At 35.7% G+C, this 144,179-nt stretch overlaps 3 protein-coding genes and 2 pseudogenes across 3 annotated transcripts; 4 read left to right on the forward strand and 1 right to left on the reverse strand.

The window, feature by feature from the left end:
- The first annotated feature begins 23,714 nt into the window (after positions 1-23,714).
- LOC101720466 (histone-lysine N-methyltransferase EZH1 pseudogene) lies at positions 23,715-28,362 on the forward strand (annotated as a pseudogene).
- On the reverse strand, positions 26,653-113,215 carry LOC147830481 (uncharacterized). Its single transcript, XM_087207732.1, has 9 exons — positions 113,186-113,215; positions 110,717-111,271; positions 105,649-105,845; positions 99,032-99,117; positions 96,394-96,589; positions 36,816-36,906; positions 32,183-32,236; positions 30,205-30,347; positions 26,653-26,789 (listed from the first exon to the last, which is right to left on the reverse strand). The coding sequence occupies exons 1-3, from the start codon at positions 113,213-113,215 to the stop codon at positions 105,750-105,752; spliced, it is 681 nt and encodes a 226-aa protein (XP_087063858.1). The 3' UTR covers positions 26,653-26,789; positions 30,205-30,347; positions 32,183-32,236; positions 36,816-36,906; positions 96,394-96,589; positions 99,032-99,117; positions 105,649-105,749.
- LOC101707631 (chromosome-associated kinesin KIF4A-like) lies at positions 42,694-47,065 on the forward strand. The gene is given in 5 exon segments (XM_013069568.3): positions 42,694-42,969; positions 42,971-43,169; positions 43,172-44,442; positions 44,445-45,216; positions 45,219-47,065. Coding segments are annotated over 5 exon segments (3,690 nt in total). The 5' UTR covers positions 42,694-42,723; the 3' UTR covers positions 46,421-47,065.
- Positions 67,944-69,902, forward strand: LOC101720821 (septin-8 pseudogene; annotated as a pseudogene).
- On the forward strand, positions 97,336-104,913 carry LOC101720116 (uncharacterized protein C2orf78). Its single transcript, XM_087216025.1, has 3 exons — positions 97,336-97,742; positions 101,208-101,399; positions 102,867-104,913. Exons 1-3 carry the CDS (start codon positions 97,736-97,738, stop codon positions 104,732-104,734), a joined length of 2,067 nt encoding a protein of 688 aa, XP_087072151.1. The 5' UTR covers positions 97,336-97,735; the 3' UTR covers positions 104,735-104,913.
- Positions 113,216-144,179: the final 30,964 nt, after the last annotated feature.

Raw genomic sequence — 144,179 nt, forward strand, 5'->3', positions numbered from 1 at the left:
TGACACCTGCTTGAATAGTGCTTGGGATAATCTGTACATAAACTAATGTGCTCCCCAAGTGCCTTTCAGGGTAAACGACTAAGTGGTTAATATTTATAATTAATTCATACTGTAATATAATGTACCCTATGCTGCCAATAATATAAATAATTTTAGTAAACTTCTGTTGATTGACAATGGGTTGCAGCAGTAGGGACAAAAAGGAATTTACCGAAAAGGAGCATTAAGAAGTGTAGCCACGAAGATAAAAACAGAGAAGTGTAACTAGGTTAAGCAAAGGCTACTTAAATATGGGTGATTTTGATATTAGGTATACTGAGAAGAAAAACTGTTTCTTCAATAAAGATAGAATGATTTATGAGACAAGATTGCTAGGGAATTAAAAGATGTTGGAATTCAAAAAAAGAAAAAAGAATGATTTGCCTTAATGAGCAGTATCATTTAGTTTATTAAGTAGACTATTGTTACATGAAATAATACTGGGAATGAAATATAAAATATTATATCTCCCAACCTGTTAACTGTAGGATATGCCGCGTTCTTGTTCTCTAGAACAATTCCTGGGAATAATGAAGGCTAAGAGCAGGAATGTATCTATTGATAGGAAAGCTCCTGAGGGCCAGGAGGGGACCTGAGTGGGTAGCCAAGGACCCCACTTTACAGAGTTTTATACACTGAAACCCACGTGGGTGCGACGTGGGCCACAGCCATGAACATCCAATCAGGTTACAAGTACAGTCACTTAGGGAATGGTGGTCCACTTGGGAAGCGAGTCACATAGCAAGCGTGGATGGAAAAAACAAAGATTCTCCTAGGAAGCGGTGGGTCCAGAGGTCTCTGGGACCCACGGGGTGGTTGATGTCTATCTAGACTTCATTGGGCCCAGTGTTTGTTCTTTGAGGAACTATGCAGGCCCTTGTCTTCATCTTCAGGCCTGGTTTTCAGCCGATGTGTCTCCGGTGGAGCTGTGGTGTGTTTCACCTTTGTCCTGACCCTCTGGAGGACCTAGCCCTATCTGACTGCCTATAATATTTCTATCTAGCTCACCTATCTATAATACTATGAAACATGAATTTTTATGGCTAGGTGGTGCCAGTGTATATGGGCAAAGAGGTCTAATTTTTCTATTGTTGTGGAGTCTAGGATGACAATAATACCACGTGTTATTTTCCTGTGTCTGCAGTCTTTTCTTGACCCTTTTTCAAAATACAAGGTGAGAGTAATGCTAACCAGAACAGAAATAAATAGGCACACTGTTTTGGACAGACTTTGTCCCAGTGTATGAGATGTCAGGGTGCAGTGAGACTGAAAAAAAGAGCCAGCATAATGCAATCTACTAGGGACTTTATGACAGAGGCACGGTCCCCCATGGCAACCAGGCCAAGTGGATGCCCAAGTCGTGGGTAAGAAGGACAGAGGTTTAGGCATTGGCCAAGACAAAAGTACTTCATGTGAGCCAGAATGTACCTAGTTTACCTCAAGCTAACATCAAAAGCTTTAGGAAAATTCCTGGAGCTGATGTGCCAGGGCCCAGCAGTAAAATTCTATGTACCACTCTGCTGGGAGAATTGAGTTTTGATATGCTGAGAAACTGCAAAGAAAACCAACCAGAGTTATTTAGAGGCAGTCATGGTGGATATTACTCAAAACTCCTGCAGTAAGGTCAAGCTGAACCCAAAATCATAGAACGACATACCTGATTTTTAGTTAAACCCTTCCTCAAGTATTTCAACGAAAATTGAAACTGAACATATTTCATAAGATGAATTGGTAATGCCATGTCCGTGTCCTAAAATGTATGTGAAGTGGCTGTTATCATACAAGACAATGTTAAAAGATGGTTTTGGAAACTCTATACATTTAATATAAAGTTTTACAAGTCATCTTCAATTAGGAATGTTTATTATTAATTCCCCTCTGTTATCTTATGGATGGTTACAGAATATATTGCTTTCTGTATTTATCGGGCAGTTGACACAAAAATCGGGTATAGTGAAGTGTTTAGCATTATATATGGGAAGGGTTTGGGCATCCAGTGATAGCAAATAATTGAATCAAGAGTAGTTCCTTGATTTTTTTTCTTAAGAGTTAAATTTTCTCTCACCACTGAAACCTATTATGTCCTTCTGTTTCTACCCACTGAAAAAGAATCATTTTTATACTTGCTTGCTAAGTTCTTTTTCTAACTTTGCAAGCCTCAGGGAAACTTAATTAAAAGTGTTGGCTGTTACAAAATGATTTCTGCTTATTTAACTTTGTGAGTTCCTCAGCATTTCAAACATACAAGAATGTAGTGAAAAAACAATTCTGTGGTTTGTTTTAGCTTTCATTCATTCCTCCTTTACTGTCAAGCACTTTAAAAATCACGCTTATTCTAAGTTATTTTCTTCTATATTCCTAAACTTGGAACAGGTAGAACTGTAAAGCTGAATATTCTATGTAATGCTCAATATTTTATATAAATTTGCTTTCATAAAATGATTTATAATTGATTTCTGCTGCCTCAGTGATCTAGACATGACCTTACATTTTGAAAGCAGTAGAAAATCAGTCTTGCCTTCATTTGTAGGAAATGTATACCATACCCATAATGGAACAGTTGTAGTACTTTAATGAGATAATTATATATTAAATAATGATGCAGATAAATTAGATAAATGGGCCTAAAAGACTTACCAAGAAATACATCTGTAGCCAGATGTGGTGGTGCACACTTGTAATCCAGAACTTGGGAAGCTGAGGCAGGAGGATCACCACGAGTTCAAGGCCAGCCTGGGGTACATAGTGAGCTCAAGACCAGCCTGAAGTACATAGTGAGATCCTATCTCAAAAAATAAAAATAATAAATAAATAAAGACAAAGCAAAGGAATACAACTGTTATACAGAGCTGAAGTTGTTAACTTTAAAAAATAACATCCCAACTATTTACTAAATATTGCTGTGTTTGAAGAATTGCATGGAGGCCTTCCTTAACTCAGATTTACTCTTCACGTTCTCCTAATTCTGTAGAGTTGAGTTCACACAGGAGGAATTTTGGCACTACCCACTCTAGGTAATTTTTTAAAAGTCACATTGTTAAGAATTGACAAGACTTAGCCTTGACACTCAGAGTGTCTGCACTCGGGAGAAGCAGAAGTGGTTACATGATCAGTGTTCTCACATGTTACTGTGCATCAGCACAAGGGGGAGCTTTCAGGTCGGTCTGTCATTCAAGATTTAGGACTCCAGTGATTTCCCAGTTGCTGACATTGTTGCTCTATGGACAATGCTTTAGAACCCAATGGATACCAGAGACCATTTCAATTTGTATTATTACCATGAGCCATAAACAAACATCATCTATATAAGAGAAAAGGAGATATTAAGAGCTTAAAAACAAGTAAACATTAAGAATAGCTTCTATTAAAATATATATTATTCCAGGGGATAGTTTCTAGTTATTTGAAAGGTTTTTATAAACACAAGAACTCTTCTTTAAACTTGTGTAAAATATTGCTGCTCAATTTAGAACAAATCTTGTTCTGACATTTCCTGTATTATTAATTTGTGTGCAGTATGATTATGTCAGGACATCACTGGGTAATTATAATGATACGTATAGCTTTAAGTACTAATCTTGGAACCTTGGAAAATGGAATCAAGATTTTGTTAAGTCAGTCTGTCTTCTCAGATAAATGATAGTCTTTGCTTCAAACTTTTCCAAGCCCTTATACATGCACTGTCTTTGTTTATTGGTCTGAATATATTTACTCTTTTGCAATGCATAAATTAAATTTTGGTAGCTGATTATTGAAAATACAGGGGTTTTTTGTCTTTTTGACCCAAATCCTCATACCTACCTAGATCCATCCAGTTGTCACTTCCTTAAAAAATTACTTGGTGAAAATCTCCCAAACCTTGAAAATCTCAAAGTAAATGTTCAGTGTAAGATAAAAATTATGATTGGTGTGTTACAGTGGTATACTGTTTTTTTTCTTATTTCAGTGAAAACAGTGGAATCATGGAACAGAAACAGCTAGGTGGACATTGATTAGAGCACAGGCATTTATTTGGTATCCATAGCTAACAGAATGCCACTAACAATGGAGGAAACCTGTCTTCACTAGCACACTGTCATGGAGAGATTAATACTGTAATTTTTTCAGTGGACTAATGTGAAATTCACTAGAGGTGAGATAGTCCAACTATACCAAAATCCTTTAAGGTTTACCTTTGAGTTAATTCAAGGATTACCTTCAGTTCAGAGCCATAATCAAACAACACACAAATGTCCTCAGATGTTTTTATTTTCAAAGCTGAACTTAATGCTAAGTAGATGCTTGAGTTGGGGAATTTATTTACCATTCTCGACCAACTTCAAAGAGAAACTTTCAGGAGATTAAGCAACATATGGAATCTAGGCAAGCTGCTTAGTTCACTCACTTGGCCACTTTTAAGGCTGTCCATTTTCAAATTGGCTCTCATCTGCGGTACATGCTGTCTAATCAATCTGACCTATCTGCCAGAGATAGATAGATAGATAGATAGTGACAGAAACAGTCAGTTTAAAGTACCAATACAGATGTATGTGTAATTTTTATAAAATGGAATTCACAAATTCTATGTCCACACATCACTGAATTATTTTAACAGCTAATGCTGTCCTAATAAGTAGATTGTACTAAAATATATAATTATCATTGATTGAAGAGATATTTAGTGATATTATCAAAAGTATTTAATGGACTATATATTAGCTATTGATTCCTTAATTGACTAAATTTGTCTAGCAAAATCATCGAGTGACACTGATTCCAGAAAGAGTGCTGCTAAAGGAGAAAGCGCCAAGGCCCTCTTAGACATAACACTGTGTAGTACACTACGAAGAAAGAACCGAAACCCAGATGTCTCTACCTCTGCGAGCAAATAATGGCACTGAAATACAAAAAGCTTGAGGTCAGTATTTCTCCATAAAATTTCCAAAAACTAAAATCCCAGATAGAGATATCCTAAACTACATACATTATTTGTTTTTCAGTAAATAACTTAAATATCTGGATTCTGTATCTGCAGTGTTTAATATGAAAATACGGAGTTGACATAATTAGATATTTTTCTGTATCTTTGAACTTCATACATAGTGTCTAATTAAGCATGATGAATTAAAATGTATTTCTTACTTTCAAGTTGAGTTAGTATTTAGGTAGTTGTTGTTTAGTCTTTACAATTTGGAGGTATAGGCCACTAAAAACTTAATTCTGCGAATTGCTTTTTGTTAATTAGGATTTTGCCACTATTTTTGTTTTAAATTTGTGGTGTGTATACTCTGTATTCTGTGTGACAAGGTATCTTTTTAATTTGATGCCGTATTTTATATTAAGATAAATATTTTCAGAATGTGTGAGAAAAAACAATAATGGCACTATCCCTTCAGGGAACAGACAGGGCTGGAAGCAAATCATACAGAGTGACTGTGTCAACCATGGTATTGAACAGACACCTCAGGCACATTTTTCATTTCATTAACTTGTTTTTCAACACCATAAGATATGCTAAAGTAATTTATTTATTATAGTGTGGGAAAGTGCTTTTCAGTATTTTTTGTAATTAGAGAGTACATTTATATCTAATGAAACATATTTCTTGAAAAAAATATAATAATGCTTATCATAACTTATGATTAGAAACAAAAGAACAAATAAGGGATCCTATACAAATAAAGGCTAGTATGTCATTCACCTCTGGTGTTTAGTGACAAAGGTTATCATTGATTATTGTATTTTTAAATACAATACAATTTCAAAATATCGTCTCTTTTTCAGTACAAATAGACTGCACATTTACGACTGCCATTTGTTACACAATTTTACTTTATTGTTAATTTTTTAAAAAAATGTTAGCAAGATTTACCTTTCAATTTATTTTATGGACATAATTTTTGAGTGAATTTAACTAGAAATCTATCAAATACATACTTTTGGCACAACAAATTAAGAAAGGCCAGAGTAAATGTTATTTATTATCCTTTATAATCTTATTTTCCACTTAATTAGGACAGCTTCATTCAGGAACAGTGATATGACATTAATCTTGTTTCCTGAATATAGATGAAATATGAGCTTAATAAAACTTTTGTAGCCTATCATCTTTAATTCAAACAAAATTTCTTGCTCTTTACAGCTTTAGTTTTCCTTACCAGCATGATAATGTCAGTTATCATTTGTTTCCATAAAGAAATTTGAAGAGATAAGAATTTTTTCTTTTAATGTAAAACTGTCTAAAAAATATCATCTATTTTCTGGCTTATCTAGAAAGCTTCTCAAGAAGTGTTCCGTATGAGAGTATTAAAGGTATTATGTATGAAGGGCTGGGAATGTAGCTCAGTGGCACATGCCTGCCTACCAAGCACAAGGTCCTGAGTTCAATCCCTGGTATCAAAAAAAAAAAAAAAAAGGAAGAAGAAGAAAGCAGAAAGGTATTCTTTATGCATATGAAGAAGGGCATTGAGAAATTATTTCAATTTTTGTGGGCAAGAAGATATACAATAAAGAAGTATGTTACTTTGGACTTGACTTTTAAAATGATTTTATTAAATTGATTTTTTCTAAATTATTTAGCCATCTTCATATTTTTACAGCTACTCAGTCTGCCATGTATGGATTATCTCCTCACAGATAGATATTGGGTATACAGCTTTAATTCTATTTCCTCAAATATTATTTCTCAGAATAAAATGATTAAATGGATTCAGGGAGAGATAATGATGATTAATTTCATTTTTTCAAAGCACAAAATACTTTTTCAAAAGGAATATTTTGAAAAAATTTAGGATGAATTAGACATTTCTATTTTAAATTAATAATCAGAAATCCAAATCATTTTTTAATGATAATTTCTCTGTTTCTTCTTATCTACCAACCTTTAAGGACCCTTCACAATCTTTTAAATAAAACTTTAGTTTATCTCTGTGTCCACTGATTGCTTTTAGTGTATTTATTGCTAGCAAGTCACTTTTCTTCAGATTTCCCAGAGGAAAATTTACTATTCTTTTCTGCCTAAGAAACATAGACAAGATGATCGAGGCATATTCTTATTCTAAATAAAAATATTGTGTTATTTTTATACTGGATATCATAAAACTATCCTCATATATAAGTTAGGCAAAACATAAATATATACAATAGATATTCAAATGTTATGCTCTGAGAATTAGTGATTTGAGTTTTTTTCATTTATTTATTGTCATTGGCTTTTTTTTAGAAATATCTATCTAGTTCTATTATACATTTTTAAATCAGGCTATGTGTTTATATTATTATTATATTATTATTGTATTTTGAGTTTTTAATATATTATTTATATTAACTCCTTATGAAATGTATAATTTGCAAATGTTTTCTACTGTTAAAAAGATTTTTCCTTCACTGTGTTATTTCTCATCTTGACAGAAGCTTTTTAGTTGCCATAATCCCTCTTGTCTACTAAAACCCCATCACTTCTTAAAATTATAATTATTCCTCAACTATAATATTTATCTCTTGCAAAATACAATTATAGAGAAATTTTACATAATATTAAGAGTTTTCAAATTGAGCTAATTTATGACACTAACTTATCAAACTCAAAAGAAACAGAAGGCCTATTTGCTAATTTACACAGAAGGATATTTTACCTCATCTGTTAAAATAATGGTTATATTTAGAAATTAAACTTGCAAACATTTAATTTGAAACTCAAGAAAATATTAAAAATTCAGCCTATTTTTTAATCGGCCAGAAAATGTTCTTTAATTGTTTTAACTTTTTTGTTTGTTTAGTGTTCAAAATTGCCAGAATGATTGCCAGGGTAGGTGTTTAATTATTCTTTAAGAACAAAAATAATAAAGAAGCAAAAAAAATAAGGGAATATAAAAAATGCATCCTCAGTGAAAAAAATTTCCTTATCAAGTTAACTGACAAATCCTTTCAGTTATTTGAAAAAAATCATTTATACTCAAAATTTTTAGTGAACCTTTTTCACAGAATATTTTTTCTGTTCATAGCTATAAATTCCCTTTTCTGAAGACAAAAGAGTAGCTTTGAATCCAAATGAATGACCTCTGCCATGGTCCTAGCCTCATAAAAAAATGTCAAGTATTCTACAAAGAGATACATGGTTATTATACAACTGGAAGTAAGAATTCTTGCACATAATTAATCTTGCTATGTAATCAGCTAAACCCTGAGAAAATGAACAATTACTTCATGTGAAAGACCAGAGAAAAGGAGAAAAGTGATACACAAGTATCACTTAATTTCAGAACGAAAATGAATGAGAAGCAGACTGATTAGCAAGGGCCATCAAGGTGACATGTTTATTACAGTGCTGAGTCTCCAGATGTCAAATAATTGGCTTTAGTGCATGCACTTATTGAAAGAAAGACTAACAAGTGGACTTAAAGCTACATAATTGATTTGATGTTTCCTATACCTCTGATGTGGAAGATAAAGTTCAAAAGAAGCATATAAAAATCGTTAGTAGAGGAAAACATGAAGACGATTATGCAGACAACTTATTCACTCCAGAGTTATTAACTGATAATGTTCTAATTGTTAGGGACTACAGCAGAACTGGAGAGATAAATTCCAGAGATTTTTCTTCCATTCAGAATGAGACAAACATATCATGAAGAATTACAACCTAAAATTATAAATGTCATAATGAGAAAATGACTAAAAGCTTTTAAGTTAGAGTAGGTGATGTTAGTATTTGGACGAAATTTTTAAGAAAATTCTCAATGATGACAGAAGACTGTGTAGGTCCCGTTTTCTAAAGTTTGGATGTCATTTTCCTAACATAACAAGAGGCTCTCAACAGTAATCCACAGGATTAGTTTCTGTAAAACCTGATGTTGAGGAAGTGAAGGATCTGCGGGAAGATGGAAGGATTTCTGAGAGTGACACTGACCCTGAGGGGAGGGGAAAAGGTTCTGTCAAGGAATGCTACAGGCAAGACAGGCAGCCAGACAAGATTCAGTGAAGGATGCATGGACCAGCAGCTGCACAAACAAAGTCCTCCTTAGACTGGTGGGATTTTCTGGCCCAGAAAAAAAAGACATTCATACCTCTCTGAAGAATGTCTTTGTTTAGTTTAAAGGTACAATTAATGGTGCTTGCAGAAGTAAGCCTGCTACATATCCCGAGTTCCTATGGGCCCACTTCTAAGTCAAACTTTCCTGCTTGTCATCCCATAAATTGACCTCAATTTGGCTGAGACATAGTCTTTTCTGTGTATAAAACCCTTAGAAAAGAGTCCCTTTGGCAATCCAACTCCAAGTTGTTTTTGCTTTACAATAAGTGCTGTTATCTGCTTTCCCTCTACAATAAATACCTTTGCTCAGTCTTCTTTTCATTTTCTACCTTGTAATTTTTTCTGGGTTGAGAGAAGAATCTCCCTGCTGTACAGTAACATGGATATATATGAAAAATAATTGAAATTAAGGTTTTAAAAATATTGCTGCATTTCCATGTCCATCGCAGCATTATTCACAATAGCCCGGGTATTGGATCAGTGCAAATATCCATAGATGACTGAATGAGTAAGCAGTCCGTAGTTAGTGCGGAGTTGTTCAATGGTCATAAAGTTTCCACCGTTGTGGATTAATAGATTTTAGAGATTTGTATAATATAGGATCTATTGTTAACAATATGGTATTGTGCACTTCAAATTTGTTAAGAAAGTAGATCTTGTACTAAGTAATCTTACCACAGAAAAATAATAAAACAGCTAAACAGAAAAACACATAAGGAAACTTTGGGAGATAACAGATATATCTATTATCTTGGTCATGGTGATGGTATCATTGATGTTGTATATGTCCAAATTCATCAAATTTTGTACAAAATGAATATGTGCAATTATTTGTATGTCAATTATACTTTTATAAAGATGTTATAAAATATCTAGGTGTTACCACTGCAATTCAATTTCTGAGTTTGTTTCTTTCCTTTCAATTTGTGAGGCGCTGGGCATCAACCTAGGGCCTCATGCATGCTAAGCAATCTCTCTACCTCTGAGCTACAGTGTTAACAACATTTCTAGGGTTTCTATTAATTGTCAGAAGGGATGAAAAGAATAATAATTTCCTCTATATTCTTCAACAGGTGCTCCACTTTCACTATCAGCAATTTATGTGAAGATGAACAATATAAATGTCAAAAATGAGAGGTAACAACCATTAAGATAAACTAAAATGACAGTAATTTGCATGTTGATAATTCTGAAAGCTCCAACGTTTTCCCCCAAAAGTCTAATGAAAGAGTTAAAATTTTGTTTTGAGAATTATAAATATGTTGTACATTATAATTTTGTGTCTCAATATTCGCAGGGAGGAAATGATCAACATATCTGTGGTAGCCAATGTCTTTCAAAACAAATCTTTGTACCAAAGACAAATGCTTTTCATTGATCCTTCTGTGAGTCTTCCTCTTATCATCCATTTAAGGAGACTGGCTCTGTAGAAAATGCCACCTTTCTCCCTGAGTGGCTTCAATTCTAACTTTATCAACAATGCCCTTGTGCAGTTGATGTGGTTTCTTAAATGTCCTGACTATTTCAAGTTAATAGTATTTAACTTCTTTTCACACTACAGAAAATTAGATTTCTAAAGCCTTACCTAAACCTTAGTGGAATAATTTACACAGTTTAAGGCAGACAATTATTTTTTACGTGCATTTAAGTTTCCTGTTATCTATGAATCCATAATACACAAAATGAAATGTTCCTTGATCTTGTCATAGTCTATCTATAATAATATTTCAGACTGAGAAAAAAAAATGATTAAGGATAATCAAATAAGACTCAAAGTGGCAAGTGCTCTCCCACTGAGCTATACTTCATCTTTTACTTTTATTTCAGTGGTTAAATGTGTAAATAAAATATTTCATCTTATTCATTTTTATTATTTGGTTTTGTGGTAAAAATCCTGACAAATTCTTCAGTAATAGGTTTTTGAAAAACTTGTAATACTCAGCATTTTTCATACACATTTATATCACAAAATCTTGTTTCTATTTTCACTTGATTTGTCACAGAAATGTTTAGATAAATATTACTAGATATGTTGCATTACATGAGACATGTTGCCTTACATAAAAAGTGTAATCCAATGTGTATTCAAAAAGATATTTCATTTCTATTTAATAAGAATTTAAGAAATGTATTATATGAAAAATATTACAAAAATATAAAGTATTCTTAGAGAGTCAGTGTATTAATTCAATACAAAAATTCCTTTTAATAATGCATTTGTTTCATACATACATTAATAATTTTAAGTTATTTTTGTTTCAGGTGGGTATAAGAGCTATATTTATGTCTTTATTCTTAATCACTTTCAGTACCCCCACCAATCGTTATCACTTTATATTGTAGCAGCATCAACTCTCACATTCTACAATCAGCCATGATAAATAGTTTCTTTAAGGCATATTAAGAGCATGCAGTAATTTCCCATTATTGCGGTAACCTACTTCCTTTAGAATTTACATCTGAGGTGGATTTATAATGAGACCAGTAAATTAGGTCATTTTTAAATGGAGAAAAAGGAAATGAGAAATCTGTTTCAATACATCTTAGCTAATCTCACTTTATTTCCATGAAACAAAACTCTCAAATATACAAAATATGCTAGATTAAAGATGTCAATTATCTTCCCCCAGATTTTTCCCTCCCTCTCTTTTTACCTCAGGTGCAATTTTCAATGAATTCATAGCCACAGTCTGTTGGGTAAAATAAAAACAATCATCTCAAAAGTCCATTCATAAGCGAGGTCTTAGGACTGAAATCATTCAGGTAATGCATTCCAAAGAGAATGAACCTAGAAAAGTGAACACTAATGAGTGCAAAATTAATTCCTTCTATTAAAAACAAATACACTGCAGGAACACTTAATAACATGAATGCTGGATAAAAGTATTTCCCAATTCACTTAAATCTCAACAAGATATGCTGAGGCTATGATAGTGTTTATTAAATTACCTTTGAAACTGTTATGCAAATCTGTATTAGACCTGAATACAATATGCAAATTCTGAAACATATCTACATGAAACATCTGTAATACTCTAATAAAACTGAATTGAACTTTTGTTTGGTCACTGGTAGGCAAGAATGCTGCACTGTGTAAAAATCCATTTGAAGGGTTAATTAATCAAATTCTTTACGTATGAATAAAAGCTTCTTAAACACAGAAACCTACATATGCATAAGCTATTTCCTTTCATTTCAAATTCTATTTAAGCAAATCAACAGTTTAAACTATAGGTAATATGTCCATTCTAACATGATTCCACTGACATTCTAAATAGAACAGTTTCCAACTTAAATCTATATATTCATTCATTTGAACACACACACACACACACACACCAGCCTTCATATGATTTAATACTTGAATTTTCAATGGCCTTTGAATTTTATAGTCATTCCTGACAAAGTCCATGAAGATGAAGAGTAGATTTTGACCAATTAAATATAGACCAATTAAATACAGACCTCTGAAAAGCTGTTTGGTTCTCCTTGTTTTCAGATTCACATGTTATTCTTAGTCCTGTGTCCTCTGTCAGTTTAGTTTTAAGTATCTGTCACTGAGGTCATCAGAGATGATCTGTTCATCCCATGGTGTTTTAGGTTATTACCGTTACCAGAATGAGAGTTTAGTCCAAGGAGCAAGGGAGAAAATGTTACATTTCTCCATTAATTATTCAAAACCTTTGAAAATTCTTACAGACTGAAATTTATTTGTATCTTTTATTATATTTTAGTAAGTTTAGTTTCACTGTGTGTCTATATAGAGAGAGGATATATGATGAGATAGACATAATAAAATTGCTATTATAGGGAAGTGTAGTAAAATATCCATCATCTCATACAGTTACTTTTCTTGTCGGAACAAGACCAACAATAGTCCACTTGTTTAATAAAAGTAGTAGATATGTAGGATGGACTAGTCTGAGATCTACTCCAAACACAAAGACTTAGTAACAGTGTATTGCATTTGGGAAACAAACAGGAAACTGTCTGCTAACCCAGGTCTTTGTGTTGTCTGAATCAGTCAGCTTTTTATCATTATAACAAAATACCTGAGATAATAAACTTATAAGGATTGAAAAGTATTTTTACCTCACAGTTTTAGAGCTTTTAGTCCTTGGTCATCTGGTATTCCTGCTCCGAGCCTGTGGTAAAGAAGCACATAATGGTGAGGGAAAAAGGTAGCAAAACTGCTATGGTGGTTAGGTTGATATCAGCTTAATTGGCTTGGAGACCCACCTGAGCAACCCGTGCAGCACACTAGTATGTCCGGGTGGGTTTAGAGGTGTGGGTTGGATCCTGAATCTGGCCCCCTTGCTCCTTCCTCTCTGGCACTTTCCATCTGCTCTGCTCCCAGCTGCCATAAAGTAATCAGTTTTGTTCCACCACACCCTTCCACCATGATGTTTCCACCTTGGAGCCAGCCAAGAAAGAACTGAATTCCCTTAAAATTTGAGCCAAATTAAATGTCTCCTCTGTAAAGTTTTGCAGATCAGGTGTTTTGACCAACAATAGGAAACCTGACTAATACAACTCCTCACTTTATAGCCCTGATACAAAATAAAATAGCAGGAGAGAGAGAGAGAGAGAGAGAGAGAGAGAGAGAGAGAGAGAGAGAGAGTCAGAGAGTCAGACAGAGACAGAGACAGAGACAGAGAGAGAGACAGAGAGAGAGAGAGGCAGAGAAACTGACTCAATCCCTTTCAAATTTCAAGTGCATGATGCTAAAGACATAAGACCTCCCACTAGGATGTACCCCTTAAAATTTCCATCAGCTCCCAACAGTCCCACACTGAGGACCATGGTCTTTGACAAATGGGCCATACCATTGGGGAACATTCAACAATAAAATTTAACATGGTATTTACCTTTATCATTGTAAATAGTAAAAAATGATAACGATATTTTGTATACTTCATACATATAAAATAGCATCAACAGTGAGAAATGTGAGAGAGAAGTAAAGGAATTAAAAGCTTTAGTATTTGATGTTGTCCATGAGATAGTATATTTCAAGACTGATCAACAGCAATTCAATAGTCATACTATATTCACCAAAACAATGACTAGAAATAATAAAAATTTATGGCTAAATTTGAGAAATGATAGAATATGTATATGAATATACATATGTGTGTGTGCATTAATATTTGCATGTATATTATATGGATACATTCTGACATATTTATAAACACATATATATGAATTTGTTCAATGTATATATATTATACATTCAATTATATATGTAATATAATTCACTAGAAATAAGTCAGAAAAGCACCATAAATGGAATGATTATTTTGATTAAAGACATTTTCACAATGTTTAAAAACATTTACTATCAATCCAATATAACATAAAAAAAGAAGTGATAACTATTTCAGAGATAGATATGTTTGATCTAATTTAAATATTATACAATGAATATAGGTATTGAAACACCACATGATATCCTCTTAATATGTATTTTTCAAACTTTTAATGCATCAGCTAATATAAATTTCATATATACATGAATTTTATATACATTGTATACATACATATATATTATATATGAATGATATCCAACAAAGTTTGATGATGTGTACAGGGCTTAGAGCCCAAAATTATTTACCATCAAGCTGTTGCCAAATTACACATTTTACCAGAATCACAGAGGGTTCTGAAACCATAAGAAGTGTCATATTTGAGGCAGATAAGACAACCAATGTCAAATATGTGTTGGCTGTAGTTGAAGGTTTCTGAGGGAATAAATAACAAACACTTTCTCTCTCCTACAGTATTTTTTTGAGCTTCCGATTGGCAGAACTCCACTGGCAAATAGTCCACAGAGGTTGTTATGACTCAGATCTAAGATGTCCTGTAAAAGCATCATGTGTTCAGAAGTGGAGCTTTGGGAGTGTGACTGGATAATTCAGGCATTAGAATGTCAGTGGATTAATCCATTGGTGATTCATAGTAGAATATGTAGTTATGAGGTGTGGCCTGCTTAGAGGAAGTTGATCATTGGAGTTGTGACCTGGAAGGGGTTATCCTTGTACCTGGCTTCTCCCTTCCCTTTCTGCTTCCTCGGTATCATTGGTTGGGTTGCTTTCCTCTACCACGTCCTTCTGCTATTCTGTCTGCCTTGGAGACACCAAACATGGTCTTAACTTATGAACTCTGTTTCCATTAAACCTTTCTTCTTTTAGTTATGGGTGTTAAGTATTTTGTTACAGTGATAGGAAAGTGACTAATAAAGATGGCTACATCATGAGTCACAAAGAGAAAAGATGAAAGATGGAGAACTGATCTAGAGAATTACATGGGAAATACAAAGCATGTACTCTTCCTTTACACCCAAGAATGTATTTTAACATTGATAATGTTGATTTTCATATTCACACCCATTTACTTTTTTCAGTGCTTTTGTTGTATTTTTCCATGCAATAGATCAGTGAAGAAAAGTGAGGAAGGACTGCTTTACTCCAAGTCCTATATTTAACCTGTAAATATATTCTTTCATTATATTGCATTGCAGTCACTGGATTGACAAATATAGGACTACGTTTAGACAGGAAAATTCCTAGTTAGATATCAAAACAAATTTCAATCATTCTTATTTAAAGATATATTGGGGTGGGGGATTCTAAGAATTTCTAAAAATTGGGCAGGGAATGTAGCTCAGTGGGGCTGTGCCTGCCTGACAAGTGCAAGGTCCTGAGTTCAATCCCCGGTACACCACCACCCCATATAAAAAAAAAAAGAATTTCTAAAACTATAAAAGATGGAGTTCTCCGGTAAACAATGCTAGAGAAGTCAGTTTATTTATTCATGTGTACTCATCACCTGTTCCTGTTCCTTGCACACATTAAGCTTTAAATATCTCATTAATCTAGCTGGATGTCTTTGTATGCTTAGGGGAGTCACATTTGACTAGGCAAGACTTTCTTTGTCTAGTAGATAAGTGTGATAAAAATGATCTATTAAGCCAGATGTGGTGCTGCATGCCTGCAATCCTAGCACTTGGAAGGCTGAAGCAGAAAAACTGCTGTGAGTTTGAGGCCAACCTGTGCCACATAATTAGTTCAAGACTGGCCTGGACAACAAGGTGAGATTCTGTCTCAAAAAACTAAAAAAAAAAAAAAAAAAAAAAAAAAAAAGCTAAACAAACAAAAAGACTCAGTAAGGTTGTGTTAAGAATAATGTAATATTGTGCTCGCTTCAGCAGCACATATACTAAGAATAATGTAATGTCAAAATTTATAATACTGTCACATTTTTGCTCACACAGATCAAATATCAGTGCTTTTATATGATTTAACTTAAAGACTTTGTCACTCTCTTTTTTGAATTCTAATGTGAATAACTTAAGGACTATAAAAATTAATAGGGCTTTTTTCATGATTCCAGAGTTCAAATAAACTCACATAATAGGATTTTAGAAACTAAAAAACAGACCTTATATTTTCTTTTTCACTTTTCTTCATAAAACCTATTGGTCATTAACACTAAATGAATGTTATGCATGTGTTAACCCAATGCTGAGATATCAGTTGATTTTTTCTCATGATACAGGAAATTGAACTTGTAGGAGAATGTTTTCCTTACAAATCAATAGGGTATTTTTCAGGTGAGTAGGAAAAAATCACAGCATCTAAATATTTTCCTCTTAATGTCCTGCAAGAAAATCTTGCTCAATATGTTCATTAACCATCTTCTTTCTCATAATTTTAGAACTTCTAGTGGAGTAAATTTCAATTGATTAGAATTTTACTTATTATAATATAATTGCATTATTGTCATATTTTCCTGAGAGTACAATTTAATTGATATTTAGTAGTTTTTGAACTATTCAGCTGTAAATTTAAAGTAATATTTTAATTTAGTCTCATGGAAAAATATACACATCAATCACGAATAGATCAATGCATTAAGCTTTGAGATGGTGTTCTTATTTTCTAAATGTTTTCAGTAGTCTTTTTCATACTATTGACCTGCTACAAATGAGCAAAGGGCTATGAGGGCAATATATACAGCAATTAATTTTTTTTGTTGTTGTTAAAGCAAGAATGTTATCTGGTAATGTTTTCAAAAGTTTACTCTCTGGAGAAAAGAAGATTGTTTCATTCTTGCTATTGGGAAAATATTTTATTAAGGTACTTTTAATAACATTGCTTCTATGTTGTAGAATTAGAAGAACCTAAAAGACTTTGTAAAACTTTTTTCAATATTAGTCATAAAAAACATGTATATTGGAAAACTATGGACCTACCATAAGGCAGACAGGTTCTGCTACTTGCTATTTTGTAAATTAACTTTTATTAAAATACAGCCATATCCATTTATTTGGATAATATTACCAATTCTACTTTCACACTACAGTGGCAGAGTTGAGTACTCGTGACATACAAATGTGATATGGACTACAAAGCTTAAAATATTTGTATTTGAGCATGAAAATAGTTGCCAAAACCCTTCTGGAATTTAAGGGTTGCACAAAGAAAGGAGGAAAGATTGGAATGTTGACATTTCTACACCCATCTTAGGAGCTCTCATTCATACCTAGGTCACAGTCAGAATTCTGGTTCTAATGTTGAGCAGTAAAATTATTATTACTGACCCACAAAAGCCCTGACGAAGTGACAACTATGTTGTAATTGATGTGAATCCTATTGGTAAAAAGAATTATCAAATAATGATTTATTAAGAATAACAATGTGCCATGTGTATAGCAAGTTTACTAGTAGTTTATTCTCAGTCTCCTATTTGAGTACATGCATGAAATATAAATATGTAGATGAAAAACAAAACAGAGAGCCCTAGTGCTAATATATTCATTGCTTTGTTGGAGAGATGGAAAAATAAATATTACAAAATGTGATTAATACCAAATAAATGCAATTACAAAGAGTTATATAAGGTCATAAAAGGACAATGCAACTCAGTTTATAATGAAGTCTTAGATATCTTTCATTCTTTCTTGATTTGTAAGTTTTATATAATTACTTCATGAAAAGCTGTTAGTGGGCCCTTATATTAGAAAGAACTCTTATATCTGTGTGTGGTCAAATTCCTAGTATCATGTTCTCCTTATCCAACTTTGACTTTTGGGGAATGTAAAGGGTAATTTTTACATGTCAAGTTGACTAGGTCATGACCAGATAGCTGCTTAAAGCTTATTACAATGCATTCTTTTAGGGCTTTGGGGATGAGATTGGCATTTAAATCAACAGACCAAATAAAACAGATTGTCCTACAAAATAAGAATGAGGCTTATTTAATCAATTGAAGGTTTCCATAGAACAAAAACTGACCCTGTTCTAAGTAACAGAGAATTCTCCTTCCTGATGGCTTCCAAAGGGCAACATCAGCATTTCCTGATATAGAAGCTTGGAACTGACCCATAGGTTCTTGTTATTTCTAAAGATGTTCCAAGCTTTTGAATTTGAATTGAGACATTCATGCTGTTGTATTTAAACTTGATAGCCTTTATAATGGTGAGTCAATATTTTACAATAAATGTATTCCATATACGTGTGTGTGTGTGTGTGTGTGTGTGTGTGTGTGCAGATTCCCATATATATCTAGACAGGTACATAGATACATAAATAGAAATCTTACTGTTTCTGTTGCTCTGGAGAACCCTGACTCATAGAGACAATTATAAATTACATATTTTAAAAAAAATACTTGAGTATGATCACAAAATAGAGTAAATATCTATATTAAAAATTATGACAGTAAAAGACACATAGCCAATAAGCACTCCCAAAATAATCCCTCTCACTTCAAACTCACTTATCCCATCATTCTTGCTTCTTTCTGAAACAGTTCTGGAAGTCCTTTTAGATGAGTGTCCATAGCTGCACTGTTGTGGCTGCCTCAAAGACCTGACTCTATTTAAAATTTTTAACTTTCATGATCATTTTGACTTTGGGGAGGAACCAGAAGTCATGTGGTGCCAAAGCCAGTGAATAAGGTGGGTGAGGACAAGTTCAAAGGTTTTCACAAGGCTGCCTTTCTGTTGGATGACACAGAGCAGCACAATTCACTGAGTTTTTGATCAGACTTCATAAGGAACCTCATGAAAGAGGACTTGCAGAAAGGACTGTGAAGATGGCAACAACAATGGCATCAGTGTGTTTGAAGTGACAGGCAATATTTTGAGGGGGATTAATGGCAAAGTAGCTTTACTACAATAAATGGTTTTTATTTAAAAATATCCCATTATTTGATCAGCCCTCATATTTGTTCTTACTAATAATGTATGTCATAAATTATTATGAATATTGTGAGGAAAAGAAGAGATAATTAAGAGTAAATTTGATTTTGAAAAGCTTACTCTTATAAGAGAAATCTACATTAGTAATACAGAGATAATATTGTTTTGCATTGTAACCAATGTAAAACACAAATAGAAAAAACAATGGTCTTGTTGTTATTGATTTGTTCCATTAGTATTAAAGAATTTGTGAAGGAATTGAGTATTTTCTTTAAGAATACTTAGAAAGAACACTTTAACTTTTTGAAAAACTTACGTCATTCAGGTCCATATCAGCCATGTAAATATTATTTAATATTCCACATTTGAAAATATCATTTTATAACTGATCATATTCATAGAAAAGAAGTGAGAGAGGGAAGTGATAGTTAAAGCAATTCATTGTAATAAATTCCTCATGGCAATAAAAATTCATATCCTATACTACTCAGGGCAGATGTTTACTCAGGAAAAATTCCAAAATATTCATATTTCTTTTTGAACATGTAAAGACAAGATAGAAAAATGTAAGAATATGGACATATAGTATTTATAGAGGATTCCACTTCTGGGCAATTCATATAGGATTTTATTATAAATATTAAAACTTGAAATCCATTCAATATGAAAAATAACAAATAGAGTGCTATATTTTGCAGTCTTTGGCTTGCTTTAAGAATTTATAACTTTGGATAACTTATATCTCTAAGTTCATCAAATTCACTTGTTTAATTTTTTAGTATTAGATGAAAAACTTGATTTCTTCTCATGTTATGCTCTTTTCCACACCCATGACATTAAATAATCTAAACTTTCTGGGCTCTAGGTTCTCATTTGTACAATAAAGGGAGGTAGATTAGTTTACCTCTAGATCTTCATCCAATTCTAAAAATCTGCTGCTTTAATTTAGAATATTCATGTCTAATTTGTTCACCTTTTCCCTGCATTAATCAAATTTTTCATATGATGATCAAATCTTGTCATCCTTTTGAACTTAATGGAAATGGATTGTATGTATGTATGCTACTCATTCAGTATAGAGTGGTCTAAATTGAAAATGTCTCTGAAAACACTATGTGCTTTATTTCTTAATACTGCTTTAAGTAGTCAAACTTTAAAATTTATACTCTGTTGGTCTCTTATGTGCACATTAGTATAAAGCAAGAGGAAATTATTGCTATAGATATTATTTTGGCCCTACCTACACATAAGTAGTCACTTTTTAGTTGTAAATGTACTATAAATCATTTACCCAATTGTAGTCTTCTATATCCCATTCTTCTTCAGTTATCTTTATACTTAGTTCTTTCCAACTTTATAATTTCAAAAAGAAACTGTATATTTTTATCTTGAAGTTCTGCCAGAATCAGAAGCAAAAAAAAAAATACTAGCATAAATGAAAAAAAAATAATCTATGGTATTAGACTTCACATTTATTTTTATACTTATATACTGTATGTGCCATTTGATCATGGTGGATTTCTATTTTTGGTCATTGCTGAACTTCATTCGTGTAATGTGCTACCCACCAGATTAGCCCAATAATTATTCATTGAATAAATAAAGGAATGTGTGCCTTCAATGACAAGGGTCAATAAGGAATAACCAGAATTGAAATGGCACACATACTCTATCCAAACAAGATATTTTTACATGATTTATACATATCAACCAAAATGTAATTCATGATTCCACTGTGAAACTTTTTTGAGAATGAGTTCATATAATGGAGGGAATGATGGTCAAGGTATCTGCAAACTTGTTTCCGGATTAACATTCTGATCTACCAGAGTGCATATTTATGAAGAATGACTTAGGAAACGCATGTGGTGGAATTCTCATCGTTTATATTATCTCTAGTTAAGTACTTGTAAAGATATTTTCATATTTTCTCAATTATTATTTTTATTTTTGAAACATTGGAAACATTAAACAATTCTAAGTGCATTTGTTTTTGTTTGACTTCAATGTGAACACCTGTGTCTGCTTCTCCTTGTAATATGAAAAAGAAATATTCAGGGGAACTAAGCATGATGTGGGCTTTTAGCAAGATAAAAATAAATCAAGTACTAGAGACACAAACTTGAATACCATATGGTACCTCACATTTGAATAAGGCAAAGTATGAAGAAAGAGCATAATAAAGGATGGATGGAAGGAGACAAGGGGATGGGTCGCTTGAAGATGGGGCAGGGTCCAGAGCCAAGGGGGAAAGGTGAGGGGGAGGAAAGGAAATAAGTAAAATAAAGATATGCCATGGACACGAACTTAATAACAAGGCAGCCTTGTGAAAACCTTAGAACTTGTCCTCACCCACCTTATTCACTGGCTTTGGCACCATGTGACTTCTGCTTCTTCCCCAAAGTCAAAATTATCATGAAAGTTAAAATTTTTGAGGAGTCAGGACATTGAGGCAGCCACAACAGTGCAGCTAAGGACACTCATGGAAGAGAACTTCTACATAGTACTCATGAAAGAGGACTTCCTGTGCTGCCATGTTCAGGAACCTAATAACAATAAATGTAAAGATTATGAAACATAAAAATGGGATAAGATTAATAATATCAGTAAGAATGAAAATGGGGAAAGTGGAATTAAAGGAGGTTGGAGGAAGGAGAGAGGGAAAGGGATTGAATAAAGAAACAAATTGTATTGTACACTGCATGTACTGCAAAAATGCACTAGTAAAAGAAGAAAAAAATTAATTATACAATAAAGTGTTACTATATTAATATGTACACATATTCATTAAATTAGAACAACATTTAATTTGGCACTCTTGTCATTGTTTAAGAAATTACATGAACACAAGTACAAATTCCGGAAAATAATGACTAAAACCATAAAAGTAAATTCTGAATCTGCAACTCATATAGTAGTCTACAAAATACTCAGAATATTTACCAATAAGACAAAAGTAATAAGACTTGACCAACTAGATTAGTGAAAAATCAAATCAGAATGTAAGAAAATGTACATCATTTACTAAGATTATTCAATATATTATAGCTTTAATAAGAAGAATCTCATCTTTTAAATTAAAAATTATCATGCACAGATTATGATATTCAAATCACAAATAATGGTGGGCTTTCTCTTCTCCTATTCTAGATTTACATGTACATACACCTTTTCTCAGGTTAGGCAAGGAGAATTTCTGGCCACTGGAGATGGAATAGGGAATGGTAGGAACTTTTCACTTGCTGGGAAAATTAGTGAGCTTCCATTGACTGCTTATACTTATAGCAAACATGAAATTATTGGTCATTGTCTCCCAAGACATGCTTAGAGCTTCCTCAGAGAGGAGAGTGCTCTCTCTACAAAGCTCTCATCCTTCCCTCCATTCTCTGTGGCAACATCGAGTGTTGGTTCCTGTGTACTCTCCACCTAAGGCCTGCAGCTTTCTATTTGACTCCACTGACTCACTAGTAGGAATCTCTTTTTAAATGACCCATGATCAGCACTTTTACCGAGTTATAGGGAAAATGAAACTCATTCCCATGGCAGCTCTTCTATCCTCTCTCAGTAACGTGGAGGTCCCTTTAACCAGCTTTAGGTATTAGGCTTCTGTATTATAAAACGTCAATTTCCTTCTTCCCTACATGGCATAGAGTCCATGGCAAGTTTTCTAAGAAAACTTTTGATGATCCTTTCACTTCACATACTTTGGGTGAAAAGAAAATATCCCTTTGCTTTATCTTCCATAGTTCTGAAGAAATATTCACCTATAAGATGTATAAACCAGTGTCTATTATATTTTTAAAGCATATGCCAAGATACGGACTCCAAGGACAATACAAAAAGGGAAAGGAAAACTGGAAAGAGGTTTAGAATACTCTGGAAGATTTGAATTATTAGGTGAAGTGAAACCAATAAAATTCATACCATTTTTTAATACTATAAAATTAAACCTATAGTTGGGCTTGGTGGTGCATACCTGTAACACTAGAACTCTAGAAGACTGAGACAGGAGGATTACAAGTTAGACCCTAGCATGGGCAATTTACCAACTTAGTGAAGTTCTGTCTTAAAATCTATAAAAATAATTAAATAAAGTGTTGGGCAGACAGACCTCTGTGTGTGAAAGCCCAGGGTTCATTTTGCAGTAAAATCAATCAACGCATCAAAACGACACCCTATTCATTACGTTGTTGACTTGGATAGAAGTATGTTAGAAAAACCTATGACTTTTGGAATCTGTTCCAAATAATTTTTAATAAACCAATAATGTTTAAAAAGTAAGTTAAATTATTGTTGAAAGTCACAAGTATCAATTTGCTGGAGAGTGACCTTAAAAACTTTCATGTGAATTTGGATATATTTCAAGGTGAACAGGAACAATGCCTGTGACTTCAAGCAGTAAGTATGAAGTAGACTGGCATAGGTAATACACATAATGGTCTCTCAGGTTAGGAAACTGTTAGCCAAATGGAAGATACAACTAAAACTGACCCAAACTCTAAAGAAATGCATCACAGTAATTACAAGAAAGTAAAATATATTGTCATTTTCGGTTTTGGTAGACAAAGCACTTTTATTAAGAACGTTTTTTCATTTCTCCCCTAAGACATCTTTAATTTTCAGCCTGCTAGAAGGCACTCACCCTTCATGTTAGAAATTTGGTTGTGACAGTTCAAGGCATAAATATGAGATAAAACAGGAGGCAAAGGTGGAAAAGTCTCTGTTTTGGGGAGTAAGTTAATTTGTAGAAAGATTTTACGAACCTTCTATCATTCCTTACAGTCCATCAATATGTCATTGCCACATCCATCAACACTAAGGGAAATGGGATTTACCTCTGAAGCAGGTCTCTGGGAAACACTTTTATATAAAGGGGAAATGAAACTGAAACTCTTTCAGAAAGGAAGAGGCGTGATGGTGGATGGATTGACAACTTACACTGCATGCTAAGGCTCCGACTAATCAAATCCTTGGCTCTTTTCTGAAAAATCTTATGATTAAAATGCCTATTGAAATACGTCTTCCTGTTTCTGTATCTCTTCTCCTTGAAGTTTTCTATATTTTTAAATTTTCTTGAGAAAATCTTTATATAAATTATGGCAGAGCTCGGCGTGGGGCAGGGCCCCGGCGCGCTTGTGCCCTAGCGGCGGGCCGCGGCGGCCGGGATGGAGGGAGACTGAACCATGTCCTCCCGTTCCCTGAAGAACCAAGGCGCATCCTTAAATCCAGCACCCCTTTTATTCTACAAGGGAGAGTATATCAAAACGGATATTCCGAATCCCCCCACCTCCAAATGTATCACTTACTGGAAAAGAAAAGTGAAGTCTCAATATATGCGGCTTCGCCAGCTCAGACGGCTGCAGGCGAACATGGGTGCAAAGGCTCTGTATGTGGCAAATTTTGCAAAAGTTCAAAAAACCCAAATCCTCAGTGAAGAATGGAAGCAACGCCGTGTCCAGCCCGTGCAGTCGATGAAGCCTGTGAGCGGGCACCCTTTCCTCAAAAAGTGCACCATCAAGAGCCTCTTCCCGGGCTTCGCCAGCCAGCACATGCTAATGTGCTCCCTGAACACCGTGGCGCTGGTGCCCATCACGTACTCCTGGTCGCCGCTGCAGCAGAACTTCATGGTGGAAGATGAGACAGTTCTGTGCAATATTCCCTACATGGGGGATGAAGTGAAGGAAGAAGATGAGACGTTCATAGAGGAGCTGATCAACAACTATGACGGCAAAGTCCACGGCGAGGAAGACATGATCCCCGGCTCGGTCCTCATCAGCGACGCCGTCTTCCTGGAGCTGGTGGATTCCCTGAATCGGAACTCAGATGAGGCGGAGGAAGGCCACAACGACGCCGCCAACGGAAAGCAGGGTGACGGCCAGGAAGACCTGCCAGTGACCCGGAAGAGAAAGCGCCATGCTGTGGAGGCCAACAGAAAGAGTTTCCAGAAACAGTTCCCCAGTGACATGATCTTCAGTGCCATCGCCTCAATGTTCCCCGAGAGCGGTGTCCGGGATGACATGAAGGAGAGGAAACCGGAGCTGACGGGAGATGTCGGACCCCAATGCCCTCCCCTCGCAGTGCACACCCAACATCGACGGCCCCAACGCCAAGTCCGTGCAGCCCGAACAGTCCCTGCAGTCCTTCCACGCGCTCTTCTGCAGCCGCTGCTTCAAGTACGACTGCTTCCTGCACCCTTTTCATACCACCCCCAACGTGTATAAACGGAAGAACAAAGAAATCAAGATCGAACCAGAACCCTGTGGCTCCGACTGCTTCCTTCAGCTGGAGGGCGCCAAGGAGTATGCCGGGCTGCACAACCCCCGCTCCAAATGCTCTGGGCGGAGGAGGCGACGGCACCATGTGGTCAGCGCTTCCTGCCCCAACACCTCCACCTCCACTGTGGCTGAGACGAAAGAATGGGACAGAGACAGGGACACGGGCAACCACTGGGCCTCCAGTTCTTCAGAGGCCAACTCCCGCTGCCAGACCCCCACCAAGCAGAAGACCAGCCCTGCCCCGCCCCACTTCTGCGTTATGGAGGCCCCGTCTGAGCCCGTGGAGTGGACCGGGGCCGAGGAGTCCCTGTTCCGCGTCTTCCACGGCACCTACTTCAACAACTTCTGCTCCATCGCCTGGCTGCTGGGCACCAAGACGTGCAAGCAGGTCTTCCAGTTTGCAGTCAAAGAATCGCTTACCTTGAAGCTGTGCACCGATGCGCTCATGAACCCCTCCCAGAAAAGGAGGAGGAAACACAGATTATGGGCCACACACTGCAGGAAAATCCAGCTGAAGAAAGACAACAGTGCCACGCAAGTGTACAACTACCAGCCCTGCGACCACCCGGACCGGCCCTGCGACAGCACCTGCCCCTGCATCATGACCCAGAATTTCTGTGAGAAGTTCTGCCAGTGCAACCCGGACTGCCAGAACCGCTTCCCCTGCTGCTGCTGTAAGACCCAGTGCAACACCAAGCAGTGTCCCTGCTACCTGGTGGTGCTCGAGTGTGACCCTGACCTGTGCCTCACCTGCGGGGCCTCAGAGCACTGGGACTGCAAGGTGGTGTCCTGCAAGAACTGCAGCATCTAGTGCGGCCTTAAGAAGCACCTGCTGCTGGCCCCCTCAGACGCTGGCTGGGGCACCTTCATCAAGGAGTCGGTGCAGAAGAACGAGTTCATCTCCGAGTACTGCAGCGAGCTCATCTCCCAGGATGACGCCGGCCAGCGAGGGAAGGTCTGTGACAAATACACGTCCAGCTTCCTCTTCAACCTCAACAACGATTTCGTGGTGGATGCTGCCCAGAAAGGGAATAAAATCCGATTTGCAAACCATTCGGTGAACCCCAGCTGTTACGCCAAAGTGCTCATGGTGAACGGAGACCACCGCATCGGAATCTTCGCCAAGAGGGCCATCCAGGCTGGCGAAGAGCTCTTCTTTGACTACAGCCCCGAGGCCTCAGCAGCAGCCACCACGAGTGAATTCACGCACTTTACAGTCCTGTGGCTTGTGACCTCTTCCTTAATAAAGCGTCGGTGCCACCTGGAAAAAAAAATAAATTATGGCAGAAAATGTAGTACGTAGTTCGTAATTTTTCTTCGAAAATGATTTTTGGTTGGATAAAGCTTAAAAAACAAAAGTAATCAGTGCATACAACTATTTTCTTGGATGTCTCAGTTCTATATCCTTTAGGCATTTATAAATTGAATATTTGGGGGGTTTTATATCTTGAAGTAATAACCTCAGTATAACTGTATTTGGAGACGAGCCATTCAAGGAGGTACAGTGAAATTCCTTCAAAAGGGGAGGGCTATGGTCACATAAGATTATACAAGAAACACCAAAGGGCTCCTTCTCTCCATCTCTACCTCTCTGTGTGCTGCTCTCTTACCCCACCACCACCACCTCAAGAATAGAAGGAGAAAAGCCCATGCAAGGACCTGATAACTGGGGCTCCACCTGCAGTCATGGGGCAGCCCTTACCAGAAGCTGACTGCACTGATATCACCGTCTTGGACGCCCAGCCACCACAGCTGGGAGAAAACAAATCCTGGTGTTTGAGCAAGGCAGTCTATGACATTTTTTGCTTGGCAGTCCAGAGGAGCTTAATACAGGATTCTTTCCCAACCATCTAAGATTTAATAACATCAATCCATTTCTGTTTGTAACATCTGCTCTAGGTAGGGCACCTGCTTCATTCTGCTCTGATACCTTAAAAATATTTTTTTCTTTCTAGTCATTACATCAATATCTTTTAAGGTGATTTTTATATTGTTTTCTTTACTAAGTATCTCAAAAGTGATTTGTATTGTTCAGATCTTGATTTAAACAAACCATTGTATAAAATGACATTTTTGAGACAATAACATTTTTGAATGCTAATTTAATAGTTGGTAATATTAAGTATTTAAGTGTAATAATGCCTTAATTGAAAAATGGAAGTACATTTCTAAGTACTTACATGTAGATAATATGATACAATTTGCTTTAAACTCATCCTATGTAAGGTAAGACAGTAGAATTGGAGAATAAAAATTAAAACTAGATGTAGTTAATTGTAAAAGTTGAGCATTGGACATATACAGTTTATTATTCTATTTTCTATACTTTTTTGTGCATTTGAAAATTTACATAATTCAATTTTTATGTTTTTTGCATATATTTAACTTTATATATGTGTACCCAATGAAAATATGACATGCATGTAGAAATACAAAGTCTAATATCTTCTTACTTTCTCCACTGCTAGTATTTTTTATCTCTGTTTTCTACCAACTGATCTCTCACCCAATTTCTTCCCTTGCCCCTCTAGGACTTCTTTTCAACACATGAGTTAGAATGATGATTTTAGAATAGAAAGTCCAATCTTCCTCTTCAATTGAAAACCTTTTTCATTATGTTCACAGTAAAATAGTGCATTGTACATGATGATCTGTGTGGTCTAATCCCAGCCCTTTATCGCTTTTAACTCTCTGCCTTTCCTCTACTCCAGCTATGTCAGGCTCCTTGCTGTGTCTGGCATATACCTATGCTATTAACTCTTCTTGGATCACATTTCTGAGATATCTCTCTGGATTCTTCCTTCCTGCATTTCTGCTGTGGCTTCTATATTTAAAACTCAACCTTATAAATGTATTGTTTTCATTGACCCTTCCCTCATTTTATCTTTTGACTTAATAATATTATAATACATCACAATAATATGAGTTCAGAAAGAGTGATCAGAATTTGACAACTTATTTCTTTACAGCCTCTGTCTCGAATTAGAAGATAGGAATGACTGGACCCTTTTAGAAAAAGATAGCCAACTTTTTCTCAGGAATCCAGTGGTCTCTGAATATCCTTTGAGGATGCTACTCGTTAGGAGATCTGGAAATTCCTGGACTCTCAGCAGCTGTCCTGGGTGTACTGGAGATTTCACGGTAGAAATGGAGGGATTATACATTACCACAGAGTGTTGGGTCGATGCTAGTGGTCATGGTGTTAAATATTAACAATACTACCTGTTGTTCTTTCATATAAAATTATTCATCTTTGATAATAAGTAGTAAGGAAAACCCACTAAATTTCTAATCAATCTTCCTTATTTCCCTTAAATTCTTTTATTGGTACATTTTAGGCATACATTTACATTCATCATTGGGTGCTTGTACCTGTACATGATGCATCTTGGTTCTTATTTTTTCCCCATTACCTGTAAACCCTTTGCCCCCTCCACCCTTCCCTATTTACAAAGACTTTGTTTACACTGTTTCCTTTTCTCATGATTTTTCCTTTCCCTTCTTTCCTTTCCCCTTCCCTTTCCACTTCCCCTATCACTTTGGACCTTTTCTTCCTATTTCAAATTATTAATTATTTGTTATAATCATTTTAATCCTTATTTATACTTTCAGTTTCTCACACTAGAGAAACTATTCGGTATTTACACCTGTGTCCTATTTATTTCACTTAAGAGTATGGCCTCAATATGCATCAATTTAGTTATATATGTCTCTAGTTTGTAGTTCTTTATGGCTGAGTAGTACTCCATTTTATAAAAAAACCACATCAAATCAATTTTAATGCTGGAGGAGACAACTGCCACTCAGCGATGTAAAACTGCAGCTCTGTTATGTCTAAAGGGCGGTGACACCTGCAGAATTCTTGATTTCCAGGACACATGATAAATAGATTCAAATCACTCATTATATTATGATGCTGTAACCCTAAATGATACCTGACTTAATATCATATACTCTGCTCATTATAGAAGGGAAAGATTTATTATACTTAATATGTTCTGAGTACAAAAAAAATGTTCTGAGTATTTTCTTTATTTTTTTCTAGTAATATCAATATTATTGTGATTCATATTATTTTCACTTTATTATTAATATTTTCCTTAATTTTAAGCATTCACAAGGTATCTCAAATTCTGTATAATTTTGAACAATTTCTATTTCACAGTACTTTTTATTCTTTTTGGTCTTTATTTTCACTTTCAGTTTCTCACACCAGAGAAACAACATGATATTTACTCATGTGTTCAATTTATTTCATTTAAGAGTATGTTCTCAAGGTGCATTCATTTACCTAGAAATGTTTCAAATTTATCCTTTTTTATGGCTGAATAGTACTCCAGTGTGTAAAAAACCCATATCTTTTTTATCCATTTATCAGTTGAATTTGGGTTTATTTTTGTTTATTGTTTATCTTCCTTGTCTGTAACATGACTATGAAAACAGAGATTTTCTATTTTGTTCACTGTTCTGTCCTAGAAATTTAATACTGTGCCTCTCACACTAAAATCTTAACAAATATTTCTGGCTATTCATTGAGATTCTGGAATTTATTCTGTACTTGTCAGCTCTAAAACTCACCTTGCCATTCTTGTGATACTGCTTTCTTATACACTTTTTTCTCTGTAAAGACCAAAAAGTCACATTCAAAATGAAAATGGAATTCTAACCGAGACTACCTTTGAAATTTAGTCCATTATGTTCTTCATGTGAAGGATTTCAGTCTTTCAAAGTCTCAGTGGTGCAACCACAGTTTATGTCTTATCCCATGATTCATTCACTGTTATGTGGTAAACAGTGGTGCAAAGTTTGAAAAGAGAACCTGCAAAGAGGGCACAGTGTATTAATTCATGAGCTTTGAGTATTTTCTTAAAGTATGTTTTGCTATTGTGCAAAAGCTAGAAATTATGGATTCAAATTGTGTTCTAGAAATGAAATTCTATCAACTAAATTGTGTTCCTTCAGAAGTGAAACAAATACAAATAGCTTATGTAAGATATTCAGTTACTCTTAACAGATGTACAAATATCTCCTTGTTTCATGTGATCAATGTTTGCACACACATTATGTTGCACTTGGAATAATAAAGTAGGACCAATTTTAAGAGTTTTGCTTCTGGAAGACGTAGAAAACCAGAGCAGCGAGTGTTCAGAAACAGACCTTTTAAATTCAGATGAAGATTAAATAAAAATGTCTTAACTGCATGAATGTCTTGACATTCCTTTGAGAACTCAATATTGTAGTTTTGGAATCAACATGAATGCAAGACTCCTAAAACCTGAGACCTCATTTTACTTCCATTTCCCTGTGAACCTGTAAAAGCCCCTAATCGCTACACTTCAGATTTTTCATCTGTTTCAAAAGCAGAAATAAACTTCCCTCTGTCTTTTGCTGTACTAAAGTCTGGTTATTAAAACCTTGAGAAAGGAAATAAATAAAATTTCTCAGGCAAACATTAGGATTTAAATTTACAAAGTATTCAAAGTTTAAGACTTGTAACTCTTTACCGCATGCCACCATTAAGTGTGTTGTGCATCCACATAAATTTAGCAAGAGTGCTTGAACTTGAACTACTGCCTTCCTTGGGAGCAGACAGAAGGAAAGTATCTTTTCATGAAAGTATCCTTGAATTATCTGGGTTTCTATAAAAATGTTTTTGGTTTCTTCAATAGTTTATACTTTAATTTATGGAGCCCATAAGCCATCTGTCTTTGATTCACATTGAGATTTGTACAGTCTCAAAAATTTCTTCTCTGGTTTTAGTGAAAGGGGTGAAATAAAACTTGCTTTTACATTGATGCTTGGAATAGAAAGCTTTTTCCACTGCATATGAAATCACCAGAATTTTTTTTCCTCACAAGCTTGCAGTTACAGCCTATACTCTGAGATCATTAGATAACAACAGGTGTAGGACTGGTGCATCTGAGAAAACCAAAATGAAATTTGGTGTCTTGCTTCACCTCTTTAATTACTCTGCAAGCCTGAGAAAACATTGAAGGAAATAAAACAACTTAATAGAAAATTCATCCTCACTTCATTAATTCTACAATCTTAAGCCCATCTGTTTTTAATGTTCTGCTTCTTACTGCTCTTGGAGAAATCCCTCTTGTGCTGCTACGCCAGTACAGTTCTTCGGCTGTTTTTCTTCCTCTTCCTTCTCCTTCAACTTCATTTGTTTAATTTTTCAGGGGTCTCTCTCATATGAAAATTTTTTTAATTTTCAGTTTCAGTTAACTGCAACTCTGTCTTTTGGTTCAAAATAAACAAGATGTTGAATCTTTTATTTATTTCTTCCCATTGATGGCTTCTTGTTCTCAACCAATTGAGTGAGGCACAAAGGAAAGACATCTCCGCCATTCATGTGAGGTTTATTTGTAAAACAGAAGTCTCAGAGAGATAGTGACATGGTACCTTTAGCCATTCAGGATTCATAAATACTGCAGCATTCCTTGATGTTGTTTGTGTCTAGAATTGCTCCCTATCTGGAGTTGAGTGTCTTTCTCTAGAGTTAAGAAGAATATATATCTGGGGCTAGAGATAGTGCTATGTTTGAATTTATTCATTGAATCCTTGACAAAACAGAAAAGCTTTTCCTCTGCCCATGGCTACAATTTTGACTCAGCTGAGGATGAGCAGAATGTTGATGGCATAACCAACCTCTTCAGTGTGTCTGTCAGGCGGATATGACCTCTTCCCCTTTTGCAGCATTACCTAGAAAACAGATGTAAAATTATTTATGAAATACACCTTCAAGAATGATAAAAAAGAATCTTTCCCACATGAAGTTTTTATTTGACATACTCTAAGAAACTTTATGTTAATAGATACAAATTTGAGTTAGTAATTTTCCAACAATTAATTGTTGTTTTTCTTGTTTTAATTCGTTTATAGTTTATTATGGTAAAATTTAAACACATACAGGTAATAGTTATTGTTGAAATCTTTTTATCTAATAAATGTTTAATAGCCAATTTGTTCAAATTATAATCCATAGTCTACCTGCTGTATTTCCTTAAAATGTCTCATTATTTTCAGTTCATGTTCTTGGTAAATATATTATGAATTGTTACACAGTAAGCAACTATCAACCAACGAAGTATCAACTGTTTTAATTCCTCATCTAAAATTTTTGTTTGTTTGTTTGTTTGAGACAGGGTCTTGCTATGTAGTTCATTCTGGCTTTGAACTCACTGTGTAGCCCAGATTGGCCTTGAACTCACGGCAATCCTCCTGCTGGCGCCTCTCAGTCCTAATCTAAAAGTTAACACTGTTCTGGCTTCTAGCATAACAGATAAGTTTGGCACATATATAATAATTTCTAAAAATGTATATTTTAAGGAGATAATTTCTGGGTAATAGTATACATATATGTTAAACATTAATATTTATTGCCAAAAAATTTGCCAAAATGATTGTGACAAATTGTACAGATAACAGCAATGTATAAAAAACTCAATTTTTCTATAAGATTGCTACTACTTACATTTTTATGACTTAACATTTTTTGTTGTTCTTATGGGTATATAATGGTATATCACTGTGGAAAACTTACATTTCTGTGATGATTAATGTAGTTAGCCAGTTGGATATACTTTTTGCCTGCTCAAGTCTTTTGTACATTTATTTCTGTGAAGATTTTGTTAGTTGCATGTATTACAACACTTTTTCCACTCTGAGTTTGTCTTTTCATACTTACAAGATTTATTTAATATGTGTTTAAATTATATTGTAAAAGACAATATTTATATAGCTAAATATATTCTCATTATAAAGAAATAATTACTACGGCAAGCAATTACTTAACATTCAAATATTTACTTTTTGAGGTGTTGAGGTAAGGTAAAATCTACCCTCCTAGGACATTTCCAGTGTACAATGCATTGCCAATCTTGTTTTCTTTTTCTGTACACTGACATTGTTTACATAGAAATAATGCTGTGTCTTTCTATTCTCTGTTAATTCTTCTTTTATTCTTTCAATCTCTCTCCCTTCTTCTTGCATCTTTTAAAAGAATCGTCTATACTTCCTATTCTATTATTTTGTTGTGCTACTGATTGACCAGTAATTAAGACTTCATATGATTTGACTGATTGTTGATTAGTTAACACTATACTTAGGTGATCTTTCTCTTTATACTGTTGAAATTTTACCATTAACTCCTATTTTCTTTACTTATTGTATCAATCATTTATCTGTGTTTTAAATAAATTGATCTATGGTCATCAAGTACCTGCTCACTTTCTGTATTAAAAATGATTAATAAATATAGAAATGAACTTGATGCATCATTTAAATCACAAACACACATACATCAATAATCCAAGTGGATGAGTAATTACAATAGAAACTAGAGTATATATTCAGGAAGTAATGGAAAGTTTTATAATATAAATACTGCCCCTGGTTAATCTCCAGCTGTTTAAACCATACATAGATTGTTCCAAAAAATTGCCCAAGGCTTCTTTATAGTCATTTTGTTATATTTGGGACCTAATGCAGATTTATGTTTTAAACTATTGCTTATAAATGATGATCTCCTTTATCTGTTCCCAATGCAATTAACACTAATTCAGATCCTTTTATCTATTTTAAAAATAAATAAGTACAGAAAAATTTCTAGATGTAAAATAAACATACAATAATGCAAATCAAAACCACATGTACAGTTACATTTTCTAGCAAGTGCTTTGGAATAAAAGAATGTTTCTATTAGCAAGAAGAAATAATTCAGAAAATACCAACGAAGAAGCAGAGTCAGGAAATAAATTAGAGAACGTCAAGAATTTTTTCTTTGGGAAAGGAAAATATACAGTATTTTGTGACAATATATAAATTCCTTCAGTGAAATTTACTCTTTTCTGTTAGTTTACATGAGATTAGGTTGCTTCCAAATAAAGGCTGTTAATTAATATAGAAATAAGGCTCTTTTATCTTTTAAATTGTGTATCATTGAAAATATTTTTTAGTATTATTTGGATTTTTTTTGACACAGGGAATAGTTAAATTGTGAAATTGTACAGGCTAGCTTTAAGTTTATTTTCCATCCTTCTACCTCAGTTTCCTGAGTAAATAGGATTAAAGCTTTTTATAATTTGATTTACTTCTTTATCTAATCATGATTATGATAACTCTATGGTCAAATCAAAATTCAGACAAAGTGGTTAAATTCTCTTTACTGAAAATAAAGGAAGAGGCTCCACCAACTCCTTTTCTTATTGCATATACTTTAGAAAACAATTAACTATCACAGGTGATCTACTAAGTTAATTTAGAAGAAACTATATGAGGTAAGATGGAAAAGACAAATCCTCCTCTTCTGTTGGATGGCACTTGAAGTGGTATTCACTGAATTTTTTATTACAACTCATAAAGACACTAAAGAGGATTTCTAGAACTGATTCATAGAGTCACAGAAATGATGGGATAATCATGTTGGAAGAGAGGGGAAATGGTTTCAAGAAAATTAATGGTAATGCATATTTTACTGTGATAATTTGCAAGATTTAAATATTTACCCTGTCAAGTAAAACCTTGGGTTCCGAGTAACTTGTTCTGTGAGTGGTCTGCAAGATGAGCAAACATTTCTAATATAAATGAATGATGTCTTTCAATATGAGTACTAAGTGACACTAAAGGTCACATGACACAACTAAGCCAATAGTTCTCTCTCTCTCTCTTTCGGTCTCTCGCTCTCTCTCTCTCATTGTGGGATTGTGGATGATTGTCTTACAACAGCAAGAGATTATGGAAGAGATCTCATTTGCAGAGGAGGAGAAAAAATGCGGAAGAATCACTTCAAAAGAGATTAGGGAGATGTGTAAAATGTGGGAAACTGCAAAATTTTATAGAAAAGAACCACATGAATAAGGCTGTAACAGTGCAAGTGATGAATGTGTTTAAGGACAATAATGTTACATTTCCACAAAATGCTCAAAAGGAGGCCAAAACAAGTGTAACTGTAAAGGTTCCTTGTTAATGTTGCATGAAAAGAAAAAGATTCCATTGAGCCAATAGTAGTGGTTTCATTAGTGATAGTGAAAATCATCCTACACAATAACCCTCCTGTCTCTTGTCTCCCTTACACCAACTGCAAAGGTTTTCAAAGGTACGTGAAAGTTAATTTATTTATTTCTCTGGGCCAGGGATTTAGCTCAGCAACACTGTGCCTGCCTCACAAGTGCAAGGTCCTGAGTTTGATCCCCGGTACCAGAAGAGTAATAATAACAATTTATTTTTTTCTCTTTGTATTTTGTATTTTCATTAATATTTTGTTTTATATTGCAGTTTTATAATCATTTTAGTCATTTTGTTTTATAATAATTTTTTATGAGTAGTCTGTGTTGTGGAATGAATCATCTGAGTTTCCTTTATTTCTTTTGAGAAACTCTCTTTGAAATACAAGTGCTTTGGGTTACAAGCAAGTTTCCAAAATGAATTATATTCCCAAACCAAGGTTTTACTTTATTTTGATCATAATGAGGCAAATGATGCTTTCAAGTCTTCACATGTTATGCTTGTATCTAGATGTCCCCCCAAAGCCTCAAGCAGTCATAAGTTTTGGAGCTGGTTGAATCTAGAATGTGTCATGCTGGGATTAAGGCCATGATGATGGGACTGATTAATGGTACGATGCTAGGAGTAAGGTTGCCCCGCCCTGGGTATGAGTACTACCCACCCTAAATGCAGACAATGATACAAGAAAATAAAACAATTTTGTCTTCCAGTAAGAATTCTGGATAGAATGATCAATGTAGTTAGCCAGTTGGATATACTTTTTGCCTGCTGGCAAAATAGATAGAATATAAGGGTCACAAACTGAGTTGAATAAGAACAGAATCAAATTCAGTGGTTAGGTTCAATGTTGACTGTATGTGGATATTTGATTCAGTTCTAGTCTAGTTTGGTTTGCAACCAGAATCACAGAAAGAACTGAGGTGCCACAGGTACTCATTGTGCTACTGAGGTACCGCTGTATTTATAAATAAGTACATGTATATATCTTAAAAGTTCAGAGCTACAATATTAGTCTTTGTTTTCCTTTACTTGTGCTAGGCAATCAACAAGTGTTAATGAAAAGTCTAGTAGTTATGTTTCTAAAAATATAGTGAATTATTAATTGGGGCATTAAAGTTCATTGATGTTATGTAAATTGGTTTATATTTCACTCATATTATATCCATGAATGTGAGATTTAAACAAGGCTAATATATGTGGACTAAAGCTGATGTCAACTTAAGTAACTATATGTTCCAGGACAAAGTAAGTCATGTTTACTTAGTCTTCAAAATACCTGAGAAGCAGGGAATGGTAGCACATGTCTACACCTCCACCCATTCAGGATGCTGAGCCAGGAAGGGTCCCAAATTCAAGTATGGGGCACCCTATCTCAAAAAACAAACAAACAAAAAATAAAATGTGATTTACAAATCGGTTAACATCACATAATCATTATACTGCAAGCATGTATTAATAAAAATTTAAGAAAATAAAAATTAAAAGATAAAGTGAATTTTTAAAATCTAGAAATTTTTAGCAATATATTTTTATGAGCCATAAAAACATTTCACAGTTTTCCTCATTCCCATAATTACGGTTCACTTTTCAGTGTGGTAAAGGCTGGAAGTTATCTTTACTTTGACCAAAGTTTTTATCTTTGGCAAGAAAAGGTTATCACGTGTATTTCATGGCGTTCTTGAACTAGTATAATAGCTTAGTTTAGTTACTACATGTAGGCAGCTAGAGAAGCCTATAAGTTCTGACAAAAGAGTTAAGCAAGAAAAATAAAATAACCCACCCAGATTAATTTGAGCATCTAAGCCAAGTTTAGAGATGTAAAGATCAACATAAGAACTAGGGAAAAAAATGTTGGGCTAGAATAGAGGGATAAAGACTCTTCCCTCCATGAGAAAGAGTCTTATCCAGGGCCTAAGAGCTCCTTTTTACCTAGACACAGACTTCAGGAGACCATGAAACACAGCCGGTTTCCTTTTGAACTCTTTTGAAGCCAGCCCTCTGTGCTCTACTTATTTATATAAGGCTGAGGTAAACAAAGCATGACAGAACTGGTACTTATAACCCCCGTGGTGGGAAACTCACCGAGAACTTTTTCTTATTATTTTTAATGAACATTCTCCCAAATACCTCCTTTTGTCTTCAAATATAGTCTTTAATTTGGGGAGACAAAAAATTCAGGTTTATACAAAATTAACTGTTGAACCACACACAGAATTTTGAAGATGTCAGTGAAACTGACAGTTGTTAATTGAACACACATCATTTCTGCCTTATTTGTTCTCAGAAAATATATTTTAATCAGATCTGAGGATTACAGCATCACATATTTGCTTCAAATTTAATTATGCAATATATGTAAGCATGCATAGGTCTATAAATATAAATTTCCCAAGGACCTCAGGCAGTAGTTAGAATTATTTTTACCTAGAGCAAAGGAAATGGCCAATCATAATGGCCAATTATTTCAAAATAAAATATTTCATTAAAAAGCCTATAATGTCTCTAAAACATAGCTACTTTTCTACAGAACATGTGTATTACACTTTTAAAATTTTTCATCATGAACTACCCTGGAACTTTAGTACTTAAGCTCGAAAAACAATAATCACAGAGAATCTTTCAAGTCAAAGCAAGCTATCTTCCCAGACTTCTGTAAAACTAAGAGTTGGTGTTTTAGTTACCACTTTTGGATTTAGTTTATTTTCAGTGCTAGTGAGAAAAGTCCTAGGGCAAAACTAATTAGAAAGATATTATAAAAAGTGCTAAAATACCTTTAAGCAACTTGACAATTGTTTGAAATGCTAATCTCACTTTCTTCTGCAACCTGGAATTTATTCTTATGAATTTCTACTTCCGGGTATATAACAGAACTATCTGCAAATACAGAAATATGAAACTAAAATGGTCAAACTATGAGAGTATATTTGTCCTCTGTTCTTTGCATCATTTTTTCTAGGTAGTGGGAAAAAGTTAGATTTTTACCTATCCCTATAAAAATGGCATTTTAACATGTTAATAGACTCCACATAACAGTGAAGTTAATCCATTCTATTTTTACAATATCTCTCTGTAAAAAATCTCAAAGAAACAGTGGAATCTCACAGAGGTCACTGATGTTTTTGTGAGGAGACTATGTCTTTATCAGAAACTTTGATATTGATTCATAATAAGAAGTTTTAAGTCTCCAAAGATCTGGAGTGATACTGACCAATTTATGAATAGGAAAGTGAGGAATATAGTTTTATTATATTATCTAGTTGAGGAATTCCTTTAAAATATTGTTTACTAGAAATACATTCTCTATAAATACTTAAAAATTATTAAAATTTGTTTCAAGTTTCCAGCTCTTATATTTTAAAATTTCAGACAAAGAGAAAAATAACTTTAATAACATTTTGGGAGACGGAGTAGATGATTCCACAACTTTGGGGTAGGTCTAACTTGGTCTTGAGTTTCATTTCAATAATTTTATTAAATAACACAGACAGCTAAGTGAGATAGAAATTAATAGGTGGCCAAAGAAAGATCAGACCCTTGAGGGAGTCAGTGTAGATGATGAGACACACTGAAGAGAGCCAGGCCTCGAGATGGAGATTGAATAGCCAGGTCTGCAGCCCCTCTAGTGATAAAGAGCAGCTTGAAATTGTACTGTGATTAGCACCACATGATCCAGTGAGCTCAGACAGGCATCAGATGCAGAAGTGGGCAACCAAAGTATCTGGACTCATACTCCCCTTTCCAGTATTACTTTTCTTCTTTCCATGTACCCTTGCTATGTGATTTTTTTCCTATTGGATCAATATTAGCTAAGCAGCTGTACTTGTAATGCTATATGTTGATGGTAGTTTGACCCTTATTGTGATTTTGCTGTATAAAATACTCTTTGACAAAGAGCTTCAGTGGCCACCCAGTCAGGATCCTTCCTGGAAATCCAGGAGCTCTCATTATTATTATTTCTAAGAAAACTCTCCCAACTTCCCCCTTTCATTCTCGTCTTCATTCCTTGATGTTGTGAGATCACAAACTCAGTACACCTGACATCTAACAGGATGGGAATTATTTTTCCCATACCAATTCTATGTTAATATACTTTTGGAATTTTCCTCAAAACTAATTTAAAATCTTGCCACATTTCCATACATTTCACTTACAAAGGACAGGGTGCCCGGATTGGTGTAGACTGTTCATTAGTTTCATTTATGGCACAGCAGCAACATGAGCTTTGTGTTTATTTTGGCTCTCCTAGTTTCCATGTGCCTTCTCTCAAGTCTCACTGGTACAAAGCCAAAACATACTCAAGTAGACAAGGGTGTCACAAGTAGGAATCCGTGGGTTTAGGAAACTCTCTTATAAAAGGGCAGCTGGTAACCCTGTGTATCTTCCCTTCTGAAAAGAAACAATAGTTTTACCCTAAATTTTAAACAAATCTTCAGAAAAAGGAGAGAAAAGTTCTTTGCTATTGCTATTCTTCCATATTGCCAGGGAGAGATTTTATCCATCTGGAAGTTAAATAAATTTGAAGATATTACCTATACATTTCTATACATGAAGAAATGTGAGATTTATGGAGAATTACATATATCTCAAAATGAGATGATCTGGGATAGCCTTCACAGAAGAAAGAAAAGCTAAAAGTTGTAATTTGAATAAAAATATTCAAGAAGATGAAGGGTACATACACTTCATAAAACAACAGAATGGAAATAGCAGTTTTGATGTAAGTGAACTATACATGCATTGCATTGGCAGATTAGACAGCGTTTCAGGCCATACCAGACACTACATGGGATTTAATGTTGACATAAGTAGATCCTTTTGCATGCTTTACATAATGGCAAATTTAGGTTTTATTTTATAGAATATAACATTACTGGAGTATGACTAATAAAAACAAGCTGAAAGCCAATTTTACCATTGTTTTGCAAACGTTAAACATTACATAAAACATAAGCCCCTCACACTATACCTTCTCAGTTATAGTCTCATCTTTATTTTTCTCTACTATTCTCCAAGAATCAAACTTTCTATTTCCTTTTATTTCACTAAACTTTTATACTCCAGGAATTCTTTGTTAAAGAGAAAGCTATAATTTTCATATTTTACCTACCCCAAAGAGACCTTTTCCCCAGCTGGTTCATTTTTCCACTAGTTAGTTAGGTCAACAACGAATGTCTGTCTTATCATTAGGGAGAACAAGTAGGGACTACACTCATCTAGATTTCCAGTTCTACTCTCAAGTCGTTAATATTGATATTCTTATAGAATTCCTTTCTCATTCAAACTTGTCCATTTTAACTGTTCTCATGTGTAAAATTTTTATATATTAATGAAAGACTCTGATATATGTAATAACTATGCTTTGCTTTTCAAGTCATAGCATTCAACACACCTCTTGTTGATTCTATTGCTTTTCATACCCTTATAAAAACTTCTTCTGCATGGAGAATTCATTTTTTGACCTAAATCTGAAAATAGTCTGAGTCACTTATACTTTATTTCAGCTAATTAAAAACTAACCTGTATTATCCTATATGTAATATCACTAGATATTGTTTCCTCTGTAAGTTAATCTGTATCGACAAAAGCTTTGTAAACAACCTCCAACTGCACATAGCATTTGACCCTCCATAAACCACCACTTACTCAACACCTTGATTTTCTCTCAACAGAAAGTGTCCTACTTGGCTTTAATTTATTCTCTATGGACCAAATTCAAAGTACATAAAGTTAATTTTGATTATATAAATATTCCTAATTCTTATCTCCTCGTGTTTTGTCAAACAAGCTGAGAAAAGTACAGCTATGAATTTATCAACTGCATTATTCCTTTCTTTTTTGAGACAGCATCTTGCTGTGTAGTTCACAGTGGTCTTCAAGTCATTATAGAGCCCAGACTCACCTGAAACTCACAGTGATCCTCCTCAGCCTCCCAAGTACTGGGATTACAGCCGTCAAGGATGGTTTTGTCTTTCTCATGTTTATGCCCAGTTTTTAAGTATTAAAGAAAATCATACAAGCAATTATATAAGTAACACTTGAATTCATGTTGGCAAACCTCATTTAGGAGATAATCAATAATTAAAATAATCATTGGGCCAGGGATTTAGCTCAGTGGTTCCAACACCTGCCTCGCAAGCGCAAGGTCCCAAGTTCGATCCCTGGTACCAAAAAAAAAATAATAATAATTAAAATAATCATTGATAATTTAAAATCTCCATGGGATACTATCTCCAAGGGCTTTTAACTAAGTGTAGAAAATATCTTTGTGATTTAGCAAATAACCTTTAATCCATTTAGTACATGCAAATTTCGATAAGAAGGATTATTGCTTATGAAAATCACAGCTCAATACAGCAATAAATTTTGAATTTTCTGAATACTTCTAGAGATAATAAGAGTCAACATTAATAACAATCCTAGGACAATTTGGAAGGTGCATGTTTAAAAGCCAAAAACGGACATCTTACATATTGCTGGTAATACAATTTTTCATATTTCAGATGGTTTTATCCTATACCTGAATGTTTCTGGGGGAGAAAATTTCAGCAATTAGCATTTATTCTTTAATCCAAAATGTACTAATTTTTGATACATTTTTCTTTGAAGTATAATTTTCAAGTTTTGAGGGTTTCCTTAGATCCAGTTTTATAATCAAATCTTGTAGTTTTCAGCCTGAATTTACTTAATATAGCTGTAAATAACATGATTAAGATTACTGTCATAGCAGAAATGTGTGCATTTTTTCTTTTATGGAATATATAGTATCAGAGAGAAAGATATATGATGAAAATGTTCTCTGATAGCCCTGAATTAAAATCAATTGTATTATTTAATAAATTCAAAAATACTGAAGCAATTTTAAAACATCTAAAAAACCTCCTGACACTACCATCCTTTCTTACTTCTCAGATGTTATCTTGTAAGCACATCATACTGAAAACTAGAAATTCCTCATCACACAAGCATGATACCAAACACCAGGGTTGTTCTCCCTTCCCTAAAATATCATCTTGGGGGGGTGGGTAAAGTGTGCCCCGCCCACAGGCTGTCTGCACTCTGATTGGCTGCCGTCTTGGGACCTATTTGAGAGTTGGCAGTTGAAGCTCACTCACTTTGGGACTGGACAGCAAGAGAACAGACTGGGGGAAGGGACGTTTAGTTTGAGAGGGTGTTGAAGTAGGATCATGAAGGAAGAGGTGAAGAGAATTCCTGTAAAAGTGGCACTATGTTGTTGCCCTCTGGTCTCCAAAGAGATCAGTGAGGGCTGCCACATGTGCCTTTCCTTCATGCCAGGGGAGCCTCAGGTGCTGGTTGGTAATGACAAATCCTTTACCTACGATTTTGTGTTTGACTCCTCCACTGAGCAGGAAGAGGTCTTCAATACAGCAGTAGCACCACTCATCAAAGGCGTGTTTAAAGGATACAATGCCAACTGTTCTGGCCTATGGGCAGACTGGCTCTGGGAAAACGTACTCAATGGGAGGTGTGTACACTGCAGAGCAAGAGAATGAACCAAGAGTTGGGGTTATCCCTAGGGTAATACAACTGCTCTTCAAAGAAGTTGATAAAAAGAGCGACTTTGAATTTACTCTGAAAGTATCTTACTTGGAGATTTACAATGAAGAAATTTTAATCTTCTGTGTGTATCTCAAGAGAAAGCCTCTCACATAAACATCGAGGAAGATCCCAAGGAAGGCATAAAGATTACAGGCCCCACTGAGAAGCCTGTCTTAATTGCCTTGGACACTGTTTCCTGTTTGGAGCAGAGCAACAACTGCAGGACTGTCGCCTCCACGGCTATGAACTCCCAGTCCTCCCGATCTCATGCCATCTTCACAATCTCCATAGAGCAAAGAAAGAAAAATGACAAGAATAGCAGCTTTCACTCCAAGCTGCATCTTGTAGACCTTGCTGGATCAGAAAGACAGAAGAAAACCAAAGCTGAAGAGGATCATCTGAAAGAGGGTATTAATATTAACCGAGGCCTCCTATGCTTGGGAAATGTAATCCGTGCTCTTGGAGATGACAAAAAGGGAGGTTTTGTGCCCTACAGAGATTCCAAATTGACTCGACTGTTTCAAGATTCTCTAGGAGGGAATAGTCATACAGTCATGATAGCCTGTGTAAGTCCGGCTGATTCCAATCTAGAGGAAACATTAAATACCCTTCGCTATGCTGACAGAGCAAGAAAAATCAAGAACAAAGCTGTTATTAACATTGATCCCCAGACAGCTGAACTTAATCAGCTTAAGCAACAGGTACAACAGCTGCAGATTTTGTTGCTGGAAGCCCGTGCAGGTACCCCGCCTGGATCTGTAAATGTGGGACCATTAGAGAATCTACAATCCCTGATAGAGAGGAATCAGTCCCTGGAAGAGGAGAATGAAAAATTAAGTCATGGTCTGAATCAGGCAATTGGTCAGACAGTGCAGATGTTGGAAAGGATCATTTTGACAGAGCAAGAGAATGAAAAACTGAACATGAAATTAGAAGAGCTCAGGAAGCATGCAGCCTGTAAACTGGATCTTCAAAAGCTACTGGAGAAATTGGAAGACCAGGAATTAAAAGCAAATGTAGAGGTAATTCGTAACCTGCAACAAGTGATTATCCAGCTATCGCATGAAACTGTACCTTGCATGGCTGCAGCCATTGGTTCTGCAGTAGAAACAGAAGCTCAAGTGCAAACCAGTCCAGAGACCAGCATGTCTGCTGATGCTTTCACCGCCCAACATGCTCTGCGGCAAGCTCAGATGTCAAAGCAGCTGACTGAGCTGAACAAAGCCCTAGCATTGAAAGAGGCCTTGGCCAGGAAGATGACTCAGAATGACAGCCAACTACAGCCCATCCAGTTCCTGTACCAGGAAAACATAAGAAACCTAGAATTGGAAGTCATCAATCTGCAAAAAAAAAAAAAGAAGACTTGATTCTTGAACTTCAGACAGCAAAGAAGGATATCAACCAGGCCAAACTGAGTGAGCGCCGTCGAAAACGTCTCCAAGAGCTAGAGAGTCAGATAGCTGATTTGAAGAAGAAACTACATGAAAAGTCTAAGCTTCTGAAGCTGAAGGAATCCTCAGAGCATACTGTGACCAAATTGAACCAGGAGATAGGGATGATGAAGCACCAGCGGGTACAGTTAATGCATCAGATGAAGGAGGATGCTGAGAAGTTTAGACAGTGGAAGCAACAAAAAGACAAAGAAGTAATCCAGTTAAAAGAACAGGACCATAAAAGGCAATATGAGCTGCTCAAACTTGAAAGAAACTTCCAGAAGCAGTCCAGTGTGCTCAGGCGTAAAACTGAGGAGGCAGCAACAGCCAACAAGCGTCTCAAGGATGCTCTCCAAAAGCAACAGGAGGTGGCAGATAAGTGAAAAGAGACTCAGAGCCGTGGAACGGAAAGCACTACAGCTCGAGTGAGGAATTGGCTTGGAAATGAAATTGAGGTTCTGGTTAGTATTGAGGAAGCCAAGTGTCATGTGAATGACCTCCTTGAAGACAGAAAGATGCTGGCTCAGGATCTGGCTCAACTTAAAGCCAAAAAGGAGTCTGAGGAGAATCCACCTCCTAAACTTCAGAGGCGCACGTTTTCACTTGCGGAAATGCCTGCTCGCATTTCAGAGTCAGAGGATTCTATCACAAAGCAGATTGAAAGACTAGAGACTGAAATCAAACTCAGGGTGCTCAGATTGCTGACTTCCAGCAGAAGCTCCTGGATGCAGAGAGTGAAGACAGGCCAAAAAAATGCTGGGAGAATATTGCTACAATTCTGGAAGCCAAGTGTGCCCTGAAATACTTAATTGGAGAGCTAGTCTCCTCCAAAATACAGGTCAGCAAGCTTGAAAGCAGCCTGAAACAGAGTGAGGCCAGCTGTGCTGACATGCAGAAGATGCTGTATGAGGAACGAAGTCATTTTGGTGAGATGAAGACAGAGCTGCAGGCTGAACTGGTCAGAGTGGAGCAACAGCACCAAGAGAAGGTGCTGTACCTTCTCAGCCAGCTGCAGCAAAGCCAAGTAGCAGAGAAGAAGCTGGAGGAGTCGGTCAGTGGGAAAGAACAACAGCTGCTGCACACGCTGAAGTATCAGAATGAGGAGATTAAGAAGATGCAAGAAGTATGCGAGCAAAATCAGCAGCTTCTCCAGGAGAATGAAAAAGTCAAGCAGAAATTGAACCTCCTCCAGGCAGCCAACAGGCAGAAACTTCGTCTTGCTGAGGGTATCCCTCTCTCTCCAGACTCTTCCTTTGAATATGTCCCACCTAAGCCAAAACCTTCTCGTGTTAAAGTAAAATTCCTGGAGCAAAGCATGGACATAAAGGATCTAAAATATCATTCCGACCATTCTGTGAGTGAGGATGATGATGGCCACGGAGATGATGGGGACGATGAGGAATGGAAGCCATCAAAATTAATTAAAGTGTCCAGAAAGAACACCCAAGGATGTTCCTGCAAGGGCTGGTGTCAGAACAAACAGTGCAGGTACAGGAAGCAGAAGTTGGATTGCGGTGTGGCCTGCAGTTGCAACTCCACAAAGTGTCGGAACCGCCAGCCAGGCCAGGATAGTTTGGGCACTGTTGAGTGGACTCAGGATTCTGACAGCTCCTTCAAACTGGAAGACCCCACAGAAGTGACCCCAGGATTGAGGTTCTTCAACCCTGTCCGTGCCACTCCCAAGAGCAGGATCCTGAAAGAGATGTATGATAGGGAGCAGGTGCTATCAAAGAAGACTGCTCCAGCCCTCTCTTCCTTTGACCTCCCAAGACCCAAATATGTAACAGCAGAATACCAAGAAAAGGCTCTAGGGAAGAAAAAGAAGCGTGCACTGGCCAGCAATACCACCTGCTTCTCTAGCTGCTCCTCTATGGAAGAAGAGACTCACTGAGTGAGAGTTGTTGTCGGTACCCCCCTAGCCTGCCTCAGGAGACACACTCAGGTTGCAGACAGGGGCAGGTTTTGAATGACTCCTCTGGATATCAAGTGTCTTGCTGTTGAGCAGACAGAGTGTTATTGAAAGGAAGGGGACCTTCACTGAATATTAGCCCTCGGTTTCCTGCCCCTTGTCCCAGTCTACTTCTACTCTTTCTTCTCCAGAATGTGTTAAGCCACCTACTGGAGAGAAAACCCACTGACCTTCCCTCCCCCAGTGACATGTCAGGAACCAGACCCCAGTAGGATGTGGCTCTTTCTTGCTTGTGAGGAGTTGTCTGATTGTGGATGCTGAGGAGGAGGAGGATCCTCCCTGGGTCATCTCAGCACCAAGGAGGGCTCAGCCCAGATCCTGGCTCAAGTCCTGCACCCCACCTCAAGAACAGAGCTGGGACCCTTTCTGCCCTTACTCTGGATTTGCATTCTTTTAGCGGGACCTTCAGTTGTCTGCCCTGTTAGTGAAGTGAAGGAAATATTTTTAAATGTTAATTAAATAAATAAAGCTTAAGCTGGAAAAAGAAAACTGTTAATTTAAATTTCACCTAAAATGATAAGAGATCCGATCAAACTCTTTGGAAAGATAATACTTTCATAAATATTAATGCCAGATTTATAGATTTGCTTTAAAAGTTAGAAACTTTTTTGTATAGTATATAGTTACAGTTGCATTTTTAAGGATGGATAAGACATTTTCAGTATGAATTATTAAGTTGAAATTTCACTTTTTATAGTTTACAAGTAAAGTTTAACACAGTTTCATAAAACAAACTTATGAAGGTATAATATTTTATAGAAAAATATAAGCTTTATTTCCTGTTTGAATCAATGCTAACTCAATAATTTTCTTCCCTAGATACAGTACCAAAAGGCTTCTGGATAAAATGTACATTAAACTTCCATTTTTTGAAATTTGTTATATAAATAATTAAAATAAATCAGAAGCAGAGGAAAAAGGAAAAGGTATATATTATTAAAACACAAGGGAGGAAAGCTTTCCTATGTTTAATAAGAGTATTACCGCTAATATTAAAACATTTGATGATTTCTAGCACATTTTTCCCTGTTAAACAGTAAAGATGACATTTTTGGTGCTTGACACAAAACGATTTATTTGTTAAAACTAAAAAACTTTTTGATTCTTTGCACTTAGAAAACTCAGGAAAAAGTCTGCTGATTGTTTTAGTTTTGAGGTTAAAATATGAAGATAGGTTTTATATTCCATTCTCCCTTAGGTCTGCTCATGGCTCTGACTTTTGCCTATAGTGCCAAGAAACAGACGTATGGTTTTGGCTCTGACAAGTCCAGTGCACAAATCTTTAATCAATATAGATTCACATGTCTCCTATTTCAAATTTCCAAAAAAAGGAGAGTGTGATTGTTTGACCTTACTCTATAACCTTCAATAGACAAGTGTTTCTTTTCACTTAATCATCATAGGATCCTTTCTAAGGTAAATTAAGTTGTCATCAAAATAGCTTCTGAAGAGAAACACAGTAAGTAGTAAAATAGAGCAATGAGTATTAATATCAACTTTAATAGTATTCTTAATAAAAGTACTGATAAAAAAGAAAAACTCTTAGGGTGTTGGATAACAACAAAAACAGCTAACCTAACCATTCAAAGTTCAGAAGGAAGAATGGAAATCATGGAAAGAAAAACAAACTTTAATGTTAGGAATGAGCCAGAAAATATGAACAGTCATCATTTGTAAAGTGAATAAAAATTAATAAAATTCAACAAGTGTTCTTTGTTGAAAAATAAAGCAACTTTTCTTTTTAAAGTTGTATGACTTTGGGTAAATCATTTAGTTTTATGAGCTTTACTATCTTTATCTAAAAATGGAGATGTTAGTACCAGTGTTTTCTTTATTTTGTATACATCCTAGAGTAGTAAAGCTATTTAATATTATTATAACCAACAATAATAACTACATATATTAATTATATAGTCTTTTAAATTGCTTGTTCTTTAATAAGTTTTTTAAAGTTTTTGTATAATTGGCTGGACATATTTAAGATACATGTTTTGATAAGTTACAATATAATGTACATCAAGGAAACTATCACTACATTCAAGGAAATGAATAGATGAATCATCTCAGAAAATGTTCTTCCATACCTGTGTGATCTCTTCCTCCCATGATACCTTGCATCTCCTTCTACATCCTGAAAACAAAACAAAACAAAAAAACCCAAAAGACACTTTTTTTCTATCTAACTCAATTTACGTTTTTTAGAATTTTTTATAAAAAAGATAATATAGCAGGCACTCAATTTTAATTACCCTCATTAACTCAGGCTATTATTTGTTTTTGTTTTTGTTTTTTTTGTGAGACGGGCTCTCCATATGTGGTTCAGGTTGGCACTGAACTCACAGAGATTCTCCTTCCTCAGCCTCCTGAGTGCTGGGATTACAGACGTGTGGCACCATGTGTGGCTCTCAGCCTATTATTTGGAGACTCATTCATATTATTCATGTATCAAGAGCTCACTTTTCCTTATTCTTGAGTAGCATTCTGTGGTGGTTAAGCTTAATTGTGTCGACTTTTTGTCCTGGGAGCTGCCTGGGGATCAGAAGCATACTTCTGGCTACGTCTGGGTGGGCCTTGGAAGCATGACCGTCAATATTACTGTATGGGCTCCCTTACCCTTCCTGCTTAGATTGTTCCACTTTTCTGATTCCAGACTTCCAGGCTGCCATGAACAAAGTATATTTGCTCGGGCACACCATTTCACCATCATGTTTCTGCTTTGAAGCCAGCCAGCCATGGAATAAATCCCCTGAAACTATGACTCAAATGCTTCATTTCATCCTTTAAATTGCAGGTATCAGATATTTTGTCCACAACAGGTTAGTTGACTAATATACATCTGACTACATGGATACTACAATTTCTCCTTCCATTCATGTGTTAATGGACATTTGGATTGAATCCAGTTCAAGGCTGTTAAATATAAGACCACTGTGAGTATTTTGTGTATCATTTCTTTGTAGGTACACATATTTTGTGGGTATAGACATTTTCATTTCTCTTGGTCGATATGTGGGGATGGATTTAGGTATATTTAACTTTTTATGAAATTGGCAAATTCTTTTCCACAGAGACTGTTATTTTATATTCCAAAAAGTAATTCATGACTGTTATAATTTCTTTGTATCACAACCCAAAACTTAATATGTTCAGTACTTTTAATTTTAGCCATGATAATGAATGTGCACATGTATCACATTGTGGTTTGAACCTGTATTTCTTATGACCATGTTTTATATTTGTCCTTGGGCTTACAGGGCATTTATATATATTCTTTGGGGAAATATCTGTCAAATCTTTATCCATTTTATTTGGTTATTGGCTGCCCTATTGAGAGTTGGCAGTCAATTCTTTACATAGTCTGAGTATGCATATATCTTGATATAAAGGTACGATGTTATTTTCTCTCAGTCTGTGATTTGTATTTCATCCTCTTAATAATATCATTTTTCTTTTTCCAGTCCAGGGGATCAAACTCAGGACCTTGCGCTTGCCAGGCCGGCATGGTCCCACTAAGCTACATCCCTGGCCCCCTTAATTATGTCTTTTGTTTAATAGAAATGCTAAATTTTGATAAAGCCAAATCCATCAATTTATTCTTTTTTAGAGTGTACTTTTGGTATTCTGTTGTTAGATCTCTTTTGCTTTCTCCTTCTCTTTCTCAAGGTCACAAAGGTATTCTTTTATGGCTTTGATAGAACTGTTATAATTTCAGATTATATAATTGGATTGATTATCCATTTTAATAGATATATACTGTATAATTTATAGATTAAATTTGTTTTTAAATTTTCTGCATATGGATGTCCTTTTGTTCCAGATCCAATTGTTTTTTTAAATTTTATTTTAGTAGTACATATTTGCTTTACATGCATTTTACGATCATTTGGGCGAGTTGGTACATGTGCATCACACAGCTTGTTTCTTTTTTTAATCTCCCTCCCTCTCCTCCCCTAGTTATCCATTCCCCCTTTTCATAGTTACATTCATATATATATTCATAGTTCTAGTTATACATTCCCCTTTTTTAATATTGTTAATCTTAGTTTATGTTTATAGCATATAATGTCCACATTCACCGAGGTTATTAGGGGCTTGTGCCTGATACATCTTCACTCTACCTATTTCTCCGTCCTCTCCTTCCGCCTTCACCCTTGGTCCTCTGGACGCCTTCCCATGTGCTAGAGATCCATCTCCGTGTCACCTTATAGTCTTCCTTTATATTTCTCTTACTTTATACTTTGTCTTCCACACAGATCCAACTGTCGAAAACTTCATCTTTTCCCACTAAATTTTTTTGCATTTTACCTGAAAATCAGTTGCCTATATATATCTATGAGTCTATTTCTGTACTCTTATTTTATTCTTTGATCTCTTTTACTATATTCATGTCCAAACTAATGTCTTTTATAATGTAAAATCCAAATCAAGAACCATTAGTTCTCATTCTAGGTGCTTTTTCAGCATTGTTTGGGTTCTTTTACGTTCTCTGAATTTTCATGTGTGCCAGATTCAGTTTATCATTTTCACAGGAAGGCCTGCTAGGATTTTGACTGAGGTTGCATTAAAGCAACAGATGAATTTTGGGCAAACTGAGACCTCAACATTCGTCTTCTGATCACGAAAGTGGTATATGTCTCCATTCACTTAAGTCTAATTTAATTTCCATTAGTGATATGTTATAGTTTTTTTCACTGTCTTGTTCTCTTGCATCTGAAACTTTGCATCCTCTGATATCAACACCTGAATACAATTCTCCATGTTTTGAACTACTTAGAGTGGTTTCAATTTTTGTTTTGATCCTGACTAGACCATTCTCCAAACTTTCCACTACATTAGGTCTTAATTAATGACATTAAAAATTACTTAGACTTCCTTCCAGTGCAAATAGTTTCTTGTATAAAAGAGAATAGGTTTTGGAGAAGGAAATACAGGAGATGAATAATATATCTTTCATTATAGAACAAAACACATAAGTAATTACTTAAGCCATAGAAATTTGGTGCAGAAATTCACTTTAAGAATGAAAAAGTGTTTGTAACTTCAGGCACTTAGGATAATCGTCAGAAGAAATTAGTTACAATGTGAACTAAATGTTAGAGGATTGGTGCAAGTTTGGAATATTTAATAAGGAAAATACTTCTTTTTCCTTTTGTTACTACATATTTGCAGGATATGGAGTTTACAGTCATCTTGCAGAGTGGGTACATGTCTTTAATACAGCTTGTTTCATTTTTTTAGTCTCCTTCTTCCTAGGCACCTCCCTCCTTCTGCCTATAAATCCTCTTTTTCCCATGTTCATTCTTATCAAATATTTTTTAAATGCATGGCATTGCCTGAAAAATGCATTCTGAATTTGAATTCTAAGGAATGGAAACTTCCAGTGCTTCCACTATTTAATTAATAAAGAGAATGCATATTTTTTAAAGGCACCAAAGTATAAAGTGTGAAGCTGTTTGTTCTGTTTTCTTAAACTGTACTTTGGTATACTGGAAACAAGGAAGGAATAGAGATCAGATGGTGATGAAACTTTTATGTTCTGCATAGAACTGTCATTTTATGATTTAATTAATCATTAAATGCTTTTATTTCTGTTGGACTATATTAATTATTATCTGAAGGACCACAATTTGAGACCAGTATGGCGAATGAGAAAAGCCAGGACAAAGACTTTTTGGAATTACTTCTAGTAAAAGGATGATGTGGCACTGCACATAAAAATTGAGTATCCACGCTCTCCTTTACAGAAAGAACACAGTACGCATGGACCTGGCAGCACTTTGCTTTGACATGAGATCCGGCTTCTTCCTCTGAACCCTACTAGAATATCACGTTTCTGTAATACAGACAAGAATTTAGACCAACATGAATTGTATTTGAGTTGCAAGTACATTTCTAACTTAAAATGTTAAATCCATTGATATATGCATTTATTGAACCACATTATCCTACAAAGTATGTTAATACATGATTGATAATAATAAGTTTCTTAATTTCTTAAGCACTTAACTGCTATTCAATACAAGCCTATATTTTATATGAAATACTTGAAGTAAGCATAACAGAACTTATACTGATAAAGCTTCATTACATTGTAATTATAAATTACAAGTGACTAAAAATAATTTATTTTGAACAGTATATTTTTAAACATTTTCCAAATCTTTTGTTGCATTTTCCAAAAGTTTTGTTGCTTCTAATGAGTATGAATTAATGAGGTTCTATATATGAAATTTATTCAGATTTTCTCATTAATCAAAACTCATTCTTGCTTGCTATGATGGTGTGGTTGGTTTGACTGAATATTATGCTCTCTGTGGTTTCTCCACTCACAAGTCAATTAACTCCTTTGCTTCAACTCTTCTGTTTGGAAAATGGCTCTTTTATTGCTTATAATTCAGTCTCCTCACAGGAGTACTGGAAGGTATAATGAGGAAGGAAGTAGCACTGACAAATTGAAATCTAATGGAGCTTGAGAATCAAGGATCTATGATTTACACCTGGTCTTGTCGGTTAGGAACCATCATAAATTATATAACCTTTTTGGAGACCTCAATTGTTCCTTTATAAAATAATGGAATAAACTTCACTATTATTTGTTGGGAAGGTTTAAGTACAAAACCACCATAGGTTGGGGTAGCCAGAAGTAAAAATAAAGAATATCTAAGTTGGAATACTGAGTGTAATGATTTTGAAAGGGGAAAACTATGAAGTACAGGGAGGACACTGAGAAGGACTATCAGCAAATTCTATACTCCAAGAGACAGAAGGCAGAGCCTATGACTCATTTTCTGAGGCAGTTGTGAGTACATCATAGAAAAACTTGAAACTAAGGAGACGGAAATATAATTGGTAGCTAATTTAGATAAAATTAATAGGCAGTCAGAGAAAGATCAGGCCCTCAAGGGAGTCAGTGCAGAAGGCAAGACACCACATATCAAGATTGTGGCTGGAGGTGAATCCAGAGAGCCAAGCCTCCAGAGAGACACACAATAGCCAGGACTGAAGCCTTCCCTAGAAGTAAACAGCAGTTTAAGATTGTACTGTAATTAGCAGCACCTGGTACAATGAGGCCAGATGGGACGTCAGAAACATAGGTGGGTGACCAGAACTTCCAGACCCATACTCCCTTCCCTTTCCAGAAATGCACTTGTTATTTCTACATTAGAAGATATAAATAGGCTAAAGTTAATGATGCTCACCATATACCCTTGCTACATGGCTTTTCCGCTACTGGATCAATATAATTATAGTTATACTTGTAATCCTATAGGCTGATAACAATTTGATCCATAGCTATTCACATTGTGATTTTTCTGTATAAAATACCCCTGACAAACAGCCTCAGCAGCCACCCACTCCAGACCCCTCCTGGAAATCCAAGAGCTATTCTTCTTTTAATTTCCAATAAAACTCTTCTAACCTCTTCCTTTGGTTTGTGACCTCATTCCTCAACGTAGCGAGACCGCAAACTCAGTACATACAGCAAAACAAAGATAAATACCACATGATCTAATTTGTATGTGGAATTTTTAAAACTCAGTCTCATATGAACAGAAACTATAAAGATGATTACCAGAGGCTGGAGGGGAAGAGAAAGGATGAGAAAAGGAGAGAAGATGATCAAAGTGTACAATGGTCCAGATAGTGAAGGGGTATTTCCTCGTGATCTATTTTACTGCATGATAATCACAGTTAACAATAGGTTTTTAATAACCTTATTGCACCAAAAAAGTTGATGCGTTGGTGACATGGTAACTTTCTTTTTTAAAAAAAGACTGAACATGTTTTATAAGCCTAAATTATAAATTACAGAATACCAGAGTATTGCTGCATTAATTGGTAGATCAACACAGCCCTCCCCCATACCTCTTTACTACCTAAAACAGTACCTTCCCCTCTAATTCCCAGATATAAAGCAGCCAGAATTATATTTTCATTAAGTTTCAGGGTTATCACCAGAAATAGATTATGAAGACCTGAAGTTTTATGTTGAGCAAAAACGGGTTTCTCATTAAACTTTGTTTTAATGGGTCTCAAAATTCTGTGACAGATTTTTGGTCCAGTTGCTTCCATTAAAAAGTGTTGATTTTAAAAACGAATACCTTTTCATAACTTTCTTAGCATAATGATCAAAACTTTTCTCCATTATGCACATAGATAAATCATCATGCTGTATGCAATAAATTCCTCATGATTATTTGTCGCTTGAAATCTATTCAATGAAAAGAAATGTCATTCACAAGTACTAGTCAAGCAATTAATTTTGTATAAATTTGAGCTCTTTGTCTAAGTCAAAGAATGAAAATCACGGGGGAAAGGAAGAAATTAGGAAAGTGTTTATCAGTAACCATAATAGGGGAAAAAAGCTCCCTTCTAAATGGAAGTCCAGCATGCTTTTTTGATTTGGGGCTTACACAGTATAGATAATAAGAGCATGGGATGCTTTGTAGAGTTAAAAATTCAGTTATTTAGCTGGAAACTGGTTACACTGTATTTCTAAATTTTCTCCAACCTGGAGGTTGGGGAAGAGCTGTCAGCGAATGTAGTGTACTTCTGTGTAAGAATCTTCTTCCTACGAGGAAAGGGCCTTAACTCTCCATTCTTACCTAACTTTCATCTTTATTCTTGCATTTTCTTTTACATTTCTAAGCTTAACTAGCTATTTGAATTACCTTTCAACTTCTTGATGTGCTCTGCTTCTCTTTTATGGACTCTATCTTTGGGTTCTCTGACTGCCTACTTTTAAGATAACTAAATTATATTAAACTAGCTATAGAAGAATATTCTGCAAACTATAGAAATATACGGATATGTTTAAAAGAAAAAATATAAGGAACATGATTGAATTCAATGAATATGGGATTTTTTTAATTTGAGAGACTTCATTGGTATGAATATTATTAAGCAGAACAAAAGTAAAGTGTCGTAACCTATTTAGAATTTTATTGTTATTCCAGATAGCAGCTTCTTCTTTAGAGAGATCAACTTCATTACTATTCATGAGATTTCCAGGATGATTACAGTAATATGAAATAAGGGTGAGTATAATAAGGAAATTTTTCATAACTCATTAGTAATCACTCTTTATTCTGAGGTAAAGAAAAACTACCACAGGCCCATTTAGTAACATGAAAGTAGTTGTAAAGAGTCAAGTAAATGTGCTTCATCCAGCAGTATATTTGTATTTGTGTCCAATGAAGTTTAAGCCAAAGATATTTCGGTATCAGCACATATTTGTAGCATTGAAAATGGAGAAGCTTCATGCATGGCCACCAAATATTTCCCAGGTCAATTTGAAAAGTCATAGATTTGTATAAAAATTAATAAAAAATTTAAGCAGAAGTCAATATGAAGACTGCTTTATCTTTAAAAATCTATGTAGTCTTTCTTTTAAACCCCTATGATTTATTCTTATTAAGTAGGGGGAATTAAATGTAATTTAATATCATTATATGTTAATGTCACCATACAGCAATTTTAAACATGCTTATTAGAATCTCACTTGCCAACTGTTCAGTGAAAAATAATCATTATCTTAAACTTCTACCTTTCACTCTTCAAGTATTTTCTACTTTTCTGATTCCTCCTTATCTGACTCTCAACCACTGATAGATTGTGTAAAAAGGTAATAAAGAAACTTCCTATATGAGTGATGGTTTATTGGCAGAGAAAGGAACAATGTCTAATTGGTCAAGCCATTTCTGTGGTTCTTCAACTACTTGAGGTCATTATGTTCTCCGTCACCATGGAGCTAATGCTGCCTACATTACTAGAGGGAGCTTTAGGGTAGAATGAAGATGTTTCCGGTTTTCCTCAGGTTAAATAGATGAATTTTATAGCTTGCAGTATCTTGTGGTACAAACATGTTTTCAGTGTTCACTTTCACCCGAATGCTGTGCTGGAAGACCTTCTGCAGGCATCTGTGTTTCTCTTAAACTACATGTATTATATATTCTATCTCCTTCTGTAAATTCTTGCCACTGCTTTCTCAGGCAAATGCTTGACAAGTTCCAAATTTCCTCACCTAGTTGTATTTTGTTCCTTTACATAAAAACAACAGGATTTTTTTTTCACTTTTTTTGCTTTTAGCCACGGGTGAAAAAACAGTGGTGCTCTTTGAAGCTCAGCAAACCTCCTACATTCTAATATCTCTAAATGAAAAATGGATGAGCCCTGCCCTTACATTAAGAAGTTCCTAGCTCCTAGGAGTGTATAAATACTAGGAGTGTATTTGTTTATTTCACGAGACATATAGGCATAGTTAAAGAGGGGAAAGGAAAAGAAAAAATATAACAGAAAAACTCTAATCTCCAAAAATTCTGTTATTCTGGTGGATAATCTCTCTAAGGCAAACTCCATGATGCCTAACTACCAATGTTCTCTCATTGGTGTGATATTTCCCACCGTACTATTTATTGATGGGATATGGGAATTACTTTTAACTTATAGGATGTGTTAAGGATGCAGAGACATAGTAGTATTGTAATACATAAATTTCCAATCCATTTTGAAAAGAATCTCTCTCCTTCCCTAGCTCTGAAGAAACAAACCGGCCTGTGGTCAGTATTTGTTTGGGAATGCTCATACGCCATGAAAGGGAGGACAATTTCTAACCAGCAGCATAGAGAACAGAAAGAAATTTTCTCAGCAAGAAGCAGCTTTTTTTCAGTCAGATCTCAGGTGAGTCTCCAGCTCTGGCCAACAGCTCTGCTGTGGCTTTTTGTGCTCCCGAACCAAATGACCTGACCTGAAAGTAAAGCCTGACCTGAAACCCTGGCCCACACAAACAGCAAGATAATAACCATGAGTAGTCTTCAGCACCTAACAGTGTAATCAAACTGTTAAGAAGCAATATATAACTAATATATTGACACAAGACCAATCTGTCTTCTCTAGCAATTTTTAATTTTTTTTCCCAAGGTAGCAGAAATTAGGTTAGAGAAAAAGTAGTCCTCTTAGTTTGGATTAACTCAGTTTATCTCATGGTGAGAAGTTTTACCCCAAACCTTGCAAAGAATGATAGAGATGGGTGAGGGAAAGGAAGTGGAAATGTTCTTGCAGAATGGTCATATATTAAAGGTGACAATGTTAAGCTTGTATTAAAAAATACTTTCCATTTTTACCAGTATTGTCAGGAAACCATGAGGAAAGGAAGAGAAGATCAGATGAGAATATGCTTACCAGCAATAAAAGGAAAAGTAGAAGAAAAATCATAAAACAATTATACGATATAAAAATTATATCTCTTTATGTCGTGTAAGAAGCAAAGTTTAGCTTTATGTCCCTAGAGAAAAAATAAAGGTCAAATATAATCAATTTTAGTAAGAAATAATGTTCCTAACCAAAGCTATGCTTCCAAAACAGAAATATTTTTTAAGATTACTCTTATAAAATAAAAATAAAAGATTCAAGGGGCCTTTGAAAGATATGTCAAAAATAAGCTCAGAAAATGACAAGTAATGCTTAATGTGTTTTTCTTAATTTGATCAGTGAAAATGGAAAAGACAGAAAACTGAAATATGATGAGTTTTGTTGACATGATATGGCTCCCTCCTCCTTTGATACAGCACTCACATCTTTGGAAGCAATAATAAATGCTCAGGAAACAGATTGTCTTTTAAAGCTTTCCCAAAGAAGAAAGAACTTGTCACTAAATTTAATAAAGATTTTTCTAGCTGTTTATGTTCATCTTTAGCAAGTGTTTTTTAATGTGCTTACATTTTGGAGAAAGGAAAAATCGCAAGACAGGAACAATTATTAGACAATCCTATATGCACACACAAATGTAAGGTATTTTTAAAAGTAGCTGCAAGATTTGAAGATTTTTAACAAATTAAATTCAATCTCAACAGGTATTTGTTGAGATTTACTGAAGTTCTGATGTGCTATTTCTGTCAGAGTAATATGTTGAATCTAAAATTACAAGAAAGAAAATATACCAAAGATTTTTCATTAATTTAAGAGAAACAGCAGTGCTCACAGATAGAAAAAAAATAGAGTACCTATATTTGAGTTCAAAGAGGATATCCAACAATATATGTTGGATGCTATTGCACGATGTATAATGTTATTAGTCTTCATGTAGAATTATTTAGCTACAAAGGGAATGTAAAGAGAAAATATATTAATAAATAGACAAGAACTTGGATATTGTATAAAGATTATGATTCACTATTTTACTCTAAACATATGCAATTAATTAATAACAGAAAGGAAAGTACGATGTTGAAGCCAATTCTATTCTACAAGTACATGCACACTTAAGGTAGTAAGGGTGAAGAAAACACATTATAACTTCCAAGTTTTCAGCCTGTCTATGGTCAGTAAAATGGAGATATCAAGGAAAATATATTATAGAGAAACTGAATATTATGTCATCCCATATTGTTGCATTTTTGAAAAGTATGTGGAAGGCCCAACAATAACAGAAAAAAAGCTGATTAATTTCTCTGTAAGTAGAAGGCAGAGGATATGATGCTGAAACTAAAATTGAAACATAAATGTGAAGTAGGGAAAGGAGAGTTTTTTTTATAATGAAACAGCATATGTAGAGACATACTGATGGACATCAATCAAAGTAGCATGATACTGTTATTTCTCTGTTAATAAGAAGCAGGAAGGAAATGACAGTTTGAAGACAGAAAAGTTTTTAAAATTATGATTTAAGGACTAGTTAAGTATTGTTATAGCTTGTATCTTGATGTCCTCCTAAAACTTCTTGCAATCATGGGCTTTTTGGAGGTGGCTACAGCCACCATGTGATGCTGTGATTAAGGATATGATGTTGGGATTCATTTATGGTACAATTTTAGGAATAAGGGTCTCTATCCTTGGGTGTGAGTGCCACTTGCCCTAAGGGTGGGTAGCCTGGATAGAATAAAAAGGACAGAAAGAGGGCTGCTGTTTTCATTTGCTTCCTCACTACTTTGCTACTTTGCTGCCTTCTGCCCACCATGAATTGTTTTTCCTCTGTGATGCTCCTCTGCCATGCCACCCTGCCTTGGAGCCAGCTGACTATGGACTGAAACCTCTACAAACTGTGAGCTGAAATAAAGCCTTTCCTTCTCTAACTTTGGGTGTTGAGCATTTTATCTCAGCAAAGAGAAAAAGTAACTAAGATAAGAATCAAGAGAACTTGGTAATTTAATATGAAGGAGAAGAAAGAGAATAGAATAGACGATGCCTATATTTTCAGAAAAGAACAGTTGGTCTGTCTGATAATGATATCATCAACAGAAGGAGCAAACACAGTGATAGAAGAAGGAGGGCAGGATAATAAGAGTAGTTGCAGATCCTTTGGGTTTGGAACATAGGCATGGAGATGCCAATTGAGCTATTTGATATGGAAGTCTAAAACTAATTTATAGTACTTTTGACTTACAAAGTTAGAGCTTTAAAATATCTTCTTACAGAAAAGTTCACTGATCATAACCATTTAGCTCACTGAGTTTTCCAAAAAAAAAATGAGTATAATCTTGTAAACTCCAGCTGAGTCAGGAAATAAAATAAAAACATGAGCTGAGAGGAATCCCTTCATTCCACCCACTCCACCTCTTCAAAGGTAACCGCTATATGCACATTTAGCTAATTTAGCCTGATTTTGAACTTTATAGAATGAAATCATGAAACATAGTCTTTTTGGTTTTAATTTACACAACTCACCCTTATCATTTGTCAAATATCTTCATCTATACTTGCTGTCATCTTTTATTGAAAAGAAAAAAGTTTAAATTTAATTTTTCTACTTTTATTTTCTGCTCTTGGTCATTTAGATTATTGCCCCAATACAAACTGTTATCCATATATATTTTCTGTCAAGATCATTTTCTGTACCTGCTTTAGGGAGAGGCATTATTTTCAATTTTGCATATATAAAGCTATTTATCCTCACACTGACCTAATAAAAGATATTTTATATATTATACATAGTTACATATTGCATTATTTTCTTTATTATACTTAATTCAGATTTATAATAATACTATTCTATGACAGTATATTTAGATAAAGCATATTGTTATTCCCACTACAGATGAAGCACAGAAAAAAAGAATTTCAGGAAAAAAAAAAAAAGAATTTCAGGAAAAAAAAAAAAGAATTTCAGAAAGTTGAGATAACTTGTTCATTTCAGCCTGCTAGTAAGTAGTGCAGCTAGGACCTAAACTCATACATGACTCAAATTTGACTTAATATTAAAATAACCTCACAGAAACATGTATTTTATGCAATATAATATCATATGATTTGTCATATTTGAAATAGCTACTGAAAATTAAGTTTTATGTATCAAGAAATTAAAGCTTTTTTCTTTCTATTTAAGTATTCATTTCATAAAAAATGAAGAATGTTTTGAGCTTAAGGTTTACTTCTAGTTGCAAAAAAACTTACAATGGTAATAGTGTCAATTTCTCATTGAAATCTACATAATAGGAAATTTGGGTACATCTACCTGAGGGACCAAGAGTGCAGTTCCCAGAAAGGAACATTAGTATCACCTGGAAAATTTGAAAAATGTATGTTTTCAGGCTAAAGCAAGAATCATTCAATTTGAAGTTAGGAATCAGGGCCCTCAGACTAGGTTATAATAATCCTTGTAGATGCTAATAATTTGAGAATGATTACTCCAAAATATTCCATGTCATGAGGTTTGCATGAAGATGAACTAAATAGTACTCCCTGGGCCAGGGATTTAGCTCAGTGGTTTCGCCACCTGCTGCACAAGCCCAAGGACCCGAGTTCGATCTCCAGTACCAAAAAAAAAAAAAAAAAAAATAGTACTTCCTGCAGTTTACTTATGGTACAAATTCTATAATAATCACTTTGTTAATATTTCATAATTGACAGTGATTTTAAAGCATCTCTGAAGATACGAATTAGAGAAAGGCACATTGAAAATATGAGTGGTTTCATTTTAAACTTCAGTTAGTAAGGCACCATACTGAAAATTATATTTTGGTATCCAATGTTAAGCATTGACCTTGTTAAGCATTTACCTGAATCCAATGTTAAGCATTTACCTTGGCATTTTCATGTATTGCTAGAATTAAATTTGGGTGATGAAAAAGGTCAGGCTAGAAACATAAAAGAGGCTTATATGAAATTATTTATTTTAGGGATGTCTGAGTTTGAATAATTTTTAAGTGAACTGGTAACAAATATTTCATGAAAAACGCATCAATGAATATTAAAAATATGCATTTCAAAAAGAATTACGGAGAACTGTTTTTATGTCAGGTAAAGTGAAAAAAACAGGCATATGAAGCATGTCAGTTCATTTTTTTAGGTCCCATCTTTTAAAATCTGCTGTTTTCAATCCTTCTCTCTGTAAGAGCAAAAGTTAACTAGACATACTTGAAGGTCCCTGCAGTTACTAGATATGGGTCTATGACATGTACATTAATTTACTGAAGAAAAGCTTTCATATCCTTAAATTTCTGATACAAGTAGATTTGAATGCTACTGGAGCATGATTTCCACTACTCACACTGAGTTTCCAGGAGCAAGGGCAGTGTTAGCCATAGCCTGTTGATGAGATTTGGTGATTTTGGAGATGATGGTAGTGATCTCTGGTACGTCCCCAACTTTTGGCCTGTCAGATGTGGTCCTCCGTCAGCTCCTGGGAGAGAAGGGGCAGCACCCTAGATTGGGGAAGTCATAAAGTAGCTGTTGGTAGGGTCCTGTCCTGTCAGGGCTGCAGGAACCAGCTCAGCCCTGGAGGGTGTTTGAAAAGGAACTGATGACTGGGTGGGAAGACTCTGGAGCTAAGCTCCTGGATCAGCGGACCCTCAGGGTGGCAAGATGGGGAGTTTGATGACTGTCAGTGACAGGAAAAAGAGAAAGTTTGGGCTTCCTTTTTCCTTTTAATTTCTAAATAGCTAAAAGGGTGCAGAAAATCAGTAAAAGTGACACTGAAAAGTAAATGTTACTTTATTCATTTAAAATGACAGTTATATTGATTTAGTTGGGTAAAGTTAAAAGCAAATTTCTATAAGTCACTGAAAATGCCTTGTGAAATAAAGCAAAAAATATCTACAGTCGCACAGTGAATGAATGAATAAAATACAGGCCACTAATTTTCAAAAGAAGAAGTGGAGGTTTGGAAAAAGTTCAGATTGCTTCCTTTGTCCTTCATTGCCAAGCCACTCCGTGTAGGCTCCTGCCAGGTCCCTAGAGGAATTGAGTACAGTGTGGTTCATGAACAAATAATCAGTTTATAAACCTAGATTGACTAGATAGATTGCTAGTAAAAAGCATTTAATTTTATCAGGCACTTTTCTTTGTTGAAAAAATCATTCATATCCTTTTTAATTAATTGAAAACCTAGTCAGTCCTACATAATAATCACGTAACTCCAAACTTTTGTCTATTTTATAACTTTTACTTTTTTCCTGTTAATGTTTACCTGAAACCTGAAAAACCCAAGGTGGGAAAATTGAATATGATTCATATTTTCCTTGACTTAACAATCACTGTTTTAGACTCCTGGAAAGTAGAAACTATTTGTCTTTTTTTTGTTCAATTAATTAATTTTGTTGGTACATTTTAGGTATACATAATGATCACATTTGTCATAGAGAATTTGTACCTGTACATGATATATCTTGATTCTTTATTCTTCCCATTCCCCTACCCTCTCTTCAACCCTTTTTCCCTCCTTATTTACAGCAGCTTTGTTTGCAGTTTTTTCCTTCTTTTCTTGTTTTATTTCTTTTCCCCCCACAGGAAGAATGTTCTTGACTGTTATTGTTAGTAAGTCCTTCTGGACTCTGATTTCATGATCAGTCTTGGGACTCTTTAGAAACTATCTAACTCCATCAAGACTTCTTCATTACAAGTTCACTTCAAACAGTCATACATTCTCAGATGTTTTACTTACAGCTTCTCTTTCACCCCTGGTTTCTAGGGAATCCTTTCTGTCTTGGGGGTACCTTTCTCTCCAGGCAGTCTTCTTTTAACTTCTTCCCATAAGGCACCATGTTTGACTCTCTTTGTGGGAGCCACATCTCATGTATGAGATATTAGTCTACCAATTTACTGCAAATTTTGGAAATGTGGGTACTTTGCACTGCAATCTTTTCTCTTTCCTCTGATACCAGAGAGAAGCAGTTCCAGCCACAGACTCCTTCCTTTAGGTGTTTTTGGGTCAGAACCTTAGGCCAGTTTTTTACATTTGGAAGATATTAAGGCTAATATATTTTTCTAACAAAATAGTTTTATTCTGGCCTTTAATTTTGTTTTCAATTGCTTAGGTTTTTTTATCTCCCAATCTTTCCAAGTTTCATTATGAGTTATGTACTTCAGCCTATTTTCAAGCTTATGAACTTTGTGTTTTATAGTGTCCCTTTTGCTGTTAGGAATTAATCTATTGATATGAGTATTTTTTAATTTTAACAAGTTGTCAACAAATCTGCCTGGTCATGTTTAATAGCAACTTATTCCTTGGTCATATTTTAATCCCATTTTATTTCTCTGGATATTTTATTTTTGGTAATTTACATTCTATTTCTTTTCTAATTCCAATATTTGATATCTTTTCAGGCACAATTTAAATTTTTTTCTATTGATTCTCACACTGAGTTTGTGTTTGCATTTTGTTTCGTGTTGTGTTTGGATTATTCTTATCTAAATCAATGTAATGAAACCACTTCCTTTGTTTCCAGAGAAAATTTGCTTTTGTGCAGCTACATATGGAGATGCTACCAATATTAATTTACTGCTTTGTCTGTCCTAACAATTTTCTAGAAAATATACCTAGAAATTGCTGTTAAATAACATTGTCTTGAATGGCATATAACCATTATTAATTAAAAGGGAAAGGTTTGTATTCAAATCTGTTTCTATGCTTAATGTCTCCCCCACAAAATCACATGTATCTTAGAAAGGAAGAAGAAAATGAGTAGCAGTAGGAAAATAACAGTCAGAAAATATTTATTCTGAGAATGACACTTTTCAGTCCTCAAGATATGTAAATTGCATAAAAATTCAGATAAAATTCAAAGGAGATCTAAAATGTATTTGTATTATTTCTTCTAATTCTTTAATTAAACTAACATTTTTAGCATAAGATAAGCATGTTATATCATTTCTAGAAATGATCCTGGAAAAATTCTAGTTCAATGTTTGTAAACTGAGTTTAACTTCATTCACTATATTTTGTACCAGTAGAAAAACATTTGAAAATGTCAGAAACATCTGTAGTAAAAATTTAAAAAGTATGTGTTCTTTCATTTTGGTACAAAGATATATTGCTTTATAATTATCTATGTATTTTAGGCAAAATTCTAGTGTCAAATATTTCATATTGACATGCATTGTGAGGAAAATTTCAACCTTTAGCTTTCTTTGATTTACTCCAGGAATTTTAACTAAAACATTGAACAAGGGGAAGAGAATTCTACTCCTCTGTTTATACTAATGTGAGTTGTTGATTGGGCTAAATAATTCAATTACACTTATACAAAGCATATAAGACCTAGGCATGTTTCAGGAATGCATTACTTGAAACCCACAATCTAAAGGAAAAAAGGGTTTAACTTGGCTCACGGTTTCAGAGGATACAGTCAATGGTCAGCTGGGTCCAGGGCAGGACAGTCATGATGGAAGGGCATGGTAAAGGAAAGCTGCTCACTTCATGACAGCAGGGAGGAACTGCTGCAGGGAAATAGCAGCAGAGATAAAGGAGCCAGGGACCAGATACAGGACCGCAAAGTCTGTGACCCACCTAGAACACTAAAAAGTATGCTTTACTAGTCCCCTAGGTGGCTTTTAAGACAATGAAATTGACAATCTGGTTCAATTGTCACACTAACAATGATGAACACAGAAATTTGGGGCTGCAAGCAGATAAAATTCAATGTCCTGGCATCCTAGTGACTTTCTAAGACATCTGGGGATAATAAAAAGATTTATTATAGCTGATCTGGCCTCCTAAATTTTTGAAAAGTAGTCTCAAAGACTTCCAGCTGTTTGTATACTGGAATCACCACATTCTGCACATTGTACTTTAAGTCATTTCTCCAATCTCCATGAGTAGGACCTTTTGCTACAAGATAAGGAAACAACTCAGGAAGTGTAGAAAAACAGCTGTTGGGTACCATCTTTCATCATACCCATATAACTTGTTCCTCATTCAATGAGAGCTATTTTATTTCCAGTGAGAATATTTGAGTGCTGGAGTGGTTTGCCCAAGGAAAACCTGCACAATCCACTACAACAATGATATCAAGAGGGCCAAGTAGTCTGACCTGTCAGCTTTGCACATGCATAGTGTTGCCATAATCCATGAATGTCTCTCTGCTTTTGGTGATATTTGTAAATCCGAAAAGGGACCGTTGTACTTCTTTTTTCTTTGGAAGAAAATTGGTAGCAGGGCAGTTTGTTTTGTTCATGTCAATAATAAATGGATTGAAACAAATTGTTGCACTGCTCCACCGTGGAGATGGTCTTTTGTTACCTGTTCTCTTTGTGTATATATGTGCATTTTCTTTGCACTTCCTCAGTAAGTGTTACTGACATAATCCAAATCTTCTGCAACTACCAGGGGCCTCCCAGATCAATTTTGGTGGTGACAGGTGAATCTTATATCCAAGGACAACTTCGTACTTAAAGGAAATGACAGGCATTCTGGTTCATTCTAGGTGATATGTTTCGATATGACTTTTGACCCAAAAAGCAGGTTCAGATTCAAAGGATACAAGTCTTCTTCCTCTCCCTATTCTGTATATGGACAGGCAGTCCAAATCCATGGAACCGATTCAAGCAAATTAATCAAAAACTTTGACTTAATCCTTACTTTCTGCTTGTGGAGGATCATCAACTTGAGGTTAAAAACTGGGACTTTCTTTCATCTTTCTTGGGCATGTATATCATCTTGCAATGTATATAATTCTCGAGAATATATAAAATAGGTCAAAGCTCTTTAAAATCCCCTAAGGACTTTTTCTTTTGTATTTGCCCTTCTTTTTTGCCTGAATACTTACCACTCTCTCGGGCAGCTATAATTTAGGTAATTTCTGCTGATGGCTTTTGACAAATTCCCAGGGAACAGATGATTAACATGGAAAACATTTTAAATCAAGTCACATCAAGAAAAGCCCTTTCAGTGGAATTTTCAGTTTACTGGCAAAGTGACAGTTCTCAGGGTATGACTTCCAGTCAGCACTACATCAAATCCATCCTGTTTCCTCTAGGGGTTGCAAGTGTGATGTTTTGCAAGGCTACTATAATTTCAGAGATGTTACTTTTCAGTTCTACTACAGATCTCTACAGAAATAAATAATATTTATGTGGTAACTTAAAATGCTATCATTTTTTATGTTCATAGAGACTCAGCTATTTTGGTTGAATAAATGCTCCTCAGATCTTTGAAAGCCTTTTATTAATTTTAAGATTTCTGAAAGACATTATTACTAGTACACATGTGGCTTTTATGAAGCAACACATTTTTAAATGTTGTTACTCATCCATTGTGGAAGCCGAGGTCGTCTATTCTCCATTTAATTGAGCATATTTTTCAATTCTTTTATAACTCTCCTCTTCCCAATTATGACTCTACCTTCTCCTAACTGTGGCTCTACTTTTTGGTTGACAACATACTTAAGGCTTCTTATTTTTCTCTTCAGAGCTATATATTCTTCTTTAGAGTTCAAACCAACTTTGTAGCAGAAATGAGGTTGAACAGATTCTCCTGGAAGCACCATGTGAGTGATCATGGTGAAGTTTGATGGTCCCCGGTCCTAGTTTAGTCGTCCTGTGCACTGGAATGCCCCTATGAATATGTAGTGTTTGAGATATGACCCTGGATCTTAAAGCTTCCATGAGTTCCATTTACTAGAACTTATAGCTGTCAGAGAGACAATAGGTTTTGGGACAGGGCATTTCTTCTCATCATCTTAGTAGCTATTTTTTTCACTCAAGTTATATGTTTTTATTATCTTCTGTAATTTGCATTCATATTCCAGTTCTATAATTGCAACAATGAATTAAAGTATATCTGTATTTGTGGCAGGAATTTGTGTTTCTACTTCATTTGAAATTATTAAAGCATCGCTTGAAGTCCAATGAAATGTGCATAAGTCATTAGAAGCTATCTAAATTAAAGTCTCATTTTGTGATTTAGAAGGACTTTCCACAATTTTTCTGAAATATTTAGTATAGTTTACCTCATTCTATTTCTGAATTTTTTTTTTCAGTACTGGGGATCGAACTCAGGACCTTGCACTTGCGCGGCAGGCAGTGGAACCACTGAGCTAAAGCCCTGGCCCCTTTTTCTGAATTTTTTTAATGGGATAGTATCCTAATATAATAGAAATGACACAAATTTCAAAACAGAAACAGCATAATGCTGGATATAATCTGTCTGGTAGTATGCCAGAATTATAACATTGCACAAGTAAAAATACCATTTCATTTTAACTAAATTTATAAAGTTAGGGATCCATTCAGCGCGGCGCCGGCCAGCGCGTCCCGCACGGCTCGTCCCGGCCCGCCGCCCCGTGCCTGAGCAGCATGGCGGCCACCGAGCTGGAGCGGCCCTCGAGTATGGAGTCCGAGCCCTGGAGCCTCTCCCTGGGTGGCCATGTGGGCTGGTCAGCAAGTCCATCACTCAGGGCTTCAGCTTCAACATCCTCTGTGTGGGCAAGACTGGCATTGGCAAGTCCACGCTGATGAACATGCTCTTCAACACCACCTTTGAGACTGAGGAAGCCAGTCACCACGAGGGGTGCGTGTGCCTGCGGCCTCAGACTTACGACCTCCAGGAGAGCAACGTGCACCTCAGGCTGACCATTGTGGACGCCGTGGGCTTCGGGGACCAAATCAATAAGGACGACAGGCCCATAGTCGACTACATCGATGCACAGTTTGAAAACTATCTGCAGGAGGAGTTGAAGATCCGCCGCTCGCTCTTGGACTACCATGACACAAGGATTCATGTGTGCCTCTACTTCATCACGCCCACCTGAAGTCCTTGGACCTGGTTACCATGAAGAAGCTGGACAGCAAGGTGAATATAATTCCCATCATTGTCAAGGCTGACACTATCTCCAAAAGCGAGCTCCGCGAGTTCAAGATCAAGATCATGGGCGAGTTGGTCAGCAACGGGGTCCAGATCTACCAGTTTCCCACTGACGACGAGGCCGTCACAGAGATTAACGCAGTCATGAATGCACACCTGCCCTTCGCTGTGGTGGGCAGCACCGAGGAGGTGAAGGTGGGCAACAAGCTGGTCCGAGCGCGGCAGTACCCTTGAGGAATGGTGCAGGTGGAGAACGAGAACCACTGCGACTTCGTAAAGCTCCGGGAGATGCTGATCCGGGTGAACATGGAGGACCTCTGCTAGCAGACCCACAGTCGGCACTACGAGCTCTACCAGCGCTGCAAGCTGGAGGAGATGGGCTACCAGGTCAGTGACGGCGACAGCCAGCCCTTCAGCCTGCAAGAGACGTACGAGGCCAAGAGGAAAGAGTTCCTGAGCGAGCTGCAGAGGAAGGAGGAAGAGATGAGGCAGATGTTCGTCAGCAAAGTGAAGGAGACGGAGCTGGAACTGAAGGAGAAGGAGAGGGAGCTGTACGAGAAGTTTGAGCACCTGAAGAGGATCCACCAGGAGGAGAAGCGCAAGGTAGAGGAGAAGCGCCGGGAGCTGGAAGAGGAGGCCAGTGCCTTCAACTGCAGGAAGGCGGCCGTGGAGGCCCTGCAGTCTCAGGCCGTGCACGCCACCTCACAGCAGCCCCCGAAGAAAGACAAGGACAGGAAGAATTAACTCACTCACAGACTTACATGTCATGAGTGGACTTTAGACTTTCATGTGTTAAGTTGCTTGAGTTACACCTTGTGACCCTTCTCCCGTAACGTGGCGTGAGGACTGACTGGGAGCTGGGCGCAGCCTCCAGTGTTTACTGCCTCGCCCCTGGCCCGTCCTGCCCGGCCCCAGGCCGCCCTCGGTCTGGCCGCCACACCCTCTGTGCAAACGTGCAGAAGCCATGAATGCTGGAATCCAAAACTGACGAGGTTTATTTTTTTCAGAGCCAGTGGCTGGTCTTCCATTTACAGTGTCACTATTCCTTGACGGAGCAGTTATAAGCCACTCTAGTGAAGGCCCCGGGCGGTGGTGCTAGGCCTAATTGTTCGGCGTCAAGATGGCGACTCACGCAGTGCCCTCCTTGCGGCCTGTGGTCTGGTATACACGCTGCAAAATTTGCCCGGCCCCCCCTTCGTTTTAATTTTTTTTCTAACCTCGAGTTTAATTTCATTAATAACTTTGAGACTTTTCTAAATTTTTATTTTGGCACCAGTGTAAAGACAAATAATATCCTCTCCCATTATTTTCATACGTAACACAGACTCCTTGGTTTTTAAAAACTAAAAAAAACCTCTAAGCCCTTCTTATGTATAGAGCACCCCTATAATATATAGGGAGAGGTGGGTAATAAACTTCATGTAATGACAAAAAAAATGTATAAAGTTAACTTTTAATTTTTCTCTCAATTGCAAAATTTGTATTATGACAATTAGTTGGCATAATTGTTCTTAAGAGAGTCAAAATAAAACATTGAAGAATATTCTTATTTACTACATATGGAAAAACTATACTTGTTCCTTTTTGGGGGGGTGCTGGAGATAGATCTCAGGACCTTGGGATTGCCAGGCAGGCATGACTTGGACATTTTTATAGTGCTATGATTTCTTGATATGCAATAATAAAATCAAGCTTATACAGAATCAATGCTTTGTAAAACAATTATCCTTACTTAAAACAATAATAAAAGTACTTATTGTTTTATTTTTATATTTAAGGTCATTTTTATTAATGTCTTTTCTATCTGATATCCATTAAGTTGGATTTGGCTCATGCAAAATATTTATATTGAATTTATAAAACAGAAAACCCTATTTTGTAGATATTAGAGATTGATAGATGAATCAAAAAGACAATAATCCCAGCCATCATTGTTTATATTGTGTAATGGCTAACACCTGGATAATAATATATATTTAATAAAAATTGATAAAATTATAAATGAATAAAACTCAAATGATAATTTGTTTTCAGAATACTGTTACCAATTATCTATTAGCCTGTACTGTATTAGGCACTTTCCTATGTTTGGGACAAAGTACTTGATATCTGTAACTTGAATAGTTATTTTGGCTTACAGTTTTAGAGGACTCAGTCCATGGTTAGTTTGTTCCAAGCCATAAATGGCATGGTAGAAGGATATGGTGGAGGAATGCTGCTCAACTTATGGCACCCTAGAAGCAGAGAGGCAAGAGAGGAGCCAGAGATGTAACTGGGCAGAAAATATATCCTTTCAAGTCATGCCCCTAGTTTCCCAACTCCTCCTACCAGGCCCAACCTCCTAACAACACATTCCTCTGTGGAATCATTAATAGAATCTCTGGTACATATATCACTCCCATGAGCCAATCACCTTCGAAAAGCCCCACTTGTGAACATGTGAGAGTTTAGGGTACATTTTATATGTAAATCATAGCAGTGCACATAGGTATGGACTGACTAGTTCATGTTGCATTACAGTCTAAAATCACAGTTGCTTAAAAGCAGTGATCCAATTTTTATTGTACTTCTTGTCATCCCCAATCAGCACAGATTCATTTAAGGACTTAGGTTAACAGAGCTACAGCCATCACAAACGCTGAGAATTTCTGTTTTGGAGAAAAAGAGTAAATATCACTAATTAGAACCCAGTTATACAGCCTGATCTGAAGTCAATTACCATGTACCTGATACCAAGGAAGAAGAAAAAAACTAGATAAAAGGTAGTAATCACTACCACAATATATGAAGGGGAAAAGAGATTAATTTCAGCTCATGAAACTAAAAACAATGAAATGAATTATGTAATTAGAAGGGAAAGATGTAATAAAGTTAGACATGCTAAAATGATGGACTCACATCAGAAGAAGGGAGTCTTGCACTGTGAACCACAACACTTAGGTCTACTCATGCTAGTAATTTATTCCATCTATTCGTATACATTATTGGTTCTGTGCACGTAATTCCATTTTCCTTATAACCCTTCTAAATTTCAAAAAATATTTATTTAGTGTTTATTAGACTTTATGCATTGTGTGTGTGGCTTGATTACTAAAATAGTATCTGGAGACAAACATTTTTCGAAGTATTGGCCATTTTTCATACTTTTGAAGGAGACATACATTGTTATCACCTCATAGATATTGTCATGTGTGCTGAGAAAAGATAATTTAATCTTTTATTATAATATTCAGGAAGTTAAAATAATTATTAATCAAAATAGATAAAATTGTCTTCACTGCCACTAGGAAGCACTAATTACTTTTATCTCTATTTCTGTCTTAAGGATCTTAGCTTCTTGTTAAGATTTCACACATAATAATATCCAGGTGATGTTTGTTATATAATATTTTCCAATAAAATTTGTTTATATTTTAGATGTACATCTGAAATACATTCAACTTTGTTCTTAAATTTATTAGAAAAAACTCCCACTAGATATAAACCCTATTTTAGTATTTTATTTCAAAAGCTGTATTATATTTTGCTAGAAACCAAAGCAATTGATGAAATAAATTTTTCTAGAAATTTAGTTGTCTTATTTGCATTAATACAGTATATTGTACTCGGCAAATTTGTCTTGCCCCAAAGTTACAAGCACACAAAATGATGTTTAGAAATATCAATTTACTAAGGTATACACATTTGAGATGAGGCACTAGATAAGTTTTAGTAATATAATTTCATATCCTTGTCTATGAATATTTCTATTTTTAACAGTGTATTTTCTTGTCCATACTTTAATATGATCACAATCCAGAAAATATATTGCACTGATTTGTTATTTTATCATATATTTTCTCATGTACTAATTTTGACAAATCCATTGTATATAATTTGTTTGTGGTGCTGGGGATTAAACCCAGAGCTTGGTGGATGCTAGGCAAGTGCTTTACAATGCAGCCCCAGTCCTATATATACTTTTACTTAACAGAAATTTATTCTTCAAACATTAAATCAACTCAAAATATTCAAAAACAAACCCTTAAGTTAATGTCATGTATTTGTATCTTGTTGCAAATTTTTGATTTTCAGATTATTCAAGGGACTTAGTGGAACACTAAGAAATGTAAAATTTTCCAAATGTCAAGAGTGTTAAATCTGAGTGAAAAAAATTACATGTTTTGAGATATTTAATTTACAAATACAGTGTAATAATCATTGAAAGAATTATATTGAATTTAGCTGCTTTTGAAATAATATACTAATAATAGTATATTGCGCTTGATAGCTTTGCTAGTTAAAGACAGTTAGTGGGAAAAGAAATTCAGAGGAAGAAAATCTAAAAATTTTAAGGCAATTTAATCTCAGGCCCAAAAGCTTAAATTTTATTCACTTACTCACATGCTTTTAATTGATGAAGTAGAGAATAAAAATCTCTCCCTTAGGAAGACTAATTTTTAGTGTTTCAGTAGTATACAGGTAGGACTGGAGAAAAGCTAGAGGCAAGGAAGCAATTAGAGGTTTGTACATTTACTGCAGAAATAAGGAAATAAGAATTTGGATTGGATAAGACCATCAAGAGAATAGAAAACAAAGCACAGCTAATACATGAATTTCAAATATTTTATATTACTTGGCAAAATATTTGCTATGAAGATAGAAAAGGAAAATTAAATTGATTTATAATTTTTTATTTGATTGACTAGAGAAACAGAATAACTTAAAAAATAGAAAAGTCAGAAATTCTTGCCACAGGGACACTAGACGAGTCTAATTTAAACATGTTGAGCCTTGAGGATACAGATCATCAAAGTATATGTTAATCAGGTGACAGAAACGTAGAAAAGAAGTGTATAATAGTTTTTAGGCTCCAAAGGAATAGATGAATTATAAACCATTGTCTAATTCTCCTTGAACAACCTAAGTACAGCTATATTTTATGTTAGTCATTTATTGTCAAGTCCTTAAATGAATTTGTGGATGTGGTTTTAAGTTCTCACTGTTGTTTAGCCCATGGGTAATAACTAAACAAAAATATAAAAATAAAATAAAACATGGTAATTACGTCACTTTGGAGAAGTTCATTGATTCTGATTCCAATAATTCAGGTATAATTTTGTACAGCTTTCATTGCCACTAACAGCACACACAATAGGTTTACAGAAAAGTTTGTAAGGATTTCACACCTTGACATCTTCCTCCTTAAAGTAGATTAAATATGGGCAGGAGATTTAGCTCAGTGGTTTCGCCGCCTGCTGCCCAAGTGCAAGGACCCAAGTTTGATCCCTGGTATCAAAAAAAAAAAATAGATTAACTATCAAAGAGGAAAATAACTACCAAACATTAAAATATTAAAGAAGTAAAATTTTACACTCTACGTTTCATACACATACATTATGACACAGGAATATCCAGTTTGTATAACTAGTTAGAGCATCTAGGGTAAGGGATTTACATCATTGAAAGCATGTAGTCAAGCCACGCTGTTAAAGCAGAGATAATGCAGATTTAATTATTTAGAATGAATACAAACTTGGCTATGACCAGTGTCAAAAAAGAAACTGTAAAATAAATAATGCTTTATTTACAAGAGACACTAAAATATTAGTGTATTTTTGTCTATTTAATATCATATGTTCTCAGCATATTTCAATTCTTTTCTCTAATTTGAAATTTTAGAAAATTAATATGTCAATGTTTATTTAACGTTGACTACAATGAAATCAGAATTCTTTCCATGACTTTTGGCATTTCCTTTGTAAGGAAAGGTGTTCATATTCATTTAGCCAAAATCTGTTTCTAAAAATTGTTATGTGCTGTTCCAAAAATTGCCAACATAGCAGCTAATGAAGCAATATTACTATCTTACATCACAGCAGAACATAGACAGTAGAAAAATAATTTGGTTAATACATGTTAATAATTCATATCATACCTTACCATATAATATATTAGAAAGTTCTAAGACTTCTGAGGAGCAAAGAACAGCATAGAAGAAATATAGCCTCGTAGGTGGTATTTGTTTTGGAGAAAGTAATTATGGGAGTCCTTCTAAGATATCGAAAATTAGCAAAGACCTGAATGAAGGAAAGGTTAAGATTCTTCACAAGAATCTCTAAGACTCAAGTTTTCCAGTCAGCCAAACAGAAAGTGTGAATGGCTTGAGATGATAATGTGTTTGGTATTTCGAGAAACTGAAAGGCCAATGTTACTGGAACAGAATTAACAAATCTACTGGACAGAAATTAGTTTGTGATGACCAGAAAGCAGGTCACATAGGATCTTAATCACTGTTAACAGGGGGATGGGTAATCCCCTGGAAGTTTTGGCAAAAGAAGTAACATGATTTTATTTAAAGTTCATGAAATGACAATAAATTATTTAGACTGCTGCATCTGGGCACAACTAAACATGATAGCATGGAAATTATGGAGAATTATAGAGAAGTGCCCATATTAAGGACTGAGTTTACAGACAGGGCTGACAAGACTTTCCAAGGGGTAGATGTACAGACTACTGGAGAAAGAGATAATGAAGAAATTACTCTTTTTTGGCATTTAGAGTCTAGCTTGTTGAACTAGAAAATATCAGGGAAAGTACAGGTTAGTTTTGGTTATTAATTTGAAAATGGTGCTAATATGAATTTAAAATAGGGCATAGGTTTGTGACAAGGCATTTCTTTCCATCAGTCATGCAGATTTTTTGTTTTACTGTAAACATCATCTTATTTTTCTCTGTAGTAGATGCTTTCAATAAAATTCTTACATACACAGTCAGAAACTTAATCTTGTGAGCTTCTATTATTTACTAACTGGAAAGAAGAAAATAGTCCAGCAAAATACATGCAAGAAAAGTAAAAGGAAACCAGGAGAGTAGTGTATCCTAAATTAAGTGAAATACACATGAGAAAGGAGGAATTATTAATGCCTAATGCTTCCTTGCTTGACTGTGAAGACTAGAATTTATTTACAGTTGGTGAGATTTTTGATAATATGAAATATTAATAGTTACATATACATGTGTGATTAAAGGTAGTTTAAGAGAAAATAGAAGGAAAAGAGTTAGAGCTGGTGAGTATATACAAATTTAGAGAGATTTTGCTATAAAGTGCTATACAGAAAATAAAGTTGAGATACATAAATTTATGAACAGTTTTCTTCTTTTTACTGGCTATGCTTTTAGAAATAGTTCAAAACAGATAAAATAATGTAGATAAGTGTTCGTTACTATATTAATGTCTTTGTGTTGATGGTAAGGAGCAAATTCAAACTTTAAGTGGAGGGGTTGAACAAAGAAAGATCCTTTTAGAAGTGTGAAAGTTGTTAACATTTAGGTTGGAGAAGATGAGGGTGTCAAGCGAGAATGGGTAAGATCGGAGGGTTCTAGAAAGAAGAAAAGTAAGGATTTTAAAGTGGAACAGGGAAAAAGGCATTGTCTAAACATGAATTTAAACTTATAAGTGTAGAATATCCCCCAAATGTTGTAGTTGTAACTTAAAAGATGGCAGTTTAGTAAATCTAAAGCAGCTTGAGAAAGCTTCAGGCCCAGGATCTACTCTGTGTCTTTTAATGTCTAAATAAGGCATCCTCTGATGAACCACCTATACCCAGTGATAGATAATTCAGTGCTCTAATTAAAACAATAACAACGTGTCCTGCATTCTTATTACATAGCAGGTCATTGAATTGAATATATATCACCTCACTGAGCACTTAAAACTCCCTGCTTCAGTAGGATTACTGAGATGGGGATATAGTTTGGTGGAAGAAACTTTGCACTTCATGTGTAATCCCTGGGTTTAATTCTCAGCACCACGAGATAATAATTTTGTTCTCTATTTTATAATAGCCCTTGAATTGTAGAGAAGGTAAAGAAATAGTTCAATAATATGCAGCAAGCATCACAGTTTGTAATATTAAACTAATAATATGCTCTGGAAGCAGAATTCTTAACCATGAATGATGCTTTTCTTCTCACTGAATTTCAATTTCACAAGAAAGGTCAAAAATAAAGTACAACCGCAAAAATGCCCATTGTCTTAAAGCCATAAATGTTACTGATAACATTTGAGAAAGAATTGGCAACTGTCTTCTTTAAGTGTCCAGATAGAAAATTCAGTGGAAAGTATTTAGTATAGTATCACAGATATTTTCATTGTTTAGGTTTTGAGTCATAATAAAGAATTTGAAATACAAAGAAACCACAATTATTTTTAAAACAACAAGTAATTCTCAGAAAATATGTCATGGCATATCAAATATCTTGCAATCACAGAGTTTCTCTGTGTAAGGAATACCTTTGAAGTTATAAATCCAATAATTTCAAATTTTTAACTTAAGATATACTATCATACCCAGTGTTGTTTCAAGCTTTGGTCTCTATGCTGTATTAATTCTTGTTTTATAAGTCTATTATAGGAAATTGAATTTGGAAGAAATTGAACCTATTCACTTAAGCTATAATGCACACACGATCACTATTAAGATTAACATACTATCTAAAACATCATTAAACTGTAGCTTAATTCCATTACTATATTAGTTTCTACTTCATAGACAGAACCCTTTAAAATTGTTTTTATCTTTTTTTTTCTGGCCAGAAGCTTTATTGTTTCATAAATAAGCATTCTATGTTCTTTGAGATGGTTAAAAGTTATTTCAAGATTAGTGCAATAAATATTTATCAAAAATAGCAATCATCTCAGTAATCATATAGACTTCTTCCCACTCTAAAGACTTCCAGTTCTGTATCAAAAACTTAAATTTCACAAGAAAGTTAAATAATGGTCTACTTAGACAAAAAGAAAATTCTCCTGGGGAAACTAACAAAGCACTTTCCTCACATTTTTTATTCATATTTTTCATAAAGGCAGCTAGCTTTGCTTTGGAGTGCTTAATCTGAAAGGGAATGCAAGAAACCAACAGTTTTAGGAGAAAAACTGCTTTCATAAAAATCTCCAGTGTAAGCCAAAGGTTTTTCTAATGATGTCAAAACCTTAAGAGCTAAGCAAGCATGTATTCAATTAGACATCAATACTTATGCATCAAAACCTCCGCAACTACAAACATGTTGTTTGTGTACTTGAAAAAGCCACAGATTTCATACTTTGAACATTTTATCTAGAGACATTTTAAGGATATGTTGCTTTAGAAGATTCAAAAGGAAACCTCATACACACATAAGTCCACCAGGGACTGCCCATGTGACTAAGGCTCTGGACTGTCCCAACATGTCCTCACCAGGACGGCATCTCCAGTGTGAAGACAGCTCTGAGAAGCAGAGCAGGAGGATGAATCTCCCATGTCTCTGTTTCAAAGGCAAATGTAAAAGCAGCAGGCACTTGTTTGTTCCAAATACTCAGAAGTCTATCACTGGCTCAACACAATCATAAAATGCTAAATCCTAAGAATGGGGGGAAAATGCCATGGGTAACCTACTATTTCTCTCTGGTCTCTACACCAAAACCTCTATGTTGCTTACGACATTACTTCAATAATCTGTGTGCTGAAAAATAAACTGGCAAACACAAACTTGCTAATTTTCACTTACTGTAATAAACTCAAAAATAGACAAAATACTTAAATTCTCCTAACACAAATTCTAGTTTTCACATTTGTTAAATAAAGTTTTCTAAAATTACTTAGACATGAGAATTGGACATATTTATGTGGGTACTTGGAAGAGAATTACTGAATTTATTCTCTAAAAGAAAAAGCTGACCCAAGGGTCGCATTACTGGAACATTTTAAATGTGTGGACGTGTTCACTATATTCAATTACAAAAAAATAATTTATTGGTATAAAATTTGTACCTAATAAATGGTTTTCTTACTTTGAATTCATATTTTAAGCTCCTACTTCCCATTAGTTTTAATTCTTTTTAATCAGACATCCAATCAGCATTCCTTAGGGTACTGGCCCTTTGAAAAGGGATTTTTTTAATCTTTCTTTATTAAAAATTCTCACAATTTTGCCTTCATTCTTTCTTTGTTTTAATAGATAAAATGATGAATTTTTTCTGATAAGGTCTTTTGAGACGAAGCATTGTCTTTTTGTCAGCATGTATTGTAACAGTTCAGTCACATGTCTCTCTGTATAATCTGCTGCTTTCAAAAAGTTCCTCTTTGTCATTATAGTTTTCTGTAGCTTACCTATAAATTTACATCTCTATTTTTATTAGACTTAGAAAATATTTCCTATAGTAGTTTTATTATAGTCCTTTCTCAGTCATCCTCTTTTACTGATATTCCAAGTGCATATATATTGTACTTTGTGATACTATTCCACAGATTCTTAGTTTATATTCATTTTTTAAAAAATGTTTTGTCTCCAACTTCTTCTGAATGAAAAATTCCTACTATTCCTATGTCTTGGTTTTTAAAAGAATTCTTTCCTCTGATACCTACATTCTGAGAGAAAATCGATTCAGCTAACTTTATTTTAGTAATTGGATTTTTGAATACTTAAATTTCAACCTTTAAACAACTATTCTATATTTTGCAATATTTTCCATCACTTTACTTATTACAATTACATTGTATTCATCTCATTGAGCATGCATACCTTAAATTTTTTGCTGATAATTCTAATGTCAGGGTCCTCTAAAGGTTGAAAACTTCATTTTTTCTCTCTGATCTTATCCTATCTAGAGTAAGGGTCATTTTGGTTGAGTCCTCATCATTGCAAGTCTTATGATTTGGGTGCTCTGTGTATTATTATGCTCCTCTCAAATGCTGAATATGTTTGTTTTTATGGGCAATTAACTGAGTGTCAAGGAGTAAACTTTGTTATTTCTATGAATAGGAGCCACTCAGATCTCACTATAAACTGATTTCAGTCTACTAGTATATCATTGGTTCAAAATCCACAGATTTGGGTGGAATTTATAAGCAGAATGGTTGTTCTGCTCTTTAGTCATCTCTTAGGGTTTCCTTCTCTTTCTCAAATGACTTGTTGCCATATGTTTCTTTCTCTTATGGACAAAAACAAAGATGAGCTTTCTCTCATAATTTTATTCACATCCTATTTTTAGCTTCCTATCTGTTTTTTCAGCCTTAAGAGTCTTATTATTTCGTGTAGTACAATCTGCTGCTAACATATTCACTCATGTTTTCCTTAATCCAGCAAAAACTAAATTCATTTTACCTTATTTTCCAAAGATGTGATACGTGGACATTGAACTTTAGGTTGGGAATTGAAAGGTATAATATTAGGCTGTGTAAAGAATGATATAATTTTTTTAAATTTTTACCATTATCATTGATTATTCTTATATTTTTTTCATAATGTGAGATATAACTTTTCTTCTGTCATACCTTTTGTAATTTTATTTTTATCATTAGTTTCCAGAAATTTTTTATGATATTATTTGTTCTTGCTTTGATTTTTTTTCTTAAGCAGAGATTTCTGAATTTCTTGGTTTACTACATTATGCTTTTAACCAAATATTAAAATTCGTTTTCAAGTCTCATGTAATATGTTTTATTATCTCTCATTCATTCTAAAACAAATGTTACATTACTTGAGTCCTTCCATTACTCACTAGAATTCATCTTTGTTTAAACTGTGTGGTAAATACATACATCCTTAGGCATAAGTATATTAGAAAACATATTAAAATACTGACTTACATCTACTGATAATAAAAAAGTTTGAGTTTAACAGATGTAAAGTGATAAGTAAAATAGAAGCAGAGAGTTGTTGGAAGTAATTACATGCCAGACTTAGGTAAACATAATGAATGAAAAAGAGAAATAACCTTATTAAAATATGGATGATATTACAAAGCAATTTATACTTTTGGAAACTGAGAACAATGAATTATGATGGATATTTTTTGAGTAATGATCTTGCTTTTTTCTTTTTATGTTTACTCTCAAAGTATTTTTATATTATGAAACAGTGATGAAATATCAGAGAGAATGGAACTTTTATAATGAAGCTTCAGTACATGTTAAGGCAAGATTTTAGTCTAATACCTAAAGACTTTGAAGACTGTGTTTGATGAGGAGCACAAATACTACACAGTCATAATAAAGTTGTTAGTTCTAGGGTCAGGGAACAAAGTAGCAAAGATGGTAATATAAACAAAATAGATACACACTGGACTAAAAATTTTAAAAATCTTGAGATGAACATTATGTAAAATGTTCAAAAATATTATTAATAGAATATAGAGAGATATTTATGTCACATTTTTAAGGTAATTGAATACATTTTTACAAGTCTAATGAAAAGAGAGTCGAGAGAGTTGAATATTTGTACATTATACTTCAAGCTCTGATATAAGCATGTGAGATTAAACACTAAAATCCTATGTTATACCTACATCTACTTGAAATTGGTCAGTGACAAGGTTTTCTAATACAATTAACAATGGTAGGTAACATTTCAAACAGTATTAGCAAAAGTATGTAAATATAGTACTCTCAATTTATCTAAATTACATTCATGAAAATCCTCTCTATATATCAGATAAATGCAAAACATTCTGTGTGAATATGTAGAATGAAGTTAATGCCAAAGTAAATATCTCAAGAAATACTTCAGAGTGTATTAGAGGACAATCCTTCAATTTTCAATAATTATATGCAAATAATTGGTTGCTGGCATTTCTGAATTCAGGAAACCATGTTAATATTGCCTGTGGACATTTCCATAATATTCTAAGGAATGAATAGAATAAACTATGTTTGTAAGGTTTTGGTTTTGGAAGTGAATAACACTGAGACTATTTCACTGTGAAATTGAAGGGCTATTAGTGATAATTTTTGAAAATTCATTATTCATTATCATTTAAGCACATGTTGTAGGAAATTTCATCACAAGGAAAGCCACAGAGGGCATAATTTGGTTTCAGATTTAAAGTGACATTAACGTATGTAAGCTCAAAATACTTTTTTTACAAATACATTTTTCTAAATATCTAAAGGCTTTTATGAAATAAAACATTCATAATGAGGCTAAGATTGTAACTTTTAATTATAATATAAATAATGATTGTGCTATCTGTTCAGGTCTAACCATACTCACATTTATGAGACCTTTTACTGTACAATAAAAGGACATATTTCTTTTTGTTGTTGTTGTTGCTGTTTTTTGGCATCGGGGATCAAACTCTGTTCCTTGCGCTTGGGCAGCAGGCGGCGAAACCACTGAGCTAAATCCCCGGCCCTAAAAGGACATATTTCTTAATTTATGTGTTTTTCTATGTGCAATTCTGTTGTATTGCTTAGTGATATAAGCATAGTACATCTAAAATGTCAGCTTTTGTGCAGGTAGAGCTATTGGTAGGCTGTTTTATTTTTCACATCTGGAGGATCTGTGGTGAAGTCTCCTATGTTGTTTTGATATCGAGAATTTTCATGAGTAAATATATTTAAAATTCACTGAGATTTGTTTAATGGTCAATGACAGGATGATCTTTATATGTTCTGTGACCCCAGATAAAATATATATTCTACTGTTTTGGGAGATAGTGTTTTGTAAACATCAATTAAGTCATTTTTCTTGATGATATTTTAAATTTCTTCCATCACAGTGGTATTATTTTGCTACTTATTTCATTATTTGTACAGAGTGATGTTATAGTCCCCAAGTATGTTGTAGGTTCTTCAAATTCTTTGTTTTCACTTTTATTATTTTTTCTCACCGTATTTTTCAGGTTTGTGTACATACACTTAGGATTTCTATGTCTAGGTAAATTAAATCTTTTATTATTATATAACATACCTATTTATCTCTGGTAAATTTCATTTCCAAAACACAATTTCAAAAAAAAAAGACAATTTCAACTTCTTTTTAAGTAGCTAGATTTTTTTCATTTCTTTGATTAATTTTGACACAATATATATTTTTCATTAACTTCTTTGGTCTCTATTCCTGTTCCAAGGTTCACATTTTGTTTCCTCTCTAATTAGAAAACCTGCATTAGCCATTCTTGTATGGCATGGCTGCTCTGACAATGCATTCTCCTGATGTTCCTTCAGAGGAATAGTCCTTAATTTTTCATTCACCACTAGGATAACTTGAGTTGACATCTCTCTGCTTCAGCATTTAAGAGGTATTGTGCTACTCTTGTTTCCTTTTATTTCTGATGATCTGTTCTATTTGAATTTATTTCTCTTGCAGGCAAGGTGTTATTTCTCTCAGTACTTTCAACATATTTTCTTTGTCTTTAGTTTGTACATGTTTGGCTATGATATGTCTTGGTGTGGAATTCGGTGGGATTCGATCATATTAAATCTGTAGGGACAGTGTTTTCAGCCAATATATCTTCATCTATTTTGACCACTATTGTTATTATCTTCTCCTTCCAGGACTCTGAATACAAAAAAATTGAAAGTTTCTTTGATAATCACACAAGTGTATGAGTTAGTGTTCTCTTTTTTTCAGTTTATTTTCTTTTTATTGCTCACATCAGCTATTTTTTATTCAGTTTCACAGCTTCATTTCTCTACCTCTTTTGTTCAGCTCATCTATTTTTTTTAAGTTTTCAAAATTTTAGTTTCAGAATTTCCGCTTAAATTAATATTTACTATTTTTTTACTGAGGATTTGTTACTGTACCAACGTGTTCTACCCTTTTAATATTTTTCTAGAGATTTCATCACTTATGACCAATGCATCTTCATGGCAGCTACTTTAAAATATTTATCAGACAATGTTATTATATCTTTCATCTTTGTTTTGACCTTTCCTTCCATTCCATTCCTTCCATTTTATGGTATCTGATTCCTTGTTTGATAAATGTTTTATTAAAGCCTAGATATTTTCATATTATAAGACTTTGGATCTCATTTAACCCTTTTTTTCCTAGCTGTATCTGATGCTGCTTCTCAGGCAAAGTGGGTGGGAGTCACCTTAACATTTATAGGTGAAGACAGAAGCCCTGGTTTTCCAGATGATTTCAGGTTCCAGTCTAGGGGCACTCAAGGTTACTGATGGACTTGAGATTTCTGGGTTCACATTATGGCTACACAAGTACCTCCTTATCTAGGGGGTCTTCCAGAATCTTCTTAGTGCTCTCCAAGGCCTCCTCTCACATTGTAAGAGGGGGTGTGATCTCACTATTATTGGAAGTGGTGAGAATCCTGCTGCACCAGTAGGTGTGCCCTGAAACCACAGAGAAGGGAGAGATGACTCCGCACTTATGGGAGTTTGCAGGCCGCATCCTCACAGCTCCGTGAGATTGGAAGTCCAGGCTCCCGGATAGCCTTCTGCTGCTTTATATGGAACAGATTCTTTTCGTGGTATTTTGCTACAGTTGAGTAGATACTTTGAAAAAGTTTTACATCTTGCTTACCTGCACCTTTTCAGCTAACTTGGTTATAGAGAGAAGGCGATTTAGGATACAAATTTTTATGATTCATAAGATCACTGGCTTCAAGTCTGACATGTACGATGGAAAATTTTTAGAAACCACGGAATTCCATTATGTAGTCCCTTTGGATTCAAGGGTTCCCATAATTATCTTCTCTTCTCCAATGGTGAGACTCTTCTTCTGTTGGTTCTATATATAATGTCCACAGATTTTAGTTAAAAATAAGTAAAGGAAGTGGAATATTGTAGCTATTCACTGCTCTCTGAATTGGGAGTTCCTAATTCTATTCATTGCTTTCCCAGCATAAAATCATGCACTGTTTTTGTTCATCTTTGCCTTTTAATCAATTACAGATCAAGAAATTTTGTCTTCTGGCGGAGATTTGGGGTTTTCTATGTAAAGTATCATATCATCAGCAAATAATGACAGTTTAACTTCTTCTTTTCCTATCTTTATTCCTTTTATTTTTTTTCTCTTTTCTAATTGCTGTGGCTAATGTTTCCAGAACTATATTGAACAGGAGTGGTGATAGTGGGCATCCTTGTCTTGTTCCTGATTTCAACATGAAAGTTTTCAGTTTTTGACCATTTAATATGATGTTGGCTGTTGGTTTTTCATAGATAGCCTTAATCAGGTTAAGATAGAGACCTTATATTCCAATTTTCTGTAGGGTTTTTATAATGAATGGGTGCTGGATTTTGTTGAATGCTTTCTCTGCATCCACTGTGGAAGTCAGTACGGAGATACCTCAAAGAACCAGGGCCAGAGGTCCCATTTGACCCAGCTATTCCCCTGCTGGGGATCTTCCCAAAAGAATTAAAAGAATCATACCACAGTGATATATGTGCACCCATGTTCATAGAGGTACAGTTTGTAATAGCTAAAGCTTGGAAGCAGCCCAAGTGCCCATCAACTGGCAACTGGATAAAGAAAATGTGGTTTTTTAATAAAATGGAGTACTACTCAGCCATAAAGAATGAAAAACTAGAGTCATTTATAGCTAAATGGATGCATATTGAGGCCATACTCTTAAGTGAAATAAATAGGACACCCATGTGTAAATACCGAATAGTTTCTCTAGTGTGAGAAACTGATAGTGTAAACAAGGGTTAAAATGATTAAAATGAATAATTGATAATTTGAAATAGGAAAAAAGATACAAAGATGAAGGAGTGAGGGAGGGGAAGGGGAAAGGAAAAGAGTAAAAGGAAAAACTATGAGAAAAGAAAAAAATGGAAATGAAATCTAAGTAAATAGGGAAGGGTGGAGGGGGTGAAAGGCACACAGGTAATGGGAAAAAAAATAAGAACCAGGATATATCGTGTACAGGTACAAACACCCAATGATAAATGTAAACAAACTGTATACCTAAAATGTACCAATAAAAGAACTAAAAAATAAAACTCTTGTCATACTAATCCCTTCCTGAAAGCCTTTTCAGTATTACCTTCATATCTATAAAAAAAAATCAAACTTGGCATTTCAGAAATATACCAGGGTATACATGAGACTAGCCAGATACATAGTATTATTTAAATGAATTTGTATAATTAAAAATATTATTTGCAGTTTCAAAAATAATCAAAAACAGAAAACATGCCCACATTTGTAATTCATCACTGAGGTACCTCAATTTATGGAAATAATGCAAAAATTCATCCATCCAAATTATAATGCATAAATAAGCCTTGTAATGTTAGTGATATAACATGGGATCATAAAAGAGAAAAACATATAACTACAACAAAATGCATTTCTCCAAATATAATGTTTATCATAAAAACACGTAAGAGTAAAGCAAGTTTCCCATATACAAAGTTTTAAAAACAAAACTAAGGAAAAATATTGGGGATAGTTTGGAATTATAGTAGTAAAACATTAAAGAAAATTTTTATTATGGGAATCAAACTCAGGGCCTTGGGCTTGAGAAGTAGGCACAGTGCCACTGAGCTAAATTCCCAGCAAAAGAAAATATTTAAAGAGTATAATTTTATGATTTCAGTTATTTCTAGGAGGTGAGAGGAGTTTGGCTGGGCAAAAAACAGGCTGTTGAGTTTACCAATAATGTTCTTTTTCCAAGTCTGAATGCTGTGTATAAGGTATCTTCATTTTATAATTGCTCATCATAGAATAAGCATTTTTGCTTGTGACGTTTTCTGTTACATTCTCAATGTAAAAATTGTTTATATTTATGAAACAAAGAAAAAGCTTAAGATAAGTGTACAAGCTAAGACCTATGCATTTATTTAGGGATTAGGTGAAATTTGTGTTTTAATTTAATCACCCCATCCTTTAGCTTGAGGAAAGGTAAATAATGTACAATTGATATATAAATGCAAATAAAAGTATATAAGAAATATAAATATAATATGCAGATATAGATAATAAATCAAAGTATACAATAATAAGTTCTTCTTCTGTTTCCAGAAAGATTATGTATGCTTCAAGGTATTTTATCCCCATGAATTCTATATCCACTTTATGTGACTTTTAATGACTTTATGTTCCTTCTGTTTTTCCTCTACCATGTCTGGTAGGCTTTAAAAACCTCTGGAGTGAACACTTTGGGAGCATCAATGCACCAACTATAAAACAAATAAACATTCTAATTAGAACTTGAACTAAATCATCACAATACCAATACAGTGATGGTACTCAAGCTCATTAAGGCAAAATAATTCAGAGAACCTAATTCCCCTGTCCTGTCTGCCAGAATGAGACTTGTTTTAAAATGTTATAGGATATATTCAGTAGTCTCTGAAAATACGTATCTTGCTCTGAAGTATAGCACATTACTTTTTAAATATTTAGTTTTAACTTATTCTAGGCAAAAAAAATTTTAAATGCTATATCATCACATTTTTGGCTACTAATTTTTTTGTTGTTCTTTTTGATACTGGGGATCGAACTCAGGACCTTGGGTTTGCGAGGCAGGTTCAGGGCCACTGGCTACTAATATTTTTGAAAAACAAGTCTGTGGACTAAACGAACATTTGATTTGAATAGGCTTTTTGAAAATGTAAAATGACTGTCATTATTAAATATTTTAAAATGCCACCTTTTATTATAAAGTTTAATTTATACAATATTTTCATTATATCAATTTTTAACTTAACTTACTTCACATTTCCTATTTGTGTTTCTGTATTGCTTCTTTCTTTATGGATTATTATATATTTGTTACATTTTTGACATTATGATGTTCTTATTAAATACAATGTGATTTAGTCTATATTTTTTCAGGTGTAAAAATCAAAATGAAAAGAGTCTGTATATAAAATGAGGGACTGTAAGTTTTTATGTATGGCCATTGCTATGTTATTCTTTGTATATTTTGCTTGATTAGCAGTCACAGTTGTATGTTTGATTGAAAATCAAACTCCCAAAAATCAGTAGCTTCCACCTAGTACCAAGCTTAGACATCTTAAAAAACAATGGTATAGGAAAGAAATTGCAAAATATTCATAGCAAAAGCAAAACAAGTGTCTAATGACTACCAAGCTCAGGTTCTTTTGTACTAGGGCCAACATGGTCAAACTAGTATTTGCTCAGTTCCAAAATTATTGTTATTTAAGAGAGTAATCTCCACCCTATTTATTTATGCTGCTGCTATTCAATTATTTTAACAAATATGTAATCATAAACAAGAGTATATTTGATATTTTTCAAAAATGACACATTAATGGTTTATTATCTGGCATTTTTAATATTTGAGTTTTTTCTTTGTCATCTTTCTTCACAAGATACAGTTTTGCCTCACAATCTCTCTTGTAAATCCTGTACATATTATTTAATTGCCTTTGCAATCAATGCTGCCTGCATTTATTTATTTATTTATTTATTTATTTATTTATTTAGTGTTTCTTGTCCAGGGATTCAACTTGATCTTTTAAAACCTTAGCATTTAGGGCCGGGATTTAGCTCAGTGGTTTTGCCACCTGCTGCGCAAGTGCAAGGACCCAAGTTTGATCACCGGTACCAAAAAAAAATCCCTTAGCATTTAAAAATGTAACTGTGTTCTGTTACAAATTATGGTATTTCTGATAAAACACTCCTATGCTGAAATTCTTGGTATATCTGTGTAACTAAAACTAACCTCTGTCATGAGTATACCAAAGAAGACAGCAATTTTTAGAGTTAGCATACTTTCTTGGCTTTTCTCATAGAAGTATAATATTATTAAGGAGATTATATTTTTCATTATACAATATCTACCCTGTAATGAAAGAATGAATAAATAATGTTCATGGAAAGAAGCTTATTCCTGCTGATACATATTTTAGATGTTTGTTGTAAAAGTAGTAACAAGAAAACCTACATAGGCCAAGAAAACAACTGTGCAAATGCAAGCATTGAATTGCAAAAGAATTTTATGATAAAATCCCTCAGCTTCTCACTGGTGAATTATTGTGTATGAATGGATGGGATGGGTTGATTTTATCACTAAACAAGTATTCTGAGTTCAGGCATCAGTTACATGGTTTTGTGTACACCAGGGATAAGATCCAGCTGATACTGCTAAAAACCCTGAAAGAGATTAGTCAGTGACAGATAACGATTATTCACTTTCATTCTTAAAACTGTGGTGCTTCGAAGTTTCAATGAGAAGCTCAGGACATCTACAATACATGCCATGACTGTTTTCATGCTTACGAATGAACACATAACAAACTCCTGCAACATTCTATCTGGAAAGGGAAAGAAGAGACTATTCTACATCAAGTCACATTTTGAAATATGACACATTAAAGCTTGATTAATTTTTTAAACATTGATGCTGCTTTCTATCCCCGGTACCAAAACAAAAAACAAAAAACAAAAAAACCATTGATGCTTCTTAAAATAAGACAATATTAGGAGCAATACTGAAAATAAAGTGCTATCTTCTACAGTGACAACCAAGTTTCTTGACTGCACTATAAATGTTATAATAACTGAATTATACATTTTATTAATGATTAAATGCTTAAAATTTTGAAAATAATTCTGCTTAGTAAGCACAGGTATGTATTTTCAATTCAGTATTTTTACCACTCTTATTTTGTAGTTAGAATTACAATAAATAATAATTGTAATCGTCAAGAAAATAATTCCATCAAATCTGTTAACTTTTCACATGCATACACACACATAACATACACATATATTCAAATATTTATGAATAATTTTTCTTAATTTCAATCCAGTTTAGTTTAAAGCTATGATTCATTAATTAAATTATTTCCATTATCTCTGTATGCTTTCATTTTTGTACATTAACTGATGGGTGTTCTCATCCTACTTGCATTTAGCTTTTTGCAGTAATTTTTTTTTGGAAATTTAACTCCAACATTCTAAATTATATAAATGAAAATGTTAAAAAACTGTCAATTTAATTATCAATTTATGTTGCCTTTTTGTTTGAGATTATGGATTCCTAAGTCAAATTTCTTGGTTTTTAATATATGTTCCACAATTTAATCAGTTTCAGTTTTTACATATAAATATAAGACATCATATTATTTTCCCCATAATGTTGCTATGAGGATTAAATGATTTTGAATTGAAGTCTGACAATACTTACTGCATAAATACATTTTAAAAATTATACAAAGCTCCTTTCTGTAAAATACACCTTTGTGTAAGTTTTATTTTGGATATGTAAGCCTTATGTATAGATAATTTCTGTATAATTGTATCAAACCAATCATGCATTTTATTATTTTCTTCACTGCAATAAGATTCTAAAAATTTTTTTACACTTCTATCATGTATTCTGTTACAATTCAATTGGTTCAAATTATTCAATCACGTTATCGATACAACCTGATTTAATGTGATATAGTTTATATCTAGATGTCCTTCGAAACACTCATATGATTATCGATGGGCTTTGGGGAAGTGGTTGGATTACGGTGTTTACAGCCGACTCGCGGTGAGGACGGGTCTGATGTGAAGAGGTGGTCACTGGAAGCTGGGAGGGTCTCCCTCCCTCCCTGGATCCTTCCTTGATATCTCTCTCTCTCTCTCTCTCTCTCTGCTTTCAGCAGCCATGTCATGAGCAGCTATTCTCCCATGCCTCATTGCTGTGCCATCCTTCCTTGGAGCCAGAGAACTATGGACTGAAGTTTTTGTAAACTGTGAGCTAAAATAAACCTCTCCTCCTTTAATGTGCTGGTACTGGGCATTGTGTCTCAGTGGTGAGAAAGTGACTAAGGCACTCACGTATTTCCTGTTGGTTATAAATTTTTAATAGGCTAATAAGAAATAAGCACAGCCATACATTTAATTCCCAAATACATTCTTAATATTACTTTGACAGAAATAAAACTCATGGAAATAATTGTGCAATTATTTCTCATGAGCCAGGTTGGCCATGCAACCAAGTAATGTATAGGAAATATTTCTACAGTGTATAAAAATAGCTAGATAAATTTATGTGGTGTGAATAAAATTACAGTGACTGTTCAAATTAAAGTAATTATTACAGTAAAAGTAATGAACCTTGCCATTAATCCTCATCAAAATACTCGCCTTCACTTTGATAACACTTATCCATCATGCTTGTCAGTTTCTGAAGCAACTCTTCATGTTCTCTTTCTGGGTGTCTTGAGGAAGTATGATCAAAACTTGAATGACAACTGCTGCCAAATGTCATCTGATGGAAATGTAAACTCATAAAAACAATACAATGTGTGCTGCTTTACCTTATTCACTGCATCAGGCACTCTGCCAGAACGGGCAGTAATTTGAAGGAGTTTAATGGTAATGTGTCTTTTACTGTATTAATTATTTATAATTAAAACACACAGTATTGTTCAATCACAACTCTCTTAATAATCTGATCTATCTATTAACGGTATAGCAAAGGATATATATTTTCATGGAAATACAAATGAGGTTATGGAGCAGTCAGTAAAAGATGCTCCCACTTTTATTCCATTTTATAGTTATGAAATGTTGTAGACACTGTGAAGACCATCTGAGTTCTCTATGAAACACAGATTTATAGTGTTGTTCTTCAGCACGTAACAAATGGTAATCATTGAATACGTCTTTCTAATGAATGAATGCATGAAAATACATAAATACTACTAAGATGTAAACTATTTTTCTTATTTTGATTAGTTGTACATTTTGAATAAAGATAGTTTACCATAACACTTTCATTATTAAAATAATTCCATTCTAGATATATGTTGAAAATGATGTTTATTGCTTGATATTAGTGGATTTCTAAAGCAAGTGGGGTTTTTGTTTGTTTCTTTGTTTACTTTTCTGGGAAACGTAGCATGATCTTAGGCATTCATTCACTCTTGGCCTTCTAATTTGTTGTTTTATAAAATTTCTTTTTAAAAAGTTTACAATTATATTTTAAGGATTATTGTGATGTAATTTATTGACAATAAAATAATGTTAATATAAGTATAAATATAAAGACTAGTGGCAAACACACCAGTTTATAATGTGCCTGGTGGTCACAGACCAATGATTTTGGTTTGTTAATTCATGTTTCTGATATTTAATTTCCTTACTTGTGAAAATGGTTTTATTAAAGGTGCTAACTCATGGGAGTAGTGTAATCATCAAAAAAAGTTACATTTGTAAATTGGGTATCAATTTAATTTTATCATGCTTGTTTCTGCTTTCCTAAAGTAAGCTTAGAATAGCCTTTAATTTCCAGCTTGTACACCACCTTTTCAAATTGTGAACTTTATGGTATCTTGAATATTGTATTAATCAGTTTTCCATTGTTTGACCCAAATCCCTAACACACACAACATAAAGGAGACAAGCTTTATTTTTTCTCATGGTTTCAGAAGATTCAGTCCCTGTTTTGCTGGCTTCAAGGCACACAGCTCGTGGTGGAAGGGCATGGTGGGGGAAAGCTGAGTAACTCATGGCAGTTGGTAAACAGAAAGCAGAGGAACACCTGAAATGCAAAGTCCAGAAACCAGATATTGTCCCAGAGATGGTCCCTCCATGACTAACCACAACAAACCCAGAAGTGAATTTATTGTTCTCAGAGACACTTCTCAAGTCAGTCAAGGTAACCATCAAGATTAAGCATCACATTGCATCCCTGGTCAAGTTAACACCCCAGCACGTTTCCTTAAGCCATACTTGATCTCCAAACAAAGACAGTATTTTCATAATGCCACATACCATGATACAACTATCATGAACACAACTAAAACCCACAGATTTCTTCTCAGAAGTACCAGCATTGCTCAAAAGTCCAAGTTTGAAGTGTACTCTGAGATTTGAGGCTATCTATTCAAAACCATTGTAAACTTGAGAAAGAAAATTACATGTTCGCAAGATACAGTGGGGAACAGGGTAATCATTCCCTTTGCAAAAGGGAGAAATAGGGAGGTAGAAAGAGTTAGACCAAAGTGAGACTAAAACACACTAGAGAGAAGACTTTTTTGATTGTGATACTGGAGACTGAATATATAGTCTTGCACTAAAATACATCCCTAGCCTTTTTAATTATTTAGTTATTTCTTTTTACTTTTGTCAGAGTATCAGTAAGTCGCTAATTTGCCTAGATTGGACTTGAACTTAGATCCTCCTGCCGCAGCCTCCCTAATTGCTGGGATTACAGGAATTTACCTCCATTCTCAGCTAATGGGATATATATTAAGTCCTATAACTCAGTGAACAGGATCTGGGGCACATGATTCTATGATGTGAACTCCAAAAGTGTGGGGCATTGTCACCCCTCTGACCATGCAGTTTCACCCCCCATGTTCTCTTGCTTTGGCCATCACTTCTCTTTCCTGCTTCTTTCCTTGGCTGCCATTCCACAATCCTGTCATCTCCAACTTCATGACGTCTCCACTATTTATTTTGGCTTTACCATCTCAGTTAAATGCATTACCTCTCTGAGCGTCATGGCAAGGGCCCTGACTATTGCACTTTGTCTGGCCTCCTAGACTCTCCTCTGGAATCTGGGTAGAAGCCTTCATGACCCCATAACTTTCACATTCAGCATGCCTATAAATCAGCATTACAATGATGAGGCCAAGGTTTGTTGCCAGCTCAAATAGCAGCCAGACTCCCTTGAACCATGGTTACAGTGGATTCTAAGGGCCTTAAACTTAGTGAACCAGTTATCTTGGTACCCCTTCTCAAGCATGAGGTCCATGGGCTTTTTTCTCAAAAGAAATGTTTACATTTTTGCTCCCTTTAGCCTGTGATGGCTGAAATCTTGCTCAGTCCTGATATACCCTCAAGAAGTCTTTCTTCTTGACCTGGTGCAAAGTATTTGTTTTGATTTTATTTTTATTTATTTATTTATTTATTTTTTGTTTTGTTTTTGAGGCAGTGTCTCTCCCTTTGTAGTTCAGGCTGGCCCTGAACTCACTATGTAGCTAGGGTGGCCTCAAACTCACAGAGATCCTCCTGCTTCAGCCTCCCCAGTACTGGGATTACAGGCATGAACCACCACACCTGGTTTTTGTTTTGATTTTAAATGCAGCTATTCTCTTCAGAAATCATACTTCCTTTAACCTCAACTTTACATATATTCATTTAGGACTGAACTGAAAGATTTTCAAATCTTTCTCCTCTGACTTTTGCTCCCAATTCTTACTATAAAAGTAATTAAAACCAAACTTCATTAACACTAGCACAGCATCAATGTTAGACTGCCTTGAAATTTCTTCCACCAGATCGATTATTCTGACACCCTTACCAGGCTCACATAATGTATTAGAGCAAGGACAAATTATAGACAAATTATTTGCCAGAACACAACATGCATGGCTTCTACTCCTGTTCCCACTAGAGTCCTTGTTCCCATCTCAGTCATTATGAACACAGTATTTACTGTCCACATTTCTATCAGTATTCTGGTTTGCTAAGCTCTCGCGACAACAGCCCATCAATCTCTATAGTATATTAGTGGTTCTCTCGCTGCTATCTCTAAATATTTCCAAATTCCTACAGCAAATCAGTTTCAAAGTATTCTGAAGAAGATCGTCAGGTAGCGTTACAGCAAGAAACTCATTTTCCGTTGCAGACAGGCAGGTCTGCGGAACGCCACAGAAACATCGCGAGTCGCACAGAACATGCCAAATCAGCCCGTGCCCTGGCAGCAATCCACTGGACACCCCCTCCTCGCTCCTCTGTATAGCCACCTGGTTCCATACTACAAAGACACAGAGGACACCGGACCACCAGACCACTGTACTGGGTAAGTAGGAGTCATCTTCCCTCCCATCAGGATGGGGACTATCTTCAGGGGAAGGGCAGCTGGAACATGCAATACAACTCTGCAGAGTTCAACCCTATAGGAGGACAGGGAGCTCAACTTGGGACTTGCAGCCAGAAATCTGCCTGAATCTCATGGGTCTGTGACTAGCTTGCTGAGATTCATTGACTTATATCTGCACACTGCAACCCACATTGTCTATTGTGACAGCAGAAGCATACCCTGAAAGAGGCCCTTCATCTTCATGGTTATTTTTTATTCCCAAAATTAGTTTTATTATTTTGGGTTTTTTTCTCTTTTCTTTTCTTTTGCTCCTCTTACCTTTAATGTTTTTCCCTACTCTTTGCAAACATTTGTTTTTCTCTCCTTTTTTTCTTCTCTTTTCTTCTTTCTTTTCTCTTTCCTTTCTCTCTCTCTTACACTCACTCTTTTGCTCTCCCACACTGTTCATCTTCCCTTTTTGTCCCTGTTTTGGTCCTCGTTCAGAGTTCTTTATTTTCCTAGTATTCTCTTTTTCCTTCTCACCTGTGTCCTCTGAACACACTGCTAACCTTCCCCTATCCTTCTTCCCATCTAGCCTATTTAATAAATGGTGTTGGAAGAACTGGATTTCAACGTGTCACAGATTAAAACTAGACCCATATCTATCACCAGGCACTAAACTAAGATGGAAGTGGATTAAAGATCTAAATATTAAGACAGAAACATTAAACTTGCTGGAAGATAAGTTAAGTAGAACTCTTGAAGATATTGGCATAGGAAAAGACTTGATGAACAAAACCTCAATACATGGGAACTAGCAGAAAGAATCAACAACTGGGATTTCATCTTATTAAAAAGCTTCTGCACTGCAAGAGAAATCACCAACAGTGCTAACAGACAACCTACAATGTGGGAAAAAAATTTTAGCAGCTGTAACTCAGACAAAGGGCTACTATCTAGAATATATAAAGAACTGAAAAAAAAATCAGACCCCCAAATTCAAAGACCCAATTCAAAAATGGGCGTCTGAAATGAACAGACATTTCTCAGACAAAGAAGTAAAAGCAGCAAATAAACATGAAAAAATGTTCAACATCACTGGTCATTCGAGAGATGCAGATGAAAACAATGCTGAGATTCCACCTCACCCCAGAAAGAGTGGCTGCTATCAAGAAATCAACCAATAACAAATGCTGGCTGGGGTGTGGGGAGAAAGGAACCCTTCTCCATTGTTGGTGGGAGTGTAGACTGGTGGAACCACTGTGGAAGTCAGTGTGGAGACACCTCAAAGAACTAGGGCTGGAGGTCCCATTTGCCCCAGCCATTCCCCTGCTGGGTATTTTCCCAAAAGAATTAAAAGATTTAGACCACAGAAATATATGTGTACCCATGTTTACAGCGGCACAGTTTGTAAAAACTAAAATTTGGAAACAGCCCAAGTGCCCATCAACTGGAAACTGGATAAAGAAGATGTGGTTTTTTAATAAAATGGAGTACTACTCAGCCATTAAGAATGAGAAACTAGAGTCATTTATAGCTAAATGGATGCATACTGAGGCGATACTCTTAAGTGAAATAAATAAAACACACATGTGTAAATACCAAATAGTTTCTCTAATGTGAGAAACTGAGAGTGGAAATAAGGATTAATAACTAATAACTGATACTTTGAAATAGGAAAAGGTCCAAAGGGGTAGAGGTGGTGGGAGGAAATGGGGAAAGGAAAGAATGGAAAGGAAAAATTATGAGAAAAGAAAAAAAGTAGGAAACAAAGTATGTAAATAGGGAAGGTTGGAGGGATGAAGGGTGCACAGGTCATGGGGAAAAAATATGAACGAAGATACAACTTCTACAGTTACATGTACCCAATGATAAATGTAAACATATTGTAAACCTCAAATGTACCAATAAACGAATTTAAGCAAAAAAAAAAAAAAAGAAAGAAAAAAGAACCACCATGAAGAGAAAAACATGCAATCTGTCTTCCATCTAGGGCATTCTTAAAAATAACATGTGTGGGGGGAAGGAGAAAATATATTTCAGTTTTTTTCTCCAGGTCATGGAATGAATGATATTTTCTGGATTGTTTTGCCACCTGAAAATACTGACTTATCTGTTGTGTAGGTGAGGCCGGACTGTGTTGAATCCTTCCCTATAGAAAATCAGAGAACATAATGGGTATGCAGTGTCCAGCATCCTCATTTCCCCTGTGCCCAGGTTTCATCTTCTTTCCTTCCTAACTATCCTTCTCTCTGATTTGCCTGTCCTTATGCCCATGCATGGTAGAGAAAAAAACATGTCCTTATGCCATGAAAATATAAGAGTCCTCAGATTCTGTGCTAGCTGTCTGCGTCCTGGGGAAGAGGCTGTAGTACCTGTCACACAGGCTTCACTTACCAAAGAAGACACAAAGCATCCTCAATGCCTATCAAGTGTGGAAGAGCCGGATAGCAAGGAGTCAGAGGCAGCAAATTAAGGGTGGAAGAACTTCGACCAAGGTGCACAGCAGGGCAGGTTTGTAGTCAGCTCTCTCCACTACCTCTCTGAAGACTGGTGGTCCTGGTCAGAGTCTGGCTGTCAGAGCATGAAGGCACTAATGGGAGGGAGAAAGAAGGGAAGGAAAGAGGCAGAAAGGAATTAAGGTGTGTAATGTACATGTACCAAATTGACACAGAGAATGTAAACATTGTGTATTGCTAACATAAACAAATAAGTGAATGATGAATGAGTGAATGAATGAATGAATGAAAAAGGAGACCCTGGCTTTGGGAATGGACAGGAAATAACATCTCTAGGTATAGGAATTCGAAATCAAGGCTTGCCCAAGAAACAAGCCTTGCAGTGAAGGTACTCGGGAGAAGGAGAGCAGGAAGGATATACAAGTCCTTCTGGTGTGGCCAAGCCCAGCTCAAGGAACACGAGCTAAGAGAGAAGCGCCTGGGACCACAGCGTTCCCTACTAGGTGCACTCAAAGGACTTCACCCATCTCTTCAACCAGGTTACTCAAAGAGCTCTCATGTCCTTTCCTTGGGTCCTTGAAAGCTGCAGTAAGTTCACTAATCACATGGACCCCGATGGCTTCAGAATAACTGTCATTACTCTGTTGGAGGTCTCTTTCTCTCTTCCTCATGGAAGAGAAAATTATATTATTATATAAATATAAATTATAAATTATGAATCAATTTATATTTATAAATCATATTATAAATTATATTATTATATTCTACATATAATACATACTTATGAGTAGGATATTACCTACTGTCATGAGTAGTATTACATACACAATATAAATGACTTTACTCCAGACAATTTCAAAGACGCTTGGAGGTGCTCTCTACAACAGAAGGTGTGTAAGTGGGAGACTCATGTCTGTCTCATGGGAAGTCACCACCCCAGAGCTCACTCAATCTTTTAGGTGCTGTTCTAAGTCACCTGCATTCTCTCCATCCAATCACGTCTTCTGGCTGGGAATCTGACCTCCCTATTGGCTACCTCAGCTCCTTCAACTGCCTTCTGTGTGATGTCATCCAACTGCCAACTTACCATTGGCTGGGGAAATGTTCTGAATTTCTGTGGAGTAGTCTGAAGGGACCTCTGGGTCGTAGTTAAGTGGACGGTGTGACCAGTGCTCTTCCCACTGAATACTTGTTCACTTTGGCTTCAGCCACCCAGATATCCATCCTTCATTACCCTCTCGTCCTTTGTATCTCCAATTGCTGTTACCCCTTCTCTGACCATGTCAGGTAAGGACAGTTAAGTTCAGAGGGCTTCGACATTACACATTCCCTCCTCTCCCAAATCAGTTTGCTAGTGGGGACCAAATACTCGGGAGACTGGAGGAAGGTCTTGAACTGGAAATCTACAGACTTAATTTCATTTATGGCTTGAATCTTTAGTAAGGATAGGACTTTGGGTAGATGATTTACTCTTTTTTTTTTTTTTTGGTACCGGGGGTCAGACTGGAGTCCTAGGGTTTGCGCAGCAGGCAGAGAAACCGCTGAGCTAATTTCCGGTCCTGATTTACTCTTAAATAAAAGTGTTTCCTCAAGTGCTCCCTGAGGATGACCAACTGCCTATGCTTTGTTCCCTTTCTATTCTAATAGAGTCTTAAAGGTCATAGGTAGGAACTGAAACTCTAATCCAAGACATATTAAGTGTGTTTGTTTCAACAGAAAATGAGAAAAAAAAAACTAAGTGGGGTAGAAAACTGCCACTATTTTATCACTGGCAGTCTCCCTACACTAGTATTTCCACTTTTACTGTGATGATATTCAAAATGAACTATTCTTATATTCCAGAGATTTCTGTCTGAACTGGGTGAAAACACAAACAGGGAGACACTAAGATCAAAGGGCTGGGCTATACCCAGGATGATGCTGGAGGAGAAGGACAGTTGGGAGGGTTTCCATGAAGCAGAGGCCAACAGAAAGTGCCTGGAATTGGAGGGAGAAGGAGAGGAAAACATGCAAAATTAAAGGGGAGAAAAAATAACAAAAAGAAAAGAGATGGAGGGCATGGGGACATTCTCCAGAAAGGAAGGTGACAGTGTGTGGGCTAGAATCTTGGAGACCACCAAAGGCTTCAAGGGACCACGGAAAGAACAGAGTGCAATCTCTTAAGACAAGGGCAGAACAAGGTGGGCTTGCCCAATGCTGCCTTTAATGGTGTAAGAAGGAAACTAAGGCTAGCTTAGGGTTTCCCTTGGAGAATGTACCTTATCAGAAATGTCATGGTCTGATTGCTTTGTTCCTCTGGCTTATACCAACATAGATGCCACTTGATAATACTTTAATGTGAGCATTCCGGTTGTTTCACACACAGTTCTTCCTATATACATGCTAAAAGCTCATCATCCAGAGGGCCAGGGAAACAATTTTCAGCTTCTATTTCAGATTGATTTTTAAACTAAATAGATTTTTTTTTTGGTACCAGGGATTGAACTCAGGACCTTGTGCTTGCAAGGTAGACACGGTGCCACTGAGCTAAATCCCTGTTCCTAAACTAAACAGATTTATTAAATGATGTTTCTTACCCCTTGAGTATCCAAAAATCCACTCCTTTTGCATGCTTGTGAGTTTCAGGTCAAGAGTGCTTGTCATCTTTATGAAAGTTTTCTTCCTAAAACAGAATGCATATTTGCTATCAGCATCTTCATTAATATTCATATTCATGAACAGTTTTTGACACCCAAGAAACCAATGAAATACCTGCTCACATATCAGAAAAAATGTCAAGCCCCATATCTCTCATTCCATACTTACAGAAAATAATTTTGTGAGCTCCTGTGAGATTTCCTACATTTTAAAGAATTATTTTAGTTTCTGTTCTCCTGGCTATATGGGAGGCTGAGGCAGGAAGGCCATAAGTAAAAGCCCAGCCTGGGCAAATTAGTGAGACTCTATATCAACACAAAAAACCAAACAACAACAACAACAAAAAAAAAAAACAAAGAAAGAAAAGAAAAAAACCAGTATCATTTTCTTTGTATTCTAGCAGTGATAGATTTGTTACCTTGTACGAGTGAAATACTTTCTGGTTTGTTGAAGATGTTTATTTAGTAGACTGTGAGGAGAAATGAAAACTTTTATGCTTCTCTTTCCATGTGTCTTTCCCTAGCTTGTTATGTGATAATATCAAGTGGCAAATCTGTCTCATGGGATGAACATCTGTTGCTTGGTGGGTGACAGTCAAGACAAAAGTGAATGAGAACAATAATGGAATTCCTTTATACTTGTTTGCACTCCATGCTGTGTGGGATTTCTTCTCTTTCTTTCCTTCTTTCTTTCTTTCATTTTTTTTGGCCTTGTTTCATTTTTTGTTTATTTTTGAGATGAGGTCTCCACAGGTTGACTAATTTGGTCTCCAAATTGAATTCTGAGCTGATCAATCCTCCTGCCTCAGCCTCCTGGGTTTTGGTGCTACAGACACATACCGCTATTCCCCGCTTCACACCAGGTTTGGAATATATAAGTTATGACTTACTAGATGCTCACATTTGTTTCCTTTTGAGGCTTGTTCCCCATTTTTCACTGAAATGGTTTACCTGCCCACATGTATTCAGGAGAACTACATTCAAAATCACCATCTATTGGGGGCTGCCTTTGGTTTATCCTGTTCCCTACAATAGAGTAAATCATGTTTATTTTCCTAATGTTGCAGGCCTAACAGCACTTTCTTTCTCTATAAATTCAGTATCCTTTTATGCTTGCTAAACAAACTAGTAAATGAACAGCCTGGGATTCTTGCACCTCATTTTTTATTATATTCCATATGTTCCTTTTCAGTCTGTGGTGCTATATGTTCTTCCTTTTACTTCTACATTTCCAGCACCTCTTCTATCTCCATCTAGGTGTATCACATGTAATATGTCCCTTTCATGCATGGGTGAACTGTCACTGTGCTTATTTGCATCCCCTCTTTGTAGATGAGTAACTTGCAGGTCAGAAAGTTTAAAGAACATTTTTCTTCCCAAAATCACTTCTTGAGAAACTAACGCTCAGTAGTCATGGTGACTTAGGATCAGAAGCTAGGCTTGAGAAGGGAAAGAATGACTCTTGCAATTTACCAATCACCGTGGGTTACAAATGACCCCTGGGAGACAGCGAGGGTCCTACACAAGCACAATGAGACATGAAAGATAACAATGGCAAGAGTTACACTGTCTTGTAGGAAGTGAGAAGCAAAGATATGCAGGTGAAAAGTTCATTTCCTGCTGGTTTCTGGCCTGTGCCCAGCACACAAAGTCCTGAGAAAGGGAAGTCATGCTCTGTAACCGAGTCCCAGTAGTGCACCTTGGGAGGGCTTGAACAAGTCAATGGGCCTCTCCTGTCTCAGTCTCCCCACTCACAACTGATAAGGTTACAGTTCTCTAAGGACCTTCTAGGTCTGAAAGGCTCCAAATCCACCACCCGGGGTCATGAGTCAGTGTGAAGGCAGGCTGAAGGGCAGCACAGGGTGCACAGAGCACACATGGGTAGGATACATTGGATCTCCACTGACCCAAGAGGGAGGTAGGCAGCTCATGGAAAGAGTTCCAAAGTGTTCCAGTTATTAAGGAACATCTGAAAGTAATTCCTGGTGGCTCACTAAATATTGGCATCACAAGCATCCTGATTACAAGGACTTTAGGATAGATAATATTGGTGATCAAAAAGAGTGAGAATTTGTCGGTCTCACCCATGTTTTCATGGTTCTCTTGTTTCCTACAGAAAATTTCCAAATCCCACCATCCATGGGAACCTCCAGTCCTCTGGAGCTATCACCTTTTGACATGAGCATGGCTGCTCCCGTAACATCAAATGCTCCAGCCCTCACTTCAGCATGGCTGCTGCCCTCCACTTCTGTCAACTACTTCCAGCCAGTCATAGCCGGTTCCTACACTTATCAGCACTGTAGTGAAAGTAAGTTTTCAGGGGCTGCTGGCCAGAGGCAGATGTCCTCTTTGGCTGCGTCCTATCCAGATATTTGGCAGTGGGATGGTATGCCAGGGTCTGGAAGCAGGCATCCACCATTGGAGACCTTTACGATGTCTGTCACTAACCAGAGCACAACAGTTGTCTCCTCATCTATGCCTGCCCATGCCAATACCATCATCCCCATTTATCCATCCATAGCTGCCAGCCTGGTTCAGCCAACACTGTCACCATACATTCCGAACAAAGGACAGGGTTACCACCACTACAATCAAAGTGCAATGGGGCCTCTGGTATCTGCAGAGCTTGGAGGACTGCAGCCATATGAGTTTCTGTCACACACAGGCAGTGGGGCAGCTGCCCCTCAGCCAGAGATAGTAATGGTGTTGAAGGAGATTCAGCATACCAATGTCATAACATCAGCTTCTCCTGCCATCTGCTATTCTGGATCTGTGCAAGCCAACATGAAAACAAGTTTCCAAGGCGGGTACTGAGAGCAGAAGCAAAAGGGATCAGGGTGCCACTGTGCAGAAGGGATGAACCACAAAAAAAAAAAAAAAAGAAGGGATGAATCTCTTACTGAGTACAGGTAAGCACAGAGATAGGCAGAATTTCAGGCCTGAGATGGGCTCTGCTTCCAGACTCTGTAAGGAGGGAATGCACGACACTGTAGTGGCCATCCCTGCTGCACAAGAGCAGCCCAGGAGGCCACTGAGGCAGGCCACACTTCTCAGAGCTCTTGAGGATGAGTTCCCCTTTAGCAGCCCTCCATAAGCAATTCCCTTTGGTCTTCTATTGCTGTGGTCCCTTGGGAAGACACTTCCAAGTTTAAGGTGGTGAGGACAGTTTCATTTCCCTCATTTTCAGCAAGATGGAATACCTTGTATTTCAGAGATCCTGTCCAAAGCTTGTGCCTCAGTACCTGTCCTGCTGACATTTTGCATAAGTAAGACTTTATCTCTCCTAGTCCAAGGCAAGAAGTGTACTTATACCAGCTAGAGAGGAGAGTACTGAGTGTATCTGAGAGTAGGAAGCTACACTTGAACAGCTCTATCTGTGAGAGTGCACATATGTGGGCACTTGTACTTCTGCGTGTGTGTGTGTGTGCGTGCATGTGCATGTGTGTGTAGAGGGTATATAGTGTACAGGGCCTTGTGCATAGTAGACAATACTCTACCACTGTACCAAAATATATCCTGAAATAAAAATCACTTTGTTTCCTTTGACTAAGAACAATCCTAGGACCTAAAAAGAAAGCCATAAAAAGAAAGACATCAGGTGATAAGCAGGAAGAACAGTTACCTCCTAGCTATAAACAAAGGTCCTGTCCATGGTCCTTAAGGAGAGGGAATGGGAAGGCCTTGCTGACTCTTGGTGGGCTCCTGAGGGCTGTGCTGGTGTGAAGGGGGAGAACTAACTTGGCAAAGACTGATTATTTCCTTGTTTCATTTGCAGTAAAGGGAATGACCCCAGAGATAGAGACATACATGGAATGGCAAGCCCTGAGCCAGGCAGGCTTTGTGTCACAACTTCCAGAAATCATGGAGTCCTGCAGCAGCAGAAGTACCCAGTTGCTTGAGGGAAGACCACCAACTGAGTCTGGGGGCATTTCAGTGGGAGCTCCAGTGCAGAATTTCACTCATTCCTTGGCCTTGGATTCAAGCTGGGAGCAACCAGAGAAGGAGAACTTAGAGCCTCTGGATGTCCACAAGATTTTTATAGGCACCCAAGATCCGCCTTTACTCTCCTTGGTGTCCCCTGACTCTCCCGATCTGCTGGCTTCCACTGAGCATCCAATCTCTGAGAATCCTGGTTCTGAAGATGCCCTCTTGGGAAAGTGCCACCTGACTCTCCAAGACCCAGGGACCCTTGACAAGGGGATTGAGTCCAGCCCGGGTTGGGCAGATATTGGGGCCCTGGTAGAGGACATTCAACTTCCCCAGGTGCTCCAGTCCTTGGAAGATCTTGATGACTCCAACCAGCTCACAACCATCGGAGCCCAAGACACTGATTCCATTCAAGACAATGAGATGCAGGAAAACTCAGCTAACACCAAGGTTCCTTCAGCTAAGGTGAGGAAGAAGAAACATCAAGCTTCTGAGGCTATCACTGGAGCTCCTGAGGCTAAACTGCAGCTCATGGACCTCAAGAGCCTGTCAGGGGAAAAAGGGTGCATTTTTAGTGCAGCAGCCAGTGACAGGGCTCCCAAGGACACGGTTGAGAAGTCCTACAGAACATCTCCAATGATGCCATCCAACAGAACCAACCAAGATGAGGGCCATGGGAAAGGGAGGACCAAGAGAGCCAAAGGCAACAATGGGAAGAAAGCTCTTGAGAATAAGCAGTCAGAGCCTAAGGTCAAAGCAGAAGAGATGCCAACAATTCCTAACAGGAAACGCAAGAGACAACAACCTGGGACTGGCCAGGAGGTATTTAAAATGCCTCACACCAGGCTAGGCACGCACTTGCTGGAATCTGTGCAGGTTTTCCACCCTTTAGGGAAGAAGTTGGATAAGAAAGGTGGAAGCTTTTCCTCCAGGGCCCTGGGAGCATCGAGTATCACCAAAGATCTCAAGATATCAACAAGCAAATCTTGGCCAGGGGGCCCATGTGAGGGGAAAATCCCTCGGGATGACGCCCAGAACCCTCACAGCACTGCTGAAGCAGAGGCTTCATCTGCATCCCTGAGTGAGCTGCCCCCACCTGGGCAAGTGAAGTTAATACCACTGTCTTTTCCCAGCCCAGAAAAGCCTCCATCCCGACCCGTTTGCCGAAGGCCACAACCTCCAGCCTCAAGGCAGCCCACTATAGCTCACCCTGTCCAACCTGCTGCCACTGACACAGCACAGCCATCCCAAACAGCTGCTGGCAACACCTCTCTGATGCATCCCATCAAACCAGCTCAGCCAGTTCTGAACAATGCCAGCCAAGCACGCCTGACCTGGAAGACCCAGCCTGGAGTTCCTCAGCCTGCGGTGTCTAAGCCTGCATCCCGGGCAACATCACCTTGCTCCTCACTCAGAAGAGTGCCTGTAGCCACTGCTCTGACCAAGCGGTGCAGTTCCCCATCTCAATGGTGCCACCCATATCTCATCGAAGACTTCAGCCGCCAGCGAATTCCCTGGAGGGAGCCCAGTGTTCCCCAACCAGTCCTGTCAACCCCGATTACAGAGGAACAGAGACCAGAGCGAGAAGCGATGAAGAGGCAGGCTCAGCTAGAGCGGGAGCTGGCTGCCAAATACACCTCCTTAGGGAAGCTGCAGTTTTTCAGGCAGAGGGGGAGAGACATGGAAATTGCTCGATACTATGGATATGTAAGATGAGAGCCAGGAACACTGTCCAGCCACTTTGGTACCAAGTGGTTCTCCACTTAGATATGCAGAGAGAAGTAGAAATTTGCTGATTCTGATGTACCACTGAAGATTATCATAACCACATCCTGGTTATTTTCATTATAATATAGCTCCTCAGCAGAGGAGCTCAGTAGGACAAATAGGAAATAAAGCCCACTTTTAAATTTTGAGGTGTGTTCACTGTGGTTTCCTTTGGTACAGGTGGGGATTAAAGCATGCATTTAAAAGAAGCAACTTCATGCTGGGTGGGAGAACATGGGCACACAGGTTAAGAACTGGGCAAGGAGAAAGAAATAAGATTTGAGTCAAAAAGGCCAAAGTAGAGAGATCACATGGGCTCAGAAGAAGAATTGAATATGGGTAAAATGACAGGAGACATTAAGTCTTGGGTCAGGGTGAAAGAATACGATTTGGACAAGGTCCGTGACAGCACAGGATGGGTGTGGGCTGAGCAGAGGAAAGGCATCACCCCTCTCGTGGAGCCTGGGTTTTGATCCAGGACACATCTCCAACACACCTGGGCCACCTCAGATTATAGCTGGGAAATGTGGCTCCCAAACCCCGGTGAAGCTACCAGGGGACTGGCTGTCCTGGGGGCAGCGAATGGTGTCATACCTGGACACATGAGTGTCAGCAGCACAAGGCCCACCTAGAACATGGCCCACAATAAAAATCACCACTTCCACAACACCCACGCGCAGGGCAGCAGAGGGGTGCCACCTCAGTTAGCTTCCAAACACGTGAGACCAGGATCACTGCGGCCCTTTTCAGGTCAGGTTCAGCAATGGTCTGGGATCTCATGGGATGCAGAGGCAAGGAGGCCTCTGTTTGGGGCCCGGCCCGGGAGGAAGACCTCATAGGGAAGTCAGTATGGAAATACCCACCTTCAGGCAGCCAACCTGGCTTTCAGGGCACAGGGTGCAGAGGTCACGGTTGGGCGAGATCAAACTTGTAAACCGGGCTGAAGATGAAGCCAAGGGTCCTGTCAGGTCCTGTTCTCCCAAAATCTGGTCAGGTACCTTGGTCTGGGTGTGCAGTCCTCAGAAGCAGGGCACAAGAAGAACCAGCTTCGGGCGTCTGCCTGGGACACGAGCAAACACAGGGACACCCTCAGGATCTCAGGACACAAGCACCAGAGGGCTTCAGGAATAGGGGCAGGGAGAAGGGATGGGGGAATGGTGGGTAAAGTGGCGGTTGGTAGGATGGAGGTGGGGGGCAGGAATGGAGTGGGGTGGGGCCATCAGGGGTGAGGGCAGAGGAGCCACACTAGGGAAATGCTAGTATTTTCAATTGTAAAAATGAGTTCTTTAGACAGATTTTTCTAAACAAAATCCCCACTTAAAAATACAATCCACTGGCATTTAGTCCACGATGGGATCTGAAGTATTTTCGTCATCCCAGGGGGAAGTCCTTGCAAAAAGGAAAGAAAAGGCTCAAATCCATGCAATTGAGAATGAAAAAGCAGCAATCACAGTAGACCCAGCAGAAATCCAGAGGATCATCAATACCTACTTCGAGAACCTGTACTCTAATAAAATGGAAAACACAGAATAGATGCAGAAAAAGCATTCGACAAAATCCAGCACCCATTCATGATAAAAATCCTACAGAAAGTTGGAATAGAAAGTCTTTATCTCAACCTGATTGAGGCTATCTATGAAAAACCAACAGCCAACATCATACTAAAAGGTCAAAAATTGAAAACTTTCATGCTAAAATCAGGAACAAGACAAGGATGCCCACTAGCACCACTCCTGTTCAATATAGTTCTGGAAACATTAGCCACAGCAACTAGAAAAGAGAAAGAAATAAAAGGAATAATGATAGGAAAAGAAGAAGTTAAACTGTCATTATTTGCTGACGATATGATACTCTACATAGAAGAACCAAGAAACTCCACCAAAAGACTTCTAGATTTAATGGACAGATTCAGTAGAGTAGCTGGATATAAGGTCAACACTCAAAAAACAATAGCCTTCTTGTACAGAAATAACAGACTCACTGAGAGAGAAATTAGGGAAAGAATTCCTTTTAAAATAGCATCCAAAAAAAATGAAATATCTAGGAATCAATCTAACAAAGGAAGCAAAAGACCTCTACAATGAAAACTATAGCACTCTGAAAAAAGTGATCAAAGAGGATACAAGAAAATGGAAAGACATCCCTTGCTCCTGGGTAGGAAGAACCAATATAGTGAAAATGGCCATACTTCCAAAATTACTATATAGATTCAATGCAATGCCAATTGAAATTCCAACAATATACTTCACAGAACTAGAGAAAACAATCCAAAAATTCATTTGGAACCAGAAGAGACCTAGAATAGCTAAAGCAATTCTAAGCAACAGAGACATGGCTGGGGGTATCACAATCCCCAACTGGAAACTATGCTACAAAGCTACTGTGATAAAATCAGCATGGTACTGGCAAAGGAACAGACCTGAGGATCAGTGGAATGGATTAGAAGATGCAGAAACAACTCCAGACAAGCTCAGCCACCTCACTTTTGACAAAGGAGCCAACCACCCTCATTGGAGGAAAGATAGCCTATTTAATAAATGGTGTTGGAAAAACTGGATTTCAACCTGCCAAAGATTGATACTAGACCCATATCTATCACCATGCACTAAACTAAGATAGAAGTGGATTAAAGATACAAATATTAAGACAAACACTAAGCTTACCAGAAGATAAGTTAGGTAGAACTCTTGAAGACATTGGCATAGGAAAAGACTTTATGAACAAAACCTCAGCATCACGGGAACTAGCAGAAAGAATCAACAACTAGGATCTCATCTTATTAAAATGCTTCTGCACTGCAAAAGAAACCACCAACAGAGCTAACAGACAACCTACAATATGGGAAAAAAATTTTAGCAGCTGTACCTCAGACAAAGGACTACTATCTAGAATATATAAAGAACTGAAAAAAGTCAGACCCCCCAAATTCAAAGACCCAATTCAAAAATGGGCATCTGAAATGAACAGACATTTCTCAGACAAAGAAGTAAAAGCAGCAAACAAATATATGAAAAAATGTTCAACATCACTGGTCATTCGAGAGATGCAGATGAAAACAACACTGAGATTTCACCTCACCCCAGAAAGAATAGCTGCTATCAAGAAATCAACAAATAACAAATGCTGGCAGGGGTGTGGGGAGAAAGGAATCCTTCTCCATTGCTGGTGGGAGTGCAGACTGGTACAACCACTGTGGAAGTCAGTATGGAAATACCTCAAAGAACTAGGACTAGAGGTCCCATTTGACCCAGCTATTCCCCTGCTGGGTATCTTCCCAACAGAATTAAAAGAATCATACCACAGTGATATATGTGCATCCATGTTCATAGCAGCGCAGTTTGTAATAGCTAAGGTTTGGAAACAGCCCAAGTGCCCATCAACTGGAAACTGGATAAAGAAAATGTGGTTTTTTTATAAAATGGAGTACTACTAAGCCATAAATAATGAAAAACTAGAGTCCTTTATAGCTAAATGGATGCATATCGAGGCCATACTCTTAAGTGAAATAAATAGGACATACGTGTAAATACCGAATAGTTTCACTGGTGTGAGAAACTGATAGTGTAAATAAGATTTACAATGAATAACTGATAATTTGAAATAGGAAAAAAGGTCCAAAGACAAAGAAGTGAAGGGAGGGGAAAGGGAAAGGAAAGGAGGGAAAGAAAAAACTATGAGAAAAGAAAAAAAATGGAAATGAAATCTATGTAAATAGGGAAGTGTGGAGGGGATGAAGGGTGCACAGGTAATGGGGAAAAAAATAAGAACCAAGATACATCATTTACAGGTACAAACACCCAATGATAAATGTAAATGAATTGTATACCTAAAGTGTACCAATAAAATGTACCAATAAAATTAATTTAAAAAAAGAAACCCATTCTCTGTTACCAATTTTCTATATTAATCATCTTTCTGTTGCTGGGACCAAATACTTATCATATACAATTTAAAAGAGAAAAGGGTTATTTTGGACCATGGTTTCAGTGTTTTAAGTCCTTAGCCAGCTGGCTCCATGGCACAAACTTTGAAACAGAAGGGTGAGTAGGCGAAAGCTACTCAACTCATAGCATTCATGAAAAATAGAACAAGGAAAGAGCACTTGAGAGAAAGAAGCACAAGACCACATATAGTCCCCAAGGCCATGCACCCAAGATCCAGCTAGAAAAATCCAGCATGGCACTTTATTAGTACCTCTCCAATTATATTGACAATCAAGATTAACCATCACACATATTAAGGATATACTGTGGCTTATCCATCTTATATAGTTAAAACTCCTTTGTCTCCCCAATCTGTATCATACTAAGAATGTCTTTCTGTTTCTGATTGTCTGCTGTCTGTCAAGATATCAAGGGTCTCAGCCTATTATATGCTACTGGACACTTGGCCATAAAGTTTTGGGACTTCTAAGCAAACTTCTAGATCCTCATCTGTCAATCTCTGTCTCCTCAGCTCAAGGAGACCCTCCTGTCTTTTGGGGTATCTCCACCTGATACTTTAGTGAAGAAAGTGTTTGTAGGATGACCTATAGCAGTCCTGGGGCTTCTCAGCTCTGTTTACTTCTCTTAGAGTTCATGTCCTTATGTTGTTTTTATTTTCCAATATTGGAAAAATTATTTTCATAGGTATTCTGCCATTTTATAATTGTTTGAGGCAGAAGAGCTACTCCTAGTTATTTCATTATGAGTAAAATTGGAAATATGTGAGAATTCATATTGAAAGTGATACATGTCTATATACATTTTTAGATGTGCTTGTGTTGTCATTTGAGTAAAAATGAGGTGTTACTGGTTTTCTACTTATAACTAAAATTTTGACTTCAAGTACTTAAAAGTGAATGTATTTGTTAATTCAATTACATGTATTAAAAAATTTAAATGACTCAGGAAAGTTATGATATAAACTTTCATCATATATAAAGAGAAAATCAAAGTGAAAGAAGAAAGATCAATACGTATGTGGGGAAAGTGAAGTTCATGACATTGGAAGAGTTAATTGTAGTAAATGTACATTTACATACATGGATATAAATGTATACAATATATACATTATATTAAATATGTACTTTATTTGTAAAAGTTTGTTATATACAGTTTTTTATACACAAGCACACACATTAAGATAATTAAAGACATGCATGAAGAGTTGAATAGTAGATATAGAGAAAATTATGAGGGAACTTGACAGTTGGATTCAAAAATTATGAATTGATACAAATTGGAGTGAGTGATTCTTGAATTAGAAAATAGTATAATGAAAGAAAATATAAGATCTGTTTTGAAGCTATATTTTAGATGAATTAGAACATGAAAACATTGGGGGTTGGAAAATTATTTGAGATGTTACTGGAATAAGAACAGAAATAAAATTTTAAGGGTGTAGAAAGAATAATAGAGATTAAAAGGAAAAACAAAGAGAACAAAAAGCAAACCAAAAACCCCACAAAACTCATGCAAAAATACTTTTGAAAAGTGGAATAAGTTTGTAATGTGTTGAAAAGCCAGGAAACATCAGAAATAGTTGATTTTCACATAAATAGGATACAAGTAAGAGTATAAATGTTTTTTGGTTTTTATCTGAGAAATTATTTCTGATTTCATTTTTCCCAGATCCCCTTTTGTTGCCAGTTCAGTGGGTCCAGGTGGTTGAGTATCAAGAGTGTTCCACCTCATTTCCCTTTGGGGTTGCTGTAGGTGATCTGGAAGTCTGGTTTTGAGACTTATTTACGTGTTTTCTCATTTTGACTGGGGCGGGGAACTGTTAGCGCCTGCAGGGATTACCTCTTCTGAGCTGGGAGAGGTGGGACAGGGGCTGGGAGCAGTGGTAGGGATGGTGGCCCAAAAGCCCTTTCCTGTGGGCTGGGAGCAGAGGGAGGGATGGTGGCCTGGAAGCCCCTACCTCTGGGCCAGGAGCAGCGGGACTCAGTACCTTGGTCTGGTGGTCTGGTGTCCTCTGGGTCTTTGTAGTGTGGAACCAGGTGGCTGCCTGTCTGCAGCGGGGTGTTTCGGCGTATTCTGCGCGACTCAGGACCTCGGTAGGGCGTGCACAGACCTGCCTGTCTGCAGCGGGCTGATTCGGCGTATTCTGCGTGACTGGGGACCTCGGTAGGGCGTGGGCAGACCTGCCTGTCTGCAGCGGGATGATTCGGCGTCTTCTGCGTGACTGGGGACCTCGGTAGGGCGTGGGCAGACCTGCCTGTCTGCAGCCAGATGATTCGGCGTCTTCCGCGCGACTCAGGACCTCGGTAAGGCGTGCACAGACCTGCCTGTCTGCAAAGCGGGGTGATTCGGCGTCTTCCGCGCGACTGGGGACCTCGGTAGGGAGTGCACAGACCTTCCCGTGTGCAGCGGGCTGATTCGGCGTATTCTGCGTGACTGGGGACCTCGGTAGGGCGTGGGCAGACCTGCCTGTCTGCAGCCCGATGATTCGGCGTCTTCCGCGAGACTCAGGACCTTTTGGTTTTTGGTTTTTAAATACTCTTTGCTGAAACTTTTAAAAATGTGTTCTCTTCTTGTGATACTATATTATACTACAACTAGTAACTGGTCAACTATAATATTGAAGTGTTTTAGAAGTTGGCAAATAAATGTTTTGTGTAATGATTGACATCACTGACATGTTATTAAAAATTTATCAATTTAGGGGCCGGGGATTTAGCTCAGTGGTTTTGCCACCTGCCTGGCAATCACAAGGTCCTGAGTTTGATCCCCAGTACCGCCCCCCCAAAAATTATCAATTTACTGTTTATATATTATACTACTACATATCAACAAAATATAATACTGAAGTCATTTAGAAATTGGTGACTTGATAAATTTTGTGTAATCATAATATTTTAATTTATACCATAAACATGTCAATGAAAGTATATCAATTTAGTATTTACATACTATTTTATTTTGAGTATCTGTACAAAATATAAAGAGTGTGATATTTGGACAATTTATATCCTTAAAACTTTTATTATGCTTATGTTTTTCTTGTTCATCTCGATAGATCTGAATTTCTTTGGGGTATTCTTTAAAATAATGAAATATTATCAAAGAATAATTATAAGATTCTACTTGCAAATTGTATAAAAACTGATATCTTCAAATGTTAGAAAGACTGACCTTTTCAGAGGGGTACAATTCTTTCCTTGGGTAAAATAAGAATATTGTAAATATTTTACAAAGTTATTTAAATATAATTATATGAAAGAGTTGTTTAGGAAGATAGTGAACAATATGTAAATAAATATAATTGAGCATATATCTCTTTTATAGCAAATTAAAGGTTTTTTGAAATTTAAAGTTCTTTTTTTATTAGTGCATACTTGCAGTACATAAAAATTATATTTATAATGATGAACTGGTACATACCAAATTAAGGCTTATCAGCAAGATTGGTAGTAGATTCAAATTTGTTTCAAGCCTGTAATCCCAGTGATCAGGAGGCTGAAGCAGGAAAATCTCTGTGAGTTTGAGGCCAGGATAGGATACATAGAAAGCCCAAGTTCAAACCTCATAGGTATGAATTTCATAGCGAAAAATTGTCTAAAAACTAACAATAAAAGGGCAAACAAAAATATTTTTTCTGCCTTTAGCAAGGTATACAATGACAAATTGAAAAATAAAAATTACATGTATTTCAGGTGTACAACATGATGTGATTAACACAAGCAAACTTATTAACAGATCCATCACCTCATATAATTACTTTTCATGTGTAGGTGTGTGGCTGTGTGATGAGAATGCACAAGATCTATTCTTTTAGCAAATTTTAACTGTAAAATATATTATTATTAGTGTATTGCATACAATGTTGCTCACTAAGTCTCTAAAGCCTATCTCATAACTGCAGCTTTTACCATTGGACCAACTTGCCCACTTCCCTGTCATCCCTCCACCCTTGATAACCACTCTTCTACCCTGCTGTTCTATGAAATCAATTTTTCTTTGGACCCTATGGGGAAGATCAGTTCTCACTGTGAGAGAACACCATTCAATCAACTAGGGATCCAGATGGAATGAAAAGATCCAGAAAGGGAGAAGTTTTGCTCTCTGTTCCAGAGCTTGGGTAAAAGCTCTCTGTCTTTTGGATTCAGAGGCTCGTGCTAATGGACCACTGAGCTCTCAGGGCTTTGGCCTTAGTCTGAGATGAATACCATCAGCTTTCTTGGCTCTAAGGATTTCAAATTTAAACTGAGTCACATTAACAACTTGCTTGTTTTCCAGCTGGCAGGTAAACTATTATGGTCCTTCTCAGCCTCTTTCACTGTGCAAGCAACTCCCCTAAGATGTCTCTTCTCTATCTATCTATGCCTCTCTCCCTCTTACTGATTCTGTCTCTTAGGAGAACACTGATACATCATATAAATGACATCATGCAATATTTGTCTTTCTGTGTCTAGCTTACTTCACTTAGCATAATGCCTTTCAGGTTCATTGTGTAAAGATGATTCATAATGATTATGAGAAGATAATTTCTTGTTAGAGTTTGAGTCAATAGGATTTTCTCATTATTTTCAACACATTATTAGCTCTTGATGAGTGACATTTTCTTCTACAAATTAGTGCTTAGTAATATTAATCAAAGACCTTATAGAGCTAAAGTCTAATGTTTGAATATTTGCCTTTATACATAAAGGTTATGTCTACATAATAAAGACAGATAATTAGGATAGTTTGAAGTCAAAGGGCAGCCCCGAACCCATGTCCTACTTTATTATCTGAATATTTTATACTAAATTACCTGTTCTACTTAATGATATAGTAGCTGTCATTTTATGCAACAAGCATATGCTAACAGCTATAAATAAATTGAATTAAGCCTGGCTATCCATATAAGATATGTAACATTAACTTTATTTTACAGTTTAAAAAAACATGTAAAGGATCTATTTTATCAGAAATAGCAAAAACATTGAAGGCTGGCCTTTTTACTCAAAAGTCTGTGTTTTAAAATACTACTACATATAGTTTCAATCAAACTAACTAATATTCGAATAGCAGATGCTTTCCTAATAGCACTTAGCAACTTTAATAACATTTTTAAATGTTTTAAATAACATATTTTTAAAATTTTAGCCACGTAGTCACCAATGGTAAGCACGCCTGCTAGGTTGTTCATTCAAACCTGGATTTCAGTGAAGCAAACTCCACTACTAGTTTTCATAAGTGAATTTTTTTCTGTAATATATTTTGAAATGTGTAAGTAGCTCTCAGTACAAAGAGGATTTAAAACAGTAAATTGTGTTAATCATTTGTTTTATGGAAGTAGTTACTATATTTAATAACGCTGGAAGTTAAATTATTTTCTAAAAGTGGCATTGTTGTGGTAACATAAGACATCCTCTCTATTAGGGTTTTTGCTTATTAAGTATTCATATCCAGCATTTCTGTACAACTATTCTCTTCTGTTTCATTCTTATTTTTCTCCAAAATGTCTTTGCATTCTTCAAAATCATGTGTTCTTTCTTATTCAAAAGTTATGTGTGTCTCTCATTTTTGTCTTTATATTCCAAGAAAAGTAACTATTTATCAACTCTTAAAATTTTTTTTTTTGTACTGGGGATTGAACTCAGGACCTTGCACTTTCCAGACAGGCTTGGCACCACTGAACTACATCCCTGGCCCCTTAAAAATTTTGTTTAAGTAAATATCAAATAATTATTTCATCAAGTAAATGAATACTTCACATGGTAAATAATTCCATAAAAATACTACCTACCAGTCAGCTGTTAAGTTAGCTGTTTATTAAATAATAGTGTTTGTTTGGGATCATAATTATATATAATATGTTTATTGCCTACAAGAAAGACATAAAAAAACACCATCTTGCCATCTTGTTTAGAATTCTGAGTTCAGGTTGCATGGAAAATTATCCTTAATTCAAGTTCTACCTGGTTGGTGGACAACTTTCCAAGTCTCTCTCTAGATAAAATAAAAACTATATGTTTGAGAAGGAATGAAGAGTATATGGGGTGTGGAAGAATGCAACATAGCTGAATAGAGGAGGAGCTACATTGGAGCTACTCAAAGAAAATCAACTAAAAACACAGGCAATTGGAAGAAAGGGAGGGGCATACATCCTGGTCCTAAAATCAATCTGAAATAAGAGACTTGCAGAGCAAACAAAAACATAGCCATAAGACTTTATAAAATGATAAACCAGCCCATAGGGCTGCTCTGGGCATGGAACAGGATCCACCATTCCCAGGAAGTTCTCCAAAAAAAGGAGAGACTGCAAATGTGTGGCAAACTCAGTCCACACAGTATAGATCTGGAACATAAGGCCCCTCGCCTATTTTGCTTTCCTGCAAACAGAGGAAACTACAGCCTGGCAACAAATTTCACCAGCACGCACAGGGATGAGTGACCCAGGAAGCTGTTCCTTCCTCAATAGGCAGCCAGTTGTTTTGTTTATTTGTTTGTTTGTTTATTTCTCTCTCTGTCATGCATCACACCAGCTAACTGAAACCTCTAGTGACAATACAGTTAGGGACCAGCAGTGACATTGAGGATAGCGAATGGAACAACATTGCTCCTCCTACACTATGACCAGTAGGAAAAAGGGACTCATATGGGTGGATGCAACTGAACAGCCATGAATGTGGCTGAGCAGCAGTGTAAGCAGCCTTGGGGAACAGGCACAAGGAGTGGGAAATTAGCACCCCCGCCTCCCTGCAGCCAGCAGTGCAAGCAACTTTGGGCCAGAAATCAGCATTCCCTCTCATTGTGACCAGCAGTTTAAGCAGCCTTGGGCTGTGGCAGCAGGACAAGGAGGGCAGCTTGTGAGGGGAGCCAGCACTGTGGAACAGAGGAGCCTGTGCAAGGTCCAGGAAGGGCCAACTGTACACAGGACTGGGAACAGCCTCAGGTTGTCTCTGCCTGAGAGCACCACAGCAACCAGGAGAGCAACTCAGAGACGAACAGAATAAGATGTGGATTGGCTATCCAGAAAGCTGCTGGCTAAAGACTGGCCCCAGCTGCCACATCCAGAGGCCAAGATCAGCCTGCACCCAACACTACTCCTACTTCAAACTTGGGAGATTACCTAGCAGAGATTTGGGCTTCCACAAAACTGGGCACACTAGAGGAATTTTCTTTCTTTTTCCTCTCTTTGTTTATTAGTTTGTTTTGTTTTCCTTTTTCTATCAGGTTTTTGGGCACAGGAGTGTTTAGGTTTTGACTTTTATATTTTGTTCTGTTTTTGCCATCTTGTTTCTCCCTTTCCTCAATTATCTTTCTTGATTTTTTCATATTTTCATGTGAATGAACATTGTCATTAGTCTTTCTGGTTTGCCTCAATATTCTTTTGATTTCTCCTTCATTTTTTCTCTTTTGTCTGCTTTTCCAGTTTCCCAAAGCTTAGGTGATCATTCTCTGTCCGTCAGCCTTGCTTCTACTGTATTTCTCTTCAGTTAGCATTCTGTTTTGTGTCGTATCCCACTTTTATCCCCTCACATATGGTAAAATCACTCTATCAAAGGGAAACTCACTGCATACAAGTTCTTGGTTTATGTTAGATATTGTTATATAACTGTGGATCTTGCTTCTATGGTTAAAGGTACCAAATTAGGAATTACCACAGTTTGTCAGTTTCTAGGCTATGCTTGATGACATCTTTATTGCTAGTTGCACAACTTTAGCCAGGATGTCATACTTACTGTAATCAGTTGTTCACCCTTGTATGACAACATTGTGATTGTCTGGGGTTATAATCATCACCATGCTCCGGTATCAAAGAACTGGTAGCTGAGTCAAATAGATAGCAACTTCTCATCCTTAATAAATTAGAATGGTAACCAATAGAGCTAAGAGACTACCTACAATGTGGGAAAAAACTTTTAGCAGCTTGACCTCAGACAAATGTCTACTATCTACAATGTATAAAGAATTGAAAAAAATCAGACCCCCAAATTCAAAGACCCAATTCAAAAATGGGCATCTGAAATGAACAGACATTTTTCAGACAAAGAAGTAAAAGCAGCAAATAAATATATGAAAAAATGTTCAACCTCACTGGTCATTTCAGAAAGAACGGCTGCTATCAAGAAATCAACCAATAACAAATGCTGGCGGGGGTGTGAGGAGAAAGGAACCATTGTTGGTGGGAGTGCAGACTGGTGCAACCACTGTGGAAATCAGTATGGAGACACCTCAGAGAACTAGGTCTAGTGGTCCCATTTGACCCAGCTGTCCCTCTGCTGGGTATCTTCCCAAAAGAATTAAAAGAATCATACCACAGTGATATATGTGCACCCAAGTTTATAATGGCACAGTTTGTAATAGCTAAAGCTTGGAAACAGCCCAACCACCCATCAACTGGAAAGTGGATAAAGAAGATGTGGGTTTTTCTTTTATAAAATGGAGTGCTACTCAGCTATAAAGAAAGAGAAAGTGGAGACATTTATAGCTAAATGGATCCATATGGAGGGCATACTCTTAAGTGAAATAAATAGGACACACATATAAATACCGAATAGTTTCTCTAGTGTGAGAAACTGAAAATGTAAATAAGGATTAAAATGATTAAAATGAATAATTGATAATTTGAAATAGGAAAAGATCCAAAGGTGTAGAAAAATTATGAGAAAAGAAAAAAATGTTAACAAAATCTACATAAATAAGGAAGGGTGGAGGGGGTGAAGGATGCACAGGTAATGGAGGAAAAAATAAGAACCAAGATACATCATGTACAGGTACAAGCACCCAATGATAAATGTAAAAGTATTGTATACCTAAAATGTACCAATGAAAGAATTAAAAAAAAAAATTATGATGGTAAGACCTTGGAACAGAAACAAAGATCAAGAGCCAGCTATACTTAAAAGATATGTCTGAGGAATAGACATTTCCTAGGGAAGACTCAGTAGTAATGATAAAGCTACTTAATATGAGAAACTTACAAGCATCAATACAGAAAACAAATTAAAATTTAAAAAGAGAAAATGACAAAATCCAGAAGCAAAATGCAACCCCAGACCTCCAGCTCACCCAGGAGACAATGACATAGAGGAAATAAGAAGCCACCCACTGGAATTTTCTGAAATGATAGCAGCAGAAGTAAATAAACAGATGACTGATGCTATAGAGGAAATCAGAAAAGATATAATCTTTCAGGTAAAAAAGGAGATGGTAATCATAATGAAGAATGCACTCAGCAAATCTAGAAACATAGATTTTTTTTAAAAATAGAGGAGCTTAGGAAAATAATGGAGACCATGAATGCCCAACACAGGAAAGAAATGGAATCCATGAATTAGATTCAAACAGATATCCAAGAGATAAAAACCACATTGAAAATTTGCAAAGCTGAATGAATGAAAATGAAGAAAGAATATCAGACCTAGAAGACAGGACTGTGGTTAGTGATCACAAAAAGAAAGATATGCTAAAAATAGCAAGGGGCCATGAAAAAAAACAATCCAACAGCAGCAAGATGATGCAAAATAAAATTGATTGGAGTAGATGAAAAAGCAGGAGTCAACACAAAGGGCATAAAAAAACCTGTCCATAGAAGTAATGGAAGAAAACTTTACAAGCATACAAAAAGAATTGGACATACAGATAAATGAGGCATATAAAACTCCAAACAGCCATGACCCAAATAAATCTACATCAAGTCACATAATAATCAGTATCCCAGTAATTCAGCTGAAGAACAGAATATTAAAAACTGTTAGAGGAAAGAAACAAATTACCTATAAAAGAAAGGCCATTAGAATACACAGCAGACTTCTAAACACAAACCCTTAAGGCAAGGAGAGCTTGGAGTGAAATATTTCAAGTCCTAGGAGAAAACACCTCCAACAGATTCATGTACTCTACAAAACTATCTTTTAGAATCAGTGAAGAAATAAGATACTTCTATGACAAAGAACAACTGAAGAAATTCATGACCACAAAACCAGCTCTACAAAATGTCCTGAAAGATAGTTTAGAAAGAAATAATGAAGACCACAGTTCCAAGAACACCAGTAGAAAGAAGCCTCTAGGCAAGGCAAGCAATTAAAGAGAAGAGAAAGACAGGGAACCAACAACAGGAAAATCACATGACAAGGATAAGCCAATACATACCAGTAATAACCATCAATGTAAATGGTTTCAATTCACCAATCAAAAGAACCATACAGGCAGAATGGATCAAGAAACAATATCCAACCATTAACTCAATAAGAAAGTCATAGACTAAAAGTCAAATGATGGAAATTAGTACTCCATGCAACAGAAACCTGGAAAAAAGCAGCGGTAACTGTTTTGTTTGCAGGCAGACTGAACTTCAAGCCAAGACTGAGTAAAACAGATGAAGAAGGTCACTACATACTTCTTAAAAGGAAATATCAAGAAGAGATAACAATCACAAATATATATGCATGGAATATGGGTGCACCCAACTTTATAAAACAAATGTTAATGTACATGAAAAATCAAATATGCACTAACATAATTGTAGTGGGGGATCTCAATACCCCACTGTGACAAATAGATCAACTAGACAAAAAAATCAACAAATATCAGAAATGAGCCAAAATTTAGAACAAATGGACTTACTACATGTCTACAGGTGTTCCATCACACAACATCACTATACATATTTGTCTCAGCTGCACACAGGACATTCTCCAAAATATACCACATACTAGCTCATAGAACATGCTTAAGTAACAGCAAAGGAAATGAAATTCCTTGCATATTATCAATAGTGCTCTGAGATTGGAAAGTAATGACAAAAGAAACCACAAAAACTTCATAAACACATGGAAATTAAATAACACCCTCCTGAACAACCAATAGGTCGCAGATGAAATTAAAGAAACTAGACAGTTTTGACAATTAAATGATAATGCCAGTACAACATACAATAACTTATAGAACACGATGAAAGCAGTCTTAAGAGGGAAATTTTTAGTTGTGAACACTCACACCAGGAAAACAAAGTGAGCTCAAATAAACAACTTAATTTTGAACCTCAAACTTCTAGAAAAATAAGAACAAGTCAAGCCCAAGTTGTACAAGGGGGGAAATTATAAAGATTAGAGCAGAAATTAGTGCAAATGAGACTAAGAAAATAATACAAAGAATCAATGACTGAATCAATGAATTGGTTCTTTGAAAAATTAAATAAATTTATAAACCTTTAGCCAACCTTGTCAAAAGAAGAAAAGACTCAAATCCATGGAATTAGGAATGAAAAGAGTGAAATCACAACGGATCTTGCAGAAATCTAGATCATCAACACCTATTATGAGAACCTTTATTTTAATAAGATAGAAAACACAGAGGAAATGGACAGATTCCTAGATGCACATGAATGATCACAGCTGAATCAAGAAGATATAAAAATACTAAATAACCTAATATCAGTCACTGAAGTTGAAGATGTAATTAAAAACCTACCAAGAAAGAAAAGTCCAGAGAAAAGTCCTGAAAGATTCACTACTGAATTCTACAAGAAATTTAGAGAAGACCTAATGCCACTACTCCTCCAACTCTTTAATGAAATTGAAAGGAAAGCAACACTCCAAAAGTCACCCTGATACCAAAACCAGAGAATGGCTCAACCAAAAAGGAACTACAGGCTATTCTCCCAAGTGAACATAGATACAAAAATCCTCAATAAGATACTAAGAAGCAGAATGGAACAAATCATCAAGAAGATTATACACTATGATCAAGTAGGATTCAACCCAGGAATGCAAGGATGGTTTAACACACACAAATCAATAAATGTAATACACCATATTAACAGAGACAAGGAAACAATTTACATGATCACCTCAACAGATGCAGAAAAAGCATATGACAGATTCCAACACACACTCATGATAAAAGCCCTACAGAAAATTGGAATAGAAGGTCTTTTATCTCAATTTGACCTGGCACCAAAAGCTAAAGGAGAGAGGGTTTATTTGGCTTACAGTTCATAGAGGTTTCAGTCCATAATTGGCCAACTCCAAGGCAGGGATGACAAACAGGCATGGCAGAGTAGAAACAACATGGCACACACAAGGCAGCAAAGGCAACAAGAGAGTGTTTAACAGCATCATTCTATCCCTTTTATCTTATTCAGACTACCAGGATTAGAGTGGTGCCAAACTAATCACTCACATGTAGTGGCTTAGTAAGTATATGCCCTTAACCCTAGCATCACATAATCCTGATTCAACTCCTTCTGAAAAAGGAAGTCCCACCTAATCCACATGAGGCTTTGGGGAGACATCTATACACAAACCATAACAGCCATCTATGACAAACCAACAGCTAACATCATACTAAAGGTTCAAAAACTGAATGCTTTCACTGAAAAATCAAGAACAAGTCAAGGACATCCACTATCACCATTCCTATTCAATGTAGTTCTGGAAACATTACCCAGATTAATTAGACAAGAGACAAAAATAAAAAGAATAAAGATAGGAAAGGAAGAAGTTAAACTATCATTATTTGCAGATAACATAATATTCTACATAGAAGACCCCAGAAAATCCATCAAAAGAATTTTAAATTTAATAAAAAATTCAGTAGCATAGCTGGATAAAAAGTGAACACTCAATGATCAGTAGCATTCCTGTACTCAAATGACAACCAGTGAGAGAGAAATGAGGGGAACGACGCTTTTCATGATAGCATAAAAAATGAAATACTTAAGAAACAGTCTAACAATGGAAATAAAAGATCTCTACATTGAAAACTACAGTACTCTGAAAAAGGAGATCGAAGAGAATATCAGAAAATGGAAAGATATCCCTTGCTCATGGGTAGGAAGAACCAATATAGCAAAAACGGCCATATTGTAAAATTTGTTATATAAATTTAATGCAATCCCAATCAAAATAACAATAGCATAACTCACAGAACTAGAGAAAACATTCCTAAAATTCATTTGAAACCAGAAGAGACCTAGAACAGTGAAAAAGAAATTCTGGGCAATAAAAGGAAGGCAGGGGGCATCACAATCACTGACATGAAACCACACTATAGAGCTACTGTGATAAAAACAACATGGTACTGACAAACAAAAAAACAAAGCAAAAAGAATCTGAGAATGAATGAAACAGAATAGAAGAAATAACTCCAAAGCGCTCGGCCACCTTATCTTCAAAAAAGGGGCCAAACACTTTCACTGGAAGAAAGATAGCAACTTTTTTTCAAAAAGTGCTTGAAAAAACTACCTTTCCACATGTTGAAGACTAAAACTACACCCATGTTTCTCACCATGCACTAAACTAAAATCAAAATGAATCAAAGGTCTAAGTATTAAACAAATATAGGTGGGACTCCTAAAGATATAGGTGTAGGCAAAGACTTTATGAACAAAATCCTGATCACACAGGAAATATTACACAATTGACAACTGGAATTTCATCTTATTAAAAAGCTTTTATACACCAAAAGAAATCACCTACAGAGTAAAGAGACCACCCACCGGGAGGGAAAAATTTTGCCAGCTGTTCCTTAGACAAAAGACTGATATCTAGAATATATAAAGAACTGAAAAACATCAAACCCCCAAATTTAAAGATTCAAACCAAAAATAGGCATTTGAGATGACCATATACTGCTCAGATGAAAAGTACAAATGGAAATAAATATATGAAAAAATGTTCAATATCACTGGTCATTCGAGAGATGCAAATCAAAACAACATAGAGATTCTATCTCACGCCAGAAAGAAAGCAACCCAAGATCACAAGTTTGATCCCTGGTACCAAAAACAAACAAACAAAAAAGAAAGCAGCCAGTAACAAATCATGGCAGGGCCGTGGGGAAAAATAACCCTTCTCCACTGTTGGTGGGAGTGCACACTGGTGCAACCACTGTGGAAATCAGTGTGAAATTCTTCATAAAACTAAGACTACACATTCCATTTAACCCAGCTATTCCCTTCTCAGTATCTTCCCCAAAGAAGTCAAAGCATCATAGCAGTTATATATGTGCACCCATGTTCATAGCAGCACCGTTTGTAATAGCTAAATCTTGGAAATAGCCCAAATGCCCATCAACCAACGAATGAATAAAGAAGATGTGTCTTTTTATATACGATGGAGTACTACTCAACCATAAAGAAGTAGAAATTGAGACATTTATAACTAAATGGATGCACCTAGAGACCATACTCTTAAGTGAAATAAATAAGACACACGTGTAAATATCACATTATTTCTCTGGTGTGAGAAACTGAAAGTGTAGGTAAGAATCAAAATGTATAATCGATATTGTGGAATAGGAAAAAAATGTTCAGATGGGAAGGGGACAAGGGGGGAGAGGAAAAAAAGAAAAAGATGGGAAAAGAAAGATAAAATGGAAACAAAGCTCTTGTAAATAAGGAGAGGAAGAGAGGTAGAAGGTAGGGGAGAAGATTGGGAAAAAAGTAAGAATCAAGATGTATCATGTACAGGTACAAATTCCATATGATAAATGTGATCATTATGTATAAATTGTATCAATAAACTTAATGAAAAATAAGAATAAAGATGTAATTAAGCATACACTATGTATCTAAATTCTAGTCACAACATTCACTAGTCTGATGATATAATTTCACTATTTTTTACTTTGATATCCAACACATATTTAACTCAGCAGCTTTTGAAATGCAAGCATTACACTGAATGAATTACAGAAAACACGCATCCTTGCTTACTGGCCTGGAACAGCCTTATCTCTTTATCTCTACCCTTCAAAACCCTAACTCAGATACCTTAAGGAAGGCTGTTCAAGTGACTTTGTGGGTTTGGTTCATTGCACCAATTCAGTGAGCTGTTGCTGAGACTCCCACTGGTACATGTGTATTTGTACTGTTCATCATGCTGGTTTTCTCAACTCTCATAACTCCCAGAGTAGATATTCTAAATAAAGCAGAATGACTGTGGAGATGTTGCTAGTACTTTTGTGATTTTACATCTATAAAGAGCTCTTTGAGCTGCAAGTCTTTATATTTAATGAATTACGTGATTGGAGTATGTCTCAAAGGGTAGCTAACTTGCTTCTGCCATTACCTTTCTTGGTGTGTGTGAACGAGTTATGCTACCAGCTACTTTAAATGGAAAAAAAAAAAAAGAAAGAAAGAAACCTCATCATTTTCCTGTCACAACGATAAGGAACACCAGTTCTGAAAAAGTTCCCTGCATTGGGTGCTTAAACTTAGACTCAGTGACATTAAAAGGACCCAGGAAGCCCTGTTGTCCAGCAGAGATGGTATATTTAAAAATACAGTCCAGCTACCCATAGTGGCACATGCAGACAATTCCAGCTACTAGGGAGGCTGAGTTAGGATTACAAGCTTGAGGCCAACCTAAGCAACTTAGCAAAATTCTGTCTTGAAATCAAATTTAAAATGAAAGATAATCATTTACTAACTTTAACAGTATTATAACATTCTCCAACCAAAAGAGAGAGAAAAAAAGCTAGATTTTAGACATTTCTATTTGGACTAAGGTTTCCCTCCTTCATCATTTCCAAGTTTTGTTTCAAACAATAACTGATTTTTTCTAAGTAGGTTTATATATAATAGAACTTTTTTTTTTTTTTTGGTGGTACCGGGAATTGAATTCAGAGCCTCATATTTGCAAGGCAGATGCTGTGTTGCTGAGCTACATTCCCGGTCCTGTAATAGAACTTTGGTTGGCTTGTTTTCTTCATTTGGTAGCTAAGAATCTGTACCAAAATGCACTTTTCCTCAATCAGATATGAAATTATTATAGTATTTTATTTTTTTATTGCTCTTGCCTTTAGTATCTTGGTCTACACTTGTTTAGAGACATCTTGTCATCTTCTGTCTATATGGAGATAGGTAAAATGATGCTTAATAAATTCTTCATTTATTGATACATTAGGTAGTGAACAATTCTCTGAAATGTTTGATCTAAACTGTTTCTTTCTCTACTTTACCAAATAGGACAAAGCACCGGAGAAGGGAGTAGGCTTTATTGACACAGCAAATTGTGGGGCTTATTACTGTGATAGAAGAGAGAAAGTAGGATTCAAGGACATTAGTTTTGACATTTTAATGTCTTGACATTTGCACATACTTTGTGCACTTAAAATTATGTTTTGATAATGGAGAATTAATTTATTAATTCATTTTCTATATGTTTTTCTATATATTTTGTAGTGCCTACAAAATAACTAAGTGCATCTTTACTTCCAAAAAATATTAATGTTTAATATGTTTTAAATACTTCCAACAATATACTGTATGTGTACGTTGATTGTGTATGGGTCAAAATATTAAAGGATAATAGAATAGGATTTTATGATTCATTCTCTTCAAGAAGGTCCTAATAAAGGTTGAAAATTAATTTTCAGATTCTTGATATCTTTGGGATCTCATTCTATTTAAGCATAAAAATTTTGGTATAACCTGATATAACAAGAGTAGGGGACTAATACAAATTATTGTAAAGCAGTTTTCCATAACTTATTTTCCTTTCCTTTGTCATGAATTACCTTAGTACAAACCTTAAGAGTCCCATCATTTTCTTTTGCAGCTATTTAAACAATAAGTTAATTCATAAAAGTATGCTGATAATTTTCTTTCTCAGGTAAAATAATTATTTTGAACAAGCTCCTTTTAGAGATACAGGGATTTACATCACAAAAGTGACAGTTAACAGGGAATTTACAGTTTCCTACACATAAATTTGGTTCATGTAATATTTTTATTCATCAAAAAGGATGTCCTGTAATGAGCAGTTACTCTATACTTAAAACTGGCTCTTTTCCAAGCATCTAGTAAATTTCCTTTAACCATCTTAATTGAATTGAATGGCAGTCTTTTCTTCATTGCCCTTGATTTGTCTCTCAGAGCTATTTTATAAATTAAGATCTTTTCATAAATATATAATGTTGGAAATGAAGAAATACTACAAGCTATTAAACTTATGACCAAATAGTAACCTTCTGTACTAAGGAGATTAAATGAAATAGTAGAAGATATATGACATTTTTTTTTTTTTTTTGGTACCGGGGTTAGAACTTGGGTCCTTGTGCTTGCGCAGCAGGCGGCGAAACCACTGAGCTAAATCCCCAGCCCCTATATGACATATTTTTAAAGAAGTGTAATTTTCGTTGTTAATAATACAAGGACTTCTTGATGTCTGTTTAAGGTGTATTTGTATTTCATAGCATTGCCTTCTAAATTTGCCTAAATGATAATGCCTTCTGTTTACAGATCTATTTGTAATCCTCCTTTGTACTAAGGTTTGGTGAAATGATATAATTCTGGCAGTGATTTGTGAAGGTAATTATTATCTGAGATTTTTGTGAGATTTGATGTACAGTTTAAAGACTGGCAATTTCTCTAGAAAATGTTCTCTAGAAAGAATTACTTTCTCTTTCCTGCAAACTAAAACATATATAAGATACAATTATATTTCTTGTTATTGAGAATTAAAATAAGTAAATCATAGGATGATGAAGAGTGAAGTAGTAAGAGCTTGTGCCTCTAAAAGTTATAGAAAGGCCTGTAGCCTTGGAATAATTACATTTGAACTTTGTCTATGCAAAGAATAAGTATTTATCATGTTAATTAAGCTTTTATTTGAGGTTTTTGGTTTTAAACAGCTAACTAATAGAAATACATGGATTAATTTTGTGGAAAAATTCAAGTCATTCTCAATGGTATAGTTTATGTTTCTGCATTTATGGACAATTAATCAAATCTAGTGAAGTATTTTAATTGTGCATGCCCAATATTATCTTTCTGCAAACCCATGGAGTAATGTTGATTTATATTTTCATCACATTCCCATATAAATTTTTTTATAATTATAATTGTTCACCTCTTTGTTTCCTTCCCTTTGTGTTACTATATTTTTGTGATACATAATATATACATTCATTGAAGAGAATTAGTATATAAACATATTACATCTTGATCATTTTTATTTTTCATTCCCCTTCCTTCCATCTCTCTCCATCTATAGATCTCCTTCCCATCTCAACAATGTCTATCTCTTTGTATTTTATCACCTATTTTTTTACTACAAAATTATGCATACTTTCAATTTCTTCTATAAGTGAAACAATGTAATATTTCATCTTCTATGCCTGATTTATTTTACTTACCATTACAGTCTCAAGGTGCACCCATTTTCTCTACTAGCGATTCAAATTTAAGTTTCATTATGGCTGAGTAGTATTCCAATATGAATATATACCACTTTTTCTTTATCTACTTATCTGTAGATGGGCAGGTAGGCTGCTTCCAAGATTTACCTATTTTATTATGAGATGTCCCGCTATGAACACGGGCATGCAGGGACCACTGTCTGAGGAGTATCTGGCAAAATATTTTTCCCATCCTGTAGGTTGTCTCCTCACTATTTTGATTGTTTCTTTTGCTGTGTAGAAGTTTATTAATTTGATATAACCCCATTTGTAGATGGATGATGTTATTTCTTGTGCAATTGGTTTTCTGTTCAGAAAGTCCTTGATTATGCCTATGCTTCAAGAGTTTTTATCAGTATTTTTCTTCTAGCACATTCAGTGTTTCTGTTTTTACATGTAAGTCTTTCATCAATTTTGACTTGACTCTAACCCTGGGTAAGAGGTATGGATCTCTATTAATTTTTCTTCATGGGGGTAACCAATTTTCCCTAGAGTAGTTGTTAAAAAGGCTATCTTTCTTCAGGGTACATTTTTGGCCACTTTGTCAAAGATCACATGGCTGGGGTTGTTTCTGCACCCTTACTTTTGTTCCATTCATCAATATGTCTTTTTTGGGGGGCCAGTATTGTACAGAAAGGCAGCTCTTAGGCAGGGAAAGGATAGGCTTGGTTAAAAACTAACACGGAATCTTAAAGGAGTAGGGGAAGTGGGAGGGAAAGGGGAAAAGAAAGAAGGGAAAAGAAAAAATATGAGAAAGGGAAAAACATGGAAACAAAGTCTTTGTAAATAGGGAAGGGTGGAGGGGCTGAAGGGAGGGCAGGGGAATGGGGAAAAAATGAGAACCAAGATACATCATGTAAAGGTTCAAGATCCCAATGATGAATGTAACTGTATTGTATACCTAAAATGTACCAATAAACCAAATGGAAAAAAAAAAAACTAACAGGGAATCTTATTAAAATCAGCTTTTGCCTCTAGGGTTAGACTCTACACTTAGAGCAATTAGAAAGACAAAGAAGGAGAGAGAAACTAGGCCAGGGAGGCAATAATTACCATAAGAATTTATCAGAAAGAGTTAATAAAACACAGAGGAAGCTAGAAACATAAAAGACCAGGGAAACCAACTCACCTCACCTGCCTCTGATAAAATGCAAAGGAGATAAGAGAAGGACTCTTATTTAATGTGTAAAAGACACACACACACACACACACACATATACACATGTGTGTATATTCTCACTTTAGCATCACTAAAACATACCAGCTGAACACATGTCCCCTTTATTCAATCATTAACTCTAAGCCTCCTTTCTATAAGGTGCACACACACACATACACACACACTTAATTATCATAAAGGGACAGGAAGGAATTAATGGCCAGAAAGAATGTAGACAACTGCCCAGATTAGGATCAAAGATAGCCAGAGAGCCAATTAGATGGCGACAACTTCCAGGTGCCCACATGTGGGATGGAAAGAATCACTAGTCCTAAATAAAAGGAGCTAGGGACAAGGACTTGAGGTATTCCCTTTTCTGATGCTCTTACTCTTTCAGAATACCTCATTTATCTTCTCTTTTGCCACCTTTTCCTTAATAAACCAGTTCCATTTATTTTAAACTCTGCCTCATCAGTTCATTACTGGTGCCAAGTTTACCGACCCAGTTTGCTCCAGATGAGGAGCGGTGTGTACATCCTACCCCAACTCAACAGTATCATGCTGTCTTTACCTATGCTCTGTAATATATTTTGAAATCTAAAATTTTGATACTTCTCACTTTGTTCTTCTTGCCAGAATTGCTTTTGCTACTCTGAGTCTCTTATGGTTCCAAATAAACCTTAGTATTTTTTTCTACTTCTATGAAGAAGCATGTTGGTATTTTGATTGGTATTGGATTAAATCTACATATGACTTTTGTAATATGGCATTTTTGACAACATTGGTTCTGCCTATCCAGGAACAGGGCTTTTTGATGTGCTCTTCAATCTCTTTTTTCAGAGTGCTATAATATTTGTTACAGCAGACTCACTTCCTTTGTGTCTTAGGTACTTTTTCTTCCCTGAGATACAATACCTGGTCCCCAAAACTTAGAGAAGGAGATATTTATTTTAGTTTATGTTTCAGTCCATTGGCTCTAAAGCAGGGCGGCGTTGTAGAGAGGCATGGAATAGGAGCATTCCTCATCACATGGCAGACAGGCCGAGGAGAAATGCCTCCTAACATTAACATGGTGAAGGGGATCAGAGAGATCTAGGGCCAGTGTACAGAGTATATTTGAGGCCTTTCTTAAGTGTCCAGTCTTCTCTTGGGGACTTCATCTCCAGAATGACTCAGAGAGAAGAAAACTAACCACAATATTGTTGACACAAAGACAAAACTGACATTGGCAGAGAATAAAAGCCAAATAAAAGCCAACAACTATGTCACCATTTACAATAGCCAACAAATCAGCAATAATAATAGTCAGAGATAAAGTAGATACTGACATTCTGTAAGAACCAAAAAGATACAACTGTACCACCCTTAATAGAAGAGATCTCCAATAGTAATGTAAACACAAAGATAAACCAAATGTTGGTATAGAATAACATATGTAAGAAATGCAATAACTGTATCACCATTTACAGTAGAAAAGAATTCAGCTATAATAACATAAGTTCACCTAAATAGCTAAATTTTTTTTTTTTGGTACCGGGGATTGAACTCGGGTCCTTGTGCTTGTGCAGCAGGGGGTGAAACCACTGAGCTAAATCCCTGGCCCCTAAATAGCTAAATATTAATAAAGCTGAGTAGCAATAATAATCAAAATGAGGAGATAGGGAAAGGTAAAATAGAAGAAAAATTTGGAAAAAAGGAAAGGGAGATGAGAAGGATTAAAGTGGAATATGTATCCAATTACAGAACAAAAGGATTTTAATTGAATTAAATAAATAGAAATAAACATTAAAAATTTTAAAAGACCAAAAGCAAGGAAAAAAATAAACAACTGCCCCCGCCAGGGGAAAAAGAAAAAGAAAAATAATTCAAAGAAATTCTTCTATTTGTTTGTGAGTGGTTTCTTTCCACGGCTGGCAGTGTTGGAATCATAATTAGGGCCTACTTTTTTTCACATCTTTTTTTTTGTGTGTGTGTAAATCTGGTTCCTTTCCTGCCTTGCCTTTACCCCGAGGCAGTGTGAATTTAATGGTTTGGTTTCTGCCTTTGGGTTAGATTCAGCCCTGTCCCACAGGACCTACATGTGACTGGCCTGGCTTCTCATCACAGAAGGGAGGACCACAGTTTCCTTCCAGGGGGAACTCCCTGCTGCTTAACCTCAGGGGGTCTGTGATTAGCCCAGCTTCTTCTGCAGCCTTCCTTTGTGGCCCTCTCTCAACTAGTCTGCTGTTCTCTGACAGTTTCTCAGACTTTTGTTTGGTTTTGATGACTGTGACAGTTTTGAGGTATAAAAATCAAGTATTTTGTAGAATGCTTTTCTATTTGGATTTGTGAGATGTTTCCCTTATCATGAACCTAAGATTTTTATCTTTTGGGAGGAAAAACACAGAGTGAGAATGCCATTTTCATCAAATGATATCAAAGGTACATATTCTTAACATGACCTAACACCTTTGATGATGAACTTGAGCACTTGGCTGAGGTACTGTTTGTCAATCTTGTCTACTCTGAAATTACTCTATTTTTTTCCTTTCCTGGCTTTACATTTGTAAAAAAAAGTACAGTGATCAGTCTATAGGCAAGTGGTGGGTGGTGAGCTACCTCTGATTCCTTGAAAAGTGTATCTATACATGTTAGTAGAATTTTGCCTCAAACATTTGTGTTTTAGCCATCTTTTATGGTTTTAGACAAACATGTACTTGTATCTGTATGGATTCTTATGCATTTGTTTACATTTTGGGTTATAATTAAGTACATATTTATTATGTTATTCAAATCATTCCACCTTTGTCCATTGAGAGATTTTTCATTTAGTTTTCCATCTTTGATATATTACACGAGTGTGGTGACTTGGTCTGTGTATTTCCTTATTTTGTGGTACTACAAAGTTCTCCAGCCTCACATTGTGTGTTTCCTGCTTCCATCCTAGTCATTTCTCTGAGGAGTATTTTCTTAATTGGAGAACAATGTTAGATTAAAAGACTTAGATGCTAGAACTGAGAGAAAAAAATAAATTAACTGGGGCCGGGGATTTAGTTCAGTGGTTCTGCTACCTGCCTCGCAAGCACAAGGTCTTGAGTTTGATCCCTGGTACCAAAAAAAGAAAAGAAAAGAAAATATTAACCTCATTTGTGCTTGTAGTTGATGTGTAGACACAATTAAATATATGAATAAAATTTATTTTTTGGTGAGAATTATTATTAAATATTTTCTGCATAAACAATCTTTTCAATTTTTATTTGCATATATATTTTTATAATACAATACTATGGAATGCCATTTAATTAGATCATGGAAAAAATTTCTCCTTGGGATACATAAAAATTAAGATTTAATTTGGGTTCTAAAGTGGAATTGGTCATCAGTGATTCTAAGTTATTAAGCTGATATGTCAATGTTTATTCTTTCAGTTGTGTAAAATTTATTTATAAAATTAAAGCAAAAATATTTGAAAAATTATCAGTAATTAAAATTGAAAGTAAATTTTCAACCCCTTATTGCATTATCAACTATCAATAAAAATCCTCTTAAAATGTTTGTCTTCCGCTACTAGGCACAAACAATGTAAATCAGAGTGATGTAACATAATGTCATGGCAGTTCAAATCCCTCTATAGTCAGATGAATTTCTAAACTTCAAAACCCCCAAAAGTCATTAATCATTTCATTTTCACAAAGTGACTGGCAGAATCTTGACATATTACATTTGCTTATTGCATCATCTACATTTAAGTATACAGCAGCATGTATTATTCCATTTTGATTCAGTAGAGGCAGTATAAACCATAAGAACAGTTAATTAAATCTTTAGACATATCCTTGATTAAATTCAGAACCATCTGTACTCATACAAAAGACAATTTATGTCTTAAACGTTAAATCTTCTGTAACAGTGGGGGAGTGAACTAACACTTTGTTCATTGACCCTGAGCCAATCACTGTCCTAGTTTTTTTGGATATGTCATTATATTTAATTAAAAGTTTTGTGTGAGACTGTGTTAGTTACTTTTCTCCCATTGCTGAGACAAAATACTCAACATCCAAAGTTAAAGGAGGAAAGGGTTTATTTTGCTTAACAGTTTGTAGAGGTTTCACCCCATAGTTGGCTAGCTCCAAGGCAGCACGGCAGAGGGGCAACAGTTCATGGCAGCGGAAGACAGCAAAAGAAACAGCAAAAACAAAAGAAAGACCTTGACAATGTCTTTCTGACCCTTTTATCCCATCCAGACCATGGGGACTGGAGCAGTGCCAAATAGTCACTCACATATAGTGGTTTAGTAATCACGTGCCCTTAATCCCAGCATCACACATTCCAGGTTCAGCCACCTCAGAAAAAGACTGCATGAGGCTTTAGGGGTCATCTAGATGTAAGCCACAACAGAGATTGTGTTATCTTTATTATAAATGAGTATCACATTTGCCCAAATTCAAACAGTTCACACATTTTACAGTGGTAGTATACATTCAAGCCCCCTTGATTCCAGGCTGAAATGATCAACACAATGACATCTATAACAATAAGCTCCCCAGAGGTTCTATTGTATATTTCAATAAATTAAGTGTATAACAAGTTACACACAGTAGTAGTATGATGTGTCCTGATAAAATGTTGTAAGATGTGTAAGTACTATAAAAGCTTGCTATTAAAATATCAGATAATATTTATAAAGTAAGGCATGAATTCAATAAAACACAATACTGACTTGTAGAAGACACTGCTTGCCTTCTCTAGCAAAAACTTGGGTACATTCTTAACTGAGTGACTTGGTAGCTGGAAGATATGGGCCTAATCAACTTTTTTTTGAGGAGGGGACTGGAGGTGTTTCTTAGTTGTGTTACATTTGGCTAGCGTGCACAATGTTGTAATTTTGATTCCTAGCGCTTCCAAATATAAAAACAAAAAGCCCCAACTTTTTCTTGTTTTCATCAATGAAAATAAGGTAGTAAAGTATCTTAAAACAGTATATATTTATTTAGCAAAAATGTATGTTATAAACATATATTAAATCAAATATAAAATAATCTAAATAATCTAAAATAATCATGTTGGAGTTTTGTATAATTAAACTGTTGTGACATAAAATATGTATGAACCTCTTTTCACAATACTCGCAACAAAATAAGCAAATGAATGTGTTATCCAGAAGATATTCCATTCTGTTTCTTGTAATATGTACATAAACTTAATTCGTGAGGTTTATAGGCTCGCTGATAAGAAATAATTGATACATTACTTCACTAATGTGAGTTGACTTAGCAATTCCCTTCACTTATTTATACAGACTCACTGGGAAGTAAGGGGGAAATTAATATAATGAGTCACACTATCATGCAAGCAATAATTTTACTCCAATTAAAATAGTAGCTAAAACCTAATGAATTTACTTGTATGAATTTGTCTTTATGTGTTATAAAAATTATCTCACATAATACACCAAAGCCTCAAACTATTCTATTTTAGTCTATTGAAATATTATTTTTCAGTTATAGCAGTATCTGTATTATTTTATGTTATCTAATCACAGAATTACCTAGCACATTTGCAAAGAATCAAATCACCAAGCAGAAAGATCACACTTGTCAGATATTTTAGTCCTGACCATGCTAAGAGCAGTACCTGTCACTGTACCTGTACAATGAGGAGAAGAAGGGCTTTTCCATAAAATATCAGGTGGAGTTTAAGGAGAGGATTATGATGCCAAGGTAAAGCTAATCAGGGAGTGAAAGAGATCAGAGACTGTTCCAAAGTCTTGTTAATCAGAAAGGAGATAAATTAGGCCAATTAAATTAGGCCAATAAATTAAGCTTAAGTTTTAATTTAAGAATGAAATAATCTATTGCATTATTTTTGTGCCTCAGTTTTTGACAGTACATCCACTCTGGATATAACTCCAAGATACCAGCAGTCAAGGTAAATTGGGGCTTCTATTTCTATCAACTAAGTTATTCTTACCAATAAGAATTTTATTCTTTCCAAACGATCTCTCTTTTTTTCACATTGAAAGAACAGAAATACAATTTCCTTATTCATCATCCTGGTGAAGTCCTTCATTTACTATGTTGAAAATCATGGGATGGGTTGCAGAGATAAACTCACCATAATCATAGTGACTTCTTGCTTTATAGGAGCTATATTTATTTTCTAACCTGCCTGATAGAAATTGCACAAATCTTTGTTCTGTTTAATTATTTTATTGCACGCAGATTGTATTTAAATCAGCATGTCTCATCAGCATGTAGAATTTGAGTTTTCAAAGCTAGTTTAATCAGGACGAAATAGTAGTCACACAAATAACCAAGAACTTGTGCTTTGAACTTCTGCTATTTTATTGCCATCTTAGATCTTACAGGATTAAGTTCTGTTTGTTTATTATTATTTGTCTCTAGATTCATTTTACTTATTTTTATGAGTGCATGTTACCAATAAAGAATAAGATTTAGGTAAGTCTGTGTACACATTTAACATATCTTGATTTTTTTATCCAATTCCCTCCTCTCCCTCCCCGAAACATCTGCCTCCTAGTTTTTCATCATCTCTCCTTTATTCTATTATCTGTCTGTCTGTGGTCTGTCTATCTATCTGTCTGTCTATCTATCTATCTATCTACTATCCATCTGGATACTCAGAAGAAAAAACAAGTAGTATTTAACCTTATGAGTGTACTTTATTTCACTTAATATGGTACTTTTTAGCTCTATTCATTTTATTGTAGACTATGATTTCATTCTTCTTTATGGCTGAATGTTTCATTGTGTATATGTCTCACATTTCCTTTGTGGATCCATCTATTGACAGACATCAAAGATTTTTCACAGCTAAGATAGTGTGAACTGCAATGCCTAGAGATGGGTATGGATGTATCATTGTAGTATGCTAGCATTATTTCTTTCAGGAATACACCCAGAAGTGACATAGCTTTTTCAAATGGTATTTACATATTTTTATTTTGAGGAATCTTGATATCGATTTTCATAGTGATCATACTGCTTTACGTTCCCACCAACAATGCAGGAGAGTTCCTTTTATCCAGTATCCTTTCCAGAACTTATTTATTTTTATTCTTGAAGGTAGCCCTAGTGACTGAGGTTAGATGGGATCTCAGTGTAGTTTTTATTTGTATTTTTCTAATGGCTAGAGATATTAAACATTTTTTCATATGCTTATTGGATACTTGAATGTCTCTTTTTGTAAAGTGTCTTTTAAGATCATTTACCTATTTTTTGATTGGAGTATTTTATCTTGGGGGGTTAATGTCTTAAATTCTTTGTATAGCATAGATATTAATCCTTTTTCAGAAGAGCAGCTAGGAAAGTTTTTCTCCTCTTCATTGGATTTTTGTCCTCACTCTACTGTTTCCTTTGGAGGGCAGAAGCTTTAATTTGACATAATTCATTATTTGATTCTTGATATAATTTCCTGTGCTTTTAAAATTGTGTTCAGGAAGTCTTTGTCTGTGTCTATGCTTTTAAGTGTTTCTCATGTTATTTTCTACCGGTTTCAAATTTCCTGATTTTATATATAGGGGATGGATGCATTTTAATTTGATTTTAGTACAAGCTGAGAAATGGGAATACAGTTTCATTCTTCTGCATGTGGATATCCAATTTTCCCAGTATCATTTGTTCAAGAGGCTTTCTTTTCTTCAGCTTCCAGTTTTTTGGCCCCTTTTGCAGAAATCAGATGGATGTAGGTGCATAAGTTCTTTGCTTGCCATTCTATTTCATTGGTCCACATGTCTGTTTGTGCCAGAACAGTGTTGTTGTATTACTGTGGTTTGTTGTACAGCTTGAAGTCTGGTATTGTGATGCTTCCTGTATGTTTGTATCTGGTTTAGGATTGTTTTGGCTATACTGTGACTCTTCTGATTCCATATTAATTACAGGTTCATTTTATCAGGTGCTGTGATAAATGATGGTGGTATTTTAATTGCATTGAATCTATAGACCATTTTTGGAAATATGATCATTTTTACAATATGGTTTCTTCCACTCTGTGATCAAGAGGGTTTTTTTCTTCTGTTTTCTAATACCTTCTTCCATTTCTTTTTGAAATTTTCATTGTAGAATTCTTTCACATCTTTGGTTAAGTCAATTCCTAGGTATTTTAATTTTTGAAGTGATTGTACATGAAATTGTTTTCTTGATTTTCTTTCTCAGTGGATTTTTGTTTAGTGTACAGAAACACTTGATTTTTTTACAGAAACTTTGCTGAATTGTTTGATCATATTAAAAACTCTTGATCATGTTTTCTTATTCTTCAATGTAAAGAACCAAATCATCTAGAAACAGAGATCATTTTAATTCTTTCTTTCCTATTGATACACTTTCTATTTCTTACTCTTGCGTGATTGCTCTGGCTGAAACTTCAAGTAATGTATTGAAGAGAAATGAAGAGCAGAGATCTGTGTCTCCTTGATTTTAAAGGAAATTCAGTTTTTTCTTGTTCAGTATGGTGTTGGCTGTGGGTTTGTTTTGCACAGCTTTTATCATACCTATTTTTGTAAAAACTTTTGTAATGAGGGACTGTTGGATTTTTGGTAAAGGAATTTTCTGTATCTATTGACATGATTTTTTATCCATCTTCCATTTCATCATGTATTACATTTATTGATTTATATATGTTAAACCATTCTTACATCCTGTGATGCAACCAACTTACTCATGGTGTATGGTTTTGTTTATACATTGCTGAATTCTGTTTCCAAGGATCTTACTGACCTCTTATTGCATCTATGTTCATCAAAGATATTGATTTTTAGATCTCTCTTCCCTCCCTCCCTCCTTCTCTTCTCTTGCTTCCTTCCTTCCTTCCCTCCTTCCTCATCTTAATTTTTTTTGTTCTTTCCTTTGGTAGGAATTAGAAATTAGAATTAGAATTTGATATCGGGGTAATGTTGAATTCATAGAATAAATTTGGAAAACTTTCTTCCATTTCTCTTACATGGAAAAGTTAAACATTGGTATCAGTTCATCTCTAAAGTTGTGGTAAAATTCAGCGGTAATTTCATTGGATTCTGGGCTTTTCTTAGCTTTTAATTACTGCATGAATCTTTTTGGTTCAATTTCGGTAGGTCATTCATGTCTTGGATTTTATTCATTTCATTTACATTATCCAAGTTATTGGAATATAAAATTTTAAAATACTTTCTGATAATTCTCTGAATTTCAGTGATGTCTATTTTAATTTCACCTTTTTCAGCTCTAATTTTATTAATTTAGACCTTCTCTTTCTTTTGGTGAGTTTGGCTATGGATTTATCAATGCTGTTTATCTGCTCCAATAATCATTTATCTACTTCTTTGATCCTTTTGCTGTTTTGGTTTTTTTTTTGGTCAGAATTTTAATAATTTCCACTCTAATCTTTACTGTTTGTTTTCTTCTACTGATCTTGGTATTGGCTTATTTTGTTTTGTCCAGGACTTTGAGGTACAGCCTTTGGCTATTTATTTGAGAATGCTTTGTTTTTTTAATGTAGTCACTTACAGGTATAAACTTCCCTTTCATTGTGTCCCACAGATTTTCATAAGTTGTACCTTCATTGTCAAATACAGTACTTATAGGCATACTAAGATATCCAATTTGTTCTGTGACAGATTGTACAAGAGTGCATTATTAGATCTCTATATTTGTGTATTTCTGTTCTTTAATTTTGTGCTAATTTGTAGTTTCACTTCATTGTTATCTGACAGGATGGTTGTGATTATTTCACTTCTTTTGTATTTATTAAGACTTACTTTGGGCCAGGGATTTAGATCAGTGGTTCTGCTGCCTGCCTCACAAGCACAAGGTCCCTAGTTCAAGCCCTGGTACCAAAAGAAAAAAAAAAGATTTATTTTCTGACCTAAAATATTGTCTATTTTAAAGAAAGTTCAGTGGGCTGCTAAAAAGGGAGTGTATTCTGTTGTCATCTGATGAAACACTGTAGATAATTTTTTAGTCCATTTGATTTATAGTGTAGTTTGCTGTTTCTTTGTTGATTTTTTTTTAATATTTCATCTCTCTGTTTGGAATAGTTAGGTATTGAAGTTTTCACTACTATTACAGTGGTATCTGTCTGTCTTTTATGGCAGGTAGTATTTTTTTAATGTAACCGAGTGTGCCAGCATTCATTGGATATGTCTTTATAATTGTTATACATACTTGTACACTGAAAGTACTATGTTAGGAAATTTTTTTTCCCCATTAACTTTATTGGTACGTTTTAGGTATAAAATACAGTTACATTCATCATTGGGAACTTGTACCATTACATGAGTATCTTGGTTCTTATTTTTTTCCCCTTCCCCTGACCTCCCTTCACCTCCTCCACCCCTCCCTTTTGGCAAAGACTTTGTTTCCATTTTTTTCCTTTTCTCATATTTTTTCTTTTCCCTTTTTTCCTTTCCCCTACCCCTCCCACTTCCCTTGCTCCTTTACACCTTTTCTTCCTGTTACACAATGTCAGTTATACATATTTTAAAATACAATATTAAGATCTAGGAGACATTACCACAGATTTTACAGAATTTAAAAGGATAGAGAAAGCATATTACAAAAATCTTTTTTGAAATAAATTTGACAACTTCTAAGAAGTACCTTGGAAGACAAATTAATGAAACTAACTCTGGAGGAAATACAAAATTTGAATAGCACCTATTAAAGAAAGTATATTCCTAGCTTGAAAACCTACCTAGATGACAACAGCAGGCTCATAAACATTTTAACTGATAAATTATATCAACAATTAAAGCAGAAAAAAGAAACACTTCTTCCCTCATTTTAGGAACTCAACATTGTGCTAATCCTAAAACTGGATAAGGATAATAGAAGAAAATAGTATGAACATAGATAGAAATTTGTTTAACAAAACAAACTATCAGAAGTCAGATCTGGCAGTATGTAGAAAGTAATTTTGTTATAAGGATGGCAGTGTTGGTTCAGCATTGGAAGGAAGATCACCCCCAAAAGTCATCATTTAACAGAGGAAAGAAAAAGCCATATGATCCTGTCACTAGTTGGAGAAAAAGTATTGGACTAAATTCTACAGCTGTTCATGGTAAAAGCTATCAGGAGACTAGAAGTAGAACAGAACCTTCTCAACAGATTAAAGACATGTACTCCATACTTCAAGCGAGAACACCTTATATGCATGGCGAAGATACAATGCTTTCTCCTTAATGTGAGGAACAAGGGCAGATATGCTTACTCTTTATCTGCCCAATAAACTTTGAAACCTAGGCCCAACCAAAATAGTCTGGCAATAAAATGACACTTTTAGGATAGGATTGGCAAGGTAGACGCAAAATCTTTATATGTAGATGAAATGATCATCTACAGAGAAAATATTAAGAAATCTCTAGGAGCACCTAGAACTTGTATTTGAATTTAGCAGGATTAGAAAACACAAGGTATATATACAAATTCAGGTCTGTGTAACTTGCTATAAATGAAGAATTAGATATTGAAATTTAAAAGTTATGTAGGAATACAAAGGACCTAGAAAAATTTAAAAAAACAAAAGCAAAAACAGTGTTAGAAGATGTTTAGTACCTAATTTTAAGACTTCTTCTAAAGCTAAAGTAATCAAGGCAGTGTTGGTGTAAGGAAAGACATATAGATCATTTGAATGAAACAGAGAATCTAGAAATAGAACCACACATATATGGTCCACTGAGTTTCAAAAGATTATTTAACATTAGCATTTTATAGAATATAAACTCAATTCAAGAGCTGAGGAAGAGAAAGTGTCCTCAGCAAACGGCACTAGAACACCTGGTATCCGTATATAAAAAGTTAACTTCAACCCTTTTTTTCATACATGAAAATAACTTGAAGGGATCTATGAACCTAAATAAGAAAGCCTAAAAGTATAAAATTTTAAGAAGAAATTATAAGGGAAAATATTTATGAATTCAAGGTAGGCAAGAACTACCTAGGATACGAAAGACATGATGTATAAAAGAAAACAATTGATAAATGAGATTCCATCAAAATTTAGAACTTTAAATGACATCATTAAAATGAAAAGTAGTCCTTAAACAGACCATATTTCCAATGCATATAACCTATGACCAGAATATATAAAGAATTCTTAGAGCTCATTAATAGACAACCCAATTAAAATGTAGACATAAGACAATGATAAATAGCCAGTATAGCACAAGGAAAAGTGTGCAACTGTAGAATCAGAAAAATACTAATCAGTACAATAATAAGATTGAATTATACACTCATTAGGGAGATGAAGTTCAAAGTTTTAAAAGCCTTGTCATGACTTTTTCTTTTTGTTGGATTCTCCCCCTTTGCTTTTAATTTGTCACACCCAATGGATTCATTCTGCTGGGTTTCCTGGGGTCGTGATCCTCATTGTCTTTTCCTATAGTATTGTCTAAAATATTTTGGAGTGCCTGTTTGGTATTCATGAAGTTTCTGAGGTGCTCTTTATCATGCAAGTATCTTATTTCTCCATCAATTTTGAAAGATAGTTTTGCAGGGCACATCAATCTTGGTTGGAGGCTGTTTTCCTTTAGGGCTTGAAATACATCACTCCAAGCTCTTCTTGCCTTAAGGGTTTGCATTGAGACGTCTGCTGTGATTCTGATGGGCTTTCCTTTGTATGTGATTTGTTTCTTTTCTCTCACTGCTTGTAGAATTTTGTTCTTCTGTTGGATTTCTGGAATCCTAACTATTATATGCCTATGTGTAGAGTTTTTTTGATTAAGGCTAGCTGGAGTCTTACATGCCTCACTTATCTCTAGGTGACGTTCTTTTCCCCTCCTTGGGAAGTTTTCTGCCATCACTTCTGTGAAGAGTTTTTTTTATGCCATCTGGACTCTCTCTTTCTTCATTGACTCCAGTTGGCCATATGTTATTCTTCTTTGCATCATCTAGCAGCTGCTGGAATGATTTCTCATGTTCCCTTACAATTTTAAAGCAATTTTTCTTTTCCTGGTCATTAATTGCAATCTTATCTTCTATATGTGAAATTCTATCCTCACATTTGTTCATTCTGCGTGCAGACTTTCGATGGAGTTTTTAATCTCCTGGAAATCTGTTTGTATCTGCTTTATGGATTCCATTTGTTTCCTATGTTAGGATTCCATCATGTTCCTCAGATCCTCTATTTTTTTAATCTGTGTCCTCTCCAGATTTATTAATCATGTCTTGCACCATGAGCACAATCTTTGCTGTTATCTAAGTAATTATTTCTGATTTCATTTTTCCCAGATCCTCTTTTCTTGCCAGTTCAGAGATTTCCAGGTGGTTGAGTATCAGATTGTTCCATCTTGTTTCCCTTTGGAGTTGCTGTAGGTGATCCGGAAGTCTGTTTTTGAGGCTTGTTTATGTGTCTTCTCATTTCCACGGGGTGCAGGGGGGTGTGTGTGTGCTTCTGGTGCCCACGTGGCTCACCTTCTGTGCCATAGGAACCTGGGATGGCAGCGGGGGAGCTTCCTTCCAGTGCTCTATGTTAGGAAATTAAAAGAAGTATACAATAAAGGAAAAATGTAAACGCCACATAGAATTTGGAGTAACAGAATCATAACAGTGAATAGAAATTTTCAAAATATGTCTATAATTTGGACATATGTAAGTAGCTGTCTCATTTCTTTAAAGGTACAAGGTAATCATCTCCACCTAGATTTTTACAAGAGTTTCATATCTCTTTCTGCCTCAACTCTTATGTCCTTAGGATAGTGGTATAGTTTGAATCTGTCTTTTCCAAAATTGAAGTTTTGAAACTTTATAGCCATAGCCAATATTATGGTAATAAAGAGGTGGAGTTTTTTAGAAGTGACAAAGTCATGAGGTCTTCTTCTCTTATCAGTGGGATTAAGTTCTGTATCAGTAGAAATCAGCCTAGAACTTCCTCGAAAGCTAAAAATAAAACTTCTTTTCAACCTAGTTATTCCCCTTTTAGGTATCTTCCTGAAAGAAAGACATCATATTACAGTGATACATACATACATACCCATGTTCACTGCAGTATAATTCCTAATAGCTAAATCTTGAAAGCAGCCTGTGTGCCCAGCAATACATGATTGAATAAAGAAGATGTGTTGTTTATCTACAGTGGAATACTACTCTGCCACGAAGAAGAATAAACTTGAGTCATTTGTAGGAAATGAATGCACCTTGAGTTTGTAATGTTAAGTGAAATGAATCAAGCCACCTTCCTCCAACCTTAGCCTCAATATGTCTCATAAACTCGTTTTCAGTTTCTTAAGTAAAATATTACTTCTGAGATTTTGGCCAGTAGTCAAAAGGACCAAAAAATGAATTTTAAAGTAAAAAGACAGATCTAGGCAGAAGAGAGAGAGAGAGACTGAGAATTAAAATAGCACCAGAAAAAAGTTTAATATTTTATGTTGACCAATTCTCATTGTGTTATTTTCATCATTATTCTTTTTTTTCTTTTTTGGTACTGGGGATCAAACTTGGGACCTTGCGCTTGTGAGGCAGGTGGCGGCACCACTGAGCTAAATCCCCTCGCCCTTCGTCATTATTCTTGTATTCATATTGTGTGATATATATTCAGTCTCTGCTAACAGTTATAAATGCATAAGATAAGAAACCTGGCAAGGCAGTGTATCGCTGTCATAATTTTGAAGTTCTATTTCTTTTTCATTTTTGACCTGTAATTGTGGGATTTTCTTGAGGGGGAAGAGTTGTTTCAGTTAAATATATTTTATGAAACTTTATTACAAGTACATAAAAATAAGTGTTTGTTGTTATAAATATTATATTATTTCAAGATCTCTTCAACATCCTCTTCTCCTTTTACTGCCTTTAATAGATAGCTAGAAATAATCCCATTTAGTGTACCAGTTGCCACTATATTGTGACACTAACCAAGTCTGCCTGACGAAGGTGTCCATGTGCTAAACTGGTAAATTAGAGCAGCTGAAATCAAGGAACCCTGGTTCTGACTGTGTTGAAGCTGAGGTTCTGATATCCCAGTGGCACAGATCCAGTCACATTTCCTGTGAAAATCAAAAACCTAATCCTGCCTTTGTCTACTACTTAGATGTAGACAAGTAAGACTGAGGGTCCAGTGGACTTTAAAGTCATAGAAGGGAAGATGATTATAAGAAAGGATAACTTGATTAATAAAAGTATCACTTATAATCTGAACTCTGGCCTGTTTCACAATATGTATGAGTAGAAAGTTGTTCCAGATTCCTGAGTGTGGGCAGACACTTGCTTACAGAAGCATTTTCTATAGTAACACCAAAAAACCCATTAATGGTGACTGAATGAATTCCCAGAAGAGCCATTAACTTCACTGTGAATAAGCAGATGGAATAGATTTAGCAAGTGAGCCAACAAATGAATATTGACTATGTGTGATAGTATATTACCATCAATAGGCAACTATGGAGTATGAAGCAGATCAGATAATATTAAATTAGAAGAGTCTTTGAGGCAGTTTCTGCCCTCAAGATGGATGACTTACTTTCCAGGTGGATGAGATGACAGCTCCCAGCAGAGCATCACAGTACATCATGGACTCTGGGCAATCCAAGCAGTAAGGTTCAGAGGCAAATTGTCAATATGACAAGAGTTGACAAGGATAGTAGGAGTGCCAAGAAAGTGAAGGCGTGGACTGTTTATCATATTGTAAATGACACTCAGCTCCTCATTTTGGGAACTGGACTACAAAGAAATTCCAAAAAGAGGGAAGGTTGAGATCTTATCTTTTGGCAGGTGCGAATTACATTTCTATAAATGGAATTTGTATAAACTTTCATAAGATGCTCATCCTGTTGATTCTTCATAGACAGTAGAATATGATAGTCATGAGATGTTATTGATATTACAATGTCCACATCATAATAATGATTTCTTGCATAAGTCAGGTTAGCTAGAAGCTGTTAAATAGTTACAAGTGTCAAAAAATAAACTTAATTTTTTCCACATTGCAGTCTGCTATTTTCTTGAATATAATGGTGTGATAAAATTTTATCCACTAATTTTTTAGAATGTATATTTTATCAAAAACATTGTTTATATAAATTTTTCTTTGAGGTTAAAGTAGAAATCACATATGCCATCATGCTAACTTATTTTGAACTTTCTTATTATGATGCCATGGTGTGACTTAGAGCAATTTTAAAGTAGTGTAGCATGTAAGATTATTTAAAAATATGTATATATTTAGA

This window comes from Heterocephalus glaber, unplaced genomic scaffold (assembly GCF_053883595.1).
Source record: "Heterocephalus glaber isolate CG9 unplaced genomic scaffold, H.glaber_assembly_v1.0 deba00000122, whole genome shotgun sequence".
NCBI classification, from domain to species: Eukaryota; Metazoa; Chordata; class Mammalia; order Rodentia; family Bathyergidae; genus Heterocephalus; species Heterocephalus glaber.

What these genes read in the sequence shown, in the direction of transcription:
- LOC101720116 (XM_087216025.1), top strand. An exon ending in TTATCAGCACTGTAGTGAAA is followed by an intron (nt 101,400 to 102,866) that starts GTAAGTTTTCAG and finishes TTTCATTTGCAG; the next exon opens with TAAAGGGAATGACCCCAGAG.
- LOC147830481 (XM_087207732.1), bottom strand. Translation starts at nt 113,215, where the DNA reads ATGAACCTGAAAGGCATTATGCTAAGTGAA. An exon ending in AAGGCATTATGCTAAGTGAA is followed by an intron (nt 111,272 to 113,185) that starts GTAAGCTAGACA and finishes TAAAAGTTTCAG; the next exon opens with CAAAGAGTATTTAAAAACCA. An exon ending in CACCAGACCACCAGACCAAG is followed by an intron (nt 105,846 to 110,716) that starts GTACTGAGTCCC and finishes CTCGTGTCCCAG; the next exon opens with GCAGACGCCCGAAGCTGGTT.